General features: G+C 39.6%; 3 protein-coding genes across 7 annotated transcripts; 2 read left to right on the top strand and 1 right to left on the bottom strand.

The window, feature by feature from the left end:
* Nucleotides 1-10579: 10579 nt before the first annotated feature.
* LOC101170279 (beta-2 adrenergic receptor) lies at nucleotides 10580-15437 on the bottom strand. The gene is made up of 2 exons (XM_004073527.4): nucleotides 15265-15437; nucleotides 10580-15005 (listed from the first exon to the last, which is right to left on the bottom strand). Exon 2 carries the CDS (start codon nucleotides 15003-15005, stop codon nucleotides 13758-13760), a length of 1248 nt encoding a protein of 415 aa, XP_004073575.1. The 5' UTR covers nucleotides 15265-15437; the 3' UTR covers nucleotides 10580-13757.
* Nucleotides 15438-73727: 58290 nt separating this feature from the next.
* il12b (interleukin 12B) lies at nucleotides 73728-77048 on the top strand. Of its 2 annotated transcripts, XM_020706380.2 has the most exons (8): nucleotides 73728-75160; nucleotides 75243-75530; nucleotides 75626-75731; nucleotides 75930-76171; nucleotides 76264-76277; nucleotides 76371-76436; nucleotides 76526-76647; nucleotides 76908-77048. In XM_020706380.2, exons 1-8 carry the CDS (start codon nucleotides 75073-75075, stop codon nucleotides 76954-76956), a joined length of 975 nt encoding a protein of 324 aa, XP_020562039.1. In that variant the 5' UTR covers nucleotides 73728-75072; the 3' UTR covers nucleotides 76957-77048. The 2 variants fall into 2 exon arrangements, with proteins under 2 accessions (XP_020562039.1, XP_004073574.1); XM_004073526.4 differs by having other exon boundaries at nucleotides 76264-76436.
* A 5085-nt stretch (nucleotides 77049-82133) lies between these two features.
* LOC101162765 (transcription factor COE1) lies at nucleotides 82134-137885 on the top strand. Of its 4 annotated transcripts, XM_011480366.3 has the most exons (17): nucleotides 82136-83798; nucleotides 84506-84662; nucleotides 85614-85677; nucleotides 86210-86265; nucleotides 87430-87503; nucleotides 88802-88870; nucleotides 113040-113121; nucleotides 113982-114123; nucleotides 116408-116538; nucleotides 118262-118388; nucleotides 124960-125048; nucleotides 128049-128114; nucleotides 128699-128861; nucleotides 129959-130138; nucleotides 132900-133097; nucleotides 133330-133398; nucleotides 135100-137885. In XM_011480366.3, exons 1-16 carry the CDS (start codon nucleotides 83665-83667, stop codon nucleotides 133395-133397), a joined length of 1800 nt encoding a protein of 599 aa, XP_011478668.1. In that variant the 5' UTR covers nucleotides 82136-83664; the 3' UTR covers nucleotide 133398; nucleotides 135100-137885. The 4 variants fall into 4 exon arrangements, with proteins under 4 accessions (XP_020562365.1, XP_011478669.1, XP_011478668.1 ...); XM_004073412.4 differs by lacking the exon at nucleotides 133330-133398; XM_020706706.2 differs by lacking the exons at nucleotides 132900-133097; nucleotides 133330-133398; nucleotides 135100-137885 and adding an exon at nucleotides 132746-132893 and having other exon boundaries at nucleotides 82134-83798.
* Nucleotides 137886-144179: the final 6294 nt, after the last annotated feature.

Below are 144179 nucleotides of genomic sequence, written 5' to 3'. Positions count from 1 at the left end.
AAATGGACATAAAGGAATTATTATTAAATAATTTTAGGGTTAATATTGTATTCCAACCATTAAAAATTTGCAAAGACAAGTTTGTAAAGCTTCAAAAGCAGCATGTTATTGAAAATAAAATATATGTTCTGGCACCGTAATTATATAATGTTTACATATTGAACAAAACCACATATCTACTATTAGAAACCACAGCTTGGAATTATTTAAATTTCCAATAAGGACATTTCCTAAAATATATTTTTTTAAAAGCTGTTTTTTTTCTTCAATTTTTTAACATTTTGAGAAAATTTACACAACTGAATTAGTACATTATTCAGTCATTACCACCTCCAAGACATTTTCTTGCTTTATGAACCAAAAGAAAAATCAAAGGATATTTTAAAAATCCGTGCGATCATTTTTCAAAACACTTCAATTTTTTACATTTGTTTCAAGATGCAAGTTGCAAATATAAAGCATAAAAGTAACAATTTAAGATATATAAAATTTGATTTGTTTATTTTGACTGGAAACAATTAAAAATAAAAATCATTAACAGATGTATAATGACAAATCACAATATGCAGTTTAGCAAGTTTAGCAACTTGTCAGGTCTAAGCCCCTCTATTCAATTCAGTCCAAACGCAAATGTCTACAAACAACATTTTTTAGAGAAAAACAAGGTAAAGATCCACAAACTGGAGAATGCAAACATTAAAATAAGATAGTCACTCAAAGATGACCTGCAATTGCAGGTCACCATCATTTCATCCAATCACAAGTGCCAACTTTGATTCGGAAAACACATTTACATTACAATCATAAAAAAGTACATTAAATATTGGTATCACTGATTGATAAAAACACGAGTAAAAGAAGTAATACCGGTAGGTTTGTGTTTGAATAGGATTTTTGGCTTCGTGAAAAATTAAGAAATGTGTCAAAACTACCACAAGAGGGCAGCATCATACCAGCTTTTTTAATATACATGATTGAACACAACAGCTTTTGTCTTATTGCAAAAACCCTACAAATGCGTAACAAATATCCAAGAAAGATATTGACATTGTCTTATATTTGCATTTGATTAATTCTGGTTCAGAATTATCCGATTTTATACATTGATCTGGAAAACAACCATAAGAAAATCGTCTTTTGGGATTTACACTGAGAAAGTTCAGTATAAAAAAAATGGGGTGACTTGATTCTTGATTCTCTTGTGGTATTTTTTATTTTATTTTATATATTTAAAGGCCAAATGTAGACATAAAGACTCAGAAGAAAGTCTCAGTCACCTAAGCTCAGAGGGGGAAAAAAAGAGGTTACATCGTGATGGAGCTCAATAAGTTCAAGAAAGGATAGTTTTCATGGATAATCTGCTTTTAGAATGATGCTGCAAACCGTCCTCATTTTCCCAGCAGGCAAGAGTTCAAAATAAGTCCAAGTGAACCAAAACAAGAACAGAATTGTTCTACCTAGTAGCTTATTCCCAGGGTTACTTTAAAAACAATCTTTTGAGACTCAAAGTGAGCAAGTTTACACTTCACGGTCCATTCAATACTATTAGGAAGAATAGAAACTCATTAGCATCAAGAGCAGAAGCATTAATGAACCTTTAATCTCATGGAACCTTAAAGCTACAACAATAGACAAAGAAATGCTGGATGTCAATCCAAGGGCACAGAGTGGAATTTTCTTTGTAATTAGGACAGGGCAGTTCAAATCTCAACTTCAGCAAATTTAATTATATTGTCCTTCAAGCTGCTAGAACAGTTTGTCTCTTAAAAAAAATTTTTTTTGGGAAATAATATAATAGCATGAAGGCTCTTTTGAGCCAACTCTTATTCAAAACGTTGTTGTCATCTGAAGACTTTTACATCAAAGAATGACATTTCATCATTAGAAAACAACGCCTGAATAGCAAGTTCCCCATCTGCTGATGAAATGTTTGTCATGACACAATTTTTCCCTGAAGTTTTGAGATTTTTACACAAACCTTACATTTTCTTTTTAGAAAACCAGCTGTTCAAAAAGAACACAGTTGTTTGAAAAAATATTTTGGAAAGAAAAAGCAAAAGTAAAAAAAAAATTTACTGGTTCCTATTTCAACACCATTTAGTATAATATGGGTTTTTTATTTTTAAAATTAAGTATGGGTTCATTTACGGAACTAAACCTGTTGGCAAAAAAGGTGGAGAGAACAATGTCAAAAATATAAATGCAGTAGGTTAAAAGCAGTAATTACAATTAATTTGGAAAAGTAAAGTAGTTGAGCTTATGTATAAAAAGTGTGGGGCACACAAAAAGACAACACAGACATATAGAAAGTATTATTAGCTTTTTTTTTCTTTTACACAAAACACCGTTCCATAAGTAAAACTTTCCCAATATTAGAAAGGCACATCTCTGCAACCTTGTATATTTTTTTATGTATGAATATTTTTTAGTAAGTAGTCTAAGTTTAACCCATTCCTCCTCCTTTGGAGGTCAAAGTTGTGGAATCTCTGTCTGATTTTAGAAACAAACACCTTTCACAGCAACAGCTGACTTTTGATCTTTGAACCCAAAGATAATTTTGGCTTCCACTCAGCCTGCGATCGATCCTGAGTCCAGCATACGTGATGAAGGAAACGCCGAAGACACCACTCAGCGTGTAAGTCATGCTGCCGTAATTGAGATTTCTGTGTTTGTGTAACAGCTGAGTTCAGTGCAAAAAGATAAGAGTGTGACTTTTTACACATCTGCCTTTTTGATGTAAAGAAGATGGATGTATGTCCTCTGCTGCCACATCTCGAGACAGGCATCATGATATTGACTCACATGTTCTTTCTCCTATTTCTGTCTTTTCAGGAATAGAATGAAGAAAAAATGTTTTGAAAACTAACATTATTTCGATGTTGGGAACAGAACACATGAAAAAAACGAGGGGACATAATTTCTGCAAATGTCATGGGGAGACTAAATTTTAATTGAGTCATGAACATACAGAAACAGTCCCATATAATCATGGCAATCGTCCTGAGAATCTGAAAAAGAACAACCTAAAAAAACAACAACACAGTTTTCTGCTGGATCTTGGATGCAAGAATCTGGAAAATCCAAGGATGATTTTAAACTAATTTAATAAAAATTAAAATGGCAACTAGCTTTGGAAGAGAAGGGAATTTTTAGAAAGACCAAAAGAAAAGCACACATTTTTAGGTCAAAAAGTAAAAAAAAAAACAAAAAAAAACTTAAATCTTTGGTTTCTAAAAGGGAGAAAAAGTCAAAGGTTAATTTTACTTCGATGAATTTCAGCAGAATTTAGTTTTGCTGGTACAGACCAGGTTTTCCAGCGTGACACCAGCTTTAGGATCATGTTTTTTCTGCACGTATGTGTATTTCATGGGCTCAAACATTGTTCTCCCCATTCTTCCATCATTCCCTGTCCTTCCAACACATCTCTCACCTCTCCTTTAGAATAATAACACTCATCTCCAGTTTATCTCTCCTTGCAACAGAGGAATAGGTTCATCTTCTCCTCCCATAACACTCAAGTAACACATACACAGTGTGTGCGGGGTGAGATAATACTGGAAGTAACTCTGAGGCTGACTGCTGTCACTGAGAGGATCCCATGGATGCATGAATTCTGAGAGCCATCAGCACTTCGTTTAACATTAATAAGCATAACCTTCAGTTAAAGGTGAATAACTGAAGAAGTATGCGATGAAAGCTTGGCCAGCAAGATCGGCTCTGCTTTCACTCTTTGCATAGAGATTTTTATTAGAAATGGTTCCCGATGACAGGAACTGTCTTTTCTCTGCAGCCGTCTAAACACAAAGTCGTTGAGCCTCTGAACTACTCATTTATCATAGCAGGGTTTTCAGTTTCAAACTGGGGTTGTCCTGGAACTTCGCGTGCAGCATCAAAACTGGCTTTTTTTTAACCCATTCCCAATCTTATCTGATTCGTTATTGCTTTAACATATTTTTTAACGCTTTAACTGTCGGCTCAACCAAATGGTCAAGCATATTTCTTAAACAAATTTTTACAAACACAGATGCATTATACACCTAAGGAAATATGGAGAGAAAAAAAAACTTTTTTTCATTGATTTATTTATTGGTGGGGTAACTACAGAGTCAAAGAAAATTCGAAATTACATTACCGTGACTGGGATAGGCTCCAGCAACCTCAGAAGGGATTAAGTGGTTTTGGAAAATGGATAGATGAATGGATAGATTAAAACTTTCAATTCACCTCTGGTATTAACATGTTGGATACATCTTTCAACAATGAGTAGAGATATAGCTTAACAATTGTTTGCAATATTAGAAAAATGACCCCAAAGAAGAACTTCTAATAAATGATCATGGTCACAGAATCTTCAAGGATTGACACCAAGTGTCACAAAGAAGGATGTGGCAACGTTTTTTACACATTGCAGTAGAGCTGTGAAAGAAAAAGCCTGAGGCAAGATTTGTTTCATACCAAGACCCTTCCAACTGTTGGTGGTGGACGTGCGGTGGTAAACGGTAGCAAAAAAAGAAGAACCCCCTCCCTGCTTGTCCAGTGTGAGTACCATGGACTAAATGGGTGTTCAAGAAGGCGCATCAAATGCCCAGTGTGTTCGTAGCTTGACACATATCCTGTCTTGCATCACCAGGTAGAACTAAAGACACCGCTTGAATGTGCAACAAATGTCGTCTAGATCAACCTTTAAAGTCCAGTTGCCATAGGGAACAGAATCCTGTTGTAACATGACTTGGATGTTTCAGAATCTTCACAGACAGTCGGGAAAGTATTTTATTCCACTTCTTGATTGGTGGTGGTTTGATTAGCAACTCCTCACTGCTCCGTCTACCAGACATTTTTACTTGTTTGAATCATGCTTCTTTAAATGTGCATTTCAGAATATGTTCAAAGAAACCAACTGACTTAGACTAAAAATGCCCCCTTGTTTTTGTTATTTATTTATATTTTTTTACATGCAGACCTAAAAGGGGATCATGATTCTTGCAGGGTATTTTCCTTGCAAATTTACTCTACTAGGTAAAACTATAATAAATTCCATTATACTGGATCACTGACAGATCCACAGGTTTAGACTTAAAACCAATTCTGTGCAACGCAATGGAAGTCAGAGTTCCTTTTGTAATTTACATCTCACCCTGAACACATTCCATAAAATAGATTGTAAATGAGTCGTTCTACCATCGTGCCCCAGCTCGCCACGAGAAAGTTGAGAAGCAAGTGAGAATTTAGATGAAGTAATACGCTCCTTTTACCTTTTACAGCTGCTGACATGACTCTGATGGAATGCCCACACTTGAGCAAGTCTTCTCTGCTGGCCTAAAAGGGCTTCAGTTATATCTATTCACATATTTTCTCAAGTTGTGGCTTTTTTGCAGAAAACTGAAGACATCACACACACTCAATTAGTCGCACTCCTTAGACCCTTCTGCAGACTGCGTTGCCATGTCGCATTAGGCGTCCAGCTGACAAACATCTTTGTTCCACATGTCAGGGAATTCTTGTGGAAGACAACTGGGGTGTCAAAAGGATTAGGACACAGGGACCAGGGCTGACTACGCCTGCATGAGTCTGGCTATGAAGCCAGAAGACTGAGACATTCCACTCTTGCCAGGACCGATCAAAAACACAGCAGTCACACGTGTTTGCGTAACATTTTCATGATTTAAAAGCTGTGAGATTTTCATTTAATTTTTTAAAACAAACACTTTCTACTGGAACAACCTTGTTTACACACAACTTATAGGGAGAAGTGCCTTCTGACAGACCACAAATCTCTACTGGATGTCATTTTTTCCTTAAGCAATAACAAAAACACGGGCCCTTAATGTGAGGTTTCCATTTTACCACTTTTGCAGAGACCTATCCGGTACAACGGCGGGGCTGTTCGATGACGGATGAATTCTGTAGTCGATTCCAGCTGTTTGGATCTCAACACTACAACGCTCTGTTTCTCCAGAACTTGCTGAGCCTTGGAGAACTCTCAGACTTGAGCTCACAAAGTCAACGAAAGAGACTATAAGAGAGCCATCAATAAAGATAATTGTTAACCATTAAGAATACAATACACAGGAGCTGGCTAAGAGTACCATTGATTATTCACAGGCAAATTATGGTGCTTGCAGTTCTCAAAACGGGGCTATTAGACAGAGAATATAAAAGGCATATCTTAAAGAAGTATCATTACACTTCATCCCCTCTGGCCCATGTCAATGGGCCAGCTATTAGTGGAAGTGAAAGAAGTTGAAATAAGAGGCTGACAATTGAAGTAAACTGCAAGAACATTCACTGCTGACCGCAGGCAACCCATTATGTTAACCCATTGTGTTTGACCTCTTATAAAGGTTTAAAAAACACTTCCTTGACCTTTGTTAACAGCAGCAAAGAGGTCTTTTTTTAACACTACCAACTAATGTGTTCAGTCTGTTCTGTGCACCTGCTTGTACGTAATACAAGGAAAGCACAGTGGGCAGCCGAGCGATCCCTCTGCAATACTATGTAATAGATCAAACAGCTAAGACTGATTAGACAAAATAAACTAAAAGCCATTTTGAGATTTAAAAAAAAGTTGTTTTTTTTTATCAATTAAAGACCCACTCCAACGACAACTGTGTTTTATGTTTTTTTTGACATATTCTTACACTTTTCTGATGATGGAGGATATTTATTAAAAAAAAGAAGAAAGTTAAGATTAATAATAGTTTTCTGAGTATTTATTTATTCAAATTATTGTGAATCAGGACCAAACAAAAAAATGTCATGTAAAGAAGCTTGTAGTTGTTACGTAGCAGCTACACTGCGCAGGCCACAAGCTCCCTGCTTCCATTCTGATGCATCCACTTATAGATGACTAAATCCATGTACGTCTTTGTTTTCCTCATCCGAGCTGACATCTAACTCAGAACTGTGTGCATGGATAGCTCCAATATTACTCGACATTTTTGTTGCACTGCAAATGTTAAGTTGGGGCTATAAGCTAGCAGGAGAGAGGTAAACAACCACTACCATGACAAAGGTGGATAAAGGTGGAAAGATTTCATGTAATCCATGGACACCAGTGAAGATCACAGATCATTGTAGAAAAAAGGTTCAGCACTGTCTAGTGGGTCTAGATGACCCAACTCCCAATGTTAAAGTACCTATAGCACAAGGGTTACATAAATTAAAATATGATCAGAGTTGGATTTTAAGGTGGAAACTCTGCTGATAAAAATAGATACAAAAAACAGGAACTAATCTATGAAGGTGAGGATATCTGAGAGGAGGAACAAACAAATCAAAAGTTGATCTAAAACTGTGGCACAAAGGTTACAAAGAGGTAACAGCCTTTTCCATTGCAGGACTGCAAAAAGATTCAACAAAGGAAGTGGGGCTTGGGTAGAGAGTGGAGAAAATTGGTGCCCAAATCTCTGCAGAAGTCTTTGCTGCGTAATCACTTGACAGATTTCCCATAATCCATGCTGACAACAGGACACTGTTGCAAAGAGGAGTTTTCCTCACATGATGCACGGATAAATTTATTTGTATACGAAGCATATTTCTGTCTGCTGGCATTTTCTATTTACTCATCTTTAAAAGGTCTTTTAAACGTTTTGATCTGTTTCAGAATTGGCAAAAAGGATGCTTACAAGACAAAACAACAAATGTAGGAGTTTAAATCTCACAAATGTTATGCAAACTACTTTTTTCACAGGGCAAATTAGGCCAAAATTAGTATTTTTAAAGTCTTTCGTGGAGCTACAACAAATGCATGCCTGATCTCACATTCCTACATTTACACAGATCGGTGGATTAGGCGCTTTGGATGTCTCGTCCCTCCAAGACAGAACATTCAATGCAAAACCAACTAAAATTGATTTGTCGACCCCGTAAGTAAGGACTGAGATTTCTGAGATTAAACTGTAATAACAAACAAAAGGTTTCAGTTTTTACAGTAAAGCATGCATGAAAGGCACTGTGGAGACTTTAATAATGCCATGGAAAATTGATTACATATATTTGGTACATATTTAATCTGTTGGATCCGACTTTAATCAACAAATTTCCAAGGTTTGTTTTTACACAAATATTTTTCCCATGTTGTTTATGCAGAATATGGAAGATTCTCTGCCATGAAACAATAGCGGATCTGTTGAAATGTCAAACATTTTTATGGAAAAACAGTTGATTTTTTTGTATTGCGGCTTTAAAAATTCTAAAACCGGCCAACTGATGTTGCATCAGAACGTCCAGATAATTTAAATTCTGTTCGTTTACAACTAAAAAAAGGACATAAAAGAAAGTAAACAGTTGTGCAGGAGCAGGTAAACATGATTTGAATTGAAAGAAGTGATCTGAATTTTCTTAAAATAAAAATCTAATATCTGTAAACATTAATATGACAGTGGGGGAGTGATAAAGAGAATAAGAATGCGAGCATCCTACATTCACAAAGTTGATTTTATTTTTGACATTTCTTTGTCTACAATCCCAGCTTGGACAAGACAAAAAAACAACAACACACAAAGTATATTCTTCTTGCCAAAAGAAAAGAATCAAAATTGTTAAAAGCCATCATATGCTGATAGTTATAAGGGATCTGTCTCTGGTTTTAAACAGGCAGTGGAGGAATTCAATTCTCTACCCTTATAAAGCCAAAATGGGATATTGAAATGGAGGAAAGGAAAACACTGCAGAATAAATGGTTGTATTGAGCCAGTAAAGTACCTTATCTTCCACCAACAGCCGCCAAACATCTGAGGTCAAATTGCTGCATCTAAACCTATTACTAAAACTGCAAAATCCCAAACTTGTGACCTTTACGCTTGCCTCCTGGCATCGCTTCATTCATCTTTCAAAGTTTAAAATCTAAATAAGCATCTTCAAAGCCTTGAATGAACCTCCATCCATGCAGCACTTAAAGACTAAGGATGTACTGTTGTTACCACGACACCAATTTTACCCCTATTTTGTGAAGCAGTTGGGCCGTCATGCCTTCAAATCATTTCCTGAGACCTTACTGATTTTAGATTATTTTACTGTAGTCTTAAAAACACTTTTTGTACTGATGATTGAACAAACCAACGCAAATCATCTTCAGTGTTTCGAGCAGTTGATTTAAAACAAAAACATTTGAGTTTTATTAAAAAAACAAAAACAAAATTAATGCTAAGAGAATTGCTAACTAAAGTAGATAAACAAGTTTATAGTTGATTACTGTTCTTAAAGGATTTAAAACAGATTAGATATTGTTGATTACATCTTAAAACATTAAATATAGGCTTGAACTAAAATTGTGGGTGGACCACATCACAGTTACAGCTACTGAGTTACTGACTGATTTTGTTCAAGCCAACAATGATTCTAAATGTGTGGTTTAACAGTGTTAAGTTTGTCAAAATGTTTTTAAAAAAAAAGAGTTTCAACATGAATTTAACCGGATTTTTCTTTCAAAAGAGGCTTTATCAAATCTCAAAAATGAATAACTCCAATAATACTTTATGTGTTAACAGAAATGACTGAATGTCACCAGGATATCACTTTCATGCAAGGGAACTCGCAAATGCTTTCTTAGTTCTTCCTTTTCCTCTACTGAAAAAGAAAATCTAAAAAAACGAGATATGACTTTCCGATGTCAGCGGAGCCTCTAAATTTAATGCTTAAGTTTGATTTGGCTTTGTGGTCTGACACATTCGCACTTAAACTCAGTCTATCATACAGAGAGCTACCTGAAATGTCCTAGTCTGAAGGCATTTTTGGGTGTTTTTAAGAGAACACAAAGACTTGCCTTAAAAAGACAAAATGTTTCATGTTTCTTGGATTTATTCACAGCACTTTTGAAATAACATCTCAAAAGTGCAGTCTCAATATATTAATATTCAACCGTCGAAATTGTAGTAGTAGTCTGACTACTATGTGTAAGTTTATGTTCTTTTTATTCCTTAACATTAGACCACAAGTCTTTTTCTTAAATTCCACAGCTTACAAGTCTTTTTAATCTTTACTTTAAGGTGAATCAGAGTTGTACACAGCCAAAAACTGAATCTGAGGAAAGTAAAAAGCCTGAAAAACTGTCTTTATGTCTTGCAAGAATTTTTTTAAATTTGTTTTTGAACATTTCCTCCTACAACATATGTCTTAGTGACTATATTTTTTTATTAAAATGAGAACTTTTGGTAAGACACTTTTTATCACCCTATTGGCAAATATTTATGCTTATTTATAAAAACTCTGCTAATGGGGTAAGAATCTTTTACTTTTTTCTCAGAGACCTAGATTTGCAGAGTATTTTATTCCACACCTCTATTGTATTGTATTCTTTGTTTTTTTGTCAGAAAGTTCTCTTTTTGACAGAAAAAGGGGAACTATTTGACAGAAGTATGACATTATTAATTAATACAGAGGTGTAGTTAAAAAAAAGGACGAATGGAAACATTAGTTTTATCTTCCCCTTGTATCATTTAAATCACATACAGATGGTTTTCTCATATTTAAAGAATTTGAACTTCTCTCCATCTTCCTTTTAAAAGGACTACTCTGGGGAGATGACTGTACTGTACCACACGCTATAAGGGCAGCCATTAAAGACACATCAAAGGGACCATTACACACAACATGTACATAATTTATTTCAATAAAAATGTAACATACCACGCATACACTTGTTTTATTAATAAATACCACAGGGCACCACATTTCACAACAGGCTTCAAGACTTTAACAGTGACAACAACTTGTGCGAAAATAGCTTGCAAACATTTAGTAAACATTTCGGGGAGTGTTTCACTCCCACCATAAAAATGAAAGGTAACATGTGACAAGTTTGCTCTTTAATGTCTAATGATGAAATTTTGAACTTTATAGAAACATTGAAAAGATTTATATTGAAGCTTTGAGCAACATCCTGCCCTGAAATGAATTAAGTATGTTCTTTTTTTTTTTACTCATTTGTATGTTTTAGACCAGAAGGTTAATTAAACAAACCATTTTTTTTTAATTTTGTGAACTCAAAATGTTTTTCAGATTTTCTAAATCTCCTGAAAGTGCTATACAGTGCAAGTTTAGGTTCATTAAGATCATATTAACGTTTAATACGTCACCCAATTTGATACAGACACAAAACTATAAAATAACCTCTAAGACTCGCTTTTACTGTAACCCATAATTCTCCTTGGAGAGTACCTATTGTTTCAGAGTGCACAGAGCAGCATGTGCTCTGGAACAAGACATTGGAGAGAGAACTGAATGTGCACTGAAAGTCTGACATAAAACATCAGCTGTGCTTGGAATGGCAAAGTGCGTCAGCTCGATATTCAAAACGCACGTAGGTTTTCTTAAGCGCTGGAGAATGTGAAGGCTTACATTCTACAATTTACAGGGCTATTGATGAAACCTTTGTACGAACGTGTGGCGACTGAGGTGCAAAGAGAGTCTACTGCCAGGAGGGAGCAGTGTGGATGTGCAGTTCACAGCCAGATCACTTTGACAGAGAGGAGCATGCAGGTCCACCAACACAACACCAGACGTTAAAAGCAGACGTGCAAACACTTGCAGAGTGCTTGCAAAATTTACATTTTTTTATTTCAAACAAAAAGACTGGTGTGTTGGTAAATTAGTGCCTTTTTTTGTTTTGTTTTTTGAAGGAGATATGTACAAACTTGGTCTAATATCAGATTTGTGCTTTTGGCATGCTGTACAGTGGAAATGTTAAAATAAAAGTCTAAAAGAAACATTTCCTATGACATTCAACCTTGTACATTTACTTTGCTGTAAATCCGCAAAGAAGAAAAACAGAAAAAGATCAGCACACTGGAAAGCTTGTTTTTCACATGGCAAACATTGACGTATGATGACACTGTGTTTACGTCGACTCCTAAGGTCTGTGATAACAGCGCTCACCAAACCGTGCGATACAGTACATAAGAGGTTTCCTCTGGAGGAACAAAGTTCACAGCTTTGAAAGTGTCAGCAAATCTAACCCCGGTCAGAGGCGATGCTACATGCACAAAAATACAAGTCACTAACACAGATTTAGCCTGGCAGAGTCCCTGGTCCCCCTCCTGTCTTAGGAGCTACATTTAGTGTTCAGTCCCTTTGACAAGATCATACTTCTGCCAAACTCACTAAGGAAAGGTGCTGCAGCTACATCAACACTTTCCTTTACTCTTAATAGGCTTGCAATCGTGCCCTTTGTGCTAAGTGCTTATTGTCCACGATAGTCTTCCTTGAAGTTTTAAAGTGAATGACAAGAAAGAAAATCATTTTAGGTTGGTCCTCTGGATCCCTTTTATGATGATTCTTCAGCTAAACAGGAGATGTGTTTGTGTTTATTGGATCAGGGCTCAGCTGCCTTTTCTCCAGGCTGCACATTAAGGGGCATTTAAATAAGACTGACCAAAACTGACTGAAACGACTGAAGCCGAGGCACGTTTTTGCAGGCTCCCGTGTCTCTTGTCCAAATGGCACAATGATTACACACACAAGAAAAGAGATAGCCAGATAAAAACAATGAGTGTACTGAATACAAGCTTTGGATTTTTTCTTTTTTCTGTCTGGTTGCTGACTTCACCGTTATGGCTTGGTGCTAGAACTTTGTCATTTGGCTGCATTCACACCCTGTTTATGATTACGTGTTGTCTGTACCCTTGCACTATGAGGAAACAGCTTCTCTGGTTGCGGTAAACTGTGCACATACTGAAACATGGCAACTGCAAAATCTGATAAACAAACAAGGCTCATGCAGCTATGGGTCAACTATGGTTCAAATTTGTCGCACAGAAGAAAAAGAATCGTCGTTCTCACTGTTATTTGTAACAAAAAAGTGGTTTTAGATTTGCAACAAGTGGAAAATAGACATAGTTCAGGTATATGTAACAAGCCAAAAGAAATGTTTGAATTTATGAAAACGGTGAGCATTTCAGCCCAAGTTTTATATTATTGCACTTAGCGTTCCTCCCAAAAATTATAGGTATTTTACGGTTCGTTATCTGATAAAACAAGCTTTGATGTTTTATGATGGCATTAACCCAACAGCTACAGGCGTTCCTTAGGCTCAGCATTAGGATCTAGATTAGCCAGCCATATCTCTTGTGCTTTCTGCTGACAACATAAACTCCTTTAAACACAGTCTTGCACAGTAGAGCAGGACTGAGACGTGTTTTGCCTCACGCGTAGCCAATATAGCTCCCTGAAAAAAAGATTACAACTTAATAGATTCCTCAAGTGTTGTCGGAATGTAATTTTTGATGCAAAGACCAAGACTGGTTCAAAAATCCATTCTTTGCATTGGAAGAAAAATCGCATGGAAAATCTCAAATACAGTTTTATACCATACAAAAAACTGTGGCTTCCCTCCTCAAGAAAGAGCAAAAAATAAATAAAGCATGCCCTAAGGTTTTGGATGAAGCCTTATAATCTGCAAATGTACTATTCACACGCCATTTATTAGGCTCAACACACAGCTGAGACATCGCTCTCGTTTAACTCCAAAGGTAAGAATGTAAGCCGGTAAAGAAACTAACACTGTAAAGCCGTTAGGGAGGTAGATGTAGTCATCATGTAATAAAAAAAATACATTACAATATGTAGTCACTATGTTTAACTTAAAAAAAATGTTCCTCAGCTTGATGTGATCGTTGCAGGTTCTCTGAAACACTTTTGAAACACTGCCAGCCACTTTGACTGGCCTTACCTTAATCAGCGATTGAGAGAAAAGCCCTAAATGTTCATAAGTGTATAGGCTTTCATCTTTCTCTGTTGACTGAAGGGTCGGTGGTCCGTGCTTAAAGGGCAGTTGTGACAGTCGTTATACCTTTGTTGCAGTTTCCATTGGGGTCTATGGCTCTGTCCACACCACTGCCCACCCCTGCACCTTTTATCAGACAAGCCTCATTGGCATCACTGTCCTCCGAGTTGCACTTGCTCCTCCCTTGCTGCTCACTCTGCCAGCTGTGCCTGCTGTAGATGTATCCATTTGTTTGGCCTTGGTGGCTCAGATGGTTCCTCCTGATGCACAGGAGTTCCTTGAAAGCGTACCTGAACTCAGGACTCCGGCAGTAAATGACAGGGTTGAACATAGAGTTTGAATAGCCTATCCAGTTCAGAATCATAAATACGCTATAGTTGTTCACGTTCCATATGGACGCGATTACATTAAGGATGAAGAATGGTAGCCAGCAAAGAGTAAAGGTCCCCATTATGATACCCAAAGTTTTCAGGGCTTTGTGTTCACGCAAGTAAAACTTTGCCTTCTTTTGTCCACGGCCATTCTTGTCCTCCGAAGAATCTACATGAAAGCGTCCAACGCTTTGGTTAATCTTTTTTAGCTGCCTTTTGGCCGCCAGGAAAACACGGCTGTAGACAAAAACCATGATGATCAAAGGGATGTAGAAGGAGATGATGGAGGAGGTGATTCCATATTGTATGTTTGTGTGAAACTGGCAGCAGTCTGTTTTATTAAGACATTTCTCAGCTTCCGATGTATTGGATCTCCACACGTTCATATGAATGGGCGGGTAGGATGTCAAAGCAGCAATCACCCATATAAAGATGACCACAATTCGAGCTCTGCACTTTGTCAATAGTGACTGGTAGCGGAAGGGTGCAGTAATGGCCACGTAACGGTCAATAGCGATGACACAAAGGGTCCCGATGCTTGCAGTCACGCAGAGGACATCTGTGGCAGTCCAGAAGTCGCACCAGAATTTACCAAAGTGCCATTTAACGAAGATGATGTTTAAAGCACCAAAGGGAACCACAATGAGACCCATGACCAGGTCTGCACACGCCAGAGATGTGACGAAGCAGTTGGTGACAGTTTGGAGACGCTGAAAGCGAGCGATTGCTGTTATGACCAGGATGTTTCCAAAGACAATGCACAGCACCAGAAAAGACATTCCGATGCCCATCAGGATCATAGCCGTCTCACTGTGGCCTGTCTCGTTGAGGCCCATCTCGTTGTGGCCCGTCTCGTTGTTGGACAATGACGTAGTGCTCACATTCGAGTAGACTGGAGAGACTGTAACTCCCATCTGAAGAAATCACATGCAGAAAATCATCAGACACAGTAAAAAGAGGGGAAGTGCACAATTCAAACATGTATCTAACTTATGGGAACTAAATAAATGCAGCAATAATAAAGTTTAAAACATGAATGTTTGTATCTGAAACAAAAAAACAAGCAAAGCAACAAAAGATTAAAAAAAACACAGCAGAGGCACCAGCCATAACGACCTTTTTGGCTCCATGCTTTAAAAACAAGTTGAGTCAAGAAAGAGCAAAAATACCAACCTCGACAGGTCGTTGTTTTGCTCCCAGCCTCCCATAAAAATGTCAGAATGTCAGTGTTGAAATACTTCCTGTAAGACTGGCAAGGCTCACATGCCCCTGTACTTTTTGTTCGGGTTGAGCTCCAGTTGTCTCTCTACCAAGTCGTTCCGTTGAGCAGTGTTTCCTCTGATGTGTCTCAGAGTCCTTATAGCATGCAATGGTGACATCACAGTCAGAGCTCAGCCAATCAGCGCACTAGCCTGTGGAGGGTGCTGAGCGCTCACAGGAGTTTGAACACACTGTCCCAACAGCTGCTGCTGCAGGGCTGCATGAGACATACGGCAGCCAACACAGGCAAACATTTACATATTTAAAAAACCTGCAAATTTGTACTGAAATCTACGAGCTGTATTTCAGCTCGAGTCATAAAGTCTACTTCCTGTTATGCTATGTTCCTGTATGAGTTTACAGCTTCATGCTTGTGAATCTGTATCCAATTAAAACTAGTTAAAGCATTTTTTGAGCATTTGTAAGATCAGGCTGGATTCACAAGTGATCCAACTGGCAAGTGTAGCTCAGTGAATTTTGTCAAGATCTATTGAGTGGTTGGATTGGAGCTTTAACACACTTCTTGTCCTGACAAAACCTTTGAGTTTTGTAGGCTGCTCTTTTATATAAAAATCAGGACCTTCGCCAATACAAGAACATATGCTTACATTTTAACATCCAAAGGTCAAACTGTAAAAATGACCTCAGTGTTTTGGTACGTAAAAGGCGCAGTGATCTTCACAGCAAGAGCTAAAAGAAAGCCTTTGAGGATCAAGAACAAATTTGCACTTTTATGACCACATTTATTCCATACATGTGATCTATGCAAACTAAACCTCATTTATTCAAATTTCAACAATGCAATGATAGTTCTGCTTGGTTTGTGAATGCGTAAAAACACTTCACGGAAAGTCTTCAATGCTTATTGAATTCTTTTAAGTTAATATATCTCTTTTTAAAAATGATTCTGTAATAAAATGATCCAATACCCTCAATCCTAACCCTTTAACCTAATCTTTTGTGACACTTTTGTACTTCAGCCTTTTTTTAAAGTATTTTTTCTCGAAGGTGTATTAAATGTGCAAGTATCAATAAACGTGCACATTTTATTTATCCTTTTAGGTTACAGGTCTTAAAAGGTTTACAAACTACAGAAAAAGAAAACAACAAAGATTTTTGCAAATGTTTGAGACTGTTGTAATGTGTTTTTTACCGCTGATTTTTTGCTTAAAGATCACAAAGATTTTTGCTCAATTGCGCAAAATCTTGAATTGCATAATTTTCTTCTACGCACATTAGATAGATTAGAGCGTACGTGGTTTGGAAAAAATCCAAAGACAGTTCCACTCCTGAGATTAAATAGAGGATGCTTGACGTTTTTTGGATTATATACCTGCATTAACACCAACCATAGAAACCAAAACCTGGTGTTTCGTGGTGGATTTTCAAGGCATGACAAGATTAAAGATAAGAGATGCCATATGTCTGAGCCCTCATTTAGAAGAAATCCTTCATGGGAATACACTTTGACATTTATCAAGGTGTTTCATCTTTTTACAGTCACAAGGTGAACAATGAGATGACGTAAATGTGTGACCTAAATTACCATTGGCAAAGTGACCATTCTTATGGCATGGTCATCTTGCCTGTTTGTTAGTATATAGAAGAAATAAAGGAGCACTGTTATTTATTGGGTCAGGCTGAAATTCAGGCCATGTTCAGGATGCAAAACAAATCCACATTTGCACATCTCTTTCAACAAAATAAAAAAAATGTAGATCATTTGGTATTTTCAAAACTGCTTTTCTTTAAAGATTTGGTAAAAAAGGGCAACCTGCAGTTTTTTTGTTGATGTCATCATGAAATGAGTTATAACCATTGACTGTAAAAGAAAACTGCACCGGGCCAGTGTGACGTCATTCCTAGTAAATGGCTTACTTCGGCTCCAACCAAATGAAGTCACCATTTTTTTGCAAAACGAGACAACGTCAATAAGCAGCAATGGGTCCAAGTATGTCTGAATCATTGTTTCTATGGCAACCACTCTCATCAATCAGGACTAAACTTGCTGGAAGTCCAAAAGTAAACTTTGGGAGAATCTGTCAAACATTTTTAAATGTTCAATGTGGGGGCCAGAAGGCACTGCATACATTAATTGAAGCATCTGATTGGACAGTTTTTAACATGTACAACTTGCAATAAAGAAAAGGTTTCATGAAAAAAAAAACGGATTTGCAAAAATGTGTAAAAAAAAAGTTTTCAAAGAAAAATGATTATTTTGTCATATATAATAACTGTATGAAATCTGTTCATTTTGCAATAAAAGTCTGGAATTCTGGCTTCTTGAAACCAGTGGGTAATTCCTGTTTGGAAACTGAGGAGGGAGGAGTCTGATTTGAGCAGAGACCAGCTAGGGCAACATAAAGCAGAGGGATGAGAGCTGACTTGCTGTTCTCCATGTTGGCCACATGTTCAAAGGACTAAATAACTAAGCAGGTTTTCTTCCAATTGGACAATAGTTAGCAGCCTTATTTACATGGACTAAGTAAAGTGAGAGCTACTCTCCATCCACTGGAACAAAGGATAACCATTTAAAACTAATACAGCAATAGTATAGCTGCTCAAAAGTAGACGCTGCCTCAATGTAGTTGCCCTCAGATCTAACAAATATAAAATTCTTGCTAGCTGTGCAAACATTTTTAATTGATTAACTATAGCAACATTAATCTTTTATTGGCAAAGGCACCTTTTTTAATTTCCTAAAATTGCAGTCTTGCTTTAAACTAAGAGTTTAGATCATATGGGGAGGAGGATTATGGAGGAAGTAAGCATCTGAAAAGATCATAGATGACGCATGGTAAGGCCCCCTGGTCTTGCCTGCATGTTTTGAGTGTGTATGTGTCCATGGGCTTGAGTTTTATCTCCTGCAGGGGTCCAGCCAGCTTCTGCACAGCTGCTGACTCCACCCTCCTGCAGAGCTTATTGAGGCTGCCATTCTTCACCAATCGCCTGGCTGGGAGGGAAGCTTTAAAAGCTCCCAATAACCCCCTGCTCCAGTGGCAGCTGAAATCATGAGAGGATTTTTTTCTTCAGCCTGCCCCTGTTGTCTGCTTGGCCTTAGCCAGTGAAAGCCTCTGATTACCCTCTTAGTTTTATTCTGGCTTTGTCCTTTTGTCAAATTTAACCTAGTGGTCTTTGATTGCATTTTGAGTTTTGGAGACTGCATTTCTGTAAACGTTTACTTGCTTTACAGCCTAAAAGTTTAAGTCATTTCATCGCTTATTACGTCTTTGGTGTTTTGTTTGTTAGTTTCTTTGGTTTTTATGATGTGTCACCCGAATAAACGGCTGTGTGGCCAACTTTAACCTTGCACGTTTATTATTTTTTTCTTTATGGTACCTATTTTCTCCCTCCTTCCTGAAGAGGGACGTAACAAGCATGAAAAAAAGACTAACAAGTTTAAAAGTTTAGTCACCAACACTAGGCACCAACTACATTCATTCAAGACTCAAACGTTAACAGACAAACATACCGTTTTTTTTTGGGAGTCTCCTGTTAGGAAACGAGTCTAGCAGCATTTTTTTTTTAAGTAGTGTAATGACTAGTCTAGACTTTTCCACAGTAAGAAGAAAGCTTGATGTAGCTATTTCTCTGAAATCAAAGTAGTAGGTTTAGGGGCTGTCATCTGGACTTAGCCAAGTCCAGATGACAGCCCCTAAACCTACTACTATGATGGAATCAACCTGGATGAATGAGAGTCTTCATAGACAGTTCTCTGACGTGTCATCATAATAGAGCAAAAGCATTTTTTTTATTTCTTTATTTGCAACTGAGCTTGCAGACAAGCTTAGTTTCTGAAGGGAGATCGTTGCTGATCTCAAATGGCAAATAGATGGTGGTTTTCAGAGTGCCTTCAGTGCATGCAGAGACACCAGAAGCCGAGGGCCTCATCCATGTGCTCAACAATAAGCCCTCACAGAGCTCCTTATGACTGATGACGCATGAGAAATTGCTGTCGCTATATTTGAGTGCTCAAATCTCAATGCCGACCATTCACAAGAAAGTTACAAATGTTATTTAATGATTTAATTTGAAATAAAATCGCTCAAATTGCGATACACCGCCTCATGTTATCCTTTCTAATTCTGTTGCTTGCAGCCTTGCAGGTTTCCGCTCCCGACTAAGAAAATTCAGCGTTTGTGCGCATGTTGTTCTGCTGCACACCTCATTAGCAGCACAGGCGCACCATAGAAGAATCTTTTCCATTTAAACCCCACATGAGATGAAAATTCAGATACTGTCCTGACAGAACGCCGAGCATTTTGGTTTTCTAGGCCGATTCTGCTCACTTGAATTTTAGTGACCCACATAGCTTTTATCTACACCACGACACACATGTCAAACCCATCATGTGGAGCTTCACCACAGATAAGACTTGTGTTATCTGTGCTTTTAGACAACTTTCAGAGCTTGGTTTTCCATCCTGCAGTAGTATTGTGAAGATAGTAGAAAAATGCACTTTTTAAACACAGGAAACTGTATTTATAATATTTGTACAGGAGTCAAAAATGTCTGAAGATCTCAGCTTCAGAGAATAAAGCTTTATTGCACTAAATTTGATTATATTTGGTTTATAAATGCAATAAGCAAATGTAATTATCAACGAAAAGTAACATCTGTTCATCGTTTTGCTTTGGAAAGTGTGAATCTGCATGTTTTAAAAATCGCAACTGACTTCCTCAGAATGTGACATCTGTTTTCCTGTATCCTGTCACTCCCAAGCAGGGGCAGTTCACATGTGGTTAACCTTTTAACTGCCCCAGATGCAGGCTGCACACCTCCACATTGCTGAAATAAGTTCATCCCACTTTTCCCCGGGTCCTCTTGTGCCTGAAATGCTGCAATGTTGATCTAGTGAGGTAACACACTCCAACACTTCCTATCATTTCTGTCTTCAGGGTGACGGGCCTCCTGTGGGAAATAGAAAAATTTCAGGATGACACTGAGACAAGAAACGTCATGAAGAAAAAAATTAAACCAAAGGAGGTCATACCAGAATGATTTAGAGACCCACTACAATGAAAATGGTGTTTTTAACATGTTCTTGCGGCATTTTTCTGATGATGGAGGACGTGCATTAAGAAAATTCACTCAAAATTCAGTTTCTGAGTATTTCTTTATTCAAATTAATATGAATCAGCAGCAGATGGAAAAACAAGTTGAAAAAGATCCAATGTAGAAAAAGTGCTGGGCGGGCCACGAGCTCCCTGCTGCGCTACGTTCTAATGCATCCACTTGTAGACGACCAGATTCATGTACGTCTTTGTCTTCCTCATCTGAACAGGCAAAAAAATTTGTGGCTGGATAGCTCCAATATTGCCTGACAATTTTGTTGCACCCGCATGTTAGGCAGGGGTTTTGAGGGGCTGCAAGCTAGTGGGAGAAAGTGTAAACAAAGGGATGATGGGAATTACTCTGTGCCAAAAATCCTGGCAACAGCTCAGAGATGAATTTCTGAATAACTCCTTCTACTCTTCAGTCATTTAATAGAAAAATATATATATATTTTTCATTTTGGATAAAACTCTGAAATCCTGTTAAATAGACCACTGGGAAGGCTTTGAAATTAGATGATTGGAGTGGAACTTTAACGCTTAAAAATCTGACACTGGCGTCATCTGGGCATTAAAATACTTTCCTCTTTCGCATCTGTGCCAAGACATACTCAGAAACCAGGCTTAATAAGTTGTTGCTTTCTTTTTCTTTTTTAAAACGTTTTAAAGGCAGATAAAAATAAAATATATAAGATGTTAGTAATACAATTGTGACTATAAGTCAAAATTTAACAGGAAAAAAGAAAGTTGGTTGAACTTTTAACATTTTAATTTTATTTAAAAACCAAATAAAAATAATACTGTCTTAAATGTGTGATTGATTAGTTTCCAATACCTTTTATCATGCTCCCACGTCAGGAATTATTTACCTTGTAAATCATGCCCTTATCTAATTCAATAGAACAATGAAAATGAATTGATCTAGAGCGCAGACATTTAATTGGTTTCATGGTAGACACCCTTGGGGAAATGTGGGTGAATTCCCAGCAACAACAAACAAGTCTTTGGCCATCATAAAAAAAAAAGAAAGAAAAAAATCAAAGCTGTTTTCGATTGAGCGCAGAAATAGTGGGAAAGTATACCCTTGTTGCTTGTGGAAAGTATCCAGGCTGCTGCTTCGCACAGTTCACAAAAAAAAAAAAAAAAAAAAAAAAAAAACTACAGCAGTAGGACAAAATCTGTTTAGCCCATTTTAAATGGAACAGACCATATATAGGTTAAGACGCTGCTGAATTAGTGCGAGGCACTCAGTTTTGTCTAAAGAGTTCAGACAGAGGAAAGGGTTGTAAAAACACTTTACTGCTCCATTCAACAACTTCTGGCCTGTGGCGAGCAGATAGAGCTCCAAAGATAAATAACAACATTCCCAAAGGGGTCAGACCTGTGCGACGCAAACATTATAGAATACTGACATGTTCTGCACATATAAACACATGCCTCTGTGTTACAGCTAGTAAATGTGAGTGCGCCGCACTTTGTTTTCTTCTCATACACGACAGTAGAGTTTCTGTGAATATCATTAAAGTTCTTGCCCAACGGGTGGGTAGAAAACACTGCTCATCCTGTTTTTGTTTTGTTTTGGTTGGCAGAGCAAAGAATCTAAGCAAAGAAGCAGAGCCAGTTAACTGGAAATTGCTCAATATTCCATTGGGATCTCCTTCTTTGCTGAAAGCAGAAGCTAGAGGATAGTTGTTCGTAGTGTAGGTGCAGCAGGTTCTCCTAACTGCTAAGTTATTTAAAACTTCAAATGTCCTTTTTTTTGAGTAGAAATTCAGAACTATCGTCCCTCCTAAAAGGCTTTGTCTCAAGAGACTTCGCAGAGAAGATAACTCTTTATGTCTAAACCTGCGTGTGCAGGCAGGTTCTTTTTGTTATACCACGGACCGTTTCAGAGATCAACGCATGTCAGGTCAGGAAAATTTACCCTCGGTCATGGATGTGGAATTGACTGATACAATCAGGGCAACTCAGGCAGTGCGAGACATGTAGTCAGGAACCATGTCAGACACTTTTTCAGATGAAATTGCTGTGATGATTTCTACCTGCTGAGCCAGGTGAAACTAACATCAAGCTACTGTCAAGGAAGCAGTGTCAAAAGCTGAAGCTGAAGGACTGCCAGTTACTTTTCCAGCCTATATCTAAATATACACTCTGAACTATGAATATAATTGTGTGCTAAAGCTGACAAAAATTTAGAAGGAATTTAAAAAATGGAACAGCTGTGAAAGAAGCTGTTGAAATGTATTCCCAACTGAGGAAAACAGACTCTTGCAGGAGTCAAACTCTTATCTGATTTATTGGTCTGAATGCACAGTGAAAAAGCAAAGCAAGACACTTGTTTGTCAGAGTTAGAAGCTGTATGTCAGGGAAGACCTTGTGACCAATTTATTTAAGCCACTTTCAGCATTTGAAGTCAGTTCTGTTTGCTGGTAGAACCGCAGAGTTAATAGATTGGAGTGGGTAGTTGGAAAATTATGAATGGCTGTCTTAAAAGGTGGAAGCAAAAAGCTGCTGCGCTGTCTTTGTATGGATTTAATTAGTGTGCAGCAGTCAGAAAACATGAGAGAAACAAATTCTAAACCACTCATTTTAGAAAAGAAAAAGGAAATTGAAAACCTAAATCCTCTGTTCTTGCCTAATTCTAAAATTGCTTTTAAATAAACATATGAATAAATGAACAGGCAGCATTTCCTCCCATAAAAGACTGAAAGGCAATGATTGGGGATGAGCTCTTGAGCTGCTCAGACTACCATAGTTGTTATTGCATTTTGGTATTCTTTAAATAAATAATTACTTTATCATCCCTTGCCTTAATTAATTTCTTTCTTCCAGATTTTTTTCGTTAAATATTTGATTCTGAGATACCTCCCATTAAAAATAGTCAATTTACAACTGTCGTGATTTAAGCAGATCCATTGTTTTGCTTAACAAATGTGTCACACAGCGCCTTTTTCTGCAAGAATTCACAGATCTGCATAGCTGAATAACTAGAAATTGTTTGGATCCAGAAAATTCCAGCCCTTTGGTCCCTTCATATCTGCAGATTATTGTTCAAATAAACAGACTGCAGGCAGAAATCTTTTTTTTTCCACTTAAGAAAGCAGCCTCATCCTTCAAACAGCTCCCTGGGTGTTCTGAGCCACATTCAAAGCAGTGTAGGAGTGATGAATTTCTTTTCAAAGTACCATTTGACCTTTTTCCTGTCAGCGGTGAGTGATCAGAACTACTGGTTTGTTTCTTAAAGTCACAATGTGGCAGAAATATGTGAAAAAACATTGGATGAAACATCTGTTTCTGTCCTTCAAAGCCATGCCTTACATGGACACATTGACAGTCTCATGCCAAAATAAGAAAATGACCCAAAAACTAACATTTTTAAATTTTAGCCAACATAGTATTGTTTTACTTTGTTTTTTGTCTGTGAGCATTTATTACAACTAGTTGGAGTATGGAATTATACAAAAATAAAATCAAGGAGCAGAAAAGAACTAAAAAAAATTCTCAAAATCAAACTGAAAAGGTTTTTTTTATTTTTTTATGTTTTTGGTTTAATATTGAGAAGAGATTTTCTGAAAACGAGTTTAATAATAAAAAAGAGAAAATGTCAATAATATAAAAGTTTTTTTCCATCAGCCATTTTCTTAACAGCTAAATTTCATGTTAATTATTTTTTTGATCACCTCACACACATCTCTAAATAAGAATGAGATACAAAAACAAGCCACAAAAAAACAGATTTTTCTTTTCTGACTAGTTATATTTACTCAATTACATCTACCTAAACTAAACTTTTCGAAACATTTATAAAAAAAATGGACTTCTTAAGAGTAACTTCAGAGCACTGAGGATAACTGGTCGCTTCTCTTTCTCAGTTTCAATAGACTGTGGTTAGTTTTTCTTCCATTTATTCTAAAGATGCATCAGTATCAGCAGATCTTTACACACAAGGGTCATTTTTTTTAAAATCATAAATATATATGTTTTTTCAATAAGGTTCAGCTTTCACTGAACTTTGATTAAATGCATCAGAACGCCTGCAACATTTTTTGAAACATCAGAGACTTGTCCTTTGCAGTTTGTGAGAAAGTAATTATGTGGGGTTGGTTAGATTCAAATTAATCTATGCCAAAAAAAGAAATGTTTTAATTATTAAATAAGAAATTTGGTTTATTTGAAACAGGAAAACAAAGTTAGAAATTTCGACAAACTGAATTTCAGCAAAACAAGTCAGCAATTTCAAATAAGATGTTATTCTAAGGCAGGAAAGAGACAGAAATATATACATTTATTATTTTGCTGAATCAAACCCTAACAGCACAGCATCATGATTAAACAATTTATTGCAGCAATAAAAACACAAGTTGTATTTTTTTTCCTCTCTTGACCAATTTCCCTTTTATCAGAGGTTAATCTGTACCAGACTGTTGTCCAAAATCAACCCGTGTACAATTCTCTGCTTTTCTGCATAGCAATGGCTATGATTTTTTTTAATTATTCATCATATAGGTTTTTATTAAAAAAATAATTTTGACAAAGCCTTCAAAATTGCTATTGCTGTGAGGAGTTTAGTAGCTAGCAAAGTAAGTTGTAGGTATTTCTAAAATGTGAAGAGTTGTGAGGAAAAGGCCAACAAACATAAGAAACAGTTCTTATAGCCATAAGAAAGCAATTGTTTTGTAAGGGTTTCACAGTTTGCATTTATCAAAGATTTCTCTACCTTCGGGAGTGCAGATTTATATTTATTTCCAATTTGGATCACAACCGTTAGTTGTATGTCACATTCAGCTCACATAATATCTTCTCTTAAATATCCGTGAATTAAAAAAAGCTAAAGCTTTTCAGCTCAATATGTTTAAAAAATGCAGTATTTTCTGAATTCTGTATATAAGTATGTATACAATGAAAAGTGTTTTGTTAATTTAATATTGTGGGATTATTTGACTGACATACAACATTGTGCTGACAAGCTGCAGTTTTAGCTTGACCACAGATACATGGGCTTTTTTTCTTTTTTAACACTATATGGAATTTGAAACCAGCATATCAGCAAGGCAGCAGTGTGATGCTTATCTTTCTGCAACATTCGTGATGACCTTACCAACAGGCTAAAACCTGCGGTGCTGAAAACACCGGAGTCTTCCTTAAACTGAGACGACCAGAAACTGGAGGCAAAATGTCACATTCTCATATTTATGTCCTGATTGTGTTTGATCTTATGACTTTCGATTGCGTTTGGTGAAATGAACAATGATCTCTCTGTGTTCATCAGAAAAATCAGTGTATTTGTTTTTTTAAATTTGTAGATTTAAAATAAATTTTGACTACAAGAAGTGTCTTTGGTTGCTTTATTCCTAGAACCATACAATGCCTTTTTAAAAATAATTAAAAAATAGTAATGTGTTTTTGTTCATTGATATGGGGCATAAAAATGGGATGCAATGCTATTCAAATATGGCAATAATTTTTTCTGCTTGTACATTTCTTAACACATTTTTTTAGAGGTTAGTACTTATAAATACTAAATTTAAGTTTAACCTCTGAAACTCAAATCCCCAATCTTTAGTCAACAATGAACGTTTAGAGCTGCTGGGTTCTGGATTCCTAAGACACTGAATCATAAAAGTTCACATTCAGACCCCCAGGCAAGGCAATAAACCCAACCTGCATGCCTTTGAACCCTGTGAGGAATCTGGAACTGCCAGAGAAAACTATGGAACTTAGAGCCTCCTGTCCGAACTTAAGCACAGTTTCACTCAAATCAATCGGTTAGAGAAAGTAAATGCTGATCCCATTAAATAAATAACTAAATAATGAAGTACATGTGAGAGCTAAATCCCACCTTCAACAATCTTTAGTGGCCATTTTTGAGCAACTATCGGTCTACAAGTGTGGAGTAAGGCAGATTATTCACAAGTAATTGTTATTTACACTTCAAGACACTTGCCAATTACGAGACCAGCTGTCAAAAGTGTGGCTAAGATTAAAACACCATGCAGGAAAATGATCCTGATCCCAATCATACAAACAAATCAGGACTATTCAATTATGAACAATTCACAATTCATTTTCTGTGTTTTAGATACAATCCAGACTGACATGACTTTCAGTTTTGGTTATTGGGGTCATGACGTTTTGCATAAATTAGTGCACAAAATGTTTTAGACACTAAAAAAAAGCATGGTTATACCAGAACTGACAAGCAATTGATTGCATTTATCAAAGTAAATTCATCTTTTTCATAGCTGAAAGCTCTCCGTTTACACTCTCTCCTGCTAGCTTACTTCCCCTCACTCCCCCAACATAACATTAGCGGTAAAACGATGATGGAGAGCAACATCGGAATCATCCAGCTGTACAGCTTTGAGCCAGATGCCAGCTCAGATGAGGAAAAAATAGACGCTCATGGATATATTGATCTGCAAGTGGATGCATCAGAATGGAGCGGAACAAGAAGCTTGTGGTCCACCTGGTGTATTTTCTACGTCACAAAAACGCTCCTTTTCAAATGCCATTTTTTTCCTCTGCTTTAGATTTCCAAAGATTTTAGTAAAGAAATACCCAGAAATGCAATTTTTAGCTTTTCTTTATGTGCCTCCATCATCAGAAGCAATTACACAAGAATACGTTAAAACCACAAAAACTTTTTGTCTTCCAACCCTTGTGCTATCCTAGGCACTTTAACATTGGGAGTTGGGTCATCTAGACCCACTAGACAGTGCTCTGAACCTTTTTTCTTCAATGATTTCTGATCTTCACTGGTGTCCATGATTACATGAAATCTTTCCACCTTTATCCACCTTTGTCATGGTAGGGAGTACACGTCAATGCAAGGATGGGGTCATACAATAAAAGCACAAGGGTTAAAGCTGTCACAGCTCTTTGGTAGCACTGATATATCCACACACAATTAACTTTTTGGAATGCTTAAATTGACATTTCTTTACTACCCATTATTATATATATTTTTCAAATGGTTTAATTTTTCAAACGTATATTCTTCATGTCAAAGGTTTTAAGAGCCCCAATTTTCTTCAAGTTTCATTAAGAAATATTTTTGTTTTGGTCTAAAAATAAGTTTCAGTCGGTAGAAATGTGCAGTCCTTAACAAATAAAGAAGCTACAAAATAATACAATTTTCAGTTTCATAAAACAGGAGAACGTGAAAGTGTTCCACAGTGGAGAAGCATCCAAAACAAAGAATGTACCACCACACATTTTTGATGCCACACGATACCCACTGGTATGTGCCTCATTAGTCAGGGGGTGCATCTACCAGAAAGATAGTGGCTCCAAACACAAGTTCATGTCTGAAATACCTTCAGAAAAACAAAAACAAGATGGTGTGATATGGTTTAACAAATTGACTGTTTGAAATTTAGTCTGCTCTGTTAGAGCCTTGTAAAAAGGATGTTCTATATTATTATTGTTCTATTATATTTTGTAAATGTTTACTAAAGTTCAGATGAAGGAGAATCATGAAATTGTTCATCTTAAAGTGGTAATAAATGACTGTCTTAGTTTTTTTTGCTTTTGTATTTTGCTTGACTGTCAGTTACACTTTTATCCTTATAGTACATCAGGCCACAGACTGGGAAACCAGCTTGCATGAGCAGGATCCTTGACCCCAGCTCTGCAGGTCAAAAACGTCTCACTACCTTTGAGGATATTATTTAGCCGCCAATAAAAGGCTATCTTTGCTCTGTAATGGGGAAAAATGGACCTCATCTGCTCTACCAATGATGACCCTGTGTGTTATCTTGACCCTGAGAAAGATGGGTCTAGCTTGCAGGATGAGGGTCATTAAAGGTCATTATGACACTAATGACTTTAATGCACAGTGACACAGCCTTGAAAAAAAATCACAGATTAATCTGGACCACACATGTACTGTTATGTCACAAGCACAACCATTTTTAAAAATAAATTTTTAAATAGTGTTCCACAAAAACATATTTATGCCACATTGTGAATAACTGAACACACCTGATGCAGGTAATCAGCTGCAAGCAGAGCAGGGAGTGCTGAAAAACAGGCAGAGTGGTAGATCTTAAGGACAAGGGTTGAGAATCCCAGATTTTGGGGTTTGATGCCATGTTTCAGTCATAGTTTTTCATTTTTTGCACACAGTTTGAGCTTGATTCATGTTGATTTTAAATGTGGCAAAATAAATTATCCAGTCTAAATTATTTTTTTGTATGGGATTAATTATTGATTTTAGTAAAAACCTGTTGACTGCACAGGAAAAAAGACAAAAAAACATAAAACAAATGCAATCACCTGGCCTTATCATATTTGATGGACAAACATTTTATTTTATTTTTAATCCTGTCAGACTAATCCATATGAAATGATCTCAACAAGACTTAAAAAAATCTTGACAGTTAGGTGCTGACGGCCAAACACTGTTAGATTTTATTTGATGTTATTGATGGAAATGATGAAATCTTGATTTTTCTGTTAGGATGCCAATCCATTGACAAGGGCAGTAAATCTTCTGACTCTAGTCAATAACAACAAGTACCTGCAATCAATGTTGTAGGCATGGCCTTTACATGAAGCTGTAGAAAAAGCCATGATCATTTTGTAGCACATGTAAACTCATTGCTTTGGCATGGACGTTCCTTTAAACAAAAAAAAGGTTATAAAACAAATTTGTAATATTTTAAATTATCAGAAATGTACCAAATTAGCAAAGTGACAAAAAAAAAGGAAAAAAAAGGGGGGGGGGCAATCACAAAAATGCATGTTGGCGATTAATTAATTACATTAAACTGCACAACAGTGACTTTGCCTGGAATACGCTGCAGAAAGACTGGAAACTGACTTAACTGGTATCTTTAAATGTTTTTAAGAACAAGCTCAAAGCATCAGTGACTGAAACAATAATGTGCAACTGCTTTTTATGATGTATGTGGTTTTAATAATGTTTGTTTTAATGTATTTTTTATATAGAAATGTGCTGCGTCTTGGCCATAACTCCCTTGGAAAAGAGGTTTTTAATTTCAATGGGACTTTCCTGGTTAAATAAAGGTTAAATAAAAAAAATGCTATTTATAGCACATTGAAACTAACGTGTAGCACTTTTTAGGAGCTTTCTTTGTAGCCTGTTACAGAAGTCTGATTAAAGATTATAACAATTACTGTGTTCAACCCGATTTCCAACACCTTGAGACGAAAGGAATATTCATACCTACTGGTGATTAAATAAGCCAAAGAAGATGAGACAAAGATTCCAGAAATTTGAACTTGAAAGTCACACAAAGACTAACACTTAAGAGTTAACCAAGAAAAATGAATTAAAACATGGTGTTATGTACTCGCTACTATGAATCTCTGATGCCGTTCATAGGATTCTGAGTGGCAAGAATGCAGCAGGATGGCGTGTTGCCCTTAAACTTTACTCCAACTATCTAAACAATCCTCAGAAAAGGGCTGCTTGATGATGAAAAATATTTTTTTGAGCCCATCAAAGAAAATTTCCCAAATAACGGGCAAATTGGAGTTTAAAGATTAAAACAGCCGATTTAAAAAAATTTAAAAAAAAAAATAAATTACTGGCACGACTAAACATCGTAATGATTTGAAACCAGACTTTTTAACATGAAATGTAATAAAAATGTGTATATTTTTTGCAATTTACCTCCAGTTGACATTTAAAGAACTGCAACATTTGGTACTTCCTGGTGTGCTACAAATTCAGGAATGGAAGGTTGGGGCTTGTGTGAAACAAAAAATAGCTGCAGGGACTACCAAAGAAAACTGGGTATGAGCACAGGGAAGGGTTGACACCATTGAATCACAAACTTTAATAAAAACTAACCAAAAAAAAAAACACACACACACACACACACAATCCTCAAACTGAACTAGAAAGGTTTACAATTTATTGTTTGGCATGTGAGGACTTGTATGATTGCTAATTACCGGTAAGTTAGATCACATCAAAGAAAAACTACATACCAGTGCAGGATATTTTTGATTGATTATATTAAAGCAGTATTCTTCAGTATTTGCCTGTACTTACAAGTCCTAAGAACTGGTAGATTAACAATAAAATAATCAATATAACCATTGACAGATGATCTGCGTGGCAAACGTGAAAAAAAGTGACAGTAACTTTGGGCTGCAGAACAACACCAGTAAGGCGTGCTTTTGAACTTTGCATTCACTTCCTCTTCTCTCTCAGTGAACATGTTGTACTATTTTAGACCACAAATGAGTTTTGTGATATCCTGCATGGACTTCTGTTTAGTGAAACCATGTAAATAATGTTGTGCCTGCCTACAGAAAGCTAAAAGCTATTTGGAGGAACAGTAGGAAGACTTCAAGCTGATTTTGTACATTTTTCATTGTTGAGATCAACAGGCATTTGCTGTTAGGAAAAATAAAAGGTTCACTAAGAAGACATTTAAGTGCAAACCTGAGCACTTTAAACATCTCCAAATCGAAATGAGAAAGTGAGTTCACCAAGAAGTTTAAAGGAAAGACAACATTTATTTTAAAAGACATTCAATTCTACGCAAAAAGCGAAGGAAAAAAAATTAGGACACTTTATCCCCAAAAATTTTGACTTGTACTGCCTCCCTCACACCTGTAAATTTAAAAAGTAATGTCTTAAATTAAAAAAATTAAGAAATAAAATAAATAAATAAATGACAATTTTTTTGTCATTGAAAACGTGCATTGAACTACTTCCTGGTCCTGCAAAGCATGCTCATTAACATCGTTCGATACAATGAATTTGCCCATGACGTGCAAACAGTTCCTTAGAATTTTACTAAATGAGTTAGCATTACAGAGATTCCATTTGTCAATTACTATTGACCTTCTTTTAACACTGATTTATACCATGGTTCGGATGAATTCTGGATTCTGAATGGCTGCTGGGTGTGGATTAAAAAGTTATAATCCACACCGATAATGCACGCCTAAAAAAGAAGGATCGGTCACATAGCTTAAATGTTCTGCGCTGCGCTGGCTACTAAAAAACTGAACTGATGCTTTATTAACCTCTCGTGACAATTAGCTTTCCTTAACCACTGTAGTCCAAGACAGTATGATTGACAAACAGTCTAGCAGACTAATTACATACTATCAGTGCTATCAGTTATTCGGCCGAAAAAGGCTACCAAGGTGAGTCATTTAAAGTAAGTGCAGATTTAGAAATGAATTTAAAGTTTATTTATTCTGCACTTTAATGCCAATGGAAAATGTTAAATTAGGCTACACAAGTTGAAAATTCAAAATAGAATTTGGGTTGTGACCTCTTTTAGTTCCTCTTTCATTAATGCACACAGTGTCCTCTGCAATGTAGCTGCAAATGAGTCAGCCTGCTGGAGGTTTCCTGATGTTAATCAACCCATGTTTGGTTGAACCATTTAAATTAATGTCGCCAAGGCAAAAAAAAAAAAAAGTATTTGTAGGAATAACAGGAAGGATGCAAGCATGACTGGTTAGAGTTCTGTTTTTTTGAGAATCGGGAAGTCTGCGTCTGTATCAGAAAAGATAATCATTCTGCCTAAATTGAGGAATTGAAGCATCACCCTGAGCAGCCTCTGTATACGGATCGTTATAGTTGAAAAAAATGATTTGCAAATCACAATACAATATTGTCTCACTCCATTCATATAAATAAATTTTTTTTTTTTAACTTAAATCTGTCAAAAACTGTTAATTCACAAGGGAATGGAGGAATGCATATCAGACAAGGCATCAAAACTGTTGCAATACTTGCTCATTTCTTTTCTGGAGGTAGAGAATGAACACCTCTTGCTTAAACTGTGATTATTAATTTACACTGGCAGCACTTCAACCCTTATTTTACATTCCTGTTGGTTTTCTCTGCTACATACACAAACTAATATCATATTAAAAGGAGCAGGATCTAAACAGTGTGATTACATATAGGTTTACTAAAACAATTTTTAAATACCTTTAGCAATAATTATCGTCTTCTTTGAGACATGATGAAAGTCATTTAGCAAAGTTCAGATATACAGGTCCCTCAAGATGTCACAGTGGCTGATTCATTTTGGATTTATGCAGCAATTATCTGGTTTGAAAATCAAGCCATCAGGTCTACTCGTTTCCAATGGACAATGTGTTGCATTAACCTTGTTCAGTTGACTTATAGTCATTCACCCTTTAAATTGCAGGTGCTGACACAGGCTACGATATGATGTGTGTCTCCCTTATGATTTGAGATAACAAAAATCTATTTTGTGCAAAGAGATACCCTTCTGCAAGTACAGTGGACAAGGCCAAACAAACTGAGCTCCAACTGATTACGCCACAGAATTCTATACACCGTTTTTCAGTACCTCTGACCCTGTTCCTGCATATGTTGAAACCATGGGGGCACAAGGAAGAGAGCAGCTTTTTGGTTTTGTCATGCTGTCAATACATCTGTGTGAGCCACGACTTCCATACAGGCCAAACCATGAATCACATGCCTTGGCCTTTAGTCGGTTACACAACTCATCTCTTCTCATTACCGACTCTACTTCATGAGTTGCACCTGTCAGGGACTAGCTGAAGGATTGATCTTAATCCAGACTGACAACCTTACAAATGAGTTGCTTTTGGTTAATGAGCAGAAGTGATCAAATAGAAAATCCCTACTCTGGACATTAGACAACCCATTAGAACGTGGAGCTTTTTTAAGGCTGTGTGTACACTGGTGCTCTAACGTCTAAAAAGGCTACAGCAATCACTTAAAATGTAACATAAATGCTGGCCATGAACACAGTTTTTATTTTAAAAATAAACGTGAAAAATGAATGAAACAACATTGCTGCTAAAACAGGTAGCAGCACAAGTTCTGATGTCGTTTTACAAAACAGTTCACAAACTTTAACAAAAAAAGCCAAGGTTACTGAAGAGTAAGGATTCACTGACAGAATTTTTTCAGATAAAAAGTTTCAAACCTGAGTCATGTTCTTATGTTTTGTACAACATAATAGAACAGCAGTTATGAACCGGGACAATGCCCTTTTTATCAGGTCATCTAACCCTAAAATAAGAAAAGCACACCCGACTTTGAACAATTGCAAATCTAAAATTAGAATTTTTTGTGTATTTATGAACGTAAATCTAAAACAGTATTCCAAAACAAGTCTGGCGTGCTTTACTACAGTAATGTAATTTTCTCCTTTCTTCTTAAAAAGATAAAAATAGAAATAACTCAAATAGTTTTGAGATGATAGTTTTTTTTTTACTGTATACAACTGTAAAAAAAGACAACTCAATCATGCAACAACAACAAAAAAAGTTTCTATTACATTTTTGAAGTCAGATCTTGAAAATATTGTTGCTGCTGAACTCTGACATTTTGGGCTGCATAGTTCACCTCTATGTCACGCAAGTTTGAATTACCAATCTCTGTAGCAAACAGCTATCAGCCATCAAAAGGTCATCCTTGTGTGGACCCAATGTTTTTATAGACTCGAGTTGTGTTCGCCTCGATATTAACCTGGCCATTCCATCAGATTATTTTTCATGAACCTATTTCCTTGAGGACAGGGGGTCAGTTCTGGATGTTTGTTTTTATATAGCCCACACCATAGTCTAAACAGAAACGTGACATACAAATTCGGTGACCTCAGACAAGTCATGCAAATGGAAGCTAGAGGTTTTCCAACAACAAATGAAGCACTCAGCTGACATTTCAAGAGGGATTATTCCCTTAGATTTCCAATTTAAAAACGAATCTAGTTCATCGGAACCCGTTTCAGGACACTTAAACAAGGTTCTAGTTTAATATGATAAACAATCTGCTATAGGTTGTAAAGGAGTGTCTTCTGAACCATCCAAAACAAAAAAAAGGCATTATGCTATGTTCACACCGGCCATGTGGCACTGGGCAAGAACCCGCTTTTAGAGGGTTCTTGTACATGTGCTTACCCCATGATGTTCACATTTGATGAGCAGGTAGGACATTCCTTTTCTTTTTCTACCATTTACTAGCGCATGTCTGCTACCTACAGTTGGAGGAGGCTTGGTGTGAAATGTCAAAGTGGGGCAAACCTCGCAAATCCTGCTCCAGGCTTTTTCATTCACAGGTCCATTCCGATACATGAAAGACTTGGTGTCATAAATCCGTCTGGTCACAAAACAGTTATTATTATTATTATTTTCCATGATCGTTTTCAAGCGGCTAGCACTTCTGCCAGAAATGCGTCACTACCAAAACCAAATCTCTGATTGTTCAAAGTTCAACATTGTTTAACTTTAACACACCTTCAACAGCCACATGTTTTGTACACAACCTGAAAACTGTTTAAGAAACTTGCGTTTTGATGCATGAACGCAAGATTTTTGAACACCGAAGCCTGAAAGGCGTGTGGACTTTTTATGAAAAGTAGTTGCTTGAACAGACATTGCAGAAGGCGGTGTAAATGTAGCTATACACTTCAAACACTATAGCTGATAGACTCACGATGTGATGAAAATAGCTTTTGCATTTTTTATTTACTTTTTGTCCATTGAGAGAGGATGAACTATCTAGCATGTCAGAACCTTCTGAGTCATGTCATCACAGGATTCTGTTCTTTAGAACGACAGGCCTATTAAAGGATGAACTATGGTTATTTACCTGAGTGGCTTTCTTAGCTCCAATTGCTGAAGGGGAATTCTGGTTATTTATGTGCAGACTCTTTCAGAGGTGTGGCAAAAAGTGGAGTAACAAGATTTCGTGTGAGTAGTTCCAAATGTCGATGAGTTAACTCAGTTGACTAATGTGGAATGGAATCAAGGTAGGGAGGATTGTAGACACTCCTGGAGACAAAGGTTTATTTTGAATATAAAGGAAAGGTGGTTTGAAAGAGAAAAAAGGTTTATTAAAAAAATAATAATAATAATAACATTTCTTGGAAGACACTTCCTGTCTCATACATACGATCCTGTTTTAAAATTTTAGCCCAAGAAACTAAAATGTCCAGCAAGTCCTTCTCATACCCCTACATATTAACAATTTACTGACAAGTGTACCCGTCTTTGATCCACACCAAAATTTCCATCGAGTAACAAGAGACTATTCTGATAATCACTGGATTGTCTACATTTGGACAGACAATTTTAGCATTAATTAAACTTGATCATTTGAAAAGGAGAGCATTTCCTGAAAATCTCTACCCTGCTTAGTTTGTCTGATCTTTGAACTTTATTTATCATTGTCAATTGGTAAAACAACATTTAAAAAGTGCTCATTCATTCATTAATAGCAAGAATTTACCAGGAAATAAAATAATAAAATAATAAATAATTAAATAGTGCATCATTTAGACTTACAAAACAAGAATTTAGAAATAATTAATTTGTTGCTAAATAAAAGTGCACCAGTCGGTAAACATACCAGTATACAATATATGTTAAAATAATAAAAACGAAAACAATAAAAATAAATATACCCGGAAAAAAACAAAAAAAGGTTTAAAAAATAAATAAATACTACTGACCGAAAAGATCTGATTTCAAAATTTAAAAACTTTGATTTTATCACCAAAATCACAGGGTTGGTCTAGAATTTCGTTTGAAACAAAATGGCAATAAATAAATAAATAAACAAACAAACACACATATATATATCTATATATGTCATTTAGCGTTCATACTAAAGACATTATAATATATTTAATATTCTAGAAAAACAAGAATAACAGTGTATGGCTTGGCTCTGATCTGCCTCAATAAACCAGGAATGGGCATTTTTGTCTGTTTTCCAAACCTTTATTTATGCAGTTTCATAACTGAATCTTTTTGTCTCCAGCTTTTGTGAACTTTGGTATTTCCAAGAGCATGCACCAGGGTAATTCAACACTCAGAGGACATTATGAGTACTGGCCTTAACCTAAAGACACCCCAGCTACGACCAAGCAAGCCTCTTTGTTGCTGTTCAGGCCAATTAAGCAGGAGACTTAAAAAGTGTGGATATAAATTGTGTTTTGTTACATCACTGGAGCAGCAATAAAGAACCAGGTTTAGTGATTTATTAAAGCGAAAGATAAATCAGCATCTGGGTTTGCTGTTGTAATAAAAGATGCCCTCTGGGTTATCTGCAGGATGGTGGTGCAGTGGTCATGAGTGGACACATTTATGGAATTCAGACTCTGATTAAAGAGCTGTACCACTGAATTTCACTCTGCAGCAGGTGTGCTCGGAAATAATACGAGAGTGGAAAGTGTTCATTTGTTATGCATCTGCATTTCTGTCCAGCACACCTTAATGAATAAATTGTTTGCCAACAGAAACGTCTGAATCTATAACCAAGACCAAATGGGGATTTTTCTTTAGTTTTTTTTTTAAAGCAGAAAAGAGAAGAAATTGTTAAGGGAAGCATGTAGTTTTAATACAGTCAGCAAAAAAAGGCATTTCTGCTTCCTGATGCATCAGAGACTATAAACACTGAGGTTAACAAACGGAGATTCAGTCTGTTCGTGTTCTCCTCAGGGTGTTCGCATAGAGGGGCATTATGTTCACTTGTGTTTTTTTCATTGAAGTGATTCTTTTGTGTTAGCTCTGAACAATCCGTTTAGTACAGAAACACAGTTTCTGCTGTTTAAGACAAGAGATGTCATGGTTTTTAAGTAATATACTACAAAAACACACACACAGAGACAGAGACACATATATATATATACACATGTATATATATATATATATATATATATATACAAATGTATATATATATATATACACATGCATATATATATATATATATATATATATATATATATATATATATATATATATATATATATATATACATACATACACACATGTATATATATATATACACACATGTTTATATATATATATGTGTGTGTGTATATATATATATATATATATATATATATATATATATATATATATATATATATATATATATATATATATATATATATATACGTGTATATATATGTGCTTCAGCTGTTTATATACATATATATATATACATATATGTATATATATATATATATTTTTTTTACCCACAATATATTTGCATTTTGATCCTTCATTCAAAAATATTTCCATACAAACAATTAATTGTATCAATGCATCTAAATTGTCTTTTTTTTCCGTGAGATTATTCCCAGCATCAAAACATTCACCCTCAACAAAATTCAGAATGCTGACTAATTAAAAAAGAATAGATTTTATAAGGGTAATGACTTTACATCTATAATCTTCAGTTAAAAAAATATAATCCTATCATTTTTGTCTGTTTTGCAGTTGGTCCTAGGAGTATCAAGGTACAAATAGAGCATCCACAATTTAAAGTTAACATGATTTAACCTGGAATCCAAGATGTCGTCCCCTTTCAACAAAAATAAAATGCAAAACAAGAAAAAGAATGTTCAGGCAAACTATTTAAGCAAAACAAAAAAATAAAAAAGTCTGAGAAATCAAAACAATACCAGAACAATCAGGAGGAGACTAGTCTTATCTTGTGGTGTTGCTGTATATCTCCTAATTTGTCATTGCCGCTCAGACAAATATCACGGCATGTGCATCCCACCATCGTGATACCGGCACCATTACGTGGCTTTTGTGTCTGAAAGAATTTGAGACAACTTCAGGTTAGTTATTGACAACCAGACCAGTGTAAACTGGGTTCTGCCGGTCGATTCATCAAACCAGAACTTTAAAACCGAAATTGGAAAATAAAAACGAATAAATAAGCAATAAGCAATGTTGACAACCATAGTCTGTTTTTAGGACTTAAAATAAGTAGTAGGTAGACAGAAAATGTCACATATTGTGCCATTTTTCCCTAAATTTTCACTATGGTGAGGATTCGTTACAGGAGGAATTAGTCTCTGTTGATGTCTCTGTTCCAAGGATTGGGGCTAGACACCTGGTACGAGTTTATCAGAAACTTTCAGTTGTTAAATTAACCCAAAAGAGTCACCTAAACCATAAACAAAACTTAACAAAATAAAAGTACTAAATGGGGGCAAAAAAGTGATTTGACAAATGCTGAATAATACCCAAGGAGGCTCACCAAGTGAGGAATTTTGAAACGCACAGCTGACACAGCTGTGGTAATGATCACTGAGCAGCAGCAGCAAGATCTGCAACCATCTGGGCGGCAGACATCGAACTGAACTAACTGCATGGCACAAACAGCTACCATTTCAATAATTAGCTTTAAACCGACTAAGGGTAATTATAAGTTTAAAATAACTAAACCCTTAAAGTTTCCAATAATTCTACATTTTTCGACAGGCAAAAAGAGGTCAACTCAAAAGTTGAAACAATTTGCTTGGATCTGAATAAGTAAATAAATAAATAAACAATATAAAAAAAGAACTTGTAAAACTGTTGTCTTTTCAACAAAATGTCACAAATGTTGGGTGATTCTGCCAAAGGAGAGGGAGAATCCGCCCCAGTATTGTAAATGTCTAAACTCAAGTAATAATAATACAAAGTATATTTTATTGTAATATAAAACAATCTACACATAAATGATCTACACATAAATGTATTTTTAAGCATTTTCAATGGTCATCTAAAACGCTAATGCAGAGCATCTCTTATGAGTCCCCACAGCCATATGCTACACTTTACCACAATGGATCATGACCGAATCCTTAAAAAATAAAATCTATTTTAAAAAGTGCTGACTCAAAATTCTAATTACATTTGTAAAGAAAGGTTTCACAAAAATGTCAATATGTTTAGGTCAAAAAATATTTAGGTGGTGTCCCCAGGTTTTTACTGTTGTCCAAACAAATGACCCCATCTGAAAAGTTTAGAACAATTTACCAGTAATGTATTTTTCAGAAAATGGCATGACTGTAAAGCGCTTTGGGCCTTCGAGGAAGGTAGAATAGTCATGGAAAGTCCAAAAGTAAGTTCTCTTTTTTTCTCTAAATTTAATAAAATATCAGATGTGTCTGACACGGTGAATCTGAACATTCATTCCTGTTACCTAAATTGTCTTCAAGACAACTTACAGTATGTTGATATCGAAAATAAAATATGCTGTTAAAACTTCAGATTGTGCTCCATATAGTCAAGCCACTAGAATTGATGGCACAATGTTTTCACACAGCTCCAAATTGTATGATAAAAACTCATTGCTGTTACCCAAAAAAAGCGTAACAGCAATGAGCGTAGAAATAGATATGAGTAAACAAGTGCCCTCTAACGCCCTTTCTTATTAGTAAAAGGAAATTATTGAAGGAAGGAATTTAAATAATATGACAAATGGAAAAATATCAGTTAACATGATTACATAGATATAAAGAAAAACAAGTTTTTCTGGTTCTATTGTGTCATGAAACCCCCTAAACCAGTCACATCACCTCATATGGAGATTGACAACAACCCGGGGAAAGCTACAGAAAGTCTTAGAAGAGGTCAATTACTTTTTTTTTCATCTGATTAAAGTCACGGTTGATGTAAAACTGGAGATGATTAGTCTATTTTGCAAAAGGTGTAGAATATTTTCCAAAATATTGAAAACAATAGTCAGTGCACCAGTCCAAGAATGTAACATCTTGACTTTGTTTCCCCATGTCAAAAACCAACACTGTGCATCTGGAACATAAGAGCAAAACTAACCAATAAACCACAACAGTACATTTGCTCATGTTCCTCTTTAACTGTGTCATACACAAATGCACAAAACCACTCTGTTTATCTACACACACACACAGAATTCTCTCATTTAAATCTGATGCCTCAAATAGTTTGCAATAAATAGTTTTTTACTTTTTTTTTAAATCCTGCTGTACTAAATTAAATATTTAATAAAATGTTTATGTATTTTAATAATTTTGTAGGCCATGTCCATGATCTGTTTTTTAATCTCAACAATATTCAACAAGAATATATTTTAAAATGATGTTTTTCATGGTCTTGACAGTGTAAACGAACCACACAACCTCACATAACCCACTCACATACTCATTTTTGTTATCTAATGTTTTTTTGTTTTTGGGTTGTTTCTTCAAATATAAAGGGGAAAAAAGCATTTTTACATCAATATTAATTCAATTGCCTGAAATACTTAATTAACTAGATGACCAATATTTGGATTACATGGTTTTTTTTTATGTTCTATGAAAGATTACGTTTGGTTTGCATTCTTAGAGAAATACAACTTTGGATAATATGTAGTCATTTATTTCCCATGAATATTATTATTTTCATGATGCAACCAGCCATTTCTTCTGCATTCACTCTGTTTCTGAAAGGTAAAACAGTATTTGAAACATGGTTTTAAAATGAGTTTTAGTAACAGCAGAGAAAAAGAAAATGCAAAGATGATAAACTTTTGAAAGCTGCAGTTACAAAAGCTGACCAGTACTCATTTTGAATAAGTGAATGCATTTTGTAGATTTTCTATCTGCAAATATTCATTCTCTTGGTAGAATCACCCAGCTATGTATACGCTGCTGCAACTGGCTTGTTTCACACACTCCGCAGGCCATGTTGCAGCTTACTTTCATGCCCTTCAATGTGGTTAAGTCTGCATTTCCCATCTGTCAAAGCCACAGGTTTTGACAGAGTTTTGCAGCAGTGCAGGGCATAAGCAAACTCTTCTTAAAACCAACCCTTCTTAAAGTGGGAGACTACACACTGACTAAACAGCTCTAAGACGAGCCTCAAACAAGTTTTTGCATAAATGGAGAGTTTTGCATCTTCTATTAGCTGGGAAATTATTCATTTAGGAGGCCAACAGAACAGGTCTCAAACTGAATCAAATTAACTTAAATAAACTTCTCAGTGGGAAAACTTACTGAAGTAATCATTTATAAGAGAAGTTAATGGTTTTGGAATGGAAATTTAATTTAGAAAGAGGGATTTTGGAGCCACTGCAAAGTGATTAATTAGAGCAAATAAAAAGAAATTGCAGTTGAGTGTTAAGTGTGCGTTTTCCTCTAATCAGAGGCTCAGAGCTTCAAGGCAACCAAGATAAGCACAAGTGGAATTTAAATTTCTGTCTGAAATAAATTTGTCATGTTATAGAAGCTAACCAGAGTAAGTACATTTCAAATTCTACTTCTGTGTATTCAACAGGTTCTGAGCCGTTTATGAATAAAAGTTACTGCAACAGAAGCAACTATCAGCAGTTTCCTATTAGGCTAGTGAATTCTAATTCTGAAAATGCCATAATTGACATTGCATGCTTAGTTATGAAAGTTAATTTGTGTTTTGCTTAAATTATAGCCAATTTCCCCTCATTACAGTCAAATAGACTTCATATGCTGCAGTGTATTCAGCAATCCCTTACTTCATCTAGTTCTGTAAATGTTTATCGATGCATTTTTAGCTCTGTCAGTGAAAAATAAACATTACCAAGTATATGCTATGCGCATGAGCTGCAAACGGCTGGAACCTTAACCCCAGTTGGATGGACTGTGCTGCAAATGTGATGTCCATATTCTCTAGTCCATTGTCCAAAGGCAAGAATAAAACCATTTCTTCACAATTCTCATCCCTAGTTTATGTTCTGATATTCCTTTGATGTTTGTTTCTAACTAGTACAGAAGGCCAAAAAAAAAATAAAAAAATAAACTGATTTTACAACATGATTAACTTCAAGTGCAACCATGGGAACATGGAGACACAAAGACTACATCACAGCTCTAAATGCAGTTAATGTATATAGACTGCTTCACGCTTGAAAAGAAGCAAGCACAGACAACTGTGCTCAAAAAAAAATAATAAAATATCAACAAACATAACATACCGTACTCAAGTTTGAGATAAAATGTGTAATCCAGATAAATTACACCCATATGATAAGATTCTGAAGAATCTCCTTTACTCTTTATGTTTTCTTTAAAATACTGCACTCAGTCTGTAGTCCTTGGTCCCTGATTTTCCAGCAGTTTTAGTAGTCAGAATGTTGTGATTGTTTCAGAGGATCAGAGACAACAGATCATGCTCATCTCATTAAACTCAGCACAATTTGTTTTATATATCATTAACCTTTTCCCTACTTTCACAGCAAATGTCATGGCATTGGGGATCACGATGATGGAGGAAACACATTGTCAATATTATGTGAAAAGGAGAAGGGTCTGAACTTTGACAAAAACTACCATAGGTTGAGATGACTTGGGTTTTTTTTCCGCAATAGTTTCAGAGATGACTTACAATTAAACAAACAAACTACTTTGAGGCAGAGCTGTATCTATTATTGCACATGCCCAAATAAACAATGACTACATGAAAGAAAATCTTTAGCTGTTGCAGAACAGTTCTAGTTTTCCACCCACTCTCCTCTGTTAAAGATACAGTAATTATTCTGCCTGTCTGGTTCGGATAATGTTTCTGCTGGAGGGGCTGTTGGTCCTTTAACCCACACATTTCAAATGATTTCCTCCAGGATCCTAATGTATTCCAGATCTGAATCCCAATGAGATTCAGAGCCGACTTAAAAACCCTGAGATACTAGCAGAAGAGGGATAGTCCCCAGATCCCAATGGAAACATCCTGAAACAATGTTAGCTGCTGAAAGAACATTTGGTTTATTTGTGTTTCATTGATAAAGGAGAAAGTGTGTGGTTATTTGAAGGACATGCGCATGTTTTGTAAAAAATGTTCGCGTTTCTGCTTTTTAACAGAGTATCTTTATCTCTGATCAGTGTCTTTTTCTCTCCTGATTCATTCAAAATGGAGTTGGATCAATAGGCGCAGATGAGTAATGAACCCTTGCTGTTGTGGTTATAATTCATTCACACCATGCAGAGTGGGTTATCAAATTTAAGTGACTCCACTGTAATTGTCAAGATAGCCGTTTGTCATGGGCAGGCAGGTTTCAACACCAATCATGTAGAAAAGGGTCCATGTTGGTAAAATGAAGTCAATGTCCTAATTACGTGTTAGAATAACAGCAAAGCTACACATCATCACCATCTTTTTTTTTTCTAATCAATACATCACTATGTCGCTTTGTGTATATATATATATATATATATATATATATATATATATATATACATATATATACACACATACATACACATATATGAAATCATTGAAATGAATCAAATTTGCTGTAGGAGTCTCCACTTATAGGATCTATCTTGAAGAGTGTTCACTTTTTCTTCTCATGCCAGTCAAGAGGAATCCCATCCATAAGGCTTTCAACAGATAGAAATACCCTTTTCAGACACCCCCAGTGAAGATAAAATTATCACAGCAGGCCTTGCTTTTAGTGCAACCCTCTACTGACCTCTGCTAACATTAAAAGTTCTCTTTTCCATCATCAGATGTTCAAAAAACTCCTTACAGAGAAGAAAAGATATACAGCTTCCACTCATATTTGGACACTATGGGCTGCAAATGCCATATTGCATGACAATAAAGTGTGTTCTCTGTGGTCTGTTTTCTCATCTGTAACCCCAACCTAACAGGTTTATTACACTTGGAGGCAAGATGTTAGCATAATAATATATATTTTTTTAAAGTATTAAAAGATGTGGGATGCACTTTTACCCTGAATTTGAAGATTTGAGGACAACCCTGTATAGGATGGCAAACACACACTCACACACAAGAAAAAAAAACACACACACAAACAGATAATATTTTCCATCCTGGTCACAGGGTTTTAACAGGAGTTCTATTAAAGGAATTTTTGGATAGTGAGCTTGGTAAGGGGACAGGAAAACAGAGAAGCTGTTACAGTAATACTGGAAAGGAGTGGTGGGAGGAAAAAAAATGCAGTACGTTTATTTCCTGAGGGCAAAGTGTAAAAGGATGTGTCATCTGAGAGCTGAGAAGGAAGGGGAACTGGTTGTGTTGAGGAACTAGACTCAGTTTTTGTATTTCAAAAGAAAAACAATAACATTTTGTCCTTTGTTTAAGTTTTTTTTTGTTTTTTTTTGTCATTTGGAGCTCAATGTTTTAGTAGTAAAACCAATTTGCTCTAAGGATTTTGGCTAATGCGTTCATAAAAATGCTCAATACAAAGGCTCAAATTCTCAGACATAAATTAAGCAGAGCTAAAAAGTGAGTTTTATTTTTTATTTTATTAGTTTGGGACTTGTCAAAGCCCACTTCTTGGAAACCGCCTGAAAGAAGTCCCTTATTCTTCTGACAGCTTTCTCCCAGAAAGCTTTTATGTAACCACAGCATATGATGCCGTATGATTTGATACTGGATGCTCCCGAGTGCTGAATCAAAAAGGAAAGTGGGTATTTATTGTCACATGGGATTGCGCCTCGTGTGAAATCAGAGACACAGCTGAAGGCAAGCTTGTGAAGCACTGGCAGCAGCATGTGAGAGTTTCACTTGAAAGTTGCTGCCATACAGGTGTGCACTTGTAGATGAGCATGTGTGGGTGTGGTTGCTAATTCTTCAAATGTGCCCTACTCCTGGTTAGACGCTCCTGGTGTTGGTATGTTTCTGCATGCCTACGTTTGAGTGGTGAGCGGCCCCTTATCTTCCTGTTCCTGAGCACACGATAGCAGGAACTTCCAAGCAGACGACATGCATTTCAGTTGAATGAAACCTTGTCCTGCTCAGTGACCCTGTGAGCTGGCAGATAAGTCTGGGACAGCATGGGGCCAAAATTACTGTGAGACTATTTATACCAAAGGCTACTCTTTATCAAATGACACTTAAGAATTTACAATTACCGTACATTGATTTAAATCGTCTGCCGATAAGAAGCTTTCTAATTGGCATTTTTCTCGACAATTTTCTTTTAGCTTGTTTGGTTTGGAAAGGTTTTCTTAATTTAGACAAAGATAAAAGCAGAAACCACAAAACTGAGCTTCTGGTATTACATTGAAATATCAACTCTATGTCATGCAACTAAAAATAAACATTCTCTTTTCAAATGCCTTTCATTTCATAAGATTTTCATCCATTCAGAGTCCTCATTCATCGACTCACAATGATGGCAAATTTGAAAAAGATGGTGCAAATGTATTTCAACAAATATGGGCAAATAGAAAAAAATATATAAAAAATGCAATGGAGATGTCGAAGGCCCAGTTTTTGTTCTCGACCATTTGCGTCACATTCCTGCTCCTCCACCTTCTGAAAGAAGCTACAAACAGGAAAGGAAAAATAAACCTCACCAGCCTTTCATGAGAAATCCAGTTAAGTTCATGACTCCTCAATCTGTTTCACTGACATAAAAAAAGTCAGTTAGTCACTGCCCCCTCTGAAATTTGCAAAAAAGAACACTTTGTTTTCAACCAGCAGGCATAAATAGAAGGTTGTGAACAGGTTGGACTTGTCTGCTAAGTTGCTGCAGTCTGACACTCTTCTGTAAAGGGTTGCAACAAAACATTCAGGTAGCTTACTATGAAAAACCCCGCTGTGAGAAAACAAGTCACATGCACGCTGATGCTGCATGAGAATGTTGAACTTTTGAAAAATGTAGTTCTAAAAATATTTTTTTTTAAAGGAAACATTTGCAACAGGTGCAGCTGTCATTTAAAGCAAAGCTAAGAACTGAAAAGCAGGATTTAATGAAGGCGTCTATGAACATGTGCCTGCACAAAGCACTTAAATAGGAGAGCGCTCTGGTAATTGCATTAGAGAGATGTTCTTTTACCACGTTATCCTACCTCCTGCTGCAGAACTTAAGCAAAATTGCCCACAAGTCAACAACTTTCCTTTACTATTAAACCAGAGTCAAGAAAACAGCAACAGCCGTTCAAACGGTGCAAGACAGTTATCCTTATGGAGGTTTTTAGTCATATTAGTCATAAAGTCACAGTTCTGAAGTTGATGCTTAAGTTTTTGTGCGACGTCTTCTCTCCACTGGACAGACAGCCTTGTTTTGTTCTTTATTTGGGTTTTTTTTAATGGAAAACATTTCTTCTGTTCAAGACCTGTGGTTGTTTTCACAGGAAGACTTCAAGTTATATCTTGAAGTGATTTTGGAAGACAGCAAGATGAGGTACTCTTACTGACTAAAAGAAAACATTCACAAGCTTCTTTGTTTTTTCTTCTTTAAATTGATTTGCACATTTAGCTGAGGATGACTCACCCTTTTTCTTTTTTCACCCACCTTTAAAGCTGCTCTGTCTGGTTGCCATGACCACGTAAATGCACTCTAAGAGCAAAAGGTTTGGAAGAGACGAGCAATGCTCTTTTTTTTCTTAAGGGCAGGCTAAAAAGCCAATGATGGAGAAGCATCAATTAAAGCAGAATTAAAGTCAAGCAGACATTCACTGTCGAGCTAGAAAGAAGGAAATTAATCAAAAAGAAAAAGATATATATTGTTTTGTCAGCATTTTATACCGTTCCATTAAACTGGACAGGAGAAAATTATCCAGCTCTAACTGCCCCTTAACTGTGTTGATGTGTGGAATTGCATTTTAAAAGAGTCACAGTACAAAACATCAAAAACAATTGGGAACACAGTTTGATTTAATTTGCATCCAAACAATAATCAAAGCTGAGGCTGGTTTACGTTTTCAAGTCATATCCCAGGATAGTAGCAGTTAAGTGATGCCCTATTCTGGGAGTGGACAGAACATTGGCTGCTTTGTAAGTACATGTGCTGCTGGCCCTCCACTCACCATAATCAGGAACATGGAAAGCCGTAGGCTCTGAATTTTGCAGGGCTTCAAAATGAGGGTTAAGAATTTTATTTAAACTTTAAAATCTAACAAAGATGTAAATTAGGCATGTTACATCCTTCCTTAAAACAAGCATTTTAGTTGGATAGCCTATTTTTTCTTAGTATTTTTTAGGTTTGACTTATCTCATGTGGTAAGGGCTTGATTCATGGTACAGGGTGGCAAATATGCAAGTGCAAACAAATGAAGGTCTTATCAAGTTATCCATATATATATTTTTTATTTTAGCAAAGTTTAGAATGGTCAAAGTCAGTCTGATAACAAACCATAGCATTACAGTTTAAAAAAATGTATTTCTATATATAAAGATCTATGTTTAGCATAAAGAATTAGATTTGCCCCTGAGATTTACCATATAACAATTAGGATTATCATTTACACATAGTATGCAAATTTTACATTTAGATTACATATTTTAATGTACATTCAGCCCCCATCTGAACTGCCACCTTAACATCCTGATGTTAAAGTTTGAGAGAGGTGATCCAAACCAATCCACAGTTTGGAATAAATTAAAATAGTTTTTTTGGCTAGTGTTTAACAGTCCTCTGCACCCTGCATTTGCAAGTCTGAAACCAAAACATAGCAGTCAATAAATTTCCATCTCCAAACACAAACTACAAACAAGCAAAAAACAAACAAAAAAACTCCTGTATCTTTTTATGCTGTGGAAACCTCTGTCAGAGATAATGGTACAGATAAAGAAGTAGAAGAAAAAGGAAGCTGGAGCAATGATGTCAGACAGGGAGGTACCCAATGCCACCAAAGTGCTTTGAATTTAGGGGGAGGGAAGAGAGCTGAAAGACATCCAGAGTCAGGAATCCATCAAAGTTCAAAAACAATGACTGCTGCAGTCCTTGGGCTGCATGGTGGCACAGTGGGTAGCGCTCTTGCCTCACAGCAAGAAGGCCCCCGGGTCTGGGGGACCTGAAACAGAACATCAACGGGGGACCTTTCTGTGTGGAGTTTGCATGTTCTCCCCGTACATGCATGGGTTCTCTCCGGGGTCTCCGGCTTCCTCCTACCGTCCAGAAACATGCTTCATAGGTTAATTGGTTAAACTAAAAATTGTCCATAGGTGTGAGTGTGAATGGGTTTGTGTTTGTGGCCCTGCGACAGAGCAAGAGATGATCCATAACGGTAAAAGACTGTCATCACCATAAAAATGTAGATTAGCATCAGAGACATTTTCACCCAAGTCATTAATATAAAAAATAAATAAAAGGGGGCCCAGAACTGAGACCTGTGGCACCCCCCTGTGGACAGTAACAAATTTAGAGAAGACCTTCTAGTTTAATGCATTGGGTCTTATTATCAGGGAATTTGAGAATCACGCCACTATATGCTCTGACAATCCAAGAATGAGTAATCTGCTTTGTAACCCTTGTGCTATCCTAGGCACTTTAACATTGGGAGTTGGGTCATCTAGACCCACTAGACAGTGCGCTGAACCTTTTTTCTTCAATGATTTGTGAACCTCACTGGTGTCCATGGATTACATGAAATCTTTCCACCTTTATCCACCTTTGTCATGGTATGAATAACACGTCAATGCAAAGGTGGGGTCATCTAAGATGGCACAAGGGTTAAAACAGCATGGTCAACTGTGTCAAACGCTTTTGACAAATATATGAAAAGGGATGCACAGTACAGTTTTTTTTATCAAGTGCCACAATAATGTCATTTATCACCTTAATAGTAGCGGGTTTGGTAATGTGCTTTTTTCTAAAACCCGATTGAAATATAGAAAAATTATTAGAGTAAAGGAACTCTTTCAACTGGTCACAGACTAAAGATTCCAGAATTTTGGATAAAACACATAAATTTGATTTTGGCCTATAGTTAGTCAGCACGGATGGATCACCTCCTTTTGATGAAGGCAAAACAAAAGCTGATTTTCAAACTGATGGAATTTTTTTAGTTTTCATTGAAAGATTAAAAAGAATTGTAAGTGGTTGTGCAATAAAATCTGCAGCCAGTTTAAAAAACGTAAGGCTCCATTGAGTCTGGCCCAGGAAGTTTTCTGTGATTCAATGCCTTTAAAGCTTTATGCCCTTCATGCACAGTAAAAGGTACAAAGTTAAATGGATCCCCAGAAAACATAGGGGATTCTGTGCAAGAGTTTGTTGTGGACTTTCCTGCAGAATCAAACAAGGAACCTGATAAAAAATGCTCATTGAAGCAATTCAGGATAATGTAACCCACACAGAGAGGGACAGACCGAACTTTAACCAGGGACAGAAAATAAAACAGTGGACCATGCTCTCCACTTCTTTGTAGTTGTAAGTTCTCTGGCAAGTCTGTCCTTGGAGTGGACACCCGAAGTAAGAGATGTTGTAAAGCAGAAGAAAGACTCCTAAGGCATCAGCAGTCCAAGAGAGCTGTGACCTAGGTAGGAGGTCAGAGTGCCAGTCTCGTGCCCTTCTCAAACTTGTCACTCTGAGGCCACAGGTCCCATGCATGTTATTTTTCATAGTAGAAATGTACTAATTAGTTTAACAAAACTTTAAAAAAAGTTATCGTTGCATGATCTTGATCTGCATGAAGAAGTTTGTTTTCTTAAGTTTGTGTTGTAAGCCCACAAGGAACTGATATTAAATATCAGTATTTCATACTGTTATCTTTACAATTAAATTTTTAAATTATATTTTTTATCAATTTTCCATTGACAATGTTATTTAGTGACAGTAGTTAACTTATATTGATTGGACTTTTTTTTTTCCATTTGTTCTACAATTTATATTACTTTTAGACTATAATGAACATCTAGACCTAATATTTGGCTGTTACAGTGGGGCAAAAAAGTTCTTAGTCAGCCTTCAATAGTACAAGTTCTCCTACTTAAAAGAAGAAAGAGGCCCGAAATTTTTATCATAGGTATACCTTAAATATGAAACACATAATGAGAAAAAAAATCCACAAAATCACATTTTCTTATTTTTAAACAATTTATTTGCAAATTATGGTGGAAAATAAGTGTTTGGTAACCTACAAACAAGCAAGATTTCTGGCCGTCTCAGACCTGTAACTCTCCAAACTTCACTATGGCCAAGACCAAAGAGCTGTCAAGGACACCAGAAACAAAACTGTTGACCTGCACCAGGCTGGGAAGACTGAATCTGCTAAAGGTAAGCAGATTGGTGTAAAGAAATTAACTGTGGGAGCAAATATTAGGAATGGAAGACATAAGAACACTGACAATCTCGCTTCATCGGAGGCAAGATCTCACCCCGTGGGGTCAAAATGATCTCAAGAATGGTGAGCAAAAATCTGATAACCACACGGGGGACCTAGTGAATGATTTGCAGAGAGCTAGGACCAAAGTAACAACGGCTACCATCAGTAACATACTACGCTGCCAGGGAGTCAAATCCTGCAGTGCCAGACATACTGTATCCCCCTGCTAAAGCCAGTCCATATGCAGGCCCGTCTAAAGTTTCCTAAAGAGCATTTGGATGATCCAGAAGGGGATTGGGAGAATGTCCTATGGTCAGATGAAACCATAATGGAACTTTTACGCAAGAACTCTACTTGTCATGTTTGGAGGAGAAAGAATGAATGTTGAGTAGCATCCAAAGAACGTCATACCTACTGTAAAACATGGGGGTGGAAACATCATGCTTTGGGGCGGTTTTTCAGCAAGAGAGACCAAGGCCACTTATCCTTCCAAAGGAAATACTTAAGTATCCAGGTATGAATTTTTCTCACTCATGCTAAAATCCAAATGTTCCACCAGTTATCTCAATCTCCTCCCAACACCCTTATTTATTTCCTGTCTCCCATCTCTCCTTCCGCTTATTACCGCCATTTTTCACTCCTCACTATCATCTGGTATTGTCCCAGCTGTTGTACCGATGCAAAAAAATCCTGGCTCGGATCCCAATCTCTTCAGTAATCTCCGCCCCAATTTCAACTCTTCCCTTCATTTTAGAAATCCTAGAGAAAATAGTTGCCTCTCAACTTTTTGATGACCTAAAACAAAATAATCTCAGGGTGATTGCTTCCTTGAAGACTGAAAGAGGATCTCAGTCACCCGGAGGGATCTCAGAGTAGAGTTGCTGCTCCTCCACATTGAGATGTGCCAGTTAAGATGGCTGGGATGTATTCTAGATGCCTCTCACTAAGCGGAAGCCCTGGAAAAGACCCCAGACATGTTGGACCGACCATGTCTCTTGGCTGGCCTTGCAACACCTTTATATTTACCCGGAGGAGCTGGAGGAAAAGCCAGGGGTAATAAAGTATTTATCATTGCTTAGAATGCTGCCACCACGACCCTGGACAGGATCAGTTGAAGAAAATAGATGGATGGATACACAATCAGGCTTAACTTTTACATTAAGCGTACATTTACATTAACTTTGTATTTAACTTATTTTGTACATATCAGGTTTTACAGGTATGTATGGGTATTTTTATTTGACATTTAAAATCAGCATGCTTTTAATGTCTCATAACGCTTATTTTCAAAAAACTTTATTTTAATTTAAGTGTTCTAGAAATGTTGCAAATAAAAGACAATTCAGATAAAACTGAGTTAATTTTAAATGGTTCAACTCTTACATAAAAAAGAATTCTTGTGAAGCTTTTTAAAGCATAAATTACAGAAATAAAAGGAACAAAACAAAACAGAAAACTAATTTACAGAGCTTTAGAAATATCAAGAACCATTTGTTTTCAGTGCACTGCAGCCCAAGCATATATATTTATGTAATCAATTTTTTAAAACATGTCCTCTGATAATGGTCAATTTATAAACTAAAGACTAAAATGCAACACACTTGCATCCAGTCAACATGCAGCTTCAGAAAAGCGACACTGCAAACTGCACAAATTTGCCAACAGAATTTGGAGTTGTGCCATCAACTTGGTCAGACAGGACACAAATCCATCTGGTCTCTGAATTTAAAATAGCCGTTGTTTTATTTATTTATTTTAGTTTTTTCACATTTTCTGTTCTGAAAGGTTATTGTAAACTGCAACCTCAAAGATTGTGGCACATGTGTGGGGTGTGGGGTACCTGCAGAAAACACTCCAGAAGTCCTGTGCTGCTCTGACATTATTTTGGTATTCTCAGGGGATGTAATGTGTTGACAAGTGGGGGGGTGGAAGGCAGGAAAATTTTATGTCACAAGACTCACAGGGTCACAGTGTATCTGCTCAGGTCATGATAAATCATTTTCACTCAGGTCACGAGAATGGCAGCATTCAAAAATACACTCATCTTTTGCATAAAAGTGCAACAAAGGCCAGCTTGTGAGGACGGGGATAACATAGGTGTGTCGCAGAATCAGTCTCCATTTATTTCCCTTGCTCTATCATGGAGGTGAAAAATAAACCCAGAAGAGCCTGACTCATACACATTTTTTTTTCATCAAGTTTTATCTTTGTTGCACAGAACATGATGTTATACATACAACAAGCAAGCAGCCACAAAGATATAAAAATTAATATAGAATCAAAAAAGAATAAAACGTAGCCCTTAGGCTATTGTTTATTTGTTCATAGAGTTATTTAGAACCTGCATGGTCCATGCTCATAAATAACTGAAAGTGCTGTTATTTTTACCTGGTTCTCATGTAAATGGGAAAAAAAGACTGTTGATACTGGCTGTTTTAAAAACAGGAACAGTTAAAAGTTGGAGAGGGCTGGATCCGGCTTGGTTACATTTTGGGTATGCAGCGTGACGAAAAGCAATCGCAATATATTGTATTATTCTCATTGTCAACAGAAAATGACCTATTTGAAAAAAGATTATTAAAAAGACACCTCTGTGACCCCGATAATTGGTCTATCCTCAATTACAATGTTATTGTTCATGTGAAATGTCCTCACTCGGCTATCTTTCCTCTCATGCATTTCTGCTCAGACTTATTAATAGCACTTTTTGGGGTCTTTCGGCAGCGTTTTAAGTATTTTCTATTACAAACTAGTGCAGGCCAATGACCATTTTTTCAAATCTCATTTTGTTGGATTCATTCAAAAAGTAGCAGGTCTCTATTACCCTGTGCAGGAGAATACATTAAAAATAAATATTTTAAGGGATATTATTTTTTATTCAAACTAATATTAGAAACAAATAATCCAAATATGAATTACAAAACTAAAATATTTGAAAATATAAGAAGTCAGAACTGCTCAAGATTTACATGCCTAACTTTAAAGCAAATTAAAATCTAGGATTGCCTCAATAAAAATACTGTACTCTGTTTATTGCAGCTACAAAATACCAAATGCTCCAGTGATGAGGGAGGCAACTTTTTAATATTTTTTGCATTAACAGCAGTGAAAGCAAAAACAATATTGCATCTTAATATTTCACATCAAGCTACAATTCAATAAACTCTTATTTTATCTAGTCTTCCTTGAATCTCAAGACCATTTCCAGAATTTTACTAAAATGTAGCCCCACTCCAGGAAAGACTAAGGGGAGGTATGTATGACAAGAGAAAGAAGTCTTGTTTTATGGCTAATCAAAGTCAAACATTTTGTCAAATTATGTAAAAATAAATAAAATAAAAATCATTGACCATGCAGCATGGCTCGCACATATGCTACATAATGTGCAGATGTGCACAGCTTTAATGACCATGCACTTGCAGGGTAAACCTTTTTCTATCTCCAAGGTTATTTTAAAGCTCAGTTGAGAGCAAACTTAAATGCACCAGAAACAAAAAACAAAAGAACAGTAGTGTTTCTCAAAATGACATTCAAAGCATTCAAGCATGCAGATCTTACTTTAAAGAAAAACAAAACACTAGTTTGTTTTCCTTTAAAACTTCAAATACATATTTGTTTTTGAGACAGAAAAAACCTTTACAGATTGTGAAAGACATTCATCAAGGGTCTTTCACTAAAATAGTGCGATTTACTCGCATTACATTTAAGGAAGGTGACAAGCCACTTAAATCAGGCTGTTGAGTTTAGCCCGTCAGCATTGGTGGTTGTATAAGACCCAAACATAGTAAGTACAGTTGGTAACTCTGACTTAATTTAGCATAAAACTGAGGGAAAAACTGAACTGAACCATGACATGACAAAAGAGGTGAGCCCAAGATGATCTGTCCCCGGCCAAAGGAAAACCATGAACTTAAATAGACTCGGAACTAATTGACATAAACTGAAACAGCTGGCTGATTGGTAACGTGAACCTGGTGTGCTCAGGGCAAATGAGGAAGACCAGAGATGTATGAAAACATAACCTAAATAACTTGAAGGACAAAACCTAAAAAACTACACAAAAGAGACACCTATTCTGATTTGATCAAATGTAAATTATTCTAAAACCTTCACTAAGTAGCTAGTAGCTTGTTTTTAAAATAATTTGAATTTTTCAGCAGCTCCCGCACATTTTTTATGAGTGGAAATAAAAAAAGAAAAGAATAATTAAACATAGTAGCATTGATATCTGTTGATTTTGGATTTTAGATAAGATGTTATCTTAGGGGGCACCATTTATGTCAAGGGGGCTGATTTTTAGGGGGCACCATTTGGAAAGAATACATTTTCATTCTTTACAGATCAACATAACAAGCCCACCCTGAATAATTGAGTTGCTACATTTTCTGGGAGTGAACACAACCTAAAGATGAAAGCTTGAATTTGGAGAGAAAAGACCTGGCTGCAAAAAAAGATGATGCACCAGAGGGATTACTGTTCAAAGGTGCTCCCTAAGGCTCCACAGTAAACGACATCCTGTCTTTTAGGTTGATTTGTCTGTGTGTGGTCTTCATGGCAGAAAACACCAAGAAAAAAAAAAAAGCTGCACCATTTGGGGCTAAGAAGTGTAAGGTTTAAAAACCATGAATTACACTGATAAACTGGCCGTTTGGTGGTAATATTTAACAAATATGCATAACCTTCATGTTGCATTTTTTTTTTAGTTGCATACAAAAATATTATACCCTGAGTATCATTTCAATATGCTCAAGATGTTTTATTTGGTTTAAGTTAAAACTGTATGTAACAAATAAAACTTTAAAATTTTTTTACAACAAGCTATTTTCTTTTTCTATATATTTTCTATATTTCTATATATTTTATTTATGTGCCAACACAAAATGACCAAATTAGTGACTGTATAAAGTTTGCATGTTCTCCACGTGCGTGTTTGGGTTTTCCGGTTTTCTCCCACAATCAAAAACCAGGCTTCGTGGGTTAATTGGTTACCCCTAGGAGTGCATCTGAGTGTAAGTTGTGGCCCAACAACAGACTGGAAACCTGTTCAGGCTGCACCCCAGCTTCGCCCAACAGTAGCTGGGTTGGCTCCAGCAGCCCAGTAACCTCAAATGGGATTCTGGGGGTTCTAAAACGGATGCATGGATAAATTTAAAGCTCTGGTCATGACCAAACTCCCAAGTTACTGTTCACCTTTGAAATGTGCCAAAGCCAAGACTCCAGTCTCTTTTATAATATTGGTCATTTTTACGTGCCTGTAGGCATTGTGTGTGGTGTCAAGGGATGTTTGTGTGAATAGAGGTGGGGGGGGGGGGTATTTTTTTCTCTTTTTTGTGTTTTGTTGTTTTTAATATAAAGCGCTTTCAGCTGTGAGACCTGAAAAGGGCTTTTTTAAATAAATAAAGCTTGATTGATGGACAGACGGACGGACGGATTGATTGATTAGAGTGAAATGATTATTCGACTCAATCAGTGAATCGATTTTTATTCCTTGGATAAAACTGATCTGTTTGATCTGCAAGTAGTTAATCAAATCAAACCGACTTATACCATTACAAAGAAATACAAGGAATCTGGGAAACTGTTCAGTTACCCAGGTATTTATCTCTGAGTCACACCGGTTGAATTTTTGGCTAAAGATGTCTTGGATCCATTTTAGGTCAGTGAATCGGATCAAATCAGGATTGTACAAAATGAAGCAATATCGACTATGAATCACATCGCCAACCACAAATTATGATTGGAATCAAATGGTTAAAATTAATCGTTACAACCCTACAAGATTCTGTCAAATTACACAGACGGAAAGATTTTCTGTTTTGCTCATCTCTTACTTTTACTACTGTACTTTTTAAATCTGCTTTCTAACTGAATAAAGCCACACTCAGTTGTACCCATGCACATCACGCTGTACCCGCCTGTAATTATTGGGAGTTTGGAAAAGCCGCACATTTAATTTGCACCATGCTTGATTTATTGAAATATTGTAGGGTCTGCCTGTGCTTTTGTGCTTTTTAGTCATTTTCCTTCATACTTAATCTTAAAAGGCCCATCTGTGACTGGGGTGCCATAGCAACTGCCTCCAGGAAGAGGTTTGTTTGGAGTGTAATTTGGGCTTTAAACACAACACCGACCTAAACAAAAAATGAATGAAACGAGACCAATAGGAATTTACTATAATCTCTGCAACAACCCCAACCAACATGGATAAGATCTTACATTTGTTATAAAGACATGAAATGATACAGAAAACATCAGTGCTTTCATATTTACAAATGGGTTACTTTATTTAGCTGGTATTTAAACAAAATGTTGGCTCATTACTCATAAGGTTGGGAGAGTCGTCAGCACTATCCAGTTGCTATAAATATTTTTTTATTTATAAGAAAAAAAAATCGAAACAAAGAGACTAGAAAAGAGAAAAGCTTGGTTTTCTCCCTCTTTGTTCTCCTCAGGGCTTTTTGAGGATACAGCTTTATTTCCTTCTTTAGGTAAATATTCCTATTTATATGCAGGTGAGTAAGCAACTGGATGTCAGTCTATTATTCCTTTGATTCTGATTTTGTAAGTAAGACGTCAGAGATGATGGTGGAGATGGAGAGCAATCAGATTTTATAATTAAATCCCCCTCTCTTCCAGAACATGCTTATATCAAAGATTCTGCTAACGCATCTTTCAGTTAAATTCTGAATTAAAAAGCTCTATTATTTATCACTAAATGTCTTGGCTGAAAACCTGGACGGAAAAATTGAAGGCCATCATGCAGTTTTAACAGAATTCATTTGACCATAGTAAAACACGCTTAATGTTCTCTACTGAATTTCAATGGAAGTCCTTTGACCAGAGTACAACACGCTTAATGTTCACTTCTGAATAATCAAAATGTTACATATTGTTTTTTAAGTATATTAAGAACCTTGGGTCTTGTCTGGTGTGGTAGATCTGAGCCTCTATGGCTCTGGTGTTCAGGGCTTGTTCCTGAGCTGCCAGGATGAGTGCTTCAGTGCTGTCCTGTAGGCCAGCCCTTTCTTGCCATTGGTAGGACTTCTTGATATCAGCCACATTAGTTATGGTCTAGTGGTACATCCCATGCAGGGGTTTGTCCTCCCATGAGGATCTGTCCTCCAGCACTGTATCCTCTGCTCTCCATTGCCTGAGACATTCCCTGAGCACATTGTTAGTTGGGGCCTTGAGCTTGATGTAATCATGCATCTTAGATGTTTCATCCTGGATAGTGGCTTCCACGCTCACTAGTCCTCGGCCTTCTTCTTTGCGAAACCTGCGAAAGTGTCCGCTCAGTGGGAGGGTCAAAACAGCCAAGCAGACCCACCAAGGCTAGAAACTGAACAGTACTGGAAAAGTAAATGGGAGAAAGAGACAGCACATAACAGCTATGCCCAGTGGCTGGTATCTCTCAGAAAAGAACATGACAACCTCCCTGAACAGAATCCAGTAACCATCACAGTGGCAGACATCCAAGAAAGAGTCTCAGGGATGAAGAACCAGAACAGTCGCTATAGTCGCTGTACAAGACTGCAGGTCACGACACACCAACCTGTGCACAGCCTGGATTGATTACAAGAAACCCTATAACTCAATGCCACACACATGGATCACTGAATGCTTGGAGCTGTACAACATCAACAGGACTCTAAGAGCCTTCATAGGAAACTCAATGAAGCTGTGGAAAACCACCCTTGAAGCCAATGGGAAGCCACTTGCACAAGTGTCCATCAAATTTGGGACATACCAAGTTGATGCTCTGTCGCACTACTGTTCTGCATAGGCCTGAACCCCCTCAGCCATATAATCAACAAGACTGGCTATGGATACCAAGTCAGAAATAGAGCCAACATTAGTCACCTCCTCTACATGGATGACATTTAGCTATATGCTAACAGCGAGCGTGACATTGACTCCCTGATGCACACCACCAGGATTTACAGTACTGACATTGGGATGTCATTCAGGCTCGAGAAATGCAGCCGGATGGTGACAAAGAGAGGCAAGGTAGTCCACATAGGAGGGGTCTCACTCCCAGAAAGAACAATAGCAGACATTGAGGACAGTTACAAGTACCTTGGAATTCTGCTGCAGGCAAATGGCAACCTGGGGCAGATAACAAGGAAAGCTGCAACAGCTAAATAACTCTAACGAGTAAGGCAAGTCCTGAGAAGCCAAGAAACTAGTAGCTCAAGGGACAGTTTTAATCATTGGGTTAACTATCTAGGTTACTCTTTTTTTGTTCATTATTACATTTGATTTCCAAGCTGGTTCTAAATCTATTTCTTCCTATTGCATAGCTATACAATTGAGATGGTTAGTTCAAAATAGAGGTAAGATCGGGGCTGAAAAATCCAGCCCGACCCGACCCAGGCTGCGGGCATTAAAGCCCAACCCAGCCCGAGTCCAACCAATGAACTTGATTTGCAGGCCCGAGCTCGAAGCAAACCCCAAATTTCAATTTATCCCATAGTATCTTTAGCAGAAAAAAAACGCAAGGTTAAAATAATCTTCATATTTTTATGATCATGATAAATGTATTTGCACAACGAAATAACGCTGGAACACAGAATAAGAGGCCAGACAAAGAGAGTGAAAGAGAGATCTTGATGCGCACTCGCTTAATTATGCGGAGAAATACTGCAGCCCAGCGTCTGCGCTTCCTGTTTAGTAGTAGTTATATAGCAATTACCTAACAGCGCCTTCTCTCTTTTAACCAAATTATTTATTTATAACAAGTATTCCTTTGTTTAGTATCTACACATCGTTTTAGTATACATTTTTATAAACATATATTTATTAAAACAGTCAGCGAGAGAGAAGCCCGACCCGACCCGAACGTAATGATTGTAAGAGGTTTGTTTTTCCAGGAAATTATTTTAATTGCATTGCTTAAAGGGAGGCTACACCAAATGATTAATACTTTACCCAGATTTAGCACCAGTTCATAGATTACAAATGCTATAATATGAAGCACCTCACTTTTATTATTTCAGAGGACAAGCAAACTAAAATCTCTGGACTTCTTGAATTTAACAGGGGTGCTGCCATATTTGATAACTTGTGCCGCCAGCTATGGGATAAAGCAAAACCTATGCAAGAGAGGAATTTTGCACTTAATGCATTTTAAATGTCAAGCATCATCAATACATTACAACGGACTTGGGACTTTTTTGCACATAAACAGATAGCTTTTCCTTTGAAGACCATAGAACATATAATATCTCTATTTTGAAAAATTGTGGCATTGGGCCCCTTTTGAACTAACCGATTCAATTGCATGTTAGAAAAAGAAAATACACGTAACTATGCTGTTCAATATTAGAAAAACATTTGGTGAATGGATGAAAAATAATAGATATACTACAAACTATAAAAAAGACATTGAAGTAAAGCTACAACCTATCTTCTATTTACCAAAAAGGCCATAAACTGACGACCAACCTGTGGAAACAAGACGCCTAACTTAGGAACCGCGATGAACAACAAGACAAGTGACCCAAATGACTGGGTTAGAAAAAAAGGTCAAAATGACAAATAAATAAAATACATATGTGTTGAAATACCTAAATCAGCAAACAGTTACGTAACACAACAAAATAAGTTCAGAGGAATTTCCGTGAGTTATGATCATGGGAAAACATTTTTATTTGCTGTCTTGTGACTTGACCTCTTAATTATGGGAAATACTTTTTTTTTCTGTGATCCTTATTTGAAACACGTTGTTTCTCACACTCAGCAGTATTGCTGGTATAGCGTTTCCAGGAATTTGCATGTGTGGGCATCTGGAAGGGTTGGTTGGCTGTTTATGGTTAAAATGTTCAGACATTTACTAACATATAAATTAGCTAAAGAGAAAGAGTAAATAGACATTGTATGATGTTGTAAAGGAGCAGCTCTGTAGGAACAACTAACTGGATCCTCGACATACCTATGGCACAGGATCACAGGTCCACTTGTCCACATATCAGTTGGTTCAGCTAAGATTATACTTTGACTGGACATAAATAACCCACTACATTAATTGCTGTTGCCCCACACCAGCATTAATTACACTTCTGGAGTCAGAACTACTCAAAAAAGCAGTAGAAAATTGTTTTGCAATATTGGCACAGGGAATATACCTTTTGTTTTGTTTTTGTTTTGGGGTGTGGGTTTCTTTGTCTGGATTTCTGTCATAAATGGCAAACTAGTTTCTCTATAAAAGTTCCTGCATTGCATCACTCAGCAGGTTTGACTTAGTAGAACAAATATCATTTTGCGCAAGATTTTGTCAGCCAATGCCTACTTATGTATTAAAAGTTATGTAATAATTATCTCAGTGTAAGTGAAAGTATCTTATATTCTAAACATTTTAAACGTTTATATAAGTATATGTGTCAGGATTGCACCTTTTTTTCACTTTTTTTTTGTTCTAGCAATGCTCTGTTTACAGGCATGTTTTCCACATGAAACAGTCTCACCTGCTTTCATTTGCTAATCACCCACAGCTGCCCTAATTTAAGTCATCAGCATGAGTGTGTAAATGAGTGTCTGGGGTTTGGCTTGTTCAGGTCAGGTTGTCTGTCTTGTTACATGTTTTAGTTCCTCCTTTGTGTTATGTTTGTTTAATAAAGTGTTTTACTTTGTGCTAAGCTTCTGCAACTGTATTATTCTGTCATCCATCGATTGCTGAAAGAACAGTACAGTTTGAGGATACAATTTTAAGGCTTTTAAATCATTGTGTGCTAAAAAAAATATTTGTTTGGATTTTTTTTAAATATCACACAATTTATCCCATCATGTTGAATTTTAGATGTAAACAAACTTGATCAGTTTTTTTTTGTTTTTTTTTAATCTACAATTATAATTCTTAAAAAGAAAATGGTGATGCAATGTTGTCTAAATCACCAATCGACTTAAATTTTTCACATGGAAATGATCATTTCCATGTAAAACTGTAAATATGCTACAGTTGTGGTGTGCTTTGAATAAGCGGGACTTTTAATCTTGCCTTTTTATTTTTATTTTTTAATCTAAAGTCATTACAGAAGACCATCAGGCACAGTGCCAGGTTCCCCAATGGGAGACTAGATTTGTATTCAGTGAATCTTTGAACACCCATGCATTTATCATAGAACATTAAAGGCTGTTCAGAGCACGAAAGCTGATATTCTTGTAGGTATTGGCGCAATGCCTAACACTCTGAGATAACCACCAGGCCAAAGGTTGAGTTGTTCAAAGCAGATCCAACATGTTCGTTTAGATGGCTGGAGTCCCTGTTGAAATGAAGCGCTGAAAATAACGCTTCTTAGGGAAGTGGTTAGTGAGTCACTTGGCTCATTTGTCCTCATTGGCCTTAAATGTAGGCACTTTATGCACACACACACAAACACCGACAGCAGTCGGTGACCTCATGAGACAGTCTGATAAAGTTGTCAGACAAAAACAACAACACTTTGTTTATGAAGCAGCTTCTTTTTTTCAAACTTCCCCACCACCCACAGATTATAATAAAAAAGGCTGAAGCTCCTTGGGTTCATAGAAACGGAGAGCAGCACAAGAATATTTAAGGGCGCTTACAGTTCAAATAAACAACCCTTCTGAGGGATGCACTGAATCTGACAAAGTTTATTAAAATGTACTCGGGTGACAAAAACAGTAGGGATGTTTGTGTCGATGTTCAGTGTAAACTGTTTTTGACAAACTTTAGGGGTCTCAATATTATTTGATGTTTCACAAATTCAATTTGGATTAAGTATTTAGTGGTATCTATATTTTTATGGTACCTTCCTTTTTATAAATTATTTAAAAAAATAATATGTTGTCATTCTCTGGAAAGACTACACCCATTCACAATGTTCTTGCTATGAATGTGGCTTCTCTGAGAAAAGTTTCTTTTTATAAAAGTCTTAAATGTTGCATATGTGCAAGAGCCTTTTTTAGAGCCAAGCACTTGGGGGTAGTTAAACCCCCTCCCTCCCAATCAGGATTTTCAGACAGAATGGTGCCAAATTTAAACTTTAGCCTCTTGTTTGTAAGCAGTATGTCAAAAGGTGATAAGGTGAAAAAAAATAAAGCCCTCCACCTTTCAGACCACTCCCTCATTAGCCCTATTCTCCTGGGAGAGGATGATAAACCATGTGGCGCCAATCCATATTCTGACTGTAGAAGTATGATAGTGATGCAAGCCCTACAGAGCGTAATTTTCATGAATAAACCACTCGTGTCAAGAGAGAAACTTATAACGAAACTTTTCAAACTGTCTGAACTTTCAAATTAACTGAGAAGTTTCAAACATTTTCAAGTCAGGGATCAGTTTCGAGATCTGGAATCAAGTGCTCTAAATGCAAGTCTGATGCTTGTTCATGTTGCCGCTTTGAGCCAGATAGCACGTCAAAACATACAAGGTCAACTCTGCTGCATGCTATTTTGAAGAGTTTTCAGATCCTGATAAGATTTGCAGTAACAATACCCTGAGCCACCTCTAAAGACTTTTTCAGATGCCACTGATGTGCTACTGCATGATGCAAATGATCCGGGTATTCATCACAGATGACTTGACCTCAATCAAAAAGATTCTTGTCCAACTCGTCACCAACGTTGCCAGATCTGACTGACATGTATGCCAGTCCGAACACATCCCAAATCCAAAACATTTCTATTTCTGAGAACTTGTACAGTCCAGATCTCACAGGTAAAAAAAAAAAAAAAAAGAAAAGTGCTTTTTTCAAAATACTACTACAATTTTGTATTTTGTGCATAATACGCACTAGTCTGTAGTTATGGGTTGAATTTCTAAACCCGGTTGACAGACCAACAACAATTTACTCTTTGTAAAGCTACATTTAGCAATGGCAGTCAAATATGATAATATAAATTAAGCAGTTCCTCTCTTTTTTTTCCCCCAAATGAATCTGCCTAGGTGTAAAAAATATAAGGGAATTGGAAAATTAAAAATATACATGGTTGTACTGCATAAATATTTCATGCAGAATACATGAAAGAAAAACCTGCTCACAGTTTTATCCTTTTGCCGAACCTACGTAAACTTTTTTTTCTTGGTGCAAAATATTTTAAAAGAAGTCCCACTGAGCGGAAACGGCTCTGTCCACACTGCTCCCCCCACCAGCACCTAGTTAAAGTCTTTGTGCGTTGCCTTTTAGAAGAGAGAAAGCTGCTCCATGGCCACATGCTACCTTTTCTAATGTGCACAGCTGAACCAATAAAATAAAAAGGTGACAGGAAGCATCATTCTATAGAGATGATATCAGGTAGGGGCTTATTCATCCATTCATTCAATCTTTGCTTTCTTTGATCTTCAACTTCTCTGTTATGCCCAAACAGATTTTTTTTTTTACGCAAAAACCATACTAGTTGCAAAAAAAACATGGTTATGCAACATACAATGGCTATGTTTACGTGCACACCATAGTCTGAATAAAGATCATACGCAGGATAAAAGGATCTTTTGAATAACATGTTTACATGTGTGGCAGCAACAAGAATATTCCTGTTTATGAGCGTATTCTGGACAATACACCATCAGTGGAGGGTGACGTCATGGAGCAATTCTTTTTTTTTCCAGGAACAAATCCCATCTCGTTTGGGGAAATGACCGCCATCCTGTTCGTGTTGTGTGGCATCACAATTTTAGATAATCTGCATTGCAATTTACTAACAGCCGCTTACGGGGGAAAAAAGGATTTCGGATGAGCCACGAGGCTCATTACCGTGCTGTCCAGATCACCCAAAGAGTTAAAAAAGAAATTAAATGAACGAAAAAGAGAATTTTGGCGTGACTTTCAGTCAGCTAACTGTGCCAGCTGATGAAAAGAACATCAGAAGGTACAATGCAAACTCCTGCATCCCCTCCCGTGGTTGCTGTTATTGTAAATAAGGTGTTTACATCCCGGAAAAATTTGAATATAATCAGTATACCTATATCTTATCCTGAATACGGCTTTCTCCCGGATAAGGTAATTGGGAAAGTGTGTTTACTTGGTAGTGTCTTGGGACGTTGGCTTTCTGGGGCTGAAATCAGGGCCTGCAAATGAATTCAGTCAGTGGTTTGAGTATCAATTGAGAATTTTTTTTTTATAAAAATAAGGAGTCGATAAAGTCTTTTGAAATTCTTATGTGCTACAATGACTACAATCTGAAACTAACCATGATGGCTTTAAAGCTCTCAAGTAAGCTCTCAAATTTGATACTTGACAATCAACACTTACAATCCAAATATAGTGCCGTAAAACTGAGGCTGGATTGTTTAAAGTTTTATTGTTCGGATGCAAAACTTCGAAGCACAAATAAAAAATGAGTGTTTAAGTTTTATTGCTGCACAAAACATGAAACATGAATATTTTTCTTGACATGCATGTGTGATTGTTAGGTCTGTTTTTTTATTTTTATTTGATTCGTTAGTTTATGTCAAGCCTTAAAATAATGAAATATTTCAAAATAGAAATACAAAATACAGATACTTGAAACCCATTTCAGATATCAAGTAATGCATTTATTAGAAAGAAATACTGTAGATAAAAGATACCCTCTTCGCAGTTTAAGAAATTATAGTTATAAATAAACATATACAGTTAGGCAGACAGTGCACGCATGTCACATTAGATTCACTAAATAGAAATATTCATTGAAGTTTGCTTTGTTTCTTAAAGGAGTAGAAAACAAGCAGATATATTTACATAGTTGCCGAAAGTGCAGAATATTTATCAATAGTAATCTGCACTTAATTATTATCAAGTGTAGGTATTATTAAAATTCCTACATTAAATGCATTTTAATGTAGGCAGTTTTACCTTTAAAGTATTTTCATTTTTAAGTTTGCAAATACACAACCAGGTTTTAAGGTGCTACACAAAGAGAGTCCCAGATAACAAATCAAACCAAGGAAAACTAGAACTACTCATAATTGTTTTTTTTTTATTTAAATCACCCAGTTCATTTAAAATAATTTAATAGAATTTATATTACAGATCCAAACGTCAAAAACGATAAACAAAAATAAGTTATGCAGCAGAAAATAAGAAAAACATGAATCATAAACTTTAAAGTTAAAAAGCTTAAGGGCTCAAAAAGACGTCCATACCAGTATCTCAAAATGGGGACTGGCAACGAAGGGTGTTGTGCCTGATTGTTGGTGAGGGTTAGAATGATTTAATTCTCCAAAGCATTAAGACGTTCAAGAAAACCACATAAGATTTCCTAAAAGAGCTTGGATAATGTTGACTTCTACACAAACACCACTGCACTGTGGTCTTTGACAAAATCCTGAGGGCATCATTAAATGCCCCCTGCAGCCTCTGGATGCTAAATTCCATGTAATTGGTCTTTAGGTGTGCAATAATAGAGTTTAGCAGTAAGACTTAAATGCATTTATCTTGATTGTAACTGAACATAAATGAAACCTTCGTCCCAGAGTGTTCGTCATGTAGTATAAGTTGTCTGTATATTATACATACAAAATTGTATTTTGTTACTTGCCTAAAAATGGACCAACTACACTTTTTCAGTGTAGAGTATACGGATAAGCTGACACCTTTTGCAGAACTAGATTCAATAATGGCGGCCATCTGTTGCAGTTAAAACACACTACACACTAAAACATCTGTTCCAAGACAAGACAGGCATGTTAGCTACTGCAACAACATTCAGGGATGGAAAAAGACAACAGACATAGGAAAGATCTAAAGAAAAGATGAAACCCAATTAAAGACATGGCTGGGGTCACCCAAGCCAACCTGACCCATAATCTTATTTGCACATTAAAATTTGAAGTATAACTCAAAGGGTACAGATGGTGTCGCCCTCCTGAACTGAAGTAGAGAGCTGGTATTTAAAGTAGAGAACGCTGATAGCTGAAGGCTCTTCCTTTAGTTTCAGGTTTAGAAATTCTGATAACTACCAGCAATTCTGCAAACTAGTAAGATTGAAATGTTCTGCACTTTCCAAAACACAGGTTTTCGATTACAGAACTGTGCCAAATGACTGTAAATCAGAATTAAAAACAATACATTGAGAGGTATTATGTAAATCTACAAAAGCCTAGATATAGCACTCAAATGTTGTTTGACTCTTAAGTCCCTGATGTTTGTAATTCATCACACAATGACTTCTTCAGCGTATACACTATAAATCCAGTCTGTCTTTATGAGAGACTCTTTATTTAGAGGAGTGTGTAGGAACGACAAGACAGTAAGAGATATTATTTCCACACACTGAATTATCTTTTAATCCCAGGAGGTGCACTGCCATTTATCCTTCCCAGAGAAAATACTATAACAAAACTCTGCTACAAGAAAGCTTACCCAAACAAATTGAATCTGACCTCACTGGAAAGCAGATCTGATATAACGTAAAGGCAGGAAAAAAATAAAATAACAAAAAAACAGCAGCCAATGTTAAAAGCCCCGCCTCTTTTACACTTGTGACACAGCCTTTCTCTGTTCCCCACACTTGCCCCATCTGCCTGTCCTACACATGCACACAAATATGACATCATCACCGTTTTCCCTTTTTCTTTGTTTGCCCCAACTTTCCTCTCTTGAAACTGAGATCATTTTTGGTGACTTCATTCCAGCTGTTACGGTCTTCGGGCATCTGGAAAACATTCCAGTGCACAGTTACGAATCAAAACCCATACAGAGCCTACTGCCTATCCTTGTAATTCTCAACAGCTGCAGAGTTATGACACTTGATCAACAACTGCAGACGCCTTCAATTACACTCCAATCTCGGCTTGTAAAAAGAGTCAAAGGAATTTAAATAGTCCTACGTTTTTGCTGCAAATTTCTACCTGTACAAAATAGTTACCTAAAAAAGAAGAGACAAATGTTGCTGGAATCTGGTGAAAAACCATAACTGCAGAAAATGCATTATGTTCTGGGTCCATCTAGTGTTGGCATATCAGCGCTACATAATGACGATCCGTTTAGCATTTCATTAGGTTATCTACTCATACAAAATTACATGGTAAATGAGGATGGTAGTCTTCCTGTTAAACAAACCTGGTTCCTATCAGTTACATAAATCTTTATTTTGACCCTGATCATCATTAACATTTACATAATTTTTTTGCTATACTGAATGGCAACATTTGTGTAAGATGTCTCCCCCTGCAGGCAGGAGATGTCACTGTTAGTTAGAAACTTCAAGGATCTTTGTCATTTTACCACAGGCCGAAAAGAAATGATAACTCTTGTCCCAGGCCAGCCAACATCGTAAATAAAATATCAATATAGTCAAAATTGAGCTAAATACAATTTCAATTGAACATTGCTAATAAAGAAAACTGGGGTCGTCCTGAGTTGAGCAGTTTTGGAGCTTTTTGGAAAAAGCCTCTCAGTCTGGTGGTCCTGCTCTTTTTATGCTCAGAAGCTTCCTGCCTGAAGGGAGCAGGGAAAACGGATCATGTAAGGGGTGACTGGGGTCCTTCAGGAGGCAGGAGGCCCGCTTCCTGAGGTCATTAGACTAGGTCCTAAAAACCTAAGAGAGGCTTTGTCTGATCAGATAGTCTCCCTGGATGGCATAAGTACAGCCTCCAATTACAAATGGAAACCTAGGGTTTTTATTTGACCAGCATGTATAATTTAAGACTAACATATCACAGGATTGTAAAGCTGCATTTCTTTTTTCACCTACGCACCACCATATAAGAAATATGTTATCCAAAAGTGATGCTGAAAAACTCATGCATTTGTTATGTCTAGGCTTTATTGCTCTAACTCTTTGCTAGCAGCGTGCCCTAAAGGTTCCTCAAAGTCTTCCCATTCATTTGAATGAGAAAGTGTGTCCAAACTTTTGGTTTGTATTGTAGCTGAAGAGAATATAGATTTCGAAATAAAAAAAGAGAGAAAAATGTGCAACACACAATAATTTATACAAGTGTAAAAGGTTAGTAGAAAACATGGATGGTAACTCTATGTAATAATGCATGAGTATTAATAGTTTTAAAGAAAACCTTGGTCTGGATTGATTTGTAAAAAAAACTTACTTCAAGAAAGTTAATTTGTTGAAGGTCTATTGTGTGTTTAACTGATATGGAGGACACACACATGCGCACACACACCCTCACTAACACACACGCACACAGTCATGTCACAAAGAAGGTGGGACCTTGGACCATCTGTCCCCTACCCCATCCCTGGTGGGGCGTGCGGGACCCTTGGCAACGGCGGCCGTGTCCCCTGGGTGCCGGTTTCCTGGGCCTGGCGGTGCTCTCCCCACGCAGGGAGGGGGATCCCTGAGCTTTCTGGCAAGCCCAGAAACCAGGGATCATATCACACCTGAGCCGGGGGTGTCTGTGTCCCTGCGGGGTGGGTTCTGGTCCTTGCCGCCGGGTGCTGGGCCTCGCCAATTTCCATCTGTGGCCGAACTTGGTCGGGCCATGTCTACAACAACCCTTGTGGGGCCCCCTTCTCTCTGGGGTGCCCCCCCTCCTCGGCGGGGGCGGTTGACCCCTGTCTTGCACCTTTCTGGATCATCTGTGGCCCTGGTGGGTGGCTGCCTGGAGCGCGGAGCGGGTCTCCCTTGGGGGGTCCTGGCTCGTACCTGGGGTTGGGGCGGGGGGGTGTCTGGGACACCTGGGTGGTGATGGGGTGCTCGTCTGGGGCTGTGGGCACCCCTCTCGGGTGGGGCCCGGCGTTGGGCCCTCCTGGCGCTGCGGGGGGGCTGCTCTCCTGGTTGGGCTAGGGCGGCGCTCTCTTTCCCCCCATGCCTCCCTGCTCTCTGGCTCTGGGGGCCTCGTGGCGGCCCTGCTAGCCCTGGCCTAGGTGGCGGGCGTGGGCGCCCGGGGGGCAGTTGTTCTCTGCCTGCTGCCGCGTGGCGTTGGGGGCTTCTGGCTGCCGCAGCTGCTGCGGCGGGGGTCTGGGTGTGGGGGTGACTGGTTGCTCCCCCTCCTTCTTCCCACATTCCATCACCCATTTTAGAAGAACATAAACACTCAACGGAGCACAGGTGTTAGCTCACCTTTGCACTAACAAATTGCGTGAATGAATGAAATATCTCGCACTAGTTGGCTAGTAGGCATATGTGTGCGTGTGTGAACACTATCTGTATTGTGTACATGTTGACATGTGGTCATCTTTGCAGCTAACAGGTGTGTTTATAACATTTGAGTGTGTGTGTGGACAGGCCCCGCCCCTTTGAAATTTGCATTCTATCTGTACCTTACCGTAATGATAAACATCCAGTAGCTTGTTGCTTTATGCTGCTTCATGGTTTTACCCCCCTCCCCCCTCCTATGATCCCCCTCTTTCTAACATCCCTTTCTCTTCTACCCTTCTTTCCTTTTCCGTCCGGTCCAACACAAAAGGATTATTTCAAAACTAATTAAAATGAATAAAGTCTGGCCTCGATTACAAAAGGGGTTTATTCAGACATACCTCTGGTTTGTCAGAAGATTCATAACCCCTGTTGTAAAAGTAAAACATGTCCAACACAAGAGGCCTTCAGCTCTCATCTGTCTGCCCAGCTGTTGGACAGGACAAGTTAGAAAAAATAAATAAATAAATAAATAAATAAATAAATAAATAAATAAATAAATAAATAAATAAATAAATAAATAAATAAATAAATAAATAAATAACTGATATGGAGGAATGATTGTTAAGAATATTGATTAAGTCTTCAAATTGGGTGAGAGAATGAAGCCAGATACCGAAAATGCCATCTAAATAATGGAGGAAAAGGGTGGGTTTTAGGGAGCATTTGGCCAGGGTCTCTCGCTCCCACTCACTCATGTACAGATTTGCGTAGGAGGGGGCAAATCTCTGGCCCATGGCTGTCCCATGGATCTGGAGGAAATAATGGTTGTTAAAGAAAAAATCATTATTATTGAGGCAGAGTTCTATGAGTTGTAATAATTCCTTGTCTGGTGTCTTGGGTTAGGGTTCAAACTGGATAGTTTTGAAAAATGTTTTGAAGGGTTTGTAGGCCTGAATGAGTGTTTATGTTGGTAAATAGGCTGTCTACATCTAAAGTAAAGAGGTAAGCGATTTTGGGGACCGCTATAGGCCGGATTATTTCAAGGAAGAGGTAGGTGTCTTTAAGATAGCTGGGATTCTTTGTGGAGGGGGGGCCCTGAAAATATTTTCTATTGTGAGATGTGATAAGGGGTACTGTTCCAATCAGATACTTTTGGTCATCCAGGAGGAACTTCAGAGGGAATGGTCCAGGTCTGTGGTTCTTTGTGAATTTTGGCAAGTAAAAATAAAATATTAATAATAAATTGTATTTATATGGTGCCTTTCTTAACACTCAAGGTCGCCTTACAGTACAAAGATAAATAAAAGCATAAAAACACAACAATAACACAAATAAGTCAACAGTTAAAACAGCAGTTTAAATATCATGTTCTGAATGCATGATGAAAAAGGTAAGTTTTAAGATGTTTGGAGAAGGGAGGAAGTGTCTCCATATTTTGTAAATCAGAGGGGAGGGAGTTCTAGAGCTGATGAATGCTCTGCCTCCATGGAAATGAGACATGACGTGTTATGTCAATTGTAATCTGAAAGTAGTTCGTCCGGAGTGGAAAGACTGTTAGTGGGGGGAGGCTGTTGATAAGTTAGCAAAAATGGTCCAGGTTGATGTCCCTAATTTTACTGAAGGGGATAGTACGGGGAATGTTGGATTGGGAGAGAGAGAGATTGACTTTAAAAAATAACAGCATGTGATTGGAAAAAGGGAAACTATCCAGTTTACAGTCCGTGGTCATTCTGGTCAGGTTTAATGGATAAATACAACTACGTATCTTCCGCATAGCAGTGAAAATTAATGCTGTGTTTCCTGATTATGTTTTCTAAGGGTAGCATGTAAAGCATAAAAGGGATGGGACACTGAGCCCTGTGGGACTCAATGGCTAACTCGAGTGCAATGGGAGGAGTGTCCCTTTACAATAACAAACTGCTATCTAGATAAAAAGATGGCCAGTTTATTGTCATAAACGCAGCTTTTACACTTGCATACCGACAAGATGACATTCCAGTACAACCTATCGAATAAAAACGATTTAAACCACCAGAGGGCAGATCCTTTGATCCCTATGTCATGCTGTAATCTTTGGAGTAAAATACTATGGTAGACGGTGTCAAAGGCTGCACTGATGTTTAACAGGACCAGAATAGAGAGTAGTCCACAAGGAGCAGATAAAGATAAAATTCATTTTTCTGCAGGTCCTTGCCCAGTCTCTCAAAGCCTTTCATACCTATTGGGGTCAGGGCTACCAGACGATAGTCATAACCGGCTGTTTTTTTGGGGGGGGTGTATTGGTGAAGGACCTAACTGCAGAGACAGGAGGAAGTAGGTTCCAAGAACAAGGGATTTATTAAGATAACAGAAGGCGCTGCAGAGCAGGGAAACTAAAGGGTAAACAGCCAGACAGCGAAGCACAATATGGACCAGCACCAGAGGAAGGCACTGACAAGACATATATATATAGATATATATCTATATATATATAGATATATATATTGGAACATGGCTGTTCAAAGTCAAACTAGGACAGGCAAGGAGAGCCTTCACAATAACCGCATTTAGAGTTGATCAGTTTCATTCTTCATTAGATCACTTCTACGGTCTGAATTAAGTTCTTAAGATGGCACAATTCAGTAGAACCCTTAGAAGATAATAACCAAAGATTTTCACCTTTCCTAATGTCTTGTTCCCCAAATCCCGCATGTGTGCGAGAATTCAGAGGACACATCCCAAAACCTGCAACAGCCCATGGATGGCACCTCTAATCTTCTGGGTTCACGCCGCATCACTTTGTCAACGAGACCTAACATGTGGGAAAGAAGAGACCTCAAAAACATTTTTTTTAAATAAATTGTAGAATACATAGCAGAACTTTAACAAACACTGAAAACAAACACAACTGAGTGTAATTTAAAAATGCACATTCATAATCACTGGTTTCAACAGATCGTTTCTTATATAACATTAAAGTCTACTTATATTTGTCATCTTCTTTCTATACTCATTTAAAAATTGGTTCAACTTCAGTGTTAGTTCATTAAATGATCATACATCATTCTTTGTTTTAGTCATGATCATATTAGCTATGATATATTATTTCCCATTCTACCTAAGGGGTCATTGTCCTACCACTGAAAAAAATCCTAAAAAGTTTCCTGAATGTAGTTTCCTCTTTACAAGACGGCAGTTATTGATTCCTTTAACATTTTCATTATGTTGGGCTCAGTGTGCTTTCCATCATATTTTTCCTGGTTAACCTGTGTTGTTTTACTTTTGGTATAGATTCTCAGGAACTACATTAGCATGTAGTTGTTTGTTGCTCATTGAATTGTGTGTGAACTGGTTTGTTTCAGGTTTTTTGGAAAGAATTACTCATGACCACAAACAAGTTGTGTCCATCCCATCTCATACTTCTGTATGGTGGTGTGTAGACGAGTTTGTCTTCATTGATATCACTGAGATCCTGCGCAAAACCAAGAAATACTGAAATAAATGTGATACAATGTGAAATCCAAGTAGAATTTCTATAAGTGACTGTCATTTTGCAAAGATGTATCTTCGGGTAACCAGGGTGATAATATGAATAAACCTTTTTGGTCTTTTTATTTTTTTATTTTTTTACATTTTATGTTTTAATTATTCTATTTTTGGGCTGCACGGTGGCGCAGTGGTTAGCGCTCTTGCCTCACAGCAAGAAGGCCCCTGGTTCAAGTCCTGGCTGGGGGACATGAAAAATACATCAATTGGGGACCTTTCTGTGTGGAGTTTGCATGTTCTCGTGTGCGTGGGTTCTCTCCGGGATCTCCGGCTTCCTCCCACTGTTCAAAAACATGCTTCATAGGTTAATTGGCAACTCTAAATTGTCCATAGGTGTGAGTGTGAGAGTGCATGGGTGTGTGATTGTGGATGTTCTACCCTGCGACAGACTGGCGACCTGTCCAGGGCATCCCCTGCCTACGCCCAAGTAGCCGGGATAGGCTCCGGCAGCCCCGTGACCCCGAAAGGGACAAAGCGGTACAGAAAATGAATGAATGAATGAATTATTCTATTTTGGTCTCATCTGACCACATGGTGTTCTCCCAATCCTCCTTTGGCAGGGGGACCGTTGAAGTCCGATATTTTCATCTACCTCTCTCGTTGACATTTACAGCTTAGGTTACGTCAACCACCTGCAGTAACTTATTTCCCATTTCTTCTTTTTTTGTTTTTCTTACAACTGAAAATTTTCCCCTTTTGGGCTCTGCATCTCTCCAAAAAAGGTTTTTGTTGCCTTTTCAAAAAAGAAATACACAATTACACAATTTGCTTTTACGTTTTTTTTTTAGCTCCTAAATTATTTAAAATGTTTGAAATAGTACTGTACTATTGACAGGATTTACAACAGAACTCATTTTTTTCCAGTGAGCCTTCTGTTCAAAGTTTATGAATATGGATGGGGATGCAACAAGAAAAACTGTGAAACATTTGGCTGCCCAAAACATTTGTTCTTATTTGAAAAAAAAAAAAAAAAAAATGGGGGGGGGGGGGGCGTTTTCCCACCAAGCCGTTTCCAGGATCACGGTATATCTGGTTATCTTAGTGTCAGAATCTCCCTTTTGGATGTAACAGTTGTCTTTAAAGCAAGTCAAAATAAAATGATAAAGCACACAGAAAGCCCGCAACCTTCCCGAACCCTCACACCCAACAGAAAGAAACATAGAAGCAGTATGGACCAATTCCTTATGAGTAAACAAATTAATTATATATTACATATTGTACGATATAATTTTCTGGATTCTCCTTCACAGTCTGTGTCTTAGTTCCTTATCAATACCAATGATGAATATTACAGTATTTTTTTCTTTCTGTTTTAGAGGGACAACCTTAAAAATAGGTGACTGCATAGACATCTTTTTTTGCCCAAATGTGTGTAGTATGAGTTACAATTCTATCCACGAGTAAAAAGAAATGAGCCCTTCATTTAGATTTGCTACAAACCCTATTGGTGTAGCTTATTGTCATAAACCGCTTTACCTCTTGATCACTCAGTTTCATTATTACTTTGCATAACGAGTGAAATGTGTGTATTTAAACAAGGTACAAGGTCTACGGCAATAAAGTAGTATGGAATTTCTGTTGTCATGACGAAAAAAACCCAGGTATAACTGAGGAAATTCAAAGAGCCACAACACTTTCAGGTGGCTTTGCATGAACAACAAGGCCATCAGGTCGCAACTAACATTCTGAGTCATGTGGTCAGTGTGTTCAGATGAAAGGGAACATAAACTTCAGGATGGTATCCATTGCCTTTCTGAAAGAAAACAATGAAAGCGGAATGAACGTGAACAGCCATCAAACCACAACAAACCCCAGAGATGCTAGCACATGAATGCCATGGTGACAATTTTGAGGGAGATACAAAGGCGTCAGTGACACAAATAAGTGGAAGTGAGTAAGAAAAGAAAAAAAAAAGTTCGAAAGAAAAAAAAGCATGGACGTTAAGTTCCTCTGGACTTTTTTTTCTTGATAAATAGAAGTTTGTCTCTGAAGCTTATAAAGCTCAGCATAAAGCAGGAGTGAGAATAAACCTGGGAGTGTGTAGTTAGGTAAGATGACCTATTCAACATTATTCAGCATTAATTGATTAGAAATTACAAACCAGACTCAAAACTTTTATTTTTCCTATTATTCATTAGAAAACGTTTTTGTTTTTAAGAGGGTTTATAAGACTCTTGAATATTGGAGATCTTTGATCATGTACGTAAATATCTATTGTCTTACATTTTGTTACTTTTTTCAGATTTTTTTTTTTTTTTTTGGATTTTTAAATTATTGTTCCTACCCCCACTGTACATGTTTTTTAGGCACGCAGGATAGCTTGTGGTGCTCTGTGCATTAAACAAGATGAATTCCTTCTGAATTATCTCTTCTTTTGCTTTCTTTTTAAGAGTTTCCACTCCTCTTCAACCATCTCTGTTGTGCTGATGAAGCTGCTCATTTTTTCCCTCCTCTCTGCATTTCTGCTCGTCCGTTGTCAGAACCCAAGGAAGCACTGGACTCTGCTGCCCAACAGTACGTTTAATGTTTCTGAAGCTACTCTGCTCCAAGCTTCCGTAGTTTTCCTGACCCACTTTTAACCCCTGTTATCTGCCAGTTCTGGTTGTGGAGGTGGACGGCACTTTGGGCCAGCAGCCTCTGAGCTGTTTGGAGCTGTCAGAAGAACGTTTGGGGGAACACAATCGAAGTCTTGGAATCTTCTGGAAAAAGAACGGAGCCCTGGAGCCACAAACAGGAAATCTGTACATGGTGCAGTTGGTGGAAAGTTTGGGTGGGGGCAACTACACCTGTCACAGCGAGGATGGTTCACTCCTCAATTATACTGAGCTCCTGATTCATCAGGAGGACCAAGACAGCAGAAGGATTCTTGTAAAAGGGGGAAAAGGTACAATCTTGGAGGAAAAAGAGGCCATTTTAATATTAAAATAACGTAAAATTTATGGTGCTTAAATTTTTTGTGTGTGTGTATTTTCTTGTCAGAGGATTACTTGAATTGCTCTGCTCAGAGTTACAGTGGGGAGTTCCACTGCTCTTGGACGTGGCACAGCAGTCGTGTGGGCAAAGTGGCATTCGTCATTGCTGAGCGGTAAATCCACAGGCTGCTGACGTGCACACTCTCTTTTAATGACCAGTACACAGTGACTTAGCTTCTGCAAAAGGAAACAAGCTGATTAAAGTTTATGATATTCTTCTTTTCATAAAACAAAATATATTTGTTTGTTCAGCTGTAATGGCTTTTTTTGGCCTTTTTCCATCTTCTGAGTAAAATGTCTCCTCCCTGCAGCTTTTCTAGCAGCAATAGCACCCAGTGTTCTCTGGATGCCAATGACCAGCACTGGGTTTGCTTATCAGCTAATGGTAAAGTCAGCTGCTCTGTGGACGACAACGAACGAGGGGTCTCTTGTTTGGACGAGCAGCACTGCCCCTATGCCGAAGAGCACCACCCGATCCACGTCACCATCTTTGTGAGGACCGAGCACTATCTACTGGAGAGCTACTCAAAACTCTTTTTCATGTCAGAAATAGGTGAGACGACCGCCGGGATTACTTCTCACCACCAGCTGACTTCCCCTCCTGTGTCCTCCTCTCACTGTGAGCCTTTCTGTCACCCACTACAGTGAAACCCGACAAGGTGAGAATTGACAGAGTCAACACAACAGTGATTGAGTGGAGTTACCCAAGCTCTTGGAGCAAACCCCATTCCTACTTCCCCCTAACCTTCCAGATTGCACAACTCAAGGGTCGATGCAGAAGGTGTGAGAACTTGTGCACTGCTGTAAAACCATCAAAGGTAAGAACTTTCGAAACATACTGACAAGACAAACACATTTTAAAGCGTTGGATCGCTTTGGTGATGTTGGGTTGTGTTCACCTTTCCAGCTCCTGACAGTCCAGTCTACAGACGGCTGTCAGTTTAAAGTGAAGCACAGGACTAAAGCTGTGTGCGTCCGAGCAAAGGATGCTTTCTGCAACTCTCAGTGGAGCGACTGGAGCCACATAACGTTAGTAAAACACATGTCACATGTTGCATGCCACACACCTCTATAGCAGCTGTGGCTTCCTGCCACTGTTGTGGTTTGCTGATGTGCTACTTTTGCTTTCTGTACCTGCCTGTATCCATCTTGGAAGTTTTCTTTTTTTTAGTTTGTTTGCTTGTTTGTATGTCTTTGCCCAGTTTCTAGTGAAACTCTGTGGCTTGTTTTGGCAGATAACATATAGAAGCAATTAAGAAAAAAATCATGTATGTTTTTGTTTGTCTCAGACTGAAGAAGATCAGGAGGAACAAAGTGAAGCACAACAAAAAAGGATGACAGAAGACTGCAGCGATGGACACACCACTTTACATGTATGCTTCTTCGCTGATATAATCATTTTTATTTAACGTATAGATAAATAAATACATTAAATACACCAAACACTGTTTCTGTTTCTGCCTGGGCAGTCTTCGTCTACTATTTTTAGTGAAGAACGTTTTCAGATATAAGTCAAAATCACTGAAAGTGAAATATTAACTAAATTGCTGAATTAACCATATTTTTCCTACAGTTATATTTTACTTTTGCCACTTTATAAGTCCATTTTATATTGGAAGGAACACAGTAGTCCTTGACGGGTAACAAAGCATATTTTTTTGTTAGTGCTGAAACCCCATCTGTAAATGCTGAACTATATTTCTATTTTCCCTCACGGCATATGTGGAATTTTTAGTGTTCAGTAACAAAAGGCTGTACATTTTCAATGACATTTTTATTTTTACTCATCTGTTTCATTTCTCTGCATTGAATTTCAAAGGGAATTATAGATACAATGACATGTGATAAACATTCACATGGTCAGTTGCGTAACGGAAGAGATTGCACAATCCCCAACACGTATAAAGTGAAAACTAACCTTAGACGTAGTTCCTCAAACACTCCAGTCAGAGGAAGCTCTCGCCCATACAGTCAGACGCTTCAATAAGTCTTTAAATAGGTAGCAATTAATGAGTCCTTGCTGACATCTACATTATATTCTTATCTCACTATAACTGTCGAAAAGAAGTCTGACTTTATCCTGTTTAGTCATGTTTTGCCATGAGCACAACTGGGTCACTGCACTGCATTGGTTAGTGCTTAGTTTAGTTGTTTTTATAAGATTTTAGCTATTTTTGTTCTGCCTGAATTTGTAGCACTTACCTCATTTGATCATATAGATTAAGGTTCACAACAATTTTTTCGTTTTGAAGGAATAACGCAAATCGATTGCTTCATTAGGATCAAATGTCAAACAAAGTCTTATGCGGGATTAGAATGATTATATTCTACTTTATCATTTCTACTTTTAGTAAATAAACATGTTTTTTTTTTTTATTTAAACTTATAAAAACAATAGATTTGCCCTGGTTTTTGTCTTTTGTCTCCCACATACTCGTTTCTTGGAGAGAGTAACCTTATGTATCTTAAAAGATGCGATTTTGAGCATATACATTTTTGTAGTCAGTACATTTTTTTGTGTGTGTTTGTGTTTTGTCACCACATGTCAGACTTTTTCAGTGTTTTTGTTTGTGTCAGAAAATGGAAAAGAAGACGAATAAAAAGTTAGTTTCATAAACATTAGATAAATGTCTACGACACTCTGGTGTGGACAGATCTCAACAGTATATTTTCCTCACTTCAGCATAGAACCAGATTTCTCTCCATCCTGTCTATTTATATGTAATTTTATATTTCCCTATGGTGGGTGTGAGGGGGTCAGGAGGTGGAGGGTATTCTTTAGTGGGTGTATGTGTAATGATTTCCTTTGCTTTTGCTTTTTCAGTGAGATTTTTTAGTATTATTTTGTAAAGCACTTTGTGTTCACACAGGGCATAAAAGTGTTTTTTAAATAAAGTTTGATTTCATTTATTTTCAGACAATGTTTACCTAATACCCATCAAAAGGGGAATAAAAGTGTAGGCTTTTTTTAGTTTTTCGTGTGGCAGCAAGAAAAAATAACTTTATTTGGTCACCAAATATGCCCGACACATTTGTAGGAATTTAACTTTTAAAATGTATACACAAATGTTAAAATCTTGTGTTAAAAAGTACACAGTCACAAATGATGATCATTTTAATGAATAAATAACCTTGTTTTGTGTACTGCCAAATATTGAAAAAAGTGCTTTAAACTGCAATTGTGGAGTTTTTTTTATGGAAGTTAGGAACGCTTTTACCACTGCATCATTTAAGGAGGAAGATCTTATCAACTTGAAATTCCAGCACAACACATGACAGATGTACACACCAACCTTCTTGACCATCTTTTCATGTCACATGGACGAAAAACCCAAACGAGAACGCATCACACCTACACAATGTGGATCAGTCTTCTGAGCACTCATGAGTGGCGAGGTCTGTCAGGAGGCTGTGGTTAAAGGGATCCTCACTTCTCAGTCATGAAAAGCTGAAAAGCAGATGATGTTTGGTGATGTCACCTTTTCCAAGGGCAGCAGACCAATGAGGATAAGTGACACATTTCTCAACTTTAACTTTAACTTTCTTTACCCATAAACATTGCAGGGAAAACTAAAGTTCATCACGGAGAAATACTTTTTGTCTTCCTTTTTTTTTTAGCAACTTTCACTGAGTAGCTTCAGAAGTTTTGGTTTCAGACGTAACCTTTTGATGATATAAATACTTGATTTAAGTGTTACTCAGCGCTGTTCATGGACTCTTCTGACATTTTTTCCTAGATAGTCACAAAAATCTTTATTACAGGAATAAAGGGGTAAACAAAAAAAAAAACACTTAAGGAAATCAAATGCAAACTTGTTTCAATTCAATTCAATTGTATTTATATAGCCCAAATTCACAACACCAGTTGTCTCAATGGGCTTCGTACCAGTAATTGTAAGGTGAAAATACAATCAAAAGGATCATAAATGCATAGAATTCAATAGGACAATACTAAACTTTAACTAAACAGACTAAACTTAAATGACTTTGGTAAAATATCTGTTCTTTTCTGGACAAAGAAGCTTCTGGACAGATTTAGAATAATGTTCACTTTAAAACTCGCTTACTAAATAGAAGCTAACTTCTCAACCTTGTTTACCTCAAATATCCAGGTTCCACTGTTCCAAAAAAATTCACCCCAGATTTGTTTTTTCTTTTGCCAGTTTTTTGTCTGACAGCTGAATGTTCAAAGCATTTGCGGAACTTGTAAAATGGAAAGGCAATTTTTATTGGGGAAAAAAATCAAGTGATTTATCCACAAAAGTGTGCATCTTTTTTGTGTTGTGTGTGTAATGTAGATTTTAGTGTGATGGATAAAAGATTTGTCAAAGGTGTCAACAATGAAACATTCTGATTTGATTTCAGGCTACGATGATTCATGATGCTTTAGCCTCAATCCAAGCTGTTAAATTTCTGCCTGATGATCAGTTAAGAAAAAAGAACAACCTGACTTGTATACAATATCATTGAAGGAATGTCTCCCACTTTTATAAATCTTCTCCCTGCAGTTTTTTTTTTTTTTTTTTAATTGTCCATCTATCCATGTTCTAAGACTGCAGGTTCAGTTCCCGGCCTGCCCATGTGTCACAGTGTCATAAGGCAAGACCCTGAACCCCACATTGCTCCTGGTGGTTATAGGTTAGTGCCATTGTTCGGCAGCAGAACGGCCATTAGTGTGTGAATTGGTAAATGGGACTGTGACTGTAAAACAGTTTGGGCCTTCTAAGAAGGTGGTATAGCGCTAAACACACCATTTACCATTTTCAGGGTTCCTGGAGCCTATCCTAGCCACTTCTAGTTGAAGGCAGGGTTCAACCGGAATGGTTCACTAGCCACAAATTGCTGTTACTAGATTGATATAAGAATCCCTCCCTGTGAAGACCAGAAAAGTGTTAAACACACACAAATATTGTATTTGATGATGTTTAAAATTATTTACTGAGTCAAATTAAATTCATAGTGTTTTAAATCTTTGGTCAAACAGTTTCACCCACCTCACTTCACCCCACTGATCTATTGTACTGATTATGCTGTTGCTAAATATCATCAATATTTTTACTGTTTTAACTGTTTTTTTTAATTTTATTTTAATGTGTCTTTCTGTCCGCTAGATGGCAGCATTGTGCTTTTCAATTGTATGAGAAGCTCCAAAAGGAAAAATAAAAGGATTTGCAATTATGCAGATGGAGATCAAACATAATAACTTTTTTAAATTAAATAACACATAGAACAGTAAATGTTTAATTTAAACAATCTTCTAAATTAATAAATACATCTATTTTTAAAAGGAATGCTTTTAACTCCTCTTTATGTTCAACCCACTAATTCTCTCTTTTGAAATTAAGAAGTCTAATTATTTTATGGAATTTCTGTTTTGTCTGCCATGCAGTTTCATTTGAAAAAGAGGAACATCTGGAACGGAGGCGGTCAGTCACTTTAAAATACATGACACACCTTTAATGGAGGGAATTTGAATAGCGTGGACACTTGCACATGCCTATTATATCCTCATTGAAGCTCACCTTCACATGGTTGAAATGGAATGCGCATTCTGCGTGGGCGTAATGATCAAAGATATTTTACAAACCTTGTATCTGGGTGCCATGGAGTTAATAGATCCCAGTATTAACATGGTTGGGGCTTCAAGCGCCTTCTGACATGTCTGTTTTGGGACACACAGACACGATATTTGGGCTAACCTTGCATGTATGTGAGTGTTCCGGGAGGTATATATATATCACACCCCCAAAGGCCTCTAGTGATCACGCCAGCCAACATGCCGACCGCAGGCAGACAGATCGCGGAGATGGAGCACGGCTGCAATCAAACTAAGGTGCTGAAGGATACCTCTGGACTCATGTGCGCGCCTGCGTCCGGCCGAGAGCGCAAGTCTGGCAGCATAAAAGACGTTTTGCATCTGCACCAACCTTTTCTGATCACTTTTTTTGGTTTGCAAACGATGTAGTTCCCACTTTTATTTCCTCTTTGCACCAATTTTTAACTACGAAAATCTCAAAATAATGTGATTGTTGGAGTTTTAAAATGTGCGCCTTTTTCAAGCCCGGCACACTGACTTCTCTGTGAATATTATTAACATCCACGTTGACGCAAAAAAATGACTTTGCACAATATTTATTAATTACGCAACACATTCTTGTACAAGACTTTAAAATATCTAAGCTGACCTTTTTTCTTCAATTATTAATTTGTTCAACTTGTCAGCATTTTATGATAAACAAATCTTTTGGAAGAAGACAAAACACGATTTTGTTCCTGCTTTTTTTCATGATAATTAACCAAACAGCGCGCAGTGAACATATGAGTTGAGAAGAAAGGAACTTTAACATTCAGATGTCGCTGTAATGACTGAAGGGAGGCCAAGACTGATGGGGACAGAAGAGCTCCTACTCTGCAAGCTGCCTTTACTGCTCATGCATGCGCGCGTCCTGTGCAGTTTCACTTCTCATGAGAGCACTCATGTAAATAGGCCACTACCGTTTTTCTTTCTTTTATTTTCTACTTGATTTTGTTTTCCTTTTTGCTATTTCATTAGATTGTTTTGGATTGTAAATCTCCAAATTCAGATTTTGTGTTGGATTCAGTGTCCAATCCCCCAAGATTTATGTAATGCATCTAATTAAAGCTGATTTTCAAGCAGCGGGCTGTAGCTGACAAACATGCGCAACGGCTGCCAGGCTTCTTGGTGAGCTGAAACTTTCTTAAACTCATAATCTGCCATAGTTGATACTCTGAATGAGCGCTTGCTCCGCACACTTGATTTGGCTCTTCTTAGTAAACACACCAGATTTCTTTTAAAATGTTTGGAAGGATTGCTTTTTTTCCTGAAAAGAAAAAGTTTTCATATTTAAAACAGTTCAATTGTTATTTTTGTAGATTGTAAATTAGTTTGAAACTTCAAACATTATTAAATTTGAAATAAACTGTTTTTCTAAAAGTTTCCTCTATTCTTTTCAGAAACTAAAATCAAACGAAATTAAAACAATTCCTCTTCATTCTTGCATTTTTTAATAGTTCAATTGATGTCTAGTTACGCTCTCAATGTTTCTCTGTTGCAAATCTTTCCGAAAACATGCAGCCTCGCTGGATTCAAACGAATGTCCTCCCTTGAGTTGGTTTTTCTAGTCAATAACTGCGTTAATCGCCTTCTCTAAAGGCCGTTAACGCGCGCAAAGAAGGGCGCACACACTTCCACGTGCGCGCGCAGTCTGTGCGCGTCTTCCAGCAAAGTGGCTGGGGCGGGACAAGGCGGGGACAGCGAGCAGCGCGCTGGTCGGGGTTGGTGGGCAGCTGATTGTCCGCGTCATTAGCCGCGCTTGAGGGCGTTCCTGTTGGCCGTGAAGACCACGCCCCCTGCTCCGGTACTTTTTCTTCTGTTTGGCATCCCAGAGATGGTCCAAAGTGATTCCTCAGGGAAGAAAAGAGTGCAAAGCACACTCGCAGGAGCTGACAAGCCGCTGTTACCCAGGACCGCCTCTTAATTGCGCGTAATCTTCCGTTTCATTCATCCAAGCTGAGAGGAAGACTTTGTAAATAGAAGCAGCAGAGGACGAGAGACGCCTCATCGTGGTTTATCTTCAAGCAGTGGACTGTTTCAAGCAGAAATTGACAGTTTCCTAGTGTTTTTGTCAGCTGCACCTTGATCCGAGGGACTGTCGTCAACTCTGCCTCCCCGCGCTTCCCCTTTTATCGTTGCTCTTCTTCATATCTGCTGCCTCCCCTTCTTATTCTTGTGGAGTCGCTGACATGAGACGCTGCTGTAGCCCCGGATGCTGACAGCTCCCCTTTTTCCCCTTCTGCATGTCACATCTTTTGTTTACTTTGAGAGGCACGCGTGCGTCTAAACACCAAGTGAAATAGACCGCACCACTTTGCTCCGGTGACAGCGCGATCAAACAGTCGCAGGAGAAGGGGAGGCCGGGGGAGGGAGCGAAAGAGAGAAAAGGAGGGAACCCAGGAGAGGAGGATAGAGACACATAGAAGAGAGAGAGAGAGAAAAAAACAGAGAGAGCGCAAAGGTGCGTTTTGATGTTTGGCATCCACGAGAGCATCCAGAGGAGCGGGAGTAGTATGAAAGAAGAGCCCATGGTGGCCGGCATGAACGCGGTTCGGACATGGATGCAGGGCGCCGGAGTGCTGGACGCCAACACAGCCGCCCAAAGGTGAGCCCGAGGCGGTGTTTGCGCTGCGCTCACACTGCGATGATGGGGGGGAAAAGCGCAGGTTCGGTGTGCGGAGCGGCGGATCCATCCACATGGGGCGGCGCGCGTCCCTTGAGGACGCAGTGTTGGGATAACCCCCTGGTCCCACCGGCAGCTCCGGCTTGTGTCTAAGTTAAAAAAGGAGCATGAAAACTTCTCTGGCCAAAAGTGACTTCTCAGCTTCCAGCTGGGGCAAAGTACTCGAGGCTTTTCTGCAGGTTTTAATCATTGAGTTCCTGCGTAAAAAAAAAAAAAGTACCTGCGAGTTTGGAGTTTTTCAGCAACTTGCAGCAGTTTGGGATTAAAACTAAATGTGTCGCTTCACTTTCCAAATTTCTGAAAACCAAAAAGGAGACTTTCTTCCTTGTAATCCATTTGAAGAAGTTTAAAATTAAAACATAGTGAAACTGTCTTTGAGCGTTTGTTGGATAATGACTGCACTTCAGACGGAATAATTTAGAATTTTATGAGCTGCTGTAATGTATTATTTGTATAAATTTAATTAGATGAAATATCAGTGCTTGTGCGCCTCCTTTTTTTATTTGTAGCTAATTTCCAGAGCGGACAGAAACTAAAACCAGGGGAAAATGTGAAATCTATTTGAGCGTTCTGTGATGAATTCCTTTTAATTGCCGTCGCTGTGGCTGCTGCTGTGCTTGCATCCGCAGCGGAGTGGGTCTCGCTCGGGCACACTTTGAGAAGCAGCCGCCCTCCAACCTCCGCAAGTCCAACTTCTTCCACTTCGTCCTGGCTTTATACGACAGACAGGGTCAGCCCGTGGAAATAGAGAGGACCACCTTTGTAGACTTTGTGGAAAAAGAAAAGGTGAGTTCACAACTTTAAGTTGTTGTTGTTTTTATCTTTAATTATTTTTCGAGTACAAGCTAATGGAATAAAGCAATCCTTTTTACCAAAATGTGCGCGTGAGCGGAACATCGACCGGTGCCTGACGCGCAGCAAGGACCTGATCAGTCAAAGTGATAAATTACCCGACGTGTGTGAACAAAGCAGGCAGACGAACAGCAGGGATCAATTTATCCTGAAGGCTGGGATTTTAGGAGGTTGTCTGAAAAATGAGTTATTGTCATAAAACAGTTTTATTTAAGTTAAAACGTGTCATATTGTCTAAAAAAATAAAAACCATTTTAATTCATTTTATTTCTTATATTTTGAAAACTTTTTTTCTTCACACTGACTTTTTTTCTTCTGGCTGTTAACCTCGACGTCCAACTTGAAAGTATGCCACCAAATATTATTTTTTTAGCAAACATAAAATGCTTATAGTTGCGCTATAAGGGAATAAAAAGAAAAATCTGGACAAGCATAAAAAGGTGTGTATTTTATTTGTGTGTGTGTATATTTATATATATATATATATATATATATATATATATATATATATATATATATATATATATATATATATATATATATATATATATATATATATATATTTGTTATTGATTTTTTTAAAGATTTGTTGATAAAAATGTTTGTTAAATTTAAAAATGAATAAGGGAAAAGTGCAAGTTGAGTCAAAGTGTATTTCTTGTAGCCAACTTTTGCAAATTTTCAAAATAAAATAAAACAAAAATTTAAACTAATGTTGTTGGTTTTTTTAACTATTTATTGTGTATATGGAGAAAAGTAAATGTGAATGAGATCAAAGCCTGTGAGTCATGTTAGTTCTGCACAGATTTTCTGCAGCAGTGACGGGTCCCACGAGGAGATGCTTTTCTCGTTCTGACTCCGTCCGTTTTGGTTTAATTTTCATAGGAAACGACTGGGGAAAAGACCAACAATGGGATCCATTACAGACTCCAGCTCCTCTACAGTAACGGTGAGTTTGAATTCCACATAATTTATGCAACAGTAACAATAACGTAAAGGAGAGCATTAAATAAAGGAACTACTCTGGAAATGTGCTATTTTTAGACTCTCTTTTTCAATTAAAAGCTTTGTCTTTTTGATAAAATCGTTTATGGAGCTTTGAAAAAAAAAAATTGTTATTATTTTCTTAGTGTTACTATGATTTCTAATAAATTGTATTTCCTTTCTATTTGATCCAAAAGCACTTTAAGAACTCATACATTTGACTAGTATTTGTTATTTTGAACTGTTATTTTATTTTTTTAAATGAAAGTTTTATGGAATCTGTTAAAGTATGTGCCTATTAGGTTAAAAAATAAGTCAAACCATCATTGAAGGACTAATTCTGAAAGTTCTCAATGACAGTCCGGACTGAAAGAGCTCATGAAGTGGCTCATGGGGGAAATCACTGTGAACACTTGATGTGAAAGATACCTGCTTGGGTCACGGTTTCTCCCACATGTAAGGCGAAACTTCATTTTGACAAGTTTCTCTCTCCGCAGGGATCCGGACAGAGCAGGACTTGTATGTTCGGCTCATTGACTCCATGACTAAACAGGTAGATTTCCTGCATCGAACTTGCACAATTCAAGTCCGCTTTGGTTCGGCTGTCCTGTAGATCTTGAATTTTTGACCTCACATCCAACCACCACAACTCTCCCCTTTTCTCCTCCACCCCCCCCCCTCCATCCATTTTGGCCTCTGCTGCATGCCTGTGTCTGAGACCCTCAACTTCAGCACAGCACAGCACAGCTTGATAAACAACCTGTCTTACCTATGGAATACATTTACAGAGCCCCAGAAAAGTAGAGGACATGTGTCTTTATATGCTCCAAAGCAGGCAGGAAGTGAGGACGAGGCGTGTGTGTTTTCTAAACATGTTGTGTGTAAGTGTGTGAATATTTGGTCGAGGTGCATAAGCAGTTGTGTGTTCCAGAGAGACAGTGATGCATGCCAGCTCACTCTTTGAGGACCTTGACCCTCATTTCCTCAATGTGAAACAGAGGAGTGTGTTATGGCCAATTCAATCACACAAAGAAATACAGAGCAGCACATGTTAGCTGGCGCACACTGAGGGAATTCTTTGTGAGGATGAATTAGACAATGAGGAAAGTAGGCCCCCTCTCGACGCTGTTTTGATATCAGCCCTTTTGTTTTGCCAATTCTGCCTGAAGTGCCATTTGGCTGGAGGAGACTTAGAATGCCTCCGAAGTGGGGGGAAAAAAAAATGTAGAAGGAGGTGATGTTGATCGTGCCGCGGCGTTTGTGCTCGCATGTTTGTCAGCATGCGAGTGCAGGGTGATCAAGCCCTGGAGAGCATGTTGAGAGGGGTTGGAGGGGTAACCAGACTAGAGTTTTGGACGGCGTGCTGTGTGGACCAGATGGTGCACTATACTCCAGTCTGGCAGTCCAACTGCTCACTGTACACTGCATATAAACACGCACACATGCACAAACACATATGTACATGCAGCAGCGCTCACACAAACAGTTTTCCCTCTTACTGTCTCTGTCAGAACAGAGCGTTCCTGTTTAGGAAGACTGGATTCCCACGGCACACACGTTTGCCAGAGAGATAAACATTTCCCCCAGATGAAAAGAACATTCTTTTTTTTTTTCTTCAGCCTCATCTCTTCTTGCCAATTACTATGACATCAAATCCAAACTTTGAATGATTTTAATCTTTGTTTTTGTTATTATTTTTTTTGTCTTCTGTCTTTAGGCAATTGTTTATGAGGGCCAGGATAAAAATCCGGAGATGTGTCGGGTTCTGCTGACCCATGAGATCATGTGCAGGTAAGGCCAATCCATTTGTTGTTTGTTTTTTTTTTTAAATCTTTTCTTACACTTTGGAGATGTCTTTGCTGGTGTGAAGGGGCAAAGAGACGAGGAACGCGACTAAATTCTAAAAGAAATGTTATCATTTTCCTTCAAAGTGGGTTGGGGAGATGGGCCCTGGCCTATTTCTGTTGTGTGCTTTTGTGTATATGAGTGTGTATGGATCCCTCTCATGTTCAGCTAATTAGGACAAGGGAAAAACTCATTACTCAAACCCATCCTCCTCAGACTGTGTAATACATGCAGTTTGCTGTGTCCTGACAGTGAGCTATGTGCACGGGGGTGGCAGACTCAGATTTCACGTCAAATACAGACACACGGTCAGTCAAAAGCAGCAAGCATGAGAAACTCATGCACATTTACAAATCAATAAAAGCATCACACAGCATGCAACAGTCGCTCATGAAGCAGCCAAGTAGAAATGGATGAATGCAGAAAAATGGCTGGTGGCAGAGTGTAGCCACTTCCTGGTTATCACACAAGGCAATTTAGACCACTTGTTTTCATATGCTGCAGGAAACGGCTCAGATCAGAAATCTGATCTGGCTCTCCAAGCCACTCATCCTGAGGGACTGGAGAAAGCAGGGGGAGGGTCGGCCTCTGTTGTCTGTCTCCATCTCATCCTGCACACATACAGCTAGCGCACAGGTAGACTCTCGGAGAACAGAGAAAGTATTTTTTTGCTTTTAACGGGACACACCACATTGTTACGCCGTGCTGCAGTCAAACGATTCAAAGAGGACTCGTCACATCAGTATGCAACCCCCCATCTACCCAGCATGCACCACTCCCCAGGTCCAGTGGGACCACTCAGTGACCCACTTCTGAAAGAGAGAAAGAGCGAAAAGAGGGAGGCAGGATACAGGGAGGGGACGACTGCTGAGGAAAAATTGAGAACATAAGATGTCTGGTTGTGTGATGTCTGACAGAAATGGAGCTAACCTGAACCCCGGAGGCTGATTCAAGTATACATCTAGCCCCGTGTGAGCTCCCCTGCTCTTAAGTTTGCCTAAAATCGCCCCATTGATCCAGCTCAAGAGCCCTGGTCTTACCCCGCCAAGCTAAACAGAAATCCATTTTAGTGCTGCTCCACAAAAGTCTCACGCCCTTTTACTCCAGTTTTCCCTTTCCTGAATGCTCATCTGACTTCCTCTGTCCCTTTGAGTTGTGTCTTATCTTGCTCTGCCTTGTTGTTCACATCTTGGTGATTCCCCCTTTATCTGTGTGATTCTGTCCCCCCCCCACACCCCCTGCAGTCGGTGTTGTGATAAGAAGAGCTGCGGCAACAGGAACGAGACCCCATCAGACCCTGTCATCATCGACAGGTAGGCAAACTTCGCCCTTTGAACTCCGCTGACGTGAAATCGTGCTGTCACTGCAAACACAAACACAGCACTGTACATGTGTCAACACGGATTGCGCAACAAACACTGCCAAATGTTGCTGGAAAATGAAAGAAAAAAAGAGACACAGTTTCATTTAATCCACTCAAGAGCAACTGACAAAAGCAATTCTCAACATGTGATTTGATAAGAGAAAAAAAAGGTGTTTTTTTTTTTTTTTGCAATCATGCTCTGTATAAGCAAAACGTGTGAAATGTTGGTAAATTGTACTCCAGTGCAAAGTGAAGTGTGTGAAGTGGAGGAGCGTTTACAGAGCAGTTGAGCTCCGCTTCAAGTGTGGTCAAACAGCATTGTGGTTGTTCTGATGACTTAACTGATGAGCAGTTTGGGTTGCCGCTCCAGTCTGGAGTGTTTGTGTTTCTGTAAATAAATCCCACTCTTGGACTGGCGCTGAAGCTTGTTAGTTGCTTTCAACACGTACTTCCTCGAGTGTGCGCCTTTCTCCTACTGTCATAAACTACCTCTGAGCAGTGCAGGGACTGGTGTGATTTAAAGTCTGTTGGATGTGGGGGGAGAAGCCCTGTAGATTTACTGTTTGGCTTGGTTTGTATGAACGTGTGTGGCATACATGTGGGAGCACAGAGTAAGGCCCGCCAAGAACTGAAGGAAAGTCCTTACACAGTGGGGTGATTTATTTTTTTTTTTTTCCTAAAAGAGCAGCTCGGCTCTGGATCAGCAGTTAAAACGAAAAGCGTAGACTCTTTTACAGTATGTCTGATTTGAATTTGTCGCAATTGGGTGTATTTGTGTGTGAGTGGTAATGAGGCAGTGACCTGTGCCATCTGATAAGCGCAGCTGTCCTGTTCTCACAACTGCTCCGTCAAAAAGCTGCTTTTTACCTGTGTGTGTGAGTGTGCACGGTTTGTGTGCGCCACCCTGGTTCCGCTCCACTGAAGCAGAAGGCCTCACCTCAGCGCTCCCTGAGACAGCTGCACCCCACCACGTGGACCCAGACAACAAGCCTGCCCATCACTCCCTGCCATATTTCTGATTCGACTTCTGTGCGCATACTTGTTGAGTTTCTTATTTGGCTACTTTGTGCTCCACTCCCCCTGCTTAGGCTGCTCTCTTGGCTCCCAAACTTTCTGTTCGCACTTGGAGCTTCACTGCGGAGTGGAGTGATTCCACTGCGAGCAGCTTTTTCCACACAGAACATGTGATCTGGTCGCTCGCTGGCGGTATTCCCTCGACGCCCAATGGCTCAGGTGTGAGGCCAGCATTAACGAACAACAAATTAGAGCAGGAGGAGGGAAAACAACAGCAGTATCTCTGTTTTTCTCTCCAGCGAGCACTCTTTCTGGACAGGAAAATAGGTCAGGTGAGAGGAGAACTGCTGAGGAGGGGCTGCTAGCAGTTTCTCAAGGAGGAACTGGATGGGTATAAGGAGGAGGAGGGTTAATACGCTTGCTCATTTAGCTTCAATATATTCTTGGCAATTGTAATAATCAGGGATTCATAAACAAACAAACAACTGTGAGGCTGAAACTGACTCAATTACCCCGAGTTCCCCTCCTTCAAATTCATAAAGAAATACCATCAGCAGCCCTTCTCCACCCTTGAAGTTATTTAGTTCGTTAAATAAGGGCTCGTTAGCCCTCTGCTGTTTCGCAGAGATGATTAGATTTTACAGCCCTAATTAGCTGGGCTAGCTCTAACTCTTCTGGAAGAGTAATGGGTCTGATTGCCTAATTAGCTCGCTCTCGTTAACATGGGAAAAACAGGCCACTGCAGCAAAACTGCAGGAATGAGGGAAAATAAAGTCAGCTAATGAGAAACTTATTTGATTGTTAGGAGAACAAATCTGACACTGTGGATCGGCAGTGCTCTGACAAGAAGATTTTCTATGAGCTCCCTCTTCATCATGTTAGAATGATCATTTTGTACTCGGTTTTAGCATTAATGCAAACCCACGTGACAACACCTCTGCTAGGAGGTGAATCCGTTCAGGGTATGCTTGCACTCTGACAAAACTTGCCACAAACCACCTTGTTTTGGGAGTAGCCTCCACTTAAGAGTCCTGTCTTTGAACTTTCTCTAATCTGTAATGGATAAAACCAGCTTTATTTTATAAATCATACATAGCTGGTGATGAGTTCTTAGAAATGTAGGCTTGAGCAACACTTTCAGGAGAGAAAGAACATTTTGACTACCTTTTAAGACGCAGTAATAAATGCAAAACCTCCTGGATCTTTAAGTTTTTCTCTAGTTTTCTGGTTGTCATTGGGTTAATTTATAAGCAACATGTCTAATCATCTGCAATTTATTTAATTTCTGTGTGGGACTATACGATGTCTTTCATTTTGTTAAATTTGTCTTTGGTTTAGGCTACTCTGCATTTTTAATAACCAAAAGAGAAATGAAATCCAGATAAAAAAATAATCATATATTTTTCTAGTTTTATAGAAAAAGAGCCACTAACAAACTTTTTAAAACTTTGCTTTAATATTTTACTAAATTTTACTAAAAAATTATTCAGAAAACAATGTCTGTTGAACATAAAAAAAAAGTGATTTTATGTTCTCATAAAAAAAAGTCTTTCCAGAAATGATCAGACAGCAGCTTTGATTCTTTCAAGCAATCTTCTGTGCTTTACAGGAAGATGTGGATGGTAAGAGATTAGAAAAGCATATATAGAAAGTGGCAGTTCTTAAATAATAAATGTGCAAATGATTTTAAAACTTTTTTTTGTTTAATCTTACATCATATTGTCTGGTTTTTTTCCCAGTCTTCACATCAACACAATGCAACATAAACAAATTAGCTGTTTGAAAAATGTCTGTTCAGTGATTCTGACAATCAAAATCATCAAATTGGAGTAAAACAAACCCATTCTCTTTGGGGGTATGACTGCCCCTCCAGCACCATGTGTCCTCTCTTGCCTCCTACCACCTGTGTCCTGTGGCTCTTTCCTACTCATCCAACTCCCATAAGCTGACTTCAGGGCCTCCCCCAGGCAGGGAGAGCCTCTCTAGAGGAGCAACAGAAGAACTGTTTCTAGAGATAAGCATCCACTGCTAAGGCCTTCATAGCCAATGATCTCTTGTTTCTATCTAGGTGGGGCAGTGCTGTCTGTGCTTGACCTGCACAGACTGTTATTTCACGTTTGTTGCTGTCTTTGAGTGTATGCATTTAGCTGTTTGGATTTGCACACACTCCTGCAGCTCGCTGTTCATGTTCCCCATTTCCTTGCATGCGCGTCTTTGCTTGTGTATCCGCATCAGTGTTGGTTATTTTCCCAGGAGCGAATGTGTGTGTTGATAGAGGCCATTTCCTGACGAGTGTGTGTGTGTGTGTGAGCGTCTTGAGTGAAGAATGTCGGGCAGGAAGTGCTCCTCCCGGGGAGGGTGATGTCATGGCTGATGGCTTCCTGTTCTATTAGCCTGTGGAACAGACAGACTCTCGGCTTCACGGTGGGTAGTTTGCACATTTAGACCAGGTTTTGGTTCACCTCTCAGCTGATAGTTGAGCAGTATTACAACAGAGTATCTACAAGTTTGTCTGTTTGTCACAGTGTATGATGTGGGGGACCCTATTATTGTTCCGTTGTTGTGTTTGGATGCACTTCCCGGGGTCAGAGGTCATGTGTTGCCTTGGCTAGGCTAACGTTCACTTGTGAATAATGTATGCCATTGACTTTGTGTCAGCCATGCCAACCCCCAAGCAGAGCCCACCCATGTTTAATTCATCCAACTCATCTGTGTGAGTGTGTGTGCGCGCCTGTGCCTCCAAATATGTGTGTGTGTCATTTAAAGGGCCCAGTCGGCACCTGTCCAGCCATTAGCCTCTTCCTCATTTGCATTTGATGTTAATGTGGTTTACTGGCAGCACCTTCCGTCCCTGTAGTTTAGTTTCACTTTCGTAACTGTCACATTTGTGGGAAGGTGAACGCTTACAGTGCAGCCATCCTACATTTGCAAGGCTCTTTCTGGTGACACATGGATATTTTTGTCTCTTTCGCTTTTTGCATTTTAGTCACATTTTCCTCTATGTTTTTGACACGCCATTTTTTATTTGTTTTGTTTTTGACCCTCTATCAATGGCCTGACATTTCCCTCCAAGACAAAGAAGTATGACATTAAGTCATGATGCCCTTTGTGTGACATTACTTTTTCTTAGTGTTAGCAGTTGCTTCCACATTTTTGATTGGCGACAATATGGGAACAGTGTAGATTTTAAAACCACTGGTTTTTTTGGATTGAGTGGGGGTTTTTTTATACCTTGTTTCATTTTGGTGAGAGGGGGGCAGATGGATTAGATGTTTTGGGAGGCTTTGAAAAGGTCTGGCCCTGAGCTGTGGTGTTTGTGTGGGGTTCAGGGGCAAATAGGCAGAGTTGCTGGCTCATCGATATGCAGGCAGGACTCCTCTCCCTCAGGTGCTAGCTGCCTCACAAATCTGCCTCACACACATTTTAAAAGCACACACAAACACAGATATAGATGCTGTTCTCATTCCCAGATAAACTCCTACACGGCACGCAAATGCGTAAGCAGACATACGCATGCCAAGTTAAAAGAATCCACAGGTGTGCAAAAAATTGTTTCATATATGCGCATAGAGGCAAGCTGACCTGGAGCTTTCTGCATCTGTTTGGCTGTGTTCTTTTTTTTTTTTCCCTGCGGTGGTTCCCCCCCCCCCAGCGTAGGAGGAAAGCGTGCCCCAGGGGACGGACGGCTGTGTTGATTGACAGCAGGGGAGTTTGGAGGTCAAGGAGCCTCTAAAGCAGCTTTGCTACTTTCTTTAGCCCTCTCACCCCCAGCAACTAGCTCCATTTCATTTAAGGACACCTCCCAAAAAAATAATAGCTCCCTATTATTTCTAGTGTGTTTATACCTTGCTTTAGTTTTTATTTGTCAATAGTACTGAATTAGCGAGATTTTTCTTGTGTGTAAAAAATGCACTGGAAATGTGCGCATATGTTAGTTGTGTAACGGTTCATTTTAACAACAAAACAATTCCTATCATGTTTTGTGGTTGCCGATATTAGTTCATTTTGAATGATCCGATTCTCTGACCTTAAATCCATCCAGTAAAAATCTAGCCAAAAAATTCAACCATTGTGGCTTCGAGAAAAATTCCTGGGTACTGAACAGTGCAGGTGAAGTTTGTACCACACTGAATTTTGCAAAGACATATGACCATACAAAGCCATTGGACTGAAATGATGGCTTGATAATTTTTTTGCTGACCTCACATATGTGTTGTCCGCTGTGACGTACTTGGTCATTTTTATCTTATAGTATCTAAGCCTACCGTGTCTCAATTCAAATGGTGTTTGATTCCCGCTTTGCACATGTGTCGAAGTGTCCTTGGGCAAGACCCTGAACCCCACCTTGCCTCTGGTGAAGGTAGGTGCCAGTGTTCAGCAGTGGAGCCGCCATAGCTTGCCTTAGGTTTTGGTTGGATTGTAAGAATAAAAATCAATTCATCGATTTAGTTGATTAATTGTTATACCCCAATTTTTTTTTTAATTCTTAACTTTTGTTTCCTCCAGTAAACTGAGTAAAGCTGCTTCATTCTTTTGGTTAGGTTGATGCTCTACAGCTGAATACAGGTAACAGTGAGTTTATTAGGTTACAAAATAAAAAAGCACGATTTTACCAAAACAATTACTATGAAAGGATTTAGACTATAGGACATAAGGAGATTCCTCAATCCTTTTTTTTCTTCTTTTGACTGGAGAACCTGTAAATAGCACTGCAATAGCTGTATTTTCTCCCCAAACTGCTTTGTCATTATTGCTTGATTTCCCTGCTTGACCTGGCTGCTGTCCTCCGTTCTCTTCTCCGCCTTTTGTGTTAGTGTTTGTTCTCTCCCAGAATGAGGGGTTTAGGTTGGCCAGGGCTGACCCAAATGAGTAGCGTCCTACTTCTCTAAGAGCTATTTGAGACATTTTTGGTGTTGGAAATTACAGGCTGGGGAGATAGAGATAGAACCGGGGTTAAACAGAATTGAGATATATTTACCGAACGAAAAGCCTCGTGTGTCAGCGTGCGGGGTGCTGTGAGCAAGGGAGGAAAGAGGAACGTTTTCCAGGATTTAGTCCGTGACTTGCCCTGGAAGATGCGCTCAATTTGCTTTTCAAATGAGGCATGAAGAGCACGAGTGTGTGCCTCTTGGTGTGATGCTATACATTCAGACGTGTGTGGCTATGTGTGTGTGGCAAGGCTTTGTTGTCTCACTGCTCTGATGTGTGTGGACAGTCTAGCACACAGCCCACTAAGTGCTCTCTCACAGCCAATGTGTTACATGGCTGCCTGTTGTTGCTGCTCTTAATTGAATAGACACACCAGCCCCTGTCTGTGAAGGATACTCAGGCCTCCTCTCATAGTTGGCTGAGCCCGTGTGTCACCCAGCAGTATAGCCTCAAGCTGCCCTGATCGCTGCCATCACCCGTGATTTATTGTTTACTGATTACTGTAGTTTCCAGAGCATAAGTTGCACCGAAGCATAAGTCAAAGGAGCTAAAGATGAATTAAAAAAAGGAGAAAAAAACATATAAGTCGTACCAGAGCATGAGACACACTTTTGGCAGAAAAGTGCAACTATTCTGAACAAATCCACCAAGCCTGAATGCAAATCCCTTGTCAAATTTGTATCAGCTGGCTCTTTTGACGTGCGTCAAATTCAATGCTCAATGCTTGTCCAAAAATGTGTTCACAAACCAGACTCACCCGGCACATGTGGGAGAAGCTACATCAAGTTTTTAGCCTTTTCGCTACATGGAAGCAATGCATGGAAGACACAGATGGCGTTAAGAGATCAGGTTACAAAAGCATCAACAATCATGTTCATGCCTGGATTCATGAGATCATTCAGTTTTTGTTTTTGCTTTTCTTAATGCTGAACTTTACTTTCAACCTCAGGAGCTGCATCTGAATAAAGGTGCTTTCAGCGGTACTTTCTTGTCTCTGGAACCCAGTTTAATGACTTGCTGTCCTGCATTAGTCTGGGGAAAGAAAGCTTGCAGTTGTTGGTGAGAAACGACGGGTAAAGGGCAACCGGTTGTTAGTGGGAAAATAAGAAATATATGAGCCCATTTATCTTTAAACGATCACAAATAAGTCGCTGCTGAGTATAAGTCGCACCCTTGACCAAACTATGCAAAAAAAAAAATGCGAATTATACTCCAAAAAATACAGCACATCTGTTAAGTGAGAACACAGACAACATGCTTCATGCCAGATTTGTGTCCCCTCCCACCATCCTGGTGTCTCACTTCCTCTCATCCAGTTTTAACTCCAGCCCCCTTTTTTTTCTGTACCTCAGCACTGTAGCCCAGGATGTAGGTCCAGGTGTCCAGGATGAGTGCTCGTGACCTGCTGTGCCAGTGCAAGATGTATGGTCTGTTGATTGTTTTCCATCAATCTGTCCAGGAAGAATGGATCGCTGGCCAGGCGCTGTGAGCGCCGCTCTCGGTTTCACATGTCACAATGGAAGGAAAAGCTGGCCAGTATGGAAGGGAAGGGGGATATGCACTTTGATTATTTACAGAGATTCTGCAACCAAGTTAATGCATTTAAATTATATTCCAGTCATTCTCTACTGTAACGATATTTAATCAAAAACTTGAAATAGAAAATACCTGAAGGCAGTTTTGTAACTATCAGTCTCTCCAAGTCCTGCTGTTTCGCATCTTCTCTTATTTGTGATTTACTGCCATTGAGTTTGACTAATTTGAGATGTGCTGTTAGGGACTAAAGGAAAATCTTCAAGGGAGTTGTGAGCCATAATTAAATGAAATGCGTAGATGTCATCTTGCAGACAAAAATGGTCAACTGTGCTGTGCGATCAAAGGGATGATGTATTCTTACATTGCTAATATATTCCTTTTTATTTATTTTTTTGCATTAATCACCAGCAAATGAGACCCCAGCACATGTCACAGTTCTACATCAAAAAGCACAGCTGAATTTAAAGGCCTTTGTTTGTGTTTATGTAACTTTTGAGGGGAGACAAAGTAAGGCGTGGGCAATCGACTGAGACACTTTGTTGTTTTACACTGCCTCAGCCCCTTCATGTGTGCGCTGCTCGCGTTGTTGCTTTGTTTACCAAGTGGCCTGACCTTACTGAGAGGAATGTTCACTCGTTTCCTTTTCGGTGTCTCCTACTCTTCTTTTCTTCTTCCTCGCTCTGTTTGCCCCTGCATGTGTGCCTCTCTTTAGTCCTCCCACTCAGAACTCCAGATTTAACTCGGAAGGTGTTTCTGGTTAATCACACTTGGAATCTTCCTCTCTGTTTGAGTGCTGCTCCTTGAGCTGCACGCGGCACAGGAGAAAGTCACGCTCATTACCACCGTTATTGGTTTCTCCGGCGCAAAAGCTGTAATTTACACGAGGTGACATTCTGTTCGCATGAATAGACCTCTGCAACCTTTTTCTGGAAAACAATTAATGGCACAGTTTTCTCCTCCTCCCTTTCTGCCGATACCTTTCCCCATTCCTCCCTCCCTGTTCCTCTGGCTATTGTCTTCGCACAAACTTGTGAGATTCACTGACAAAATAATGATGTGTGAATGGGAAAAGTTGTTTTGGAACATGTAGCTGCTTTTAGTCTGAGGAGGCATTCTCATGAACCTAAAAGTGTTTAAAGAGCCATTCCAATCCTCTTTTGGTCTTTTAATAATGATTATGCCATTTTTAGCTTTGTTTTCTAGTTGGTTAGTTAGTTAGTTGTTTTCTATGACATAGTTTCAACAGCGCGTCTCAGTATGTCATTAGAAATTCACCTCTGAGCCTCTAAGTCCACCTCCACTTCCTGTCATCCATCTGTTTGCGCATTATCTCACGAGCTTACCACCCCTCACACTCCAAGCAATATTGGAGTTATCCAGTTTTCAGCCAGATGCCAGCTCGGACAAGGAAAAACAAAGACGTCCATGGACCCATATGTTTGCAGTGGATACATCGGAATAGGGCGGAGCAGGGAGCTTGTGGCCCGCAGATTTAATCACCTACCGGTAATTCACAACTACAAGCTTTTTCCAACAGTATTTTTTTCTGCTCCGGATTCACTACGATTTGAATAAAGAAATGCTCAAAAACACAATTTTAAGCTTAACTTTCTTTATAGAAGTCCTCCATAATCAGAGAAATGTCACAAGAGCGTGGTAAAAACACCTTTTTCATTTAAGTGGGTTTTTAAACGTTAAATTTTAACCAAAAACATCAATATCTTTGTTGCGTTGACCTCAGTAAAGTCCAGCAGCCAACGGAGGCACGGCCAAATACAAAAACAAACTTACAAGCGTGCTGTTAATGAAGCTCACATCTCTTCTGTCATGGCGCCCATGTAAGGATGACAAGATGTTTACACACACAATCACCGCAGTGCCTCTGATGCGGGCCGGGATAAAAGGAAGATGAAAGAAGAGGAAAAAGAGGAGACAGAGACGTGTGAGTGAGCGTTAAGCATGGGCTGCTTTTCTCTGTTTGACAGTTGTAACAGTACCCCACTGAGAGACAAGGAGAGACAGGCAACTCAGAAGATGTACCTGGAGAAATACATCCTGAAAAGGACTTTTTTTTTCTTTTGTAGAGGACTTCTCTGAGCTATTCGAAGGGAAACAATTAGATCCACCCGTTTTCCCTTGTCCCGCAGTGTAGATTGCAAATGAGCAAACCTGGCATTTATCACATTACAACAAACATTTATTAAAGCCGGTTCCCCTCTAAAGCTGCAGTGATAACAGTGGGTAATTGCAGAGACTGGCTCTATTAGTTAAGTATGCCTAATGTCACTGCCTCAGAGCATTAATGGACGCTGTAGTATTATGTTCCTGCGCTCATTACCACCCCACTCCCCTCCAAAACAGATAGGCACACACAAAAACCTCACACACGCCCATCCATGCACCCTCTCTCCCCTCCATTGACCCTGCAGCGGGAGACTGTCCCAGTCTAATGAGAAATGGAAAACACAACTCAGCGAGCTCCAAGAAGCGCACACACACTCACGAGCACACACACTCGCACGGGCACTCTACAGGAAACATTACAAGAGGGGTACAACACCATAATCACACACGCCCAGGGAAACAATTGCGCCGTTATCAGAGTGATCACATTATAAAAGTTTAATAAACACCAAACGGCCTAATGCTGAATTAGCCTGCATCTGCCCTGTGTTGTGCCAGGCTATAATTAGTGATTTAAAAGAGACAAACAAATGCTTTTTAGTCACAATCGACAGCTGCTCTTTTTTTTCTGTTGCTTGGACGTTAATGATCTTGTTTGCACAGAACCAAAGGAAGACGAAGGATTTATTTTTTTAATTAACTGATCTAGACCCAGAGATGGTAGACGTCCCGCACAGAGGCCATCGAACAAATGCGAGAACTCTTCATAGAAGAGTTTGGCTTAAGCTGCAGTCTGTTTTTTTGGAGTGGCACTTGAGATCTGTATGAAGAGAGATGGATGGGTGCTTGAGATTGTTGAGGAGGAAGAGAGATAATATGAAGGAGAGGAAGGGGGTGTGATGGTGGCTGAAAGAAAAAGAAGCAGGAAAAAACGTTGCTGAGTGAGTGATGTGGAGGAGGACAGGAGGGTTGTGTGTCTTCTGAGAGTAAGCGCGTTCGTATGCGCACATTGAAATCAATGACAGTTTTTAATTTGCCATCACAAGAGCCTATCACTTTGTATTGGGCTCCCATCTTCATTTATCAATATTACATCAGGACTCTTCTCAGTGTGAGGTGGCAGGAGGGTGAGAAAAAGGCTGTGGACAGAGAATATGGCTTCGGTCCAGGTTCTGTGTGTGCGTTGGTGGGATAGTCAGCCGAGGGGGAGGAAGGGGGCATCTGCTGCTGAGGTTGGAAAAAAACATTGCTTCCAGCATACACAAATGTGCAAATGCACACCCCAACCTTGCATGTATGTGTGTCTTCATCTGCTAGACTACTTTTGTGTGTCTTTGCAAGTGTGTGTATGTTGCCAGCTGAGTGACAGCTTAGTATTGATCTGTGGGAGGCCCCGGTGTCATTAGACCCAGTATGGACCAGCAGGCACACGTGGAGGTCAGGGCACAGAGTTTGTATGTGTGTGTGTGTGTGTGTGTCATTGAGTGTGGTGTGTGTGTGTGTGTGGGCAGGACGCTGGGACCAAGTGTTCAGCAGTGACAGGCTCAAACCTCTGAAAGAAAATCAATGGTGTCATAAGAGGAAGGTTTCCTCCAAGCCTTCTTCTCCCTCTTTCTTCCCTCCTCCTCTTCCTATTCTTCTCATCTTTACTCCCTCTTTAAAAAAATTCTCCTCATCTGGGAGGTCACTCACAGAATCCCCATTTATACATTTAACACGCGCACACACACACACACACACACACACACACACATGTGTTCACCCATCCAGCTCTTGTGATGTGTGGATCAATTGAGGGGGAGGGGGGGTGTATCCTGGCAAAAACTGAGCCATTAGTGACAGAAGTGATCCTGGATCAGCCCTCATTAACTTAAAGGGCATAAGGGAATGTTTGTCCAGATGAAAGAAGTGACCCCAACCCAGGTCCAATTAACTGACAAGGGCAGAGAGACGGGCTGAAGTGCTGGCTTACATCACTTTGTTTTGAAAAAGTTATTTTCCAACTATATATATATATATATATATATATATATATATATATATATATATATATATATATATATATATATATATGTACATAGTTGTAAATATACGTTGTCCTTCAATTATTTATCATTGAAGCTGAGAACAAACAGGCTATTGCTCACACACGCACACAGAAACACACACACAGGGCAAGCATCCACCTGTTCTTCTCCCTCTTTTGCCTGAGGGGACTGCTATGCTAGATAACAGTTTGAGTGGGCCTGCTGCAAAACACTAATCAGACCTAACACTGCCTAATTAGCACAGAGTCCACTGATTGGCTTACAGCAATAATTAACACAGGTGAGAATAATTAGTTCCCCATAGACCTGTTTGTGTCGGTGTGTGTGTGTGTATGCCAGAGTGTATGTGCATGTGAAGGATGTTATTATGCAGCCTCGGTCCCCAGTGAGACTGAGGAGGCAAAGAGAAGAATCAAACTCATTACTGAAACCAGGCCAACCTGTGTTAGGTGCTCTGCTTTCCCACACCCAGAGAATTAGCCACAGAGAGATCCACCACCATTTTTTTCCATGTAAGTGCATGTGTGCATTTTTTTTTGTACTTCACTTTCACTTCATCTCATTCCCTAAAGCACCCCCCCCCCCACACACACATACACCACCACCAACACCATCATCTTTACCTGAAAACAGAAGGTGCAGTTTGTAGTTTGAGGAACTTCACCGCTAGTTGAACCTGGAAAGATGAGATGAATCACAGACTCTGTCTCTCTCTGGTGGTCCGATCCTCACTTTTATCCTGCATGCAGGCTTTTGAATCTCTGCTAAGAGTTTTATATTTGTGCAAGTTATCCCATTAAAAATATGAGAGAGGCTTGTAATTTACATCATTGGTATACCTCAACCATGAGAGACAAAAAATCCAAAAAAAATCACATTTTCTAATTGTTAAAGGATTTATTTGTAAATTATGGTGGAAAATAAGTATTTGGTCTCCTACAACGTGGCTCTCACAGACCTGTAACTTCTTCTGTAAGAGGAACCTCTGTCCTCCACTCATTACCTGAATAAATGGCGCCTGTTTGAACCCGTTATCTATATAAAAATCACCTGTCCACAACCTCAAACAGTCACAGTCACACTCCAAACTCCACAATGGCCAAGACTGATGATCTAACACCAGAAACAAAATTGTTGACCTGGAGCAGGCTGGGAGGACTGAATCTGCAATAGGCAGGCAGCTTGGTGTAAAGAAATCAACTGTGGGGCAATTATTAGGAAATGAAAGACAAATAAGACTCCCTACAAGATCTCACCCAGTGAAATGATCACAAGAATGGTGAACAAAAATCCCAGAACCACACGAGGGACCCTAGTCAATAACCTGTAGAGGACTGGGATAAAAGTAACAAAGGCTACCATCGGTAACGCATTACACCGCCAGGGACTCAAATCTTGCAGTGCCAGACATAATTTACAAATAAATTCTTTATATTAATTTTTCTGGATTTATTTTCTCATTTCGTCTTGGTTGATGAGAATTACAGGCCTCTCTCATCTTTTTAAGTGGGGGAACTTGCACAATTGGTGGCTGAACAAATGTTCTTTGCCACACTGTATACACACACACACACACCACACACACACACACACACACACACACACACACATATATATATATATATATATATATATAAATATATATAAATATATAAAAAAGGCTGCCAAGTGGCATCTTCCTCTTCATATAAAAATCTTAATCACACACAAGCTTTTCCTGCACCATAAAACCACAGACAGCCTAGCTGTGGAGAGCGTTGTTAACCTTGCTGAAAAAGTTTTTTTTTTAGAGTTACCTATTTTTTCATGATTTTAACAATGCAAGGTTTTGCTGAAAGTCTGCCTGGTCTTCATCTCTCCACAAGCACCATGATGTTTGTCCATCTTCCACTTGCTAGTTGTTTTTATAAAAGTCTTTGATCAGATTAGCATCACACACAAGAAGACAGACACGCAGACATTGAGTGGGGGGGGGGGTTATTATCGGAACACAATTGACGACTTGTCACTTTTAACGGAGGCACAACTGTGGTTAGTTAGGTGCTATAGATGGAGATAGATGGAAGCATTGTGACACACACTCCTCTAAAGCTTTTTATGTGCTAAATAAATAACAAGCAATGATGTAAATTGGTGTTTTCCTGGAGTGTGCGGCTGCTCCTGGGATGTATTTTTCATGTCACGGCATTTTAGAGTGGTTTAGGAGTGCAGGATGTACGAATAATGAATTTAACCCCGCAAACATACAGTTTTGCTGTCACACACATGGAAGGAGATTGTTTACCTGACCAAAGGTGCACTGCAGCATTAATATGAGGCACATTTGAGCTGATTCCCGCCCCCATCTCCCTCTCTGTACAATTGTTCTCCACCCACCAGGATCCAGGGAGGCGCCAGGGGCGAGATCAGCCTATAACCATAAAACAGTAGAGACACGGTGGAAGAGGGAAGCTCATTGTTGGCTGACTGATCTCCAGTCTCTCACTGACAAGCCTCAGTGTTTGCTACTTTTTTTTTTATGTTCTCTTCACTCGTGGTAAACACTTGCCTCTCATAACCGCCAGCTACTACCTCTGTCACACCGCTGCTGTCAACACAACACCGACTCACACTGTAACTCCCCACTGCAGCCGCGCAACTCACAGAAACACACACTGGGGAGATGTATGCATGAGCAAAATGGATGTACTCAAAGGAACTTAAATGCTTATAAGAGTTGTTAAAACTGTGTTTATGGAAAGCATTTGCATAGTTTTCCCATCACTTTCTGGTTCCTACCTCATTTTCCTTTCCTCACACACATAGATTGAATATACCTCACCACCACAAAAACCCTCAATGTGCCTCCTTGACAAAAAAATAAAAGGAGGTTGATTGAAGCAAAACAAGGAAGGCAGCTTTTTTCATATTTTCTGTTTCAATAATTAATATGCATGAGTTTTATGGCCGCTTAAGATGCGATCAATTATTCATTAACAGCATGTTAATTGCATCCACATTCGTGAATATTTAACCAAACACTAAATCAATGAGGTCGAATGAGAAGCAATATGGACATTTTATAAGCTTTGCTTAAAAAAAAAAAGGGCTTTAATGAAAACAGCAGATTGAAATGCAAACATACAGAGAAAGAAATAACTTAATAATAGAGAGTTTTATAAGAAGCGGACAAAGTGAATAAATGCTAAAGTTGTTGACTTGTAATCGTAGTAGGAAAGACTCGGCCTTTTCTTCTGCTTTTGTGTGTGTGTTTTTTCTAGAGTCGTCTCCATTTTTAAATGAAAAGGGTGTAATCTCTCCATCTCTGCCCACTATAGCCAGCCTTTTTCCCTCTCAAAGACTCCAGACGCTTTTGTCCTGGATCTTTGTGTTTCCTCTGTGCATGTGTGTGTCTGTACAATCTTTGTTGTGGTGCACGTCTTTGTGTGTGTGTGTGTGTATGTCACAGCAGCGTCTGGACAGTGACATTTCTCTGCTTGGATAACCATCACGCCCTCTGTCCCTCTGTCCCTCCAGCCATGACGCAGGGTAATGTCACCTGTCAGTCTCAGACTCCTACTTACAACTGCTGTCCCCCTCAATTCCCCCGCCCGATCCCAAATGGAGCGCCACCCTCTCGCTTTGACCCCAGCCGGTCTTCCCCTGGACCTCACCTGGGAGGCAAAGCTTTCAGCGCCATCCCATTCCTTCAGCTTTTGTACTTCTCTCCTTTACCTCATATGATGCTGGGTCCTCTGCTGTTTTCACCGCCTCATATCTAAATGGCAACCACACCCTTTTCCCCTTTTCATATATGCCCCCAGGACTCCAGAATACAGCTTGAGAAGACTTAACGTATAGTGAAAGGGTGGGAAACTGACTTTTTGCCTGGACCCTGTCGTGCTCCATGCCTGTTTTCAATTACTCCCTGTGCACTGGCAGGGTGGAGGTTTTTGCATTATATGGGAATGTAATTGACTATAACTGCCCTCTTAACATTAACCAGGTGTACTAGCTGAGTGTGTGAGATTAAGGCCGGCATCCTCGCTGTTATGATGTGTGTGAACTGTCTCTGCGGTCGTGTTGTTGATGTATTTATACCCTTCTCCTGTGAGGCCCTGCCCATAACCAGTGCATTTTCTAATGTGCTATAGTTTGTGTGCCGAAGCTGCTCTGAGTGTGTGTGCATCAAGAAAGTTTCTCCACGCATTTGTTAGCAAGTCAATGCAAGAAGGACAGAAAAAGGCAGGATGCAGTTACGACCTGCTTCTAGGGGGGCCCAGACTTTACAAGGGCAAAGTCAAAATGGGTTCATTCACAAGGCTGACACTCTGATTTATAAGCACAGGGGTGTGCAGCCTACAGAGCAGTAGCCCACGGGCGATCGCAGACCTGCACAGCGGCGGCGAGAAATGGTGGAAAACCAATGTGGAGAGTTTGTGTAAGAGAAGCATCAACAAGCTGTCAATCAAGCCCTTGTCACAGATTGTCACTCTTCCATAGAAGAAGTCCAAGGGAGAACGTGAGTCCCTGGGACCCTGAGGAAGAGACAGGAGGAGGAGGTGCTGGGGGCAACAGGGACTAGGTGATTGTCTGTCTGTCTCAGTGACTCCAGCTTGATTTGATATTTGATACCAAGCATGTGGCATTTGAATGCAAATCTATTTTGATTGTCTCAGCATCTGATAGGGTTAAGAGGAGTCTATAGGGGATTTGCATGTATGCACATGTATCAGAAAGGCTGGTAGGAGACAGACGCCCAGAAAATAAGAGAGAATTATTCAGATGGATTATATTAGTATCCAATTCACTTGCATTTGAATGTTTTTATACTCATAGTATTATAAAGATGTTTAATGTGGAAATTTATGGATCGGGTGTGAAGGGAGATGCCTCTGGCTCCTTAATGAAAGAAACTTGTGTGCATCAGAAAAAATTGAGATGGGATAATTATTTTACCTGCATGTACATAAATTGCCTTTTTAAAAGGAGCATTAAAGCAGGGAGATGGGATGGATGGATGGATGGATGGATGGATGGATGGATGGATGGATGGATGGATGGATGGATGGATGGATGGATGGATGGATGGATGGATGGATGGATGGATGGATGGATGGATGGATGGATAAAGTCTGAATTACTGCAGTCTGGAAATCCGAGGCTCAGCCCCCCCCCCCCCCCCCCCTCCCCAATTAGAGCGCTGATTTCTGAAATGCCATAATACCCATTAATTAGCAGGCTGCTATTTTCTCAGTGATTTGGTTAATTAGTCTGCGAGGCTCCACACTATCTGTTCCATTATTGTTGGGTCGAAGCCATACAGACACACATGTGTAACACGAGAGATCGCCTGCAAAGCATATTCCCCATAAACACACTTTACAACTAAGGGAAACGCATTCACAGTGTACTCTGCAACAATTTCATAGAGTTGAGTGACCCTAATTTAGTTGACACCGTCATAAGCTCCAGTATCAGCAACATGAAGCTGAGGGGAGAGGGTGTGGATAAAGCGACAGACACAACTGCTCCCTCCTGCAACACACTGAAATACCAACAACCAACTTCAATGCTCCATCCTCCTGTGGGAAACAACGGCTTTTCGGCCCCCATGTAATGACTTGGCATGTGCAGCCCCCCTCTCCGATGCGACAGTCCATCAGTATCTCCAGCCAGACAGACAGGCCACTGACACAGCACCACAAGGCTGGAGACCTCTTCAATCACTGCCTCACTTTTCCTTGTCCATCAGGTAACAGAAAGCAATGATTGATCTGTTGTTTCTCCCCGCGAGTGAAGCAAAGAAGTTGTCTTGAACTAAAATAAGGAGGCTCGGTTGGTGTAACAGGCACTTTCATGAGTTTATTAATCATCGTCATTAATAATGCAGCCCTGTTGTGGGTCTTCTTATATCTTGTGTGTGTTTACACACAAGTGTGAGAGGGGTGTGCTCACGCTCCTCGCAGCTCGACGAACTTCACAAGTGTCCCATCACCACTTTAATCAAATTACTTATGAACCAAAATTGACAGTTTTCATTAATTATAAAGGATTATTCTAATTGCGATTCAAATTTATTCATTTAGAACAGAAGGCATTCAGTAATGTTTCAGGAAATTTGCATATTAAATGGAGAGGGGAGTCCATTAACTATGCTAATGTATGCATGATTCCTTATTTTGTGATTGGTGGGCCATATGTAGCAGGCTGGGGGTTTGCAGGTGAGGAATCTAGAAGGAGCTGTAATATGTTTGATAAGCACAAAAAGGATGCAAGGCCAAAGCACGCCAATGCTCATGTATGTGTGTACGCACACAGACACACATATATGGACCCTAGGAAGCAATGCATCTCTGTTTCAAACCAGTCTCTCTCTGTCCCACTGCCACATTTGTCTCCACTCTCTGCTTCCACATTCCTCCCTTAAGAGCCATTGGAAGGAGTAACTTTTCACCCAAGAACCAGTCCAGCACATTAATTAAGTTTCTGATTTCTGATCCTGCTGCATTTAGAAACATAACCTTGAGCCTGTGTACTGTCACAGTCATAGTCATGATTTAATATGGTGCTTAAATGGAACAAAAAGAAGGAACTTTGCAAGCTGCACATTCATCCCCACAATGTATGATCCTGGTCCCGGGTTGACACAGTGCTCTTTATCAAGCTATAAATAGCCGATGCATTATGCATTAAGTTTAACATGTGCTTAAATCAACACTGTTCAATGTAAATGGATCAGTCTTCAGCAAAGGCAGAAAGGAGAGCAGTTAGGGCAAATGAGTGTGCTGCGGGGTACACTGCCAGACACACCAAAGAGCGCGGTCATACACACCCTCAGGCCTTGTGGCGGTGTCCACCCCGGCTGATGACAGGGCCATTATTCACTGGTCAGTCCCATGAGGACGGGGCTTGGGGCTGGACAGGGTAGCACAGCGTCCCGGCATGGCAGGACAGCGCTGAGGTGAGCAGGACCAGGACCCTTCATTGCTCCTGTGGTCTTGGGGCCTGGAGCCTCTCTGCTTCTCTCTTTGTCTCTCTCTCCATCAGATTAATGGGCCGGGCCTGACAGAGGAAGTGTTTCAATCAGCACCGCCTGCCAAGACTGTCCATCATCCAGACAGCCTCTTATTCATCATGGCTTTGATACAGAGGCACACATACACACGCATGCACAGATGTTTATTTGCTTGCATATATTTGGTTGCATTTGTTGCTGTGGAGAAAAAGTGAGTCCACAGGTTGTTTTATTATCAGACTGCGAGTCGTTGGACCCTTCGCACTGCTTTCTCCATTACTCTTCAGAAATCGCAGTGACTGCTTCACCCGTCTCGCCATGCTTCCAGGATGATTTCTCAGTTGAATTTTGAATGATCCTTTTTGGATGAAATGGATGAAACACAATTGGTTAAGTGTCCCTGGGACTTCTGTCCCCAAGCTGGCACCGGAGTTCTGGCTCAGAGAGAAGCGAGAAGCAATCTCTCCCAAGCGGGGCCTTTCGTCCTGAGCGGCAAAGCCTCAGCATAGACTCCCCCCACCGCCACCCCACCGCCCCAACTAACCATCTCCCTCCTCCAGGGTCCATTTGTTCTGAGAAATATTTAAAGACGGGGCAAATTCAACTGACGCAACCTACACACACAGCAAGGAGGTAAAGAGGAGGATGGAACGATGTGAAGAGTGAGCTGAAAATGAATTTTTTAGCGCAGTGAGATGTTGCATTTGAATAAATCATGACACTTAAGATAGACATGAGAGCAATATGGAAGTGCCCACTACTTTATGGGAGCAACATTCCACAGGAACACCTAACATCTGTGTTCTTTTGTTCCTCTTGTCCAGGTGCATAGCTTTATGTTCAGTTTTTGCTCTCAAATATTGAACTTTTTTCTGTTTTTATAGCATCCTTTGAGTTCTTTTCAATCCACATAGACCACAGAACTGGATTTTTCTTTTCCAGTATATCTAAACTGGGCCACTGCAGCCTGTTACAGCCTGGTGTCTGAGGCTGATGGCCAGACCAAGAGACAGACCTGGTTCTGGATTATTAATGTTCCCCCCTATGGAGCCAGGCCTCCTCCCCCACACAGTGCCCCCCTACACCCCTGGGGTCAGCCTGTATGGCTCCTGGTGCAAGGCCCCCCTCATAAATCTCCCTAAATTAGTGTGTGTGTGTGTGTATATATGTGCATGTGTGAGTGTGTGCTTCCATTGCTTAAACATACTCCAGGCAGAGAGACAGGTCACCACAAAAACAAGGCTCCTGGTTGAAGTGTCAGTGATGCATGGCGGAAAAAGTGCGAGAAGGAGTTGCAGAGAGAAAAAAAGAGAAATGAAACATAAGTGGAGGAAAAGAAAATATATAAAGAGTTGAGGGCGACGTTTGATTTAGCATGAGAAACAGACCTCACTTTACGTTTTCGATCTGTTACTCCTGTGTTGGGGCTGTAACTTTATATATGCTGACAAATCTTTGCACTTATTCTGAACATGTATCTGACTTCATTAGGATCGATTTCCTGAACAGTTCTAAATGCTTAATTGCTAAAGTGCAGGATTTCCATCCTTCTACCTGCCTACCGTGCCTGGATTAGTTCAACATGTCCCCCGGTGTTAACAGCCATGGGGAAGTGCTGTTGTGTCACTTAGTTAACCCTGGAGACAAATGGCTCCCCTCCAGAGCACAGTGAATTACACAGCTCATGAAGCATATTAAGAGGCTGACACAGAGCGTTTCTTGTAGAGATGATCCATGTAGCAGATATGGATGAAAGGGAAAAAAGGCTAAGTTGCAGCATCAATTCCTGGATTGTTCTTTTAGCACGCAATTAGAAAAAAATTAAAAAAAACACAGGGAGAAAGAAAAATAAAGAAATGAGGCACAAAGCATGTAAAGTTTGGATAAACTTCCAAAAAGGCTGAAGATAACGCCTGTTCCAAAGTTATTCCTGTTAAAATTTGACAAGGAAAACAACTCTTTACCTCATTTGCTGCTAATGCAGGAAAATTATTAGAAAATATAACAGAATTGTGCCTTGGAGGCTTTGCTGCTGTTTGCCAATCGCATAGACAATCTTTATCACCACAGTAATAATATTAAGATGCTACAGGGATTACTTAAAAGTTGTGTTATAATTGCTTTCCTTGTTTTGTGTTTTTATAGGTAGGAGGTTATTTTGTGTTTAATTGCTCCAATGTGACAAATAATCCCCGTTATGATATGATGAAAGAGTGAAATCATTGAATTACCTCGGCGACCGGCTGCATGTGTTTATTTGTTCATTTTCACTTTAACAAATTTATGCCACAAGACTTCGAGAGGCCAAGCAGTTATTTACACAAATTCACTTCCACAGCCATTTCTCGGATCCGGGGTAATTACGTGCGAACAAAATGGTTTTATTTCATTTAATCCAGCCGGTGCAGCAATTTGCACGGGTAATATTTGTAGCTGTGGAACTTGCATGGTTTTAACAGCTCAAACACTGCATACACTTCCAAGTTCAAATCTTGAAGAGGAGGTACAGATCCTGGAACAAGTGTCTACAAATTGGCAGAAAAATCATGTCTTTAGCTAAAAAAAAACACATTAGTATTTCATCTGAAGCTATAATTTGCTGTCAAATCCAAAGATGTAACATATTAAAAAATACAGAAAGATCTCTCTTGCTACTGACACATGTTTAAAGGCATTACAGAAAAACATTTTAAGGATAAAAAATAATGTAATAGGTCTTTTCGTGTGACGGTAAAGTGTAAATAGTAAGGTTTAGTACTGCAATCATATCATTATAAAAAGGCGTTGAGAAATAAGATATGTAAATGACAGTATTGTGCAAACTTCAAGACAGCTTTTGATGTGATGTGGGGGTTTAAGAGCGCGACTGAGCGTCCTGTTAGATGTTTCATTGAATTGATCTCTCCAAAAATGTCTCAGTCTTGGTATTCAAAGTAAGTACGGTCGCCCGCAAGTGCAAATCACATCAACAAATTACTATACACAAAGGCATATTCAAGATCACAACGTCAATTAAAAAAGCAAATAATTTGTTTTTAATTGTATTTTAGAAATCAAAACAAAATGTCAGAAGCTTCAGTTTAATGTATTTAGGGGTGTATATTATCAAAAAACAATTTAATCTTTAGAATTTCAAAATTGAGTTTAGTGCTGCGTAAAAATCTCATTCCTCTGCTCCTGTGTCACCCAACGACATTTAAGAGGATAGAAACCTAGATCACTAAACTGATAGTTTTCTTCTTTTTAATTAAAGGAGGAGGACAGCAAACAACATAATAGAGAATTACATGCTATTGTTACTTGGCCATGTTTACTGGTCATCTGTCAGATTATCCAAAAACCTGTGTGGTAATCTCTTAACACGCATGTCTAGCTGTAATACCTGCACTGTTGAGCCAACTTAAGTTCTGGAACATGAAAGAACATAGAAATGTTCTTGCTGTAGTTTTATTATGCTATTTATCCACACCAGACACATTGCATCGTGTAGATAATTGTCCACATATGCAAGAACTCAAGAAAATGTGTTGGCACATTGGCATGTATGGACCTTAGTGAGACATGCAGCATTGTTGTTACTGTCTTTCTTTCCTTCTTTCCTTCTTTCTTTCTACAGTTTGAGACAATTGTGGGTTCCTCCCCTCCAAAATCTAATATTTAACCCATTAGTTTTGTTACCTCTGACTCAGATGACCCAAACTTCTCCTGCTTCTTCACCTTATCCATCATCCATACATTGCAAATGCCTCAGCAAAAGACGAGGACTGCTGAGGTGAAAAGATGAATTAAACAGGAGGTGAAGGGAGGGAAATGGAATGTGTTGGACAAGTGGATGTAGTCCACAGCTGTCTGTGAGTCTGCTCCTTGACCTGGAGGACAGAGGAAGGTTGGGAGACCCTCAGTCTACGGGGTCTAACAGCCGCTGGGAAGAGAAAAAAAAGCCTGCATCTCTTTGCTTCATGAATTATTGAGTTATTGGCCTACAGCTTCTGAAATATACAGGAGCTCTCTTTCAGATTTCATATACCGTCTACCTTGTCCTTCTTTCTATTTTTCTTCGATTTTTTTTTTTTTATTATCAGTTTCTGTTTTCCATCTCTATACCCCCCCCCATTCAGATTTGGCCTTTTGCTCCACAGAAACATTGTAAATCAGAGCCCAAAGAGAGAAACCCAGAGAAAGATGACTTGTTACTGAGATCATAAGAAGCTTTTTCTTCTTTACTTGGAGAAGAGCATCCACCACCAACCAGATGTCACGCATTTAAAAGTTGTCAGAGATAAATCTACGAGTTCTTTTGTTACATCAGATGCTTGTAATTCATACAGCAGTAGGCCGGCCCTTGAAATGAGACAGAACTATGCTCCATTCATTCATCTTCTGCCCCCCACTCCCTGTTTTCCTCGTTTCTTCTTTATTATTTCTTTTCTTTTCTCTTTGTCTGGATAAAGCAGTGTTACAAGGCGTCCGCCGTGTTCCTCTTAACGTGTCTTGTGTGTGTGATGCTCACGCGTGGTTACAGCAAAGACCATTGGCTCCAAACGTGCTGCCCAGTGCAGAATCCCAGCAATAACGAATGAACGGTGGGAAGAAAATAAGACATATGAAAGAAAAGCTGACCAAAGGAGTGAGTCTCTCTCTGGCTGGTGGAGATCTGTATTGTAAGCAGTTTTAGCTGTCAGCACTTCTTTGAGCTACCTCAAAGGGAGGAGGGTGGGGTGTGAAATGTGGTTTAATTCCCCCCCCCCCCTATTTTGGTGGGGTTCCTGTTTATTTGAGTACTGTGCTGTTTATTTTCAGGCTTCATTTGATTTTGTTAGCAGACGGTATGAAGAGATGCACAATACTGCAGTTTCACTTACAGAGGAAGTTGTCAGGCCTCAACCTTTTGGGGTGGGGCAAGCAAATAAATTGTGAGCTGTCCCCCTTCTGTTTTTTTTTTTTTTTTTCTCAATCCCAGCCCCCCACGCATTGCATACAACCCCAACTCTCCCCTTTACTCCTCCTCCCTCCCTCATTAAGTATTGATGCGGGTAGCCATACTTGCCATCTCAGCCTATTAATAATGCATGGCAGGTGCTGTTGATGTGGTCTCTCACACTGAGATTGAGAGCAGCAAGAATGGCAACACTATGCTGCAGAGCAGAGTACAGCACCAGCCTCTGTCACACAGCAGCTTTTTTTTCGGGGCGTCTTACATCTGCAATGGTGAGTTTATGGCAGGCCGTGACAGCAGCTTTGAGATGGATTTACAAGGCAGCCTCTTTTTCACTGTCTTGAAGTTGTTTTTACATAGAAAACAGTATTTGTCACAATCGGATGATGGATGAGGGTTGGGATGGTCCATGCGTCCCGTCTGGTGTTTTGTGTTCTCACCGAAAGACTCGCACTGCACTTTTAATGACTCACAGATGTTCAGTCAACAGCTGTACTGACTCTTCCTCTCGCTGTCTGTCTTTCTTCAAATGTAGGTTCTTCCTCAAGTTCTTCCTGAAGTGCAACCAGAACTGCCTGAAGAATGCAGGGAACCCCCGAGACATGAGGCGTTTTCAGGTGATGAAGCCTGAGTATATAAAGTGGACAGAAGTTACCATTTCAGCAGTGTTACAGCACTTTGTAGGAAAAGTGCTGTATAAATAAAGTTTGCTTTGATTTGATTGCCTGTTTTTTTGTTGTTTTTTTTGCATTACAAACCACAGACTGCCGATATAAAAACGTTTAAACAGACAGAGACAATTGCAAAAAAGAAGAGACTTGGCAGCATATTCGGCAGGAAGGTACATTTGTCTACATTCAAAAATAGTAAAAAAAAACTAAAAAAAAACGATAGCAAAAAAGAGACAACAAATATTAATAGTGTGCCAGATTATATATTTTTTTTAAACTAACAGATGACGTCATTGTTAACTTCGCTCTAACGTCATATTTTTTATAGTTCACTTTGAATATGTTATGACAAATGTTAGCTAAATTTTCAAATGGCTTCATTGTTTGTTTTTTAATTAACTTAAAAAAGAAAAATAAAGTCCACTTATAAGTAGGTCTACCTAAGCCAAGACAGGTCTTCACTTGACCTTAATGAAAAGTGTTTTGGTGTAATTTTTTATTCTACAGCCAGCAGCTTTTTACTACAATAAAGCTCAGGTTGCCAGCAACATTTAGCTGACAATTTGTTGGACTATTCACTGACCCTAACATCCTTCTCATAAATTTGGACCCCATCTAACTGTAATGATTATAGGATGTGATGAACTGTAAAAAGCTTGCAGTTTCCTTATGTAAACAACATGGTTTCAGCCTGTTTTTCCAAATTAGCAAACCACAAAGACTTGCATAATTTGCATCTGAGCATATGGACTGGCAGATCTACAAAAAAAAAAACTAAATGTGTCCTTTTGTTGTCCTTTACTCAGGTGGTAGTGTCAACTACGGTGAGCGTGGAGGGTCATGTCCTGGCTGTCTCTGACAACATGTTTGTGCACAACAATTCAAAACATGGGCGCCGAGCTCGAAGACTGGACCCTTCAGAAGGAACACCGTCTTACCTGGAACATGGTATTTAAAACAACAACCTACTTTGATCTTATTTGTTTCTTCCTTTTTCTATGACTTTTTTTGTTCCATTTGTTCCCGTCTGGCTCCACTCTAAGACCCTCTTTCTGTCTCCATTCTGCCCCCTCAACTTTGATTTTTTTTCCTATCTTTTGTCATGTCTCCTTCCTGAATTTTACTTTTCTCTCTTTTTGGATTCCTAACTTGAGTTGAGTGCTAGCCAGAGGGTTCCTTCTCCATCCCCTGTGGCACGCTCCCCTCAGGTCCTCGCCTCTAGGCCTTCTACTCTGCCTAGCATAAGCATGATGTGTCTTATGAGGTCTGTTCTGCTTAAAGCCAACACCGACTTTATTTCCTCTGAGACTTGCTTTTATCCTCTGGCCCTCTATCATTCCCCACATCCCCTAGGTTTTCAAACACACCCATATATGAACTAAAATGCCCATACGCATGAACACACACACCCCTGCATTCACAGTCAAACCCAAACCTTTAATACTTCATAATGACATGTGCACATGATTTAGGAGCCTGCACTGATTCCCAACTCCCTAATCCAGTTATTTTCTCATTTCGATTTCCCCCACATTGAATAAGAGAAACATTTTTTTTTTTCCCGTTTGAGGAAAGTCAACCTCAGGGATGATAATGACAAAAAAACTAAGAAGGGATTTACATGGCCGACTATAGCAGATTGCATTAAGATTGAATGTTAGGGTTAAGTCTTCATAATGACTATTCTCCAGAGACAAGGTGGACCACTTGTCCCTGCAACTGGTTTCACAGATGATTAGAAAAGTTCTCAAAGACAAGACATATTGGAGACATCAGCTAGACTTGGATCATACACAGAAAGAGGAATACGCACTGTGCAACAACAGCTGTTTCTGTGTCAGAGAGATTTGTTTGGGAATTTCGTCATTTCTGATTCCCTCCTCTCCTGGTGACGGCAGATAAGGAAAGGAGAAAAGTAGCCTAAAATAGGGGGTGGGACAAGAAGAGATGTTGGGGTGACAAAAGGAAGTTGTGATCAATTACCAGTAAATAAAGAAGAAAAAAGTATAAGAGTGCTCCCTTCTCATTTTACCTTTACCTCAACTTATTCTACTCATTATACTGCTTTTGTGTGCCGGATGCATAACTTTGGGACCCGTTTCAAGCAGAGCATAGAGTTGAACAGATGGCACCGAGGAACACCCCAAAGTATAATCCTATCACATGGATTCACGTTCCACCATCTGGTTAATCCACACACACACACATCAAAACACACACATGCACTTATAGCGCACATAATATCAGCGGCTGTGAAAGGGAAGCATCTTAGGGCCATGATTACAGCCACAGATTGCTGCTCGGTGAACACTGATCTCTGCAGGCGTACCGAGGGGCTAAATATCATTCCAGCTTGTTGGGGAGGATCAACAGAACAGGGAGTCAGGCAAAGAGCAAAGGCAAGGCTGCAGGGAAAAAGCCAGCCCAGTCTAAAGTGGATTATGCCGCTTTGCAGAATTGCAGCATGTCTGACAAGCTGCATATCTGTTAAGGAGAGGAGATTTAACTTGTATAAACATGTATTTTCACAGCGATGTTCTTTTTCTTCAATCACATCTAGTAATCTCAAAGCCCATAACATCAACAGATAATGTCTAAGAACACATTGTGGACCACTTATTAAAAAATGCTGTTTGTTGTTGCTGCATTTTCTAATATTCAAAGAATATGCTTCAAGGAAAAACCCAGACGGCAATGAAAACAAGACAGTAATGTATGATCCGAGCCTTCTTGATCCTGTTTGTATATGGCTCCATGGTCAGGATCTGAGGAGAGCTGCCATGCAGATACTGGAAACAGACAAGTGAGCAGTAGCTAAGTGTTTGGTTAATGAAGGCTGCCTATTCAGAGGGCAGAGCTACTGTTGGCTCTGCTCTGTTCCCCGGTCGTGTGCCCTTTGATCAGACACTGAGCACACCTGACATTTACACGCCCGCACGCTTTGCCATGTGTCATAAAACAAGCGCACCGCCGCTGCTCTCGCACACAGGGCAGGGGTTATGTTTAATAACGGGATACGTATAATCACTCTGATTAGTATTCTACGTTCACCCCGACCCCTGGGAGACAGGCAAGAGGTGATCTCTGTGTGTCTGCGTGTGTGCAACAGACACAGTAAAGGATAGAAGAAGGGACACTACATGGTGCCAGTGGCATGGACCTTTCTAGACAGTCATTAGGCTAGTTAGCATCTAATCTGTTATGTGTGATTTTCATTTTGCTTTTTTTTCAGCAACCCCAAGCATCAAAGCCATCAGCCCCAGCGAAGGCTGGACCACAGGGGGCGCAACAGTCATCATCATTGGAGACAACTTCTTTGATGGCCTTCAAGTAATATTTGGAACCATGCTAGTCTGGAGTGAGGTCAGTTAAAAGTTTCTCCATGTTTTAATGTTAATGCAAATGAGCTCATGAATGTAGCCATAACATATTATTGTCACTATTATTGATGTAAATAATTTTATTTGTTTTATTTTAACTTTTTTTCTAATTACTTTTTATCTCACCTTTAGCAAAAGAAATATAATTAATATTTATTACAAATTTATTTTTCATTCAAATTTGAAAAAAAATAACAGTTCAATAATTCCATATGTACTTGTCTAAAACATTTTATTGCCTTTTTCTTTTTTTAAAGTTTTTTTCCTTTTGTTACTACTCTACAATTTTAATTTCCGCAGTAAAAAAGCAAAAGTTGAATAGACACTTTTATTTGCTCTTTATTTTCATAATTATAATAAAATCAAATTAATTAATTCATTACAGAAAGCCATACAAATGAGCAAAATGACATTAAAAACAAGCACAAAATTAAGAGCTGTGATCCGGATGCATTGAGCATTTGTGATACCGTTCCCCTCTAATTTTTAGGAATTCCTTCTATGGAATCTAAAAGACAGAAAACTATTGCACAAATTACCACATCAAGAAAAGAAAAAAATATTTTGTTTTTTTGTTTTTGTTATTGAATGCACTTGGAAGATAAGTTGAGATATTTAATATATTTTACGTTTTTTGATTGATTGATTTTAATTGATTTTTTTTAATGTATTTCAGTTAAAAGTAGCAAGAATAATTAATTGGCACCTTGGATCGCATCAGACTTTCTCATTTCAGTCGGCTGAAGCTCTTATTTCTGTCGCTGTTCAGCACCCCTCCTGTTTTATTAGAGTGTATTAGTATCTGCTTTCTTGAAATTTGTACATCCACATACAGTATGAATCCCTTTGTAAGGAGCATCTGCTGGATGACTTAAATGTAAATGTAGAGTCCGTGTGGTGTGTGTTTGTGTGTGTAAAACTGAAGGTCAATGTGTGGCATTGCTAAACAGCTTTCTCTTTAGTAAAGGAATATTTCTATAAAAAGCTCCTATATTATCTTGCTGGAAGGTGAGTGAGGCCAAACTATGGTGAAATGAAAGCCTGGCTAAGTGAGCAATGAAAGGGACAGTTAGAACAACACACACGTCTACATACACAAAGTGCTGGCTGCAGCATTGATAGCTTTTGAGCCCTGCTAGCTTTAAGCACTAGTTCACTACACCATGCAGAAAAAACAATCGTTTGGAGGAGGTGTTGTCTGTGCTTTGTGATGTTACTGTTTTGCTTCAAAGGGCCATCACTACAGGCACACATGCATTGCTCAGAGCCTCATAAGTTACTCTGAACGAGCCTTGTTTAAAATACACCGGTGCTTTTATGCGGCTAACAGCAGTTAGACAGCCTCGGCTGACAAACACAAAAGACAGGGGCATCCAAGACAAGCTTATTATACACTTGCTTATACTGTTTAATAGATGTATGCAGAGGAAATCTTCTTTTATTCATAAACGCATAACTGTTTTGAAGCCCTCTTACAGAGTCCATGTCAGCTCTGATAACCATCGTAAGCCTCACAGTGACATTGCCTTGGGCTACGATGCCACCTGAGGGCTTTGGCGCCACCACATCATTTTCAGGCTTACCATCCAAAGAAAGCGAAAAGTCAAAGCTGCAAAGAAATGGCTATGAGGAGCTGACATCATTGCCTCTGTGCAACCAGAGAAATATGAAATTTGGTTGCAATAGTTTTCTCTGTTTCTCTCCAGTTGATCACTCCTCACGCCATCCGTGTGCAGACCCCGCCCAGGCACATCCCAGGGGTGGTGGAAGTCACGCTGTCCTACAAATCCAAACAGTTCTGCAAAGGAACACCTGGGCGCTTCATTTACACAGGTAAGCACTGACGCTCAGCAACACCTATATGTAAATCAATCTCACCAAGCAATCTGCAGGCTTTGTTAATGCAGCCTTCTTGCTTATATAGCACGAAAAAAATGGTCACATTAAAACTCTTTCATACCTTAGCCTATTTTCTTTTCATTCTTTCTAATAACAATACCTCTTGAGTGCTGCCAATGTTCTGCATTACTTCTGAAGAAAAATGTGCATTGTAAACTATTTTAAAGTCAATAACATGACTCAATAATTTAGGCGAAGCGCCTGCAGATCAGAGGAGGAAACTCTCCTTTATGAAGCAACTGGAGGTCAGCGGGAGGTTTGACCTTTTGATTAGTGGGATTATTGAGAATTAACCCTGTTGAAGGCGTGATTTGGAAAGCTGATAGCGTGTGGAAACGGCGCCTTTTGACACCCAATGTGTCTGCAAGTATAGCTTGAGTGTTATATCAGAGTTAGAGCCGTGCGCTGAAAGAATAGTGGAGGGAGTACATATGAAGCGGTGATTAACAAATGCAATGTCCCAGGTCCTGTGGGAGATTGGGAATCACATAAATCTGTCTGTAATCTCAACTACTGATAGACTTAGGCAGTAAGCCCCAGCTGGAATTGCCAACATTTGACAAAATCACAATTGAGAGAGAGCGTGCGAGTCAAATCACCAGCATACTTTTTTTGCACTGTGTGTGTGTATCCCAATTACAGTATATGGACGCAATCCATGCCCATAAGTCACAGCACGTTATGTCTTTTTTGTGGATTTATGGAAGAGACTGTAATAGTGTGCTTCTGTTTATTGGGACGAATGTGTAAATGTACTCCAAGTGAACACTTGCATGCTGTCAAGTGTTCAAGGGCAGATGGATGGACAGCTTTTGCCAGGCCAGCGCTGTCCAAAACCCCCAAGTCTGCCAAACTCAGAAAGCTGTGCGCATACAAGTTTGTGCAGGTGTGTGTGCAGCCTTTTTACTGTGCCAGCCATGTGGGAACCATATGAATAAACGCCCCATCACTTCCTAGCCCTCCTCTTTTTCACCTCGTCACATTCACTTATTCAAAACCTGCTTCTTTCAAATGAATTCATCCTCCTGTCGCTTTTAGTCTCTCTGCCTTTTGACTTCTATCGAGGCACAAGGAAGAATATCATCAGGTGAGAGGTAGTGAGAGGTTATCCGCTGGAAGCTGAGCACCTTTTTGCTGCCTGCCAAGTGCTGGCATCTTTACAGTATTGCAGTCAACTGTGGTGAGGTGAGGGTCCCAGCTCTGCGTTTCTCACACTTCAGTTCCGCCACCCTTTGAAGGTATTTGTACCTCTTACACAGCTCCTTTATAGCCCCCTTTATATTCCTGACCTCCCTCCCAGAGAGCAAAAACCGGCGCGCATTTGGTATCTTGAATGAGAGGCGGAGAATGGAGGGGGAAGATGAGTTTGAAGCAAAAAAACAATCAATGTTAGTGAAAAGACAGAGAGGTGGATGCGAAAGATGAGAGAGGGATGGAGGATTACCATGGGCCACGTTGCCCTCCTGGGTCTGTTTGGCACCAGTTTGAGCCCAGTTGCCAGTGGGTACTAATCATAGAGGATTGGCAGCACGGTGTGGCAGCTGGCAGCAAACACACACATCAACACAACCCCACACTTTCAGACTTGCATATACTCATTTATTACATGTGCACGCACGATCACACACATGCACGCTCTGAATTACATTGGGGACAGCTGGCATTGCTAATCAACTTCTGCTGAGGAGAGGAAAGTGAGCAGCTCACAGACCTAATTAAGTCAACACATACCCAATACTGCTGCTGCTGCTGCTTTGCAAACATACCCAACACACATGCACGCACACCCTAATAACCCTTTCTATAGTTTACCACCCCCCACACGCAGACGCACACACCAGTCTCTGTGATTATTACTCCGGACTCAGTTGCCACAGCGTGAGCAAAAATTCAGCTGTAGCTCTGGACGGAGAAGACAAGCATGGGACTTTTGGGCCAGAGAAGATTCACTAAGAAGCTATTACTGTAATGTGTTTTCTGTCGTCTCTGAGGACTGCTCTGCCATTAGACTTCAGAAAGCTCCAATTAGACTCATCAAAGCAATTAAGCTATCCACTGATAAGAATAAAAGAATGTATTTTTTTTCTCTTCCCCAGCTCTTCATCTGTCTTTTTATCCCCTTATCCCGCCTCTGTTCCACTCTCTGCCCTCTGCCTTACCCACTTCTGGGCGGAGAGCTCTCCCTAATCTTCCACTCTTCCTCCATCCTTCTCTCATTATCAGGTCATTGCCTGCCCCCCCTCCTCTGTGCAAATGCATCGCCATGTTTTGTTGTGTATCACCTTTTAGTCGATTGCAGCCTTTGCAACATTTACCAGCAAAAAAACTCCCTTTTGCATGCAATATAATGTCATAATGTACCCTCCAGCGGGGCAAATGTGTATCTCCATGCGTGCATGCGATTGTGTGTTTGACACGGGAAAACTGGCCTTAGATTGGAGGGAGTTGATGAATCACCCAAGTCGTTCGAAAGGCAATCCTTCTCCCTCCTCTGTATGCACCCGTGTCTGCTTAGTGCTTCCGCTACAACTTCTGCTGATATTAAAAGGCTGTGCTGGCTCACATTAAGGCTGCCACTGACACGCAGCCACACACAAACATTAGGAGTAGTTTTTCAGGGAAGAGTGAAGATTAGGTCTGTAGGAAACATCTGTCAGTCGATGCCAGGAGGAGCAGAGACATTGAGGAAAAAGAGAAAAGTCAAGAACAGAATTTAAACCAGCTGATGCTGACATTTCTCCCTGTCTCTGTGTGGCTCTCGCCATGCTCAAAATTAGTTTTAGGGGCAGAGGAAGGCCTGCCATTTAATAAAAAGGAGTAATACACATATGCAGGCATCAGGTTTTGATACATGCAAGCTCTTGTCTAATTCTACATAAGGAAATTGTACAAAAAGAAAATTCTAATGTGATTTCTTGCTTTTTTTATATATTAAGCTTCATGATATTAATACCAACGTAGATATATATAGGCCAGGTTTGTAGAGCCTTGTAATGGACCCACAGCTATGCATGACTACATGTGTGTGTCTCGGATGCACAAAAGCAGCACGGAGTCATCAAGCAATAAAAATGGGTTTCAGCAGCGAGCTGGTCAATTGCTTGTCTTGCTCCTCTTTGTGAATGCTGTCTTTTATTGAGCTTTGGCAGATGCTTGCTGTTGATTAAAATGGCCGGTCTGCAGCTGGAGACGAAGGCAGCTGAGGTAGCTTCATACGTTCACATTTACAGCACCCAGTCTAAACTGCGAGGAATTTCACAACTCTGTTTGGGATTGAGATTAATTTTCTGCACCATGTGGCTCGTCTTCCCTCTTTAGCATGCTCCCGTCTTATTACGGAAACATCTGCTCCGTGATGATGATGTAAATGAATTTTGAATGTAGATTATTTAACTCTGTGCTGAAATGAGCAGCGTTCAGCTGGGGGAATGGTTTCTTCCTTGTATCTTAATTCGAGCGCACACGTTCCATCAAGATTTTTCAAATTTGTATTCTACTTGTGAGGATCCGGGCTGTCAGGTATTGTTAACTGTCGACGTGCGCTTTTTGCAACAGATAATTAGAGCTTACGCTCCACTTGCATCCTCACCTCAATTGATTTGTAGAATCTCCCATCTTTCCCTCCTGCTCCCTTTCTCTCCCTCGGGCCTTAGCTTCTCCCTTCCTTTAGGAGCAAAAAGCTCCACTCATCTGTTTTTCTCCGTATGAATTTCCAGCCGTGCATTAGTCTCCCTGACATGTTCAAGCGATGCTTTATTTAGCTTGTCGGATTCTGCAAATAAACGCAATCTCAGGGTTTATGGAAAAATGGATAAAAATTAGATTGTAAGGTATTGATCTGGATTGTGAGTAGTTGGTTTGGAGGGGGGCTGGGGGGGAGTTGGCGAGGGTGGGGTGGGGCAGCTCTCATCTGTGTGAGAAGAGAGAGAAGCGGGGTGGGGTGGGGGGGCAGAAATGAAGCCGTAATTCAGGGCTATTGAACCCCCTGCCACTGGCGGCATCGATCGCCAGGCAGCGCTTATGAGATCACACCTGAGCACTGGAGACTGCACAGGGGAGGGAAGGACAGGGAGCGAGAGGGGGAGGGAAAGAGGGATGTAGCGAGGGGAAAAAGAGGGAGTAGCAGAAGGCTGTGATATGATCAGCTCCTTACCCGCTGTCTGAGGGCCTGTTAAGGTGTTAACATCAAGCCTCAGAGCCAATTACCTAACCCTGCAACTACTCACCTGACTCCCAGCACCCACAGTGTTGTGACACGGGAGGACAACCGGACGGTGTTTTCCTTTTTCCCTTCCATTTCTTCAAGCCCCCCCTCCTTCCCTTCCTGTTTCCAGCACGACTCCACACTCTGACCTCTCAATTACCCTCCTCCCTCCTTTTCATCGCACCTCATTCATCCACCCTTTTTACTCCACCCCTGAAGCTCATACCTCCGAGGCCCATGCTCACCCTCCACCCTAACCTCCTCTCCTTCCTCTCCCACCACCTCCCAGCTTTACGCACACTCCCCCTGCGGCTCTGTGGGTTATTATAGTGAAATATGAAGCGATGTGGATTCCTGGCTTCATGAAATTTCCATGAGCATTGATCTGATCTGATGTGGGTGATTGCTAGATGAATCCCTCCAGTCCAGGGCTGTTGCTCATCTATTCATTTATTTATGGCAGTTATGTTTTACTGGCTTTGATTTGCTCTTCTGTGGAGCGACAGCTAAGGATTATAAATATACCTGTACAACAAAGTATGCTTTGAATCCTGGAGCATGCTAGGATTTCTGCCATGGAATGAACGATGCTGACCATAGGTTAGCAAGACATAAAAAGTCAAATTAATCCCAAAAGAGAAACAGTAAGGTAGCAAGTGAAGTGTGTTGTCCCTCACATACTCCCCCCTGTGATTCATGGTCCATGGCAAAAAGCAAACAAAATCGTATTTTCTCTTTCAATTTAACCAAACATTCTTTTTAGTTCCATGTCTGAAAGTTTTTACACTATTGTTCCCCACAAAGCATATTTATTGACTTGAACTGATAAAAAAAAAAAAAAATCAGACGAAACAGGGGATGTTACTGGAACAATCCCCTCCTCATTCTGTAAGCCTAATCCAAGGCAAATCCCCCTTAGGCCTCCAAAAGATCAGACGACAGAGGAGCAATGTCAAATATTTGTCCTCAGCAATACTTCACACTTTGTTTGTTGCATGTGATCATTCCATTGTTTGGGTTTACTTAGCCTCTAAATCTCTTCAAGCTGAGCCTGTCCCTGGACCCCCAACTTCTCAGTTTCCCTCCCAGTGCCGTCTTAGCTTTTAGCCATTCGCCTTTTCTTTTCATTCACTCTTACAGAAGAGCGTCCCTGTGGGGCAAGTGTCCAAACACGTTTGTTTCGGCGAAACAGAGCATTACCTGTTCTTGCTTCCTTTTTTTTTCTTTTTTGGTTTGTGTGGGCCCAAGAGGAGCCACTAGAGGTCCAGCAGGACAGCTTGGACTCATAGCCTCTAGGGGCCTCTTTTTCTGGGAGCCGTCTAGTCCGCCTGGCTGCTCAGATGTGAGGCGAGGAGGGCATCAGCCCCCAGGAAACGTCCAAGCTGGGACCCACAGGAGAAACAGACGGGCGGCACGAAACCCACACTTTTTGTTTTCTCATGCCTAATGGGTCCTTTTCATTTAACACACATGCAATTGCAAAAGCACACACTGAAGCCCCGCGTGTGACTGCAAACTGTGCAGCAGCACCACGTTAAAGGCTGGAGCTTGAAAAAGTAGCGAAAGTTCCCCTGGCGGTAGAAAAAAAGGAGGAGGGTAAAAGGCAGTGGGGACGGCGTTAGGCAGACGATACATTAGGACAGAATTATGTGGCGAGAGCACTTATCCAGCCGTCCTCCTCTGAAGTGTTTGCTGAATAAGCCTCAGATCTTCATTGTATTTATTGTAATGTTTAAATATTCATGGTAAATCTTCTCATATTCAATTACCGTAGTACGACCGCAGCATGGAGAGAGGGCTCTCTTGCCGCCGTCTGACTGATACTGTGTGTGTGTAGGTGAATGTGTGTGCACGTGTGTCTGCAAGTGTGCACGTATTTAGCTTGTTCCCCGGAGCGATCAAGCCTTTGTTATATTGGAAGCAAGCTCTATAATTGCTTATATTAGTCACTGATCAACGTAAGACCACGGGACACACATAGTCGCAAATGCACACACACACACACGTGCACATGCGTTTTCACTGCGCCTGATTCCTGACAGTCTTTTTATTAACTACCAAAGCAGGAGACAGAGAGAGATTCATTACATCACAGACAAACAAAGACACACACCAGGGCTTAACAGAGAACACCCACATCCACAGTATCTGGTTTAATGTTGAAATATTCATGTAGAGCTGTGTTTGACTGAGTCTGCTTTGCTGTGAGTCTGCTGCAGTATGCTCCTTGAAAGACTGTTTTCATCATGAAGATATTAAAGATGTTTTCTATTTACCTGTCTGTTCTGTCTTTCTGATTAGCCCTGAACGAGCCAACTATAGACTATGGCTTCCAGAGATTACAGAAGGTCATCCCAAGACACCCTGGAGACCAAGAGAGATTACCCAAGGTTTGTTACCCCTGTGCCTTTTTAATGGCTGTGCTACTTTTTGTGTTGAAAGGAATGTGTTCCTGGAAAATGTTGAGATATAGGGGGGGGGAACTAGAATTTTGGAACACACACACAAACATGGAAGTATGACATCATGCACAGTGGAAGCTGCATGGAGCACGCACAAAACCATTTAATCCTGTATTCATAGTCATTGCATGTTCAAACAAACACTTTACCTGAACTGCAGCTGCACAAGCACCTCCATTCATCCTGGTGCTGAGGATAAGGTCACTTAGACTGCCAAAGTGGGAAAGGAAAGGAGGAGATGGAGGGAGGGAAAGAGGGATGGTAAGAGGAAAGGAGGTTGAGGGGAGAAAAGAGGAGAGTAGCAGAAGCAGGTTAGGTGATCCATCATAGCTGTCCAGTCCTACCTCCTGCTGGGTCAGTGGATCGAAGTCAACCCCGGGTGGACTTTATTACTTCCAGCACACATCTATGGAGCGGCACACACTCACGTGCACACATGCACGTGCTTACACGTACGCACTCAGTGGAGGGAAGTCGCCACGAGGTAGAGATGAAAAGCCCAGGTAGATGTGGAGGGAAGATAGAGAACTCACTTGTCCTCGCTGCGTGTTTGGTGGCTATGAGACTTGTCCCTGTGAGTTCTGGTCTTTAGCCTATCAGCCCCCTGTCTTTCTCTAAATATCTTTATATCCATCCATCTCCCCCCCCCCCCTTTCTTTCTCACTCAGTGGTGTCTCTTTTTCTTCTAAATGAACAGCCGTAGCTGGTAGCCCTGGTTGTTCATTTCAGCTCTATTGATTTGTGCCTTTATTGAGGTAATAACATTTTGTTGACCACACTTCTCCCAACTGTTGGCCTCAATCATTATGGAGGGGCAGGAGACAGGGAACACGTTGGCAACTTCTCGCAATATCCATTTCCAGGTACAACGCCATTAAACTTTTAAACAAGAAACTCTGGTAGAAGCATCTGAAGAATTCCCAACAAATCTACCTATGATACCAAGGACACCCCCCATGCTTGTTCTTTCACTTTATGCATTATTAATGATCTGGTAATGAGCTAAATAACAATCCCCCTATCAGTTGGTCAGTTAGCTTTGTGGCTACCTGACCAATAATTTGAGTGACTGGGTGCCTTGACTGTAGGGTGTTTAGTAAATGCTCTGGTGTGGCAGGGGGGGTCTGTGTCCATCTAATGAGTGGCCGCTCATCCAGACGTGGCTAGGCTCTGCTCTGGATCAGGTTCCCTTTCCTGTTGTTGTCTCTGCGGGCCTGACTTTACGGGAAGAGACCCTGCGCCCAGGAAATGGGCTCCCCTTACAGCGGCAGAACGAGGGAGGCAGCGCGGCGCTAACTGCATTTATCTGTTTATCAGAATGACTCTGGAGCGCTGCCTAATCGCATTTAGTTACTGGACAGAACCCCTTCGCTAACGAGAGGCTGTTAGGTCCATGCAGGGCACAGCAGAGTGATTAATAGAGAACGGGAACGATGGTTGGAGACAGAAAAGGGGGCTGCACAAAAAGAGAAGTGCAGGGACAGCAACTGAGCTTCCACGTGTCATGGTGGAACACTCCAGCTGGAGATGTGTTTGTGTCACGATGCCTCCCACTTTCCTCATTTCCTCTTTTCCCTCTGTCCCTTCATCTCCTCCTTCCCTTTACCCATCTAGCGATCCCTGGGAGGCATGGGGCGTCAGGGAACAGCAGAGAGAAGGGAACAAGGAGCAGCGCATACATACTAAAGAACCACTTACCTTCCTAAGGCCTCTACATCTCTCAATCACCTCAAGCAGGCCTCCTCTCTGGTCTCCCCTCTCCGCTTCTCCTCCCCCACCCTCCCTCTTTGCCTCCCCCAGATAGTGCTAGTAATGGGAGGTTAACACAGAGGCAGCGCTCCCATTATTGAGTGAATTTAGCACCTCGGACAGCGCTCTACAATCTTTATTGCTTTGCTGACCCTCGCGTCATGTCTTTGGTGTGCTCGACAGCCTCCACATGTGCGTGGCTGCATGTGTGGCTGATCGTGTGTGTGTGTGTCTGCGCTATATGAGGTCTGATTGAAAGGCGGTGTGTCACGGAACAGAGAGCACACATGCTCCGGGGCTTGTTCACAGCGAGGGATACACTCAGGAGAGTATAACGCACAGCGTGTGTGCACGCCGGTGTAAGCGAAAGAGGGAGAGAAAGAAACGAGGAGAAGGTTGGAGGGGAGGCAGGAGGGGTGGGGGCTGCAATTTTCTGGTTGTCGCGCCTCCAGCATATATCCTGGCCCCGGCACATTAACTTTTAAAAAGGGTTTCGTAGGGCTGTAGGTGTCTACATCACACGCACACACATATATAACGACTGCCTGGAGTCACACACTCATACACTCGGGCAGGAAAAAGAGTCAAGACAGAGAAAGGGGAGAAAATGAGCGCAGGGAAGCAGTAGCAGTGTGTTAGGATAAATGTTTGATGTGGGAAATTTCACAGGATGGTTTTACCTGAGCAATGATGTTCCACATTTATCACACAAAGTGGATGCAGAGCCATTCACTCGGATCATTACCGGGGTTAATACAGGGCAGGAGACGGGTGTGTTCCAGCTGACGAGGGGAGTTGTATAGCCGTCAACCTGATGATATGTTGTGTTAAATGAGATCGATGCATGATCATGTGCGGTGGATTCATGATCAGTCAATGACAGGAGGAAGGGAGAAGACGCCGGAGATGGTTGACTGATAGAGAGATATAGGTTCATGTTTTATTCACAGATAACAGTATCTTCCCTGTGCTCTCCCAAACTGCCCAGCAAGTAACAAAGTGCGGGGATAGGCCCATTTCTCTTCCTCTCCTTCTCTCTGTCTGCCTATTCCCACTCTTGCACTCTCTGTTCTGCATTCACAGCATAATGTAAGGAGTGATACGTAATAAAACTGACTGAACTCTTTGAGCTGTCACACTCATGATCAATCTCCTTCCTCTGTCTGCTCTTGATTGTAGGAGGTGATTTTGAAGAGAGCAGCAGACCTGGTAGAGGCCTTGTACGGGATGCCTCATAACAACCAGGTAACCACACACACATGCACACAAAAACACTCATATTTTTATATCTGAACTAAGAGAAAATCATATTTGTAGCACAAACTATTGGCAGCTTCAAAGGCGGTGTCTCCACCAGCCCTGCAGCACCCTGCTGAGTGCATCCAAGATCTGGGAGTCACAGGCATCCGCATGGGAATATGTCAGAGCTTTTATCAGCTCATGAGGATGGAAAGAAAAAGAACAATGCAAAATAAGTGGAGAGAGGACTGAGAGAGCTGAGACAGATGGAAAAAAGAAGTCAAATTAAGGCTTGACTGTGAAGGAGGAGAAGATTGAAAGAAAAGAAAAAACAGGGAAAAAGCTAGGGATAGGTTTGATGAGTCCTCAAAATGAGCCTTTCATCCATTTTCTAAAACCAATCCCACTTCTCTCAGTGACCGCTGATAAAAAGCTCTCAGCTCTGCAAGGTTTACACACTCAATATCTTGGATGAAGATCTAGTTTTCTTCTAAGGCTGTAAAGCCTGCGTCAATGTTGTGTTATACATTCCCTAATCCCTGTTCTGTCAGTTGTCACATCTATTTTTTTTTCTACTTCTTCTCTGTCAGGAAATGATTCTAAAACGAGCAGCTGACATCGCAGAAGCCCTCTACACAACAGTGCCACGAGGGCACAACCAGCTCGCGGGTCTTGGCAGCAGCTCCGTCCACGCTGGCATGATGGCCGTAAACTCGTTCACTGGGTCAGAGGTGGCGCAAACAGCCAATCAGGGTGAGCAAATGATGGGGGGGCAGTGATTCATTTATTTTTTTTCCAGGATAGACAGTAAAAATGAATGGTGAGGTACAGATTTTATTTTTCATGTGGGAAATACAGAGGCAGTGATTTAAGAGTAAAGTGCAAATAAGAAAGTCTGGAAGAAAGGAGGGCAGGAGAAGGAAGAGGAGGAGGAGGAGGAGAGGGAAGGTGGTGGCAATAAGAAACAGGGAAAACTTGAAGAAGGACAGAAAGCCTTAGAGAGAGAGTGAAAAATGGAGAAAAAGAAAGCCATGGATGGAGTACGATGGAGAAATATGAGTGGGTCCTGAGGGTGTGTATATCAGACTGGGGTCGGCCCCTGTCTGACAGAGAGAAATGTGGGTACAGTCAGTGGTGATTCATCACCTTGTATCAGGGGAACAACAGAAGAGTGGATGGACCATCCTTTGGATGTATCTCAATAATTCCAATGAGCTTCCACTGCCCTTCATCTTCATTCGGAAACATCTGCAGATGTGAGGAAACAAAAGAGATCAGTTGCTTATCTTGTAAGCTATAGTTTGTTCCCAGTACAGATTGGGAAGCAGGTATGGAGAGAGGAGATGTGAATTATGGAGGGTCGGTGAGAATAATGAATACACCTGTAACAGAAAGCAGGCCTTGCTGCACTTGATGTTCGATTCCAGCTGTCTTTCATCAAGAGTCAGCATGTTTTGTTTTCCCCATTCCGCAGTAAGCTTGAGTTAAGTCCTGTTGGAGAATCCATTATTTCAAACTTTTAAAAAAAAAAAAAAAACAGCTGCTTTTGAGTGTACGTTGCCTCACAGCTGTATGTAAGTCTTGATGGGAGCCAGCAGGGTTAAAGGCTCCTTGTTTCAGTAGCTGTCAAATCATTCTTCTTTCACTTTATGAAGTGCTTTCCCCCTTTCCCATATGTTGTCTACTGTCTTCCTGAAGTTGCTTGGCCTTATAAAGCTGCATCTGTGAGCGTTGTGAAGAAAAACATCAATTGGCAGCTCTGCATGCAGGCTTTCTGGTTGTCTTCTGTTTGCTTTGCCTGCTAACACAAATCTTCATTCTTCCTTTCTTTTTTTTCTCCCTGTCCATAGGTTTTAATAGGAGTACGAGCAGTGTGTCCCCTCATGGTTATGTCCCCAGCTCCACTCCCCAGCAGAGTAGCTACAGCACTGTCTCCACTAGCATGAATGGCTATGCTAACTCTGGCATGGCAACTCTGGGCACTTCGCCCAACTTCCTCAATGGATCTGCAGGCAACTCGCCCTACGCTAGTGAGTAAATGCACCACATCCTTCAGCTGACAAACCAGAGAGTGGGTGAGGAAATCAAAGGACAGAGGGGTGCAGAGCTGGGATCAGATTTGAACATTACAGGGTTTCAGTGAGGGCTTGAAGTGGATTCAAGAATTCACACAAAGGTTGCTGAAGTTCAGCTGGCTCATCTGTTTCTTTAAAGCAGAGTCAAATCTCCACTTTATGGGCCAAGGGAGCCGATCACCTAACACCCCCTTCAAAACACACACCCCACCGCCACCTCTGCGCGCACACATTCACCCTCTACATTAAAGACCCTTGATTAAATCAATAAACTAATTGCTAGAGAAGCAATTCCATTTCAGCTCTTTGATTCCTTGGTGTTAACAAGTATTTTAACAGGCTCATCGGCCCCACACAGACACTTTCAATCAATGCCCCCTCAGCCTTCCTTTGTACGTCCAATTTTCATTAATTGATTAGTTAGGCCCCTTCATAAATGGATTATGACTTTATTGCAAGGATTTGTCAGGAAGAGCCATAAAAGCTAAGTGTTGGATAATAACAACAATAAAAGCAGACGCAGGTATCAGAGGGCATGTGAAATACGACTCAGCTGATTGTAAAACCACTGAGGGGGAAAATGCTCTTAGTGTATTAGAAGAAAAAAGACAAACCAGGGAGAAATGGATGGGTGAGGTGATTTTGGTAATGAAGATGACAAACTGGTTGTTTTTGCTATACAATGTCTCTGGTCATTGCAAGAGCTGTTTTGAATCTGTCTGTGAGCTGCATGTTATAGGCCAGACATGTTATATTTGTATTGTTTCTAAATGCTTCAGTGCAGACCTGCATTTCTGTTTTGACACTATTGCCAAGGCTTTAAGCTCGTACAGCTAAGATGGAAAAAAATCAATTATTCTGCTCTTTAATATTTAGTAAAATCTTAACCAATGAGAACCCATGGTGACATCAGTGTAACTGAAAAATACCAAAAATAGATTCCGTGGTACACTTGCTTTGTGGTAAAATACACATAAATTTATTTTTAAGAAAAGTGGTTCTAGGTTCTTTTTAGAAAAATTAAAATAAGAATGTTTATTGCATTCAATAAAATTGTTAATCAATGCTAAATCCACGAGAAATTCTAATAGATTGATGGGTGTAAGAATGGTTTGTGTGTAATAATGTAATTTGAGTATTTTTATTTTTAGAATACACAGAAAATGGCTTTGTGACCTGTTTGCAAAAGGGTCATCATAACCATCTTTTCCACTTGAAATAATCACAAAAAATAAAATGTGTATTCATGAAAGCCCAGCTAAGTTTTGCACCCCTGCTTTAGCCCAGCATACTCTTGTTTTTCACTTGTTAGTCTTAGAAACTCCACAACTCGAGATATTTACAGATATTGGGGTACAATCAGAAAGTACAATTTCAAGTGAAACTGCTGGCCTGTTTGTAGATTTGCAAAAAATCACGCTTACCGATACCTGAAGTTTTGTTTTGGTGTTTTTAACATTGTCTTGTGGCTTTTTCTGACGTTGAAAGACTTATTCAAAGAAAATTAAACTTAAGTTTCTGTTTTTGAGTATTGATTTCATCAAATCATTGTGAATCAAGAGCAGATGATGAAATGCAGCTGGAATCTTGTAGGTGTGATGTAGAAGCTACTACAGCAAGCCACAACAAACTCTCTGCTGTGCTCCATTATGATGCATTGATTGTAGACGACTAGATCCATGTTTGTTTTAATTTTCCTTGTCTGAGCTGGCATCTGGCTCAAAACTTTACAGCTGGATGGCTCTGATATTGCTCGCCACCTTTGTTGCACCAGTGATGTAACGGTTGGGTGGTGCGGGGGACTGGAAGGCTGCAGGAGAGTGTGTAGATGGATTTGGGGAAGGGGCCGGGTTTATAGTCCTGCCCACAATTTCTAATGAAGTCCTGCCACTCTGCAGAAACTGTGTCCTAGAAAACAAACACAGGTTTTTGATTTTGGTTTTAAAACAATATTGTCATGATTTAAAGAACAATTTTAAAACAGATCCAAAGATGGGACTTTACAAGTAAAATTTTTCACTAAATATCACAAATTTAAACCTTTTTTTTAAACAATAAACATATTGATTTAGTAGTCAAAAACATGAAAAGTTCAATTAAGCTCAGTGTTTGTAGTAAGGGGCATAAATCTATGCAGAATTATCAGTTCATGTTTAATAATGTTTATTATAAGAATGCTTTAGGTGTGGCTGAAACTGAAAAAATGAAATATTGCTGGGTAATTTAGTTTTAATCCATTGAACAGTCCCTTCTCATTGTTGGTTGTAATCATTTTGTGCCAATAATCTGGTGATAACCAAATGCAGCGAAAAAAGCACTACAGCTAGGGAAGGAGATGCTGGTGTACTCCCAGCACCCCTTGAGCACATGCTGAAGAATAAAAACCAATAAAAGATAGAGATGAAACTGTTTAGTGAGGGTTCCTTTGAAGCATTATAGCTTTAGCAGTGGAAAGTCTTATAGCTAGATTCCTGCATATCTGCACAAGAAGCTGCAAAAGCAATTTGAGTCAGTTGATTCGAGACCTAAACATTATCCTTCCTGCCATCATCCATTGACCAGTCCCTTTCTGTTCATCCCGCCTTCCCGTCCTCTGCCCTCGGCCCTCTCTCTAACCCCCTTTCTGTCTTCATCTCTCCTCCCCGCCCCTCCTCCCTGGCATACACCTTACAAACCCCCTTAAACACCCTTTCCTGCCCCCTTTTTCTTCTCTCAGTCGTCCCGTCCAGCCCCACCATGGCATCCTCGACTAGCCTGCCCTCCAACTGCAGCAGCTCCTCCGGCATCTTCTCTTTTTCTCCCGCCAACATGGTTTCTGCTGCCGTCAAGCAGAAGAGCGCCTTCGCCCCCGTTGTTCGACCCCAAAACTCCCCTCCGCCAACCTGCACCAGCACTAATGCTAACAGCCTGCAAGGTAAGCTGTTCTACTTATAGACCTCATTTATTGAAACTATTGGTGAGGTAAACTATAAATCTTTCAGTAGAAAAAAAGGAATTTTACTCAAAGTTGTTCATCCTTAAACTTTAATCCTGCTCTTCTGCATTTATTATAACAAGTTCTCACTTTTACTTTTTTTTTACTTTCTTTCTTTTCTCTTTCTCCTCACCAATTATTTTCCCTATGTTCACTTCCTTCCTCACTGAAGATCAGTCTTTTGTGGACTCTAGCAAGTACTCATCAGCCAGCTCTCTGCAGGGCCTGGCCTTCTCCTGAAGTATGTTACCCTTCAATTTCATTTACTTTGACATGTTTTCTCTGTTCTCTGTGCTGCCCCAGATCATTTTCACCGTCCTGCCCTACCCTTCCTCCTCCTCCTCTGTTTTTTATGTCACTCTTGACTTGTCAGAGAGGCCGCATAACACACCATATGTGTTCCATTTCCTGTTTTCACTTCCTGCTTCCTGCCTGCGCCCCAGCAGTTGTCTCTCTCTATGGGGAGGCAACTAGGGGATTGTCATGGCACATTGGGTCACTCTGCTCTCCCATTTCCACTGAATGCAGCACAAGGTCTGCTCATGTAGGCAGGATGTTGTATGGTGTTGGGTTTTCAACTGGGAAAGAGAGAGAAATGATGGATGGGAATCTCTATCAGTGCCTGAAGCTAAGCACTTCCTCATTTCCTCTGGCAGTGTTGATGAGCGCCGACCACAATGACCCAAAGGGCCAATGGCCACTGTTCACTGATCTCACTCACACGACACACACATCCCTCTTTTAATCCCAGCAAGGTGTGAATACTTAGGAAATAACCAAAGAATTAGTTGATTGAAAGTAGAAGTAAATCAATAAGGAGCCAATATGTTATATTAAAAATTCCTCTCTTTGATGGGGCCTGGTCGAAGGAAAGGGACGATGTAGGATACCGCTTTTGAATGGGTTAAGCCTCAAAGTCCCACTCAGATCATCTTTTGATCTATTTGTGTTCCCATTCATCTTTTACTTATGATTAAAAGTCGTTTTCTAGGACATAGTTTCTGCAGAGCGGCTGGATTTGATTAGAAATTCACCTCTGAGTTGTAGGCAGGACTACTGGCACACAGTAAGCCCACCCCCATTTCCCACCATCTCTTTGTTTACATGCTCTACCGCTCACACCCCAGACCTAACATTACCAGTGCAACAAAAGTGGCGAACAATATTGGAGCTATCCAGCCGTACAGTTTTGAGTCGGATTCCAGCTCAGACGAGGAAAACAAAGACATACGTGGAACTATTTGTTTGCAAATGGATGCATCAGTGAAGCAAAGAGCTTGTGGCCTTTCGATTGTAGCACCTACGTCACATCTATAAGTTTTTTCCAACTGCATTTTCTTGGTCTGCTCCTGATTCACAAAGGTTTGAATAAAGAAATACTCAGAAATAGAATTTTAAGATCCGTTTTCTTTACATATTGTGAGAAAAATGCAACAAGAGCATGTTTAAAAACACCAAAAAAGAGTAAAGGCAGAGTGGCACGTTGTAGAACAAAAAAATGAATACAGCTGACAGACTTTCCATTTTCCACCTTCAAGCATTAAGATTTCATCACCTCCGTTATTCCATGTCACTGTCGTGTTTGTATTACACCGTGTGCACATTTAAACACGCACCACAACTGCTAACGATTATCTGTGGCAGCTAATGTATGAAGCCGCTCAGAAGGCCCGTTAGAAGTTTAAAAACATTGTCGATGGACGCCAAGTTAGTGAAGCGGTGAAGAAGAAAAAAATGTTTTCACTCCGGAACGTCGGAATGAAGAGATAATGAGGGAGAGTCGTCTTTGTTTGCCAGATGCTAGAGCGCATTTCTCTTATGTGACTGTTGTGATGACAGATGAAACCCAGCAATCCCATCACTGACCTCTCTCTTTCTTTTTCTCCTTTTCCTTACCCTTCAATCTCCCTTTCACTCCTCCCCCTCCTTTCCCACAAAACAGCGATCCCTGGAATGATCGTTCCGCCCATGTAGAGGATCTGGGGTAGCTGGAGATTTGGGAATGCTGAGAGGAAAAGACGCAGTAGCAGGATCTGGCGAGTCTCTGTTGTGCTCTGGAGCTGAAATGACTGAAGTCAAGATAAGACTGTTAAACTCAGGCCTTTCTAACTGAATTTCATCGGAAGGGACATGGGAGAAAGAAAAAAAAAAGAGGACAATATGAACTTTTGTGATGTTGTTTCCCTTTTGGTTGATTTAGCGCAGCTTCACTGACACAGCGATGGATGGAGTACATAGACTGATAGTTCGCCCACAGTGTGACATTGACCTCATGAACAAAAAGCATTTATTTATCCTTCTGTCTCCACCTGTAATGTTTGTGTTTGATTGCTGGAGGCCCCTACACCCTTCCAGAACACATTTATGAAGTTTATCCAATGCCTCATTTTGACTCACAAAAACCAACACTGCGTGAACAGAACAACAGCACATGCCACAAAGAAACACTGAGAAGAGCAAAATCCACCCCTAACTTTTGCTGCTAATTATCACATAAATCTAAAACTAAACAGTTGCTCAAAATCACCCAGCATTGTTTCAGCGTTGCAAACTATGCCTTCCTTCTTTGTTCTTCTCATTTGGTTTGTTTGTTTGTTGGAATTTGGAAAAAAACTGTGAGGATTGAGCTGTTTGCAATATGTGTTTCTGCTTGTCACATAAGGAGAAAAGGCAAAAAATGTTGTTTTGCCTTAGTAGACCTTTTGTCTAAAAATTTTAAAGACTTGAAAAAGCCAGAAGATGCGTGTTCAGCCAGCACTGTACTGAAGGAGCCTAGCAATGATCAAATTAGAGTAAATAACGTGATATATGTGATCTATTTTTGTACATAAAAAAAGCCAATTTTTCATTTCCCATCTCTTTTTTTTGCCATAGCTACAGTTTGAAATGTATACAATTAATGTCTTAAGGCAGCTTCTCAGTACAGACGATAGATTTACAGTGTGTGGTCAATATCTCATCCACTGAACACGGAAAACATGGATTTGGATTCAAAAATGGGGATTCCTGTAAATTATCCTATAAATAGTGTATTTATCCCTTGCATTTGTACATTGACTCAACCTTGTTTAGTTGTGTTGTGTATGTTTAAAACAGTAAGTGAACTGTTTTTTTTGTTTTTTATGTACTGTTGTTTCCCACTATTTAAATGCAACTTTTTAAATCTCCCTTTTTATGTTGTTTTCATTTGTTGATTCAAAACATGCCATTGTCTATTTTTGTATTATTTGTAAGTTAATAAAAAAAAAACTTTTTTGTTCTTATAAAAATGATCATTGTATGGCAAAAAGTAGCATCTTATTCAGAGTATTTGGTTGAAGTAGATTTTTGAAGAATATAAACATACATTAATATATACTGTAAATCTATATCTTTTGGTTTAATTTTTTAAGGCTTTCTGAATGATGCTCTTCTAGAACTGATAATATGCATGGGTTCTTCTCTGTGTGTGAAAGCCAGAAGAACTTTAAAAACACTTTGATTTATCTTTTGTGTGTTTTTTCCTTTTTTTTCGCCCTCTGTTCTTTCTTTTGTCGTTTCTGCCTGCTTACTTACTGTATCTATATACTTTTTTTTTCTTTTTTTATGTCACTGTAATCTTTACCAGCAGTCTAGATGCCTTAACAATGCAAATTCATTCTTCATTCAATCACGTGTACAGTTTTCTAGCCTCACCACAATTGTCTATTGCCACAGGAATTCATGAGAACTTGGGGAGAAGCACAAACCCACTCTGTTTGGTGCTGCAGCCAGACTAGAATACAAAGAGCCATAATTCAACAATCACAAATCCCCGCGTACTATAATGCTACAGCAACAGCACCCTTTGAAAGGAAGTCAGCGCAGCCTGACTGTTTTGTTTGCCGCACATCAGTTTTCATAGATACACTTTTATTGACAATGTGTAGCCGTTTTTCTTCATTTCTTGACTCATTAAATAATTTCAACAGCATGACAGTAATGTTTTTCCTTAACCACTGGATCGCAGCTGTTTCAATTGTACCACAGAGTGGCACAAAAGTGAAGCCAAGCACCGTCACAGCACAATTCTAATCTCTCCCGTGGAGTCGCCGCTCCGACTCCAGTGTCCAACAGCCGGTTCCCTGTTCTGGCAGCTAGATAATGCAGCATCATTACAAGCTAAACAGGACAACAACATGCGAGGGTGTTTGAAAAGGAAGCTCCTTGGCCCATTAGCCATTTCTGTGGTCTTTGTGTCTGCAGTGTGTCTTCAAGCTGTTGCTGGACAGAGAATAGGGCTTTTCTCTCTGCTTTTCTTCTCTAGAGCCTGGTTTTGTTAAGTGGGCAGAAAGGATCGTTTTAACGGAGGCGCCTGCTGACAGACAAGTGTTTTTCACTCACTTGTGTGCCTGTGCTGGGGCAGGAGGGGCCGCAACATATCTGTTTCAAATGAACTACAGAGGTCTGTTGTCATACAATGGCATCTTTGTAAGCAAAGTCCCATCCATGATATGAAAATCAGTAATGAGTGACAAAGTTTTGTACTTAAGTAACAAACAACAACAACAACAAAAAAGATTTAAACCAAATAGCTGTTGTCTATTTTTTCCTCTGTCTGTCTTTGACTGCAAATACACTGAACAGCTCTATAATATAAGGGAAGAAAAAAATCTACTGTATAGATTGTTATTGTTTTTGATGAAAACTGAGCTGTAAGATAACTTTTGGATTCTCACAATGTTAATTAAAGTTACCTCTTGTCTGTGACTTTGTCAGGTGTCTTTTCATTTGTGATTTCACCTTAGATAAGGTTAAGTTTCTTCTCTTTTTTCTGAGCGACTTTCTCCAAACATACGACAGGAGAAGCTACGAGTGAATCCACAGGTCAGATCCAGGCCTGCATCCCTTTCCCAATGCAGCTCTCTCTAATGAATCTAATTCATTAAGGCATTACTGATGGCATGGTGAACATGGTTAGCCTGACAAGTTTCCTCCTAAACATATTAGTTAATGATGATTCCAAGGTTATTAATTGCAAAAGCACCAGCCCACCATAATTGAGTCATCATTTGCATACCCGGTCATCAGCAGAAAATTAATTCCTTTTTTTTTTCCTTTTTCTTTTTTTTCAATTTTGCATATCTAATTTATAAGGATGCAATTGAATTAGCTTGTAAACATAGCAGATCCCTAGATTCTGCTGAACTCAAAGTATTCTTGGGTCTACAAGGTAACAGGAGAGTTTTGGAACTCCAGCGAGGAGGTGGAGGGGCGGGGGGGGGGGGGGGGGGGGGCAGGTGACCTGGAAGTACTGATGAAATAAGAACTCATAAACACTGAGCGTGCCTGTGTGTGTTTACTTCCTTAATTGCCCAAAGCTTCATAGCTGTGCTGGGGCCTTTTCTTCAATATCCAATAACCAAGTTGATAGTTTGCTGACAAACAGTAAAGTGGGAGGTAGAGAGCACAATGTAGCAGTGAGAGGGGGTATTATTGAATTATGGGGGGGTTACAGAATTATGGAGGTTGCACACTTAGTCCTGAGGAAAATGAGACCTAGAGCTTAATGTTTTTGATTAGCAAGCTGAGCACCGACGCTGGGCTGCACTCCACGGCTCCTGGGACTCGACTTTTCCCAAATGTAGAGCTGCACTAAAGTATACACATTTGAAAAAAAAAAAAAAAACGCTCATAAATCATACATACACATAGACAAAGGGTGGATTCATTTTGCTTTTTACTTCCAGCTGTTTTTTCGGCCTGGATAGACTGGTCAGTGTGGGAGGAAGACAATAGGAGTGGGAGGCCGAGGGCAGAATGCAGCCAGCCGACTTAGGCCCTCCAGAGACCCAGCATTAAGGGAGTTATTCCCAGATTACACTCGGATGCAGTGGGCATGTCACACATCAAGAGGGGTGTTGTTCGGCAGCTTGTGTGCTGCAAGAATCCCTGTAAAATATATTAATGCACACATTTTTCATTCTTCTACTCCACCTTCTTCGTTTTCTCATTCTTCTCCTAGCTTGGACACATGAGGGGAAGAGGAGCGGAGAGCCGTATTTGAAAGAAAAACAGGAGTCCCCATGGGGATTCCAGATAAAGAAATGGAAAGGAGAAGATGGGAGTGGATGTATGGGGATATTCAGAGTGGAAGCAAGCCTAGACAGTGAGCATAACTCAAGAAGTGGAGGAATGAATATTAATAGTTTTGTGCCTTGGAAAATAGTCACAATGGACATCATAGAAAGATGTAGACAGGCTGATTCCACACCTTGCCTTACTGGCTGTGTTGCATGCATGAACACATAGTAAGAGCCTGGCATTAGGAAAGCATATCTGAGTTGACACACTAAAGATGAGTGTGCACTCTCATTTGGATTTGTGCTTTCGCTGGTGTGGTCGTTTCCCACAGTAATTATCCTGGCGACTACGGGCGTCTGTCTATGATCTGTGTGGTACCTGTCAGAGGGAGCCCAGCAGGGCCCATGCTTTATATTCCCTGTAATTGCTGCTGCTAATTTACTGTACGTTGGCCTAATGAGTAAGGAGGTGAGGGGCTGGGGTACGTAATGGATGTTAGAGAGATAGAGATGGGGAGATGCATTTCAGCACTGCCTGCAGAGAGAGGGAAGAGGGGAGGAGGCCGGCGAACTGTGTGTGTTAAGCAAGCATGTAGAACACTTATCTTTATTGTTCTACTAAAATGAAAAAAAAAAAGATAAGCTATTTGCCCCCTCCTCCTCTCCTTCTTTCTCCCTTTGCATCCTCCCCTCGGCTGATGGTACAGTGTCGACTGCTGCGATTGCATTACACCAGCCTTTTGTTATGTTGATTAACGATAAAAGTGGATCCACAAATAATATATAAGTAATCTTTTCAATTTATTCAGATGCTAATTAAAGTTAGATAGCTCCGAGATTGTCTTTTCCCCTCATCTGCACTGACGTTCGCACGGAGGCAGAGACAGTCACATATTAATGTCATTCACACTTTGAAGCTCCAACGACATCTTGTGATGAGGACACGTCCACCCTTCATTTCTCTCTAATGAGGTCGCGATAGAGGCCAGTGGTTTTGCGGCGCACACACACGGCTGTTTTCTTGGGCGCACACGCCCTCTCTGCACCCTCTCGATGAGCGCTAGATTGACAGGGTCGTCTTTGATTGATGCACCGTGGTTCTTCCACATGTTCTACAGCTCAGTCATTTAATTGTGTTTCCTAAGCATCATTAAGTACCATTATATTCTATCATATTCTAATGAGAGAGGTGGCCAGTCACAGGACAAGCTAATTGGTGATTAATGTAGTGTATCAGTAATAGACAACGCAAGATTGGCCATTTAATGACACAACGCTGTATTTAAATGCTGAATATGTAAAAAACAAACACACAGGGCAGATTAGAGACTGTTTGAAATCAGAGTTGATACATTGTCACTCTAAGGTTTAATCTCATTCTCTTTCATGGACACACAGGCTCCTACCTTGCTCCTTTCCACACACATGCGCCCACTCATGTCCTGCATTATTTCCTGGGTTGTTCACCTCTTAGCTACATTACACACACTTATTCAGATAATGCTTGAACCCGTCTCTGCAGGCATAACTCACCTGCTTCTCCAGATTAAATGCTAACTCAGTATTGATGCACAGCTTCGCAGGTACACACACACACTCGCACACAGACACAAGCGTCCTCCTCTGGTATTGACGTGCCGTGCGGCTGTAGGTGTTTCCATTTAAGGTCAGTCAATTGCCTTAAGTATGTAATGTTAGGAGGGGGGTCCGTAAACATGTCAAATTAGTAGTAATGAATGACCAGGCACCGGTAGGAGGAACTGTCAGGGTGCGCGCTCGGGACAATACATTACCCTGAGTTATCCTGGCCTGCCCTCATTGTAACACACACACTGATGGAGCAGACATGGGGTGTAAAGTAGTGGGCCCCATTCAGCAGTCACACACTCTGCTTTAATGGGCTGCTGGGGTGATGGGACAAGAAAGAGCTTCAAAACAAGAGGCAGTCCAGAACTTAAGTGTTTGGAGATGGTTTGATTTTGGACGGGGTGTATGATTTTACAATTTTAAAGACTGCTGATATAAGTGGGGTTACAGAAAAAGAGATGGAAGACTGAAAAAGAGTTGGAGATATGGAGAACTAAGCTCGAGGGAGAGAAAAACAAACTGTGGTATTTATTTTTTCTGCTCAGTGTTGAAACAGGAAAAGAACCTCTAGTTTAATAAACCATGAATCCTTTCACAGAGGGTTTGTATGTTATTCTTCGGAGAAAACGATACGCGGGGAGGGAAAGGGAGATGGAGAGGAGCAGGGAGCAGCAGGGGAAGTGAAAAAAAAGGTGCTCTGCAGCCATATGAATGCTGGCTCCCCCTTTACTGACACACACACACTAATGCGTACACTCCCCACTTCCATGCTCTATGTTAGTTTTGGGTTAGAAGGGTGGGCTGGGAAGTTGGCGGTGCTGGTGGTGGTGGTGGGGGGGTGTATCCTTCCAAGTTGAGCCTGTGAGAGAAATAAGAGATATAGTTTCCATCTGTAAACAGTTAAAATTTCCTCTTTTTCCTGTTAGCATTTGACGGTTTTTTGAAAATGGCCCTCAAACAAATTCCCTCTGCAGAAAATAAAAACATCTGTTCACCACAACAATGCGTTTACATTTTTGTGTGGAATACACAAAACTAAAGTTAAGAAAAAAAAACTGTCCTCTTGAATTTCTATTGCAACCACCACACTGTGGGTATAGCGATGAACAAACATGTAGACAAACTTGAACCTCCTGTATCTGTATGTTGTCTCCTTCCATCCCCTCGTCTCCCCCTTTCAGCCTCTCCTCCTTCCTCCTGTAACAAAGGTTACATTGATAATTTTTCTAAAAGAGTCCCTGTATTTCCACATAGCCCTGCCTCTGATATGTTTTTCTTGGCTCCTCACACTTCTACTTTTGTCATTCACTCGGCACATTTTAACAAATTAGAAACATTAGAAACCGGGATCGCTGTGTGATGTTTTGGTTTGCTTTCGAGACTCTTACAGTCCCCACAATTATATTTCAAAACACGAGAGAATTGTTTGACAGCCGAGCAGAGGAAAACCCTAAAATAACTTGTTCATTGGAAACACATGCTCTCGCAATTAAAAGCCGACTTTTTGTTAATGAGCGTTTATGCTGGTTCATTTGTTGCCGTGTGAGAGGTTACAACAGGAGTGCGCGTGCATGTGCTCTTGTATGTGTTAGGAGTGTGAGTATAGTGTGTTTATGTGTGCGTTTGGGTAAGGGACAAAGGGACACAGTGCTCCACATAACAGCATTACAGATGGCTGTTGTGAGTGGTTGTGACAGTGAAAGCGAGTGAGTTCCCACTCCATTCAGATGTACTCTGAGTGACCTTACAAACACTGTGGAACTTAAACAGGCCCCCTACCTCTCGCTCTCACTCTGGCACACACTGTCAATTCTCACTCAGCCCTTGAGGGGCACTAAAAGTTGTTTCCTGCGCCAGGAATACATCAAGGGCCAAGAATATATAAGCAGGAGAGATGCATAACTACAGTCCAGGAAAACATAACTTGGACTAAGTAAATATTGGACTGAAGGATTAGTGGCTTTTGCCACCTATAAAAGCAAGACAAGGTATGCCAGACGGACTTAACGACCAGAAGCTATGACTTTGCCATGGATTGTTTTTATCTGGGAGCTGCGGCGGACAAAGAGGCACTCTCAACAAGATTGCTTTATGGATCAAGACAGAAAAATTCAACCATTCTTTTGTCCTTTCAACAAACTCGGAGTTTAACCAAAGTGGTTAGAATGAGAAGAGTGGTAATCGCTGTGTATTTAGATCAATTGATGCTGGCTTCTTCCCTCTGACATAATTCTCCTATAACTCATTTTGTTTCTGATTATCATCATTCTTTATTCATTTTAAATGAACACTCCACTGTTTTTAAAAAAAATAAAGTGAGGTAAAAAGAAAAGACTCAATCAGAGTTGGAGTCTACCGGTTTGAAACTTGCAGATGGCCGGTGATAAAAAAAAAAAAAAGCTTACCTGCTGTCCCTATGAGACAGTTTACTGCTACCAACATTATTTATAATGATTAAATTGCTGGAAAAAGCTTGGTAAATTTAAAATATCTATAAGGAGATTTTTATGAATGTTATTATTTTATTTGTTGTAATTTCCTTCACCCCATATCCAACAAAACATGACTAAAACATAATTTAATTAGTCTTTTTTGAAAATTATTAAAGCAGTTTAAATAACTTTTTTGAAGTTTTTATCATACTTCCAAATACCACATTTAAGTACTTCCAAATCAAAACATTTTCCAAAACTTTTAATTTTTTTAACTCAAAAAACCACAGCCGTCCCATTAAATTTTCTTTTTCTTTTTCCATCAGAAAAATCATCCCCTTTTCTGACTTTCATATGAGAATTTCTGCTTATCAACTTTTCTTGCCTCTCTCCTTTTAAAACAGACAAACATCTTGAAGTGTCTGTCTCAAAGCATTTTTCTTCTTGCTGTGAAGTCAAAGCTGAACTTGATAGTTTTCTTTGCTCACTCATTCTTTCGCTTCTTCATCTGAGCCAGCTCCTTTCTGCTGGTGGTTTGGGAAACAACAAGAATGCTTTATATTCTCATGTGGTCTGGACCGCAACATTTGTTTTCAATTAGACAGAATTTGGAAAATAAATTCTAGGGAGACATGATGCTTCCAAAATGAGCTCTTTGCTAAAACCCCTCACTCCCCATTGTTCAAAGGCGCTCTCCCCTTCACTTCCTCCCCGTGCACTCCTCTTTTCCTCTGCTGGTTTTCAGCCAAACAAAGTCACCTCATGTGGTACTGTGGGAGAGATTGTAAAAGTTTTCATTGACCACATGTGGAAGTGATTTGGCTGTAATCTGCAGTAATTGAGACAGCAACACAGAAACAGGCTGGAAAAGATTGGCCTTGTGTTTTTCTTTTGGGTCACAATAGGCTTATCTTAATATTTAGCATCGCGTCACATTTGTTCTTAAGAGCTGACTGATGTCA

The sequence above is a fragment of the Oryzias latipes genome, chromosome 10 (genome assembly GCF_002234675.1).
Source record: "Oryzias latipes chromosome 10, ASM223467v1".
Lineage (NCBI taxonomy): Eukaryota > Metazoa > Chordata > Actinopteri > Beloniformes > Adrianichthyidae > Oryzias > Oryzias latipes.
Note: the sequence above shows the minus strand (reverse complement) of the source record. Positions and strands in the feature narration are given on the sequence as shown.

Excerpts from the sequence above, each read along its gene's own strand:
- LOC101170279 (XM_004073527.4), bottom strand. The coding sequence starts at position 15,005 with ATGGGAGTTACAGTCTCTCCAGTCTACTCGAATGTGAGCACTACGTCA.
- il12b (XM_004073526.4), top strand. The coding sequence starts at position 75,073 with ATGAAGCTGCTCATTTTTTCCCTCCTCTCTGCATTTCTGCTCGTCCGT. Across the intron at positions 75,531-75,625 it reads TCTTGTAAAAGGGGGAAAAG|AGGATTACTTGAATTGCTCT; the intron begins GTACAATCTTGG and ends TTTTCTTGTCAG. Across the intron at positions 75,732-75,929 it reads GCATTCGTCATTGCTGAGCG|CTTTTCTAGCAGCAATAGCA; the intron begins GTAAATCCACAG and ends TCCTCCCTGCAG.
- LOC101162765 (XM_011480366.3), top strand. The coding sequence starts at position 83,665 with ATGTTTGGCATCCACGAGAGCATCCAGAGGAGCGGGAGTAGTATGAAA. Across the intron at positions 128,862-129,958 it reads GGCGCAAACAGCCAATCAGG|GTTTTAATAGGAGTACGAGC; the intron begins GTGAGCAAATGA and ends CCCTGTCCATAG. Across the intron at positions 133,098-133,329 it reads TAATGCTAACAGCCTGCAAG|ATCAGTCTTTTGTGGACTCT; the intron begins GTAAGCTGTTCT and ends TCCTCACTGAAG.